A 138,380-nucleotide genomic window follows, 5' to 3' on the forward strand; every position below is an offset into this window, starting at 1 on the left:
GTTTGATTTCTGCATCTATGTCATGGAGATGATCACACTGAACTTGGGAGGTTCAAATACCCTAGAGGTGGGGAGGGTCTGGTCAGGTGTTGGGGAGTGTGGGGCCGGGGGCGGGGTGGTTCTCTTTAAATGGCTGTAGAACGAGCAAATCCAGTCCGTTCAGTTCAGTCACTTTCATTATCAGTAGCCTGTTGGTGTTGTTTAGATCCTAAGTCACGGCTGACTGTTTTGCGACCCCATGGATTGTAGTGTGCCAGGCTCCTCTGTCCATGGGATTCTCCAGCAAGAATACTGGAGTGGGTTGCCATGCCCTCCTCCAGGGAATCTTCCTGACCCAGGGATCAAACCCATGTCTCCTGCATTGGCAGGCGGATTCTTCACCACTGAGCCACCTGGGAAGCCCCAGTGGCAGTTTGGGGGCCCCACAGACTGACTCTAAGACAAGGACTTGAGGGTCCCTGGATTACTTGGGAGGTGACCCCAGGAAGAGCTGGTGGGGGGTGAAGACCTAGGATGCAGGAGCCAGAGGATGGAATCATGCAGGCAGTGCTGCGGGCAACTGGGGCTTTTGTCCACTGGGAGTCTCGCAAGATGGCCTAGAGCACACCTCGGAGCCGTGCCACCCCAAGGCTGACGTCAGAGTGGCCTGGGCTGATCTGGTACCAGGGGCCTGGCACTTCCAGCTGGCTCCCCAGGTAGGCAAAGAGAGCCATGGCCAGAGAAATGGTGCTGGGAGCTGAGCAGGTGCAAGGGGTACACAGGACGCCCCATCAGCAGTTTCTCTTCACATCTCATCCCAGTGAGCCCTCACCCAGCCCTAGAGCCTGGTGCTGACACTGGTGTAGCTGAAGTGAGTAAGGCCCAGAGAGGGTGTGCACCTGCCCTTGTCACACAGTCAGGCTGGACAGCCGAGCTTCCCCCGGCCCATACTGTGGGGTCCCTATAGCACAGACTGGCTCTCAGCAAAGCCCTGGGCACTTCCTCATGGCTTTATCCTGCTCCCAGAGGACAGGTACCCGAACAAGCTCACGGCCACCATTCAGAGACCGTCATCATGGAAGAGCCTCCTTAATCCCCAGTCCATGGGCTCTGTGGAGCTGTCTCCCAGAAGAGAAGGCTACCCCCTCCTCGGTCCTTGGCTTGACCCATGGCCAGCTTCTCCCTCAGAACAAGTGACTCCTTCAGACACCTTATCCCCACAGATGTCTTATACCGTCAGCCCTCTGTATCCATGGGTTCTGCTTCTTTGGATTCCTCCAACCACAGATCAAAAATATTCAAGAAAAAAATTCCAGAAAGTTCCAGTAAGCAAAATTTGAATTTGCTTTGTACCAGCAACAACCATTAACATTTACATTGTATTAGGGATTATAAGTAGTCTAGAGATGATTGAAAATGTACAGGAGGATATGCATCACTCATACACAAATACTACACCATATTATATAAGGGACTTGAGCATCCACAGATTTTGGTATCCAAGGGGGATCCTGGAGCCAATGCCCCCATGGAGACTGAAGAACAACTGTAGGACATCTTCTTATCCCAAAGACATCCCGAGTCAGCCTACTTCTCTCCACCCTGATGCCCCCACCCGAGCTGCCCCAGTCTCTTCTGGAAGGCCCCAAGCCCTGCTTCCTCCTCCTCCTCCCTACTTCTGCTGCGCGGTGCTTCTCAAAATCCTCCTGTGCACCCCCAGCCCACTAGGGATAAAACCCCAGCTCCCCATCAAGACCCTGCCCCTCCTTGCCCCTCCTGATGGCCCCAGCCCGGAGAGTTCGGGCCACGCTCTGCCTCCCTCTGGTCACATTGACATCTACCTCATCCCCACTCCTAGGCCTCTGCACATGCAGCACCCTTCGTCAGAAACACCGTCCCCTGTGCCTGCCTCTGTCACTGAGTTCTCCATGCCTGAGCGCCAACCATCCTCCAAAAGCCTGCCCCAGCTCCCCAGCCCAGCTTAAGTCACTGATAAAGCTCTCATGGAGCTAATTCTTTTCTTTCCAATAGCTGCATTCAAACTTAGACATTTATTTCTCTGACTATGTCTTCTGTGGGCTTCCCCGGTGGCCCTAGTGGTAAAGAACCCGCCTGCCAATGCAGGAGACATAAGAGATGCGAGCTCGATCCCTGGGTCTGGAAGATCCTCTGGAGGAGGCAATGACAACCCACTCTAGTAATCAGACCTGGCAGGCTCTGGTCCATAGGGTTGCAGAGTCGGACACAACTGAAGTGACTTAGCACGCACGCACAAGTATCTCCTGCACTGAATTGTTACTCCGTGATAATAGACGCGGGTCTCTATTTGTCCCCAGTGGCATCCCAGGCTCAACCCAATAGGATTCAATGCATGCTGAATAAACCTCCCCTGCACTCTCCCCAGGCCTGGACCTCCCTGTGTATATAGCTCTCTCCACTGTCTCCCAGCCAGTGTTTATTGAGTAACAACTGTGCCCCACATGATTCGCGGGATTGCAGGCTGGGAAAGGACTTGCATCCCAGAATCCCAGGCCAGAAGTTCCCTGGATGTCCCTCTCTCGATGACATATGTCTCCAAAGCATCCTTGGTGTCAGGCCGTCGTCCTCATCCACTCCAGGCCCCCGAGACCAAAACCCCTGATGCCTCTCACGCCCAAACCCACGTTCACTCAGACCTCTAGTCCTGACAACTCTCCCTCCTCAGTCCTCAGCTCCACCCTGGTGGCTGTGCCTCAGCTCCTCCCCACACCCTGCCTGGGCTCACCCTGGAGGGTCACGGCTCCCCAGCACCCTCAAGCATTAGAAGGGCGCTCCATCTCGGCCCTGCCTAGTGTGCAGAGCCTACTGGAGGCCGGGAGGCCCAGGAGGAAGCCAGAGAGGAGACTGCGGGTTCCTGCAGGCTATTTGTCACCCATCGACTTCATCCCAGGGCTGCTGGCTAACAGAGGGAGCTTGTTTTTGGAGGTCGGAGGCAGGCTGCAGCTCAGGGGCCCCCAGTCCTGGTGGCCCGAGGCCACCTATTTGCGTCCTTATGGAGTTGCACAGTGATGCGGAGCTGCTACCAACTCACCCTTGACTGAGTCCCCTCCCTACTGTTCCAGGGCCCTGCACTTTGCCCACTGCACTCCCCTGGCCTGGCTGCCTCCCCTATTCTGGTTGGCCCACGGAGGCAGGTACCAAGGGTATTCCTTGCTCCCTTTTCATAAGCAAGGGAATCGCGGTGTCATGGCACACTAGGATAGGAACCCTAAATTTAGGGTCCTCAGCTATCTTAACCACTCTCATATAAGCCCATCACAAGAATTCACAATTGCTGGGACTTAGCTGGTGGGAGAAGGCAATGGCACCCCACTCCAGTACTCTTGCCTGGAAAATCCCATGGACGGAAGAGCCTGGTAGGCTGCAGTCCATGGGGTCTCTAGGAGTCGGACACAACTGAGCGAATTCACTTTCACTTTTCACTTTCATGCATTGGAGAAGGAAATGGCAACCCACTCCAGCGTTCTTGCCTGCAGAATCCCAGGGACAGGGGAGCCTGGTGGGCTGCTGTCTCTGGGGTCGCACAGAGTCGGACACGACTGATGCGACTAAGCAGCAGCAGCAGCAGCTGGTGGAAGACTTAGCCTTTCAATGCTAAGGGTTTGATCCCTGGTCAGGGAGCTAAGAATCATGTGCCTTGGGGCCAAAAAACCAAAACATAAAAAACAGAAGCAATATTGTAACAAATTCAATAAAGACTTTTAAAAAAATTCACAAGCATTCAGTTCAGTTCAGTTGCTCAGTCGTGTCCAGCTCGTTGCGACCCCATGAATCGCAGCACTCCAGGCCTCCCTGTCCATCACCAACTCCCGGAGTTCACTGAGACTCACGTCCATCGAGTCAGTGATGCCATCCAGCCATCTCATCCTCTGTCGTCCCCTTTTCCTTTTGCCCCCAGTCCCTCCCAGCATCAGAGTCTTTTCCAATGAGTCAACTCTTCATATGAGGTGGCCAAAGTACTGGAGTTTCAGCCTCAGCATCAGTCCTTCCAAAGAACACCCAGGACTGATCTTTAGAATGGACTGGTTGGATCTGCTTGCAGTTCATGGGACTCTCAAGAGTCTTCTCCAACACCACAGTTCAAAAGCATCAATTCTTCGGCGCTCAGCCTTCTTCACAGTCCAACTCTCACATCCATACATGACTACTGGAAAAACCATAGCCTTGACTAGATGGATATTTGTTGGCAAAGTAATGTCTCTGCTTTTGAATATGCTATCTAGGTTGGTCATAACTTTCCTTCCAAGGAGTAAGTGTGTTTTAATTTCATGGCTGCAATCAGCATCTGCAGTGATTTTGAAGCCCCCAAAAATGAAGTCTGACACTGTTTCTACTGTTTCCCCATCTATTTGCCATGAAGTGATGGGACCAGATGCCATGATCTTCGTTTTCTGAATGTTGAGCTTTAAGCCAACTTTTTCACTCTCCACTTTCACTTTCATCAAGAGGCTTTTGAGTTCCTCTTCACTTTCTGCCATAAGGGTGGTGTCATCTGCATATCTGAGGTTATTGATATTTCTCCTGGCAATCTTGATTCCAGCTTGTGCTTCTTCCAGCCCAACATCTGCTGGATCATCAAAAAAGCAAGAGAGTTCCAGAAAAACATCTATTTCTGCTTTATTGACTATGCCAAAGCCTTTGACTGGGTGGACCACAATAAACTGTGGAAAATTCTGAAAGAGATGGGAATACCAGGCCACCTGACCTGCCTCTTGAGAAACCTATATGCAGGTCAGGAAGCAACAGTTAGAACTGGACATGGAACAACAGACTGGTTCCAAATAGGAAAAGGAGTACGTCAAGGCTGTATATTGTCACAAGCATTGAGTCACCTCAAAACCAGGGACATCCTGTCTATTTAAAGAGCAAGCGCTGAGTGGGTTCAAAGACTGAGCACGGTTTTGCAAGGAGGGAGGGGAAAGGGCATTCCAAGTGAAAGGCAGTGCATGGGCAAAGGTCTGGTGGTGGGAAGGGCTGGGGGGGTTCTGAGGCCAGGTAATCGGACTCATGTCACTGCACTGGAAGAAACGGCAGGAGAGAGCAGAGCTGAATCACAGAGGCTTCTGAGACCTGCAGGATCCATAACCACTACCGGAACTGACAGCGCCCACTGCACACAGGCCGCTGGGCACTCAGTGCTGTTTGTATGTGACGACTTGGAAGCCTGTGCTCATCCCCACTTTTCCTTCCTCTTTCTTTTAACTTTTACTTATTAACCTTTGGTTGCCCTAAGTCTTCATTGCGGCTCCCAGGCTTCCTGTAGCTGCAGCGAGCTGGGGCTGCTCTCTGTTGCTGCGCTGGGCTTCTCGTCGCAGCGGCCTCTCTTGCTGCAGAACAGGCTCAGGGCACTCAGGCTTCAGTAGTCGTGGTGCCCGGACTTAGTTGCTCTGCGGCATGTGGAATCCTCCCAGACCAGGGATCGAACCTGCGTCCCCTGCACTGACAAGCAGATTCTTATCCACCGTGCCACCAGGGAAGTCTTTGTCCCCACTTTCACACAAGCCCACGAGGCTGGGAACACAGGGTGGAAAGGGCGGCCTGGCAATGGGGCCCTACCCCTCAGCCTGCTTCCTCCCTGTTTTGTGTGTGTGTGTGTGGGCGAGGGATTAATTCAGAACATCTAGCTGAACTAAGTACTCTTGCCTGGAAAGTCCCATGAACGTAGGAGCCTGGTGGGCTGCAGTCCATGGGATTGCTAAGAGTCGGACACGAGCGACTTCACTTTCACTTTTCACTGTCATGCATTGGAGAAGAAAATGGCAACCCACTCCAGTGTTCTTGCATGGCGAATCCCAGGGATGGGGGAACCTCATGGGCTGCCGTCTATGGGGTTGCACAGAGTCGGACACGACTGATGCCACTTAGCAGCAGCAGCAGCTGAACTAAGGGAAGGATGTCTGGCTGTCCAACAGGTAGTACGGGACACACGACGGAAAGACTCCTCTGCTATCTCCACGCAGCTCTCTAAGCAGAGAGTGTAAGCTCTGCCCAGGGACCAGGAAAAACAATCAAGGCGCCCCAGGGCTTGGGCTTTGTGTGTGGGGGCCAATGTGGGCATCATCTCAAGCCCTGGGAGAGGGGGACATTTCTCCCTCTGGCCACTGCCCCCTGGTGAGCCCCGCTGTCCAGCCACTCAAGACCCAGCAGTCCCTCCCTAGGGCCAGGGTCCCCCAACTTGTCACCAAAGACACCTTCTTTCCTTCCCCTTTAACCAAGGGGAGCCACTCTAGAAAAATTTCTCCCATCTCCCATACTCTATGTGATGAAACACATACAGTTCGTTTTCCCTTTATAAAGACAGACATGCGGAAAATACATGAGACTTCCCTGGTGGTCCACGGGCTAAGATTCTGCATTCCCAATGCAGGGGACCCAGATTTGATCCCTGGTCAAAGAACTATATCCCAGGTGCTGCAACTAAAAAATCCAATATGCCCCAACTGGACTCGGCATAGCCAAATAAATTAATTTTTTTAAAAAAGAGGAAAGTACAATCAGGGAGGGCTTAGAATTGTGCACTCCAGCACCTCCACTCCCTTGCCTCTCCCCCATCACCCCTCCTAGCCTGAATGACCTTTTTTGGGTGGATTGTGGTTTTTCTTGCCTGGGTGAGATTTCTCTGTAGTACACTGTGTCTGATCTTTTTGCCTGGCGGGGTGACAATAATTGGGTCATGGATACTATTTTCATAAACATTGATTTTTACAAATATTCCCTAAGGACCTACTGTGTGCCAAGCACAGGTAGTGAATGAATAAATGAATGCCAGGAAGTAATGAGAGCTATGAAGATAAAGAAGACAGATGGAAAGTGCTGGAAGAGGTGAAGGGGCTTGGATGTGGTCGTGAGGAGAGGCTTCCTGGAGGAAATTTGAGCAGGGTTTGGGGGACTTCCTGGAAGCCACAGACTCCAGGTTGGGGGTTCTGGTTTGTTGGCTAATTGGTTGGTTTTGATGTAAAATTCACATAACATGAAATTATCCATTGTGGGGCTTCCCTGGTGATCCAGTGGCAGGAATCCACCTGCCAGGGCAGGGGGCACAGATTCAGTCCCTGGTCCGAGAAGATTAACTGTGCCCAGGCAACTCAACTACTGGAGCCCGTGCTTGGCAACAAAAGGAAGCACTGCCATGAGAAGCCTGGGCACTGAAGCTGGAGAGTAGCCCCGGCCCTCTGCGTCAGAGAAAACACAAGCGCTACATCAGCAGACTCAACACAGCCAGAAACAAAGCTTAAAAAAACGCAACAAAAAAGAAAGCAGCCGTTATAAACTATACAATCCCGAGGCGTCTGGCACATTCACAGTGCTGTGGACCGTCACCTCTGTCTAATACCAGAACGTTGCTGAAATCACTCCCACAAAGGAAACCCCATACCTATTAAGCACTCACTCCTCAGGTCCCCTTGGGTCCCATTGGGCGCCTCTGATTTTAATCCACATTTTGCAAAGTAAACGTCTCTAATATTTATTTGCAAATGTCAAATGTTCAAAGAAATGGACAATGTCTCCCCAAACACTGGCCAAATTTTGGACCAAGAGAAGGAACTGAGAAATGGACTATTTGCTGTCAAATCAATCAACAAAGATGAGTCATCAGCCATTCCAGTTCTCCAATGTGAGCTGGTGAGCCCTGAGGGCACTCAGGAAGGAGAATACCTCCCAAACTCACATCCACTGAGTCGGTGATGCCATCCAGCTGTCTCATCCTCTGTCGTCCCCTTCTCCCACCTTCAATCTTTCCCAGCATCAGGGTCTTTTCCAATGAGTCAGTTCTTTGCATCAGGTGGCCAAAGTATTGGAGTTTCAGCTTCAGCATCAGTCCTTCCAATGAATTTTCAGGACTGATTTCCTTTAGGATGGACTGGTTGGATCTCCTTGCTATCTAAGGGACTCTCAAGAGTCTTCTCCAAAACCACAGCTCAAAAACATCACTTCTTCTGCGCTCAGCTTTCTTTAAAGTCCAACTCTCACATACATACATGACTACGGGAAAAAACATAGCTTTGAGTAGATGGACCTTTATTGGCAAAGTAATGTCTCTGCTTTTTAATATGCTGTCTAGGTTGGTCACAGCTTTTCTTCCAAGGAGCAAGTGTGTTTTAGTTTCATGGCTGCATTTACCATCTGCAGTGATTTTGGAGCCCCCAAAAATAAAGTCTGTCACATACATAGAAAGCACTAAATTCCTTAACTTGGGATATCTGGTTTTCTTTTTTTTTTCAGATTTTCTTTTTTTTGTTTATGCTGTGCTGGGTCTTTCTCTCGTTGTGGTGAGCGGGGCTGCTCTCTAGTTGCGGTACCCGGGCTTCTCATTGCAGTGGTTGTCTTGTTGCGGAGCACAGGCTGTAGGCACAAGGGCTTCGGCAGTTGTGGCTCACAGGCTCTGAGGCACTGGTTCAGCAGTGGTGACCCTGGGTTTGGTTGCCCCACGGCATGTGGGATCTTTCCAGACCAGGGATTGGATCCGTGCAATGGCAGGCAGATTATTTAACCCTGAGCCACCAAAGCAGCCCCTGGTTTTCTTTAATTGGCAATAATCTTTTGACATTCAGACCACCTGCCCTTTGTTGCAAAACTTCTATATAACCTGGCTCTTCTCTTCAGAGCAGTTCTCTCAGGGTTACTTGAGATGCAGTCTCCTCAGCTTGAACTCCTAAAAATTTCTGCTGCATAAAACATAACTCTCAAGAAAAAAAAAAGACACACTCACCCAATGGGATTGGAATGAGATATGGGTACCTCTATGGACATACGGAAGCAGGGTGGCTCTCAGTATCCATAAGAAACCCTGAAAAGTGTGCAACAGAGTGATTCCACTTTTAAGGCTTTCTCCAAAAAGCACTCATCGAGGAAGCAGCCTAGATGCCCAACCATCGGGGATCAGTTTAGTAAATCATAGATGAGCCTTCAGCTGGACAATGATGATGTCTTTCAATGTAAGAGAGTCTAATGGTACTGACTGGTGTGGGAAGTTGACTGACAAGTCGTACAGCGTACATACACAGTGTGATTCCATTGTAGCTGAGAAAAAAGAATCTGGAGTGAAACAGACAATCATGTTAGTAACAATGGTTTCTGAGTGTTTATTTTTTAAATTTCATTCACTGGACTTTCCTGGTGGTCTATTGGTTAAGGATCCGCCTGTCATCTGCTGTGTAGAACAGGGAACTCTACTCAATATTCTATAAAAGTTAAATGGGGCAAGAATCTGAAAAGAAATTCTATATATAATATATATGCATCTTCATCACTCAGTCTTGTCTGACTCTTTGCGACCCCATGGACTATATAGCCCACCAGGCTCCTCTGTCCATGGGATTCTCCAGGCAAGAATACTGGAATGGGTTGCCATTTCCTTCTCCAACACATATACATAACTGAATCACTTCGTTGTACCACAGAAACTAACACAACATTGTAAATCAATTATACACCAATAAAAATAAAAATTAGAAAAATTAAAAAAAAATCAGCAAGTAAAAAAAGAAAAGGAATCCACGTATCAAACAGGGGACATGGGTTCGATTCCTGGTCGGGAAAGATTCCGCATGCTGCAGGATAACTAAGCCCGTGAGTCCCAACTTCTGAAACCTTCGATCTCTAGTGCCTGCGCTCCGCAACAGGAGGAGCCACCGCAATGAGAAGCCCACCGCCCACGCGCACGGCAACCTCGCCCAGCAACAAAGACCCAGCGCAGTCAAATAAATAAATAAAAATGTCATTCACTCAACACTTTGCCAGTGTTTTTTTTTTTTTTTAACGTAACAGTGAGCACTGGGCATATCATAGGCACATAATAAAAATTCACTCAGGAAATTAAATGCTATAACAAAGGACCTATTTAGATTATTTATGTTATGCTTGTTGCGTTTTCTGAAACTGTTTTTACACTGAGCATATTACTTTGGCAATCAGGAGAGAAAATACATAAAGCTAATTCCATTAGAAAACGTATGCTGACATCTTTCACCCCCTCCTCACCCAGCATAACCGTTGTTTATCTTCCCAGCCACCCTCTCCTTTCCTCCAGTCTAGTTCTTCCTGGCCTCTCATCCAGAGTAAAGTTGGTACATCCCAGCTCCTGGGGTCTGGGGCTGTGCTGGGACTTCTAGAAAATATGCAATTAAGATGATGGACATGGAATTCCCTGGCAGTCCAGTGGCTAGGCCTCTGAGCTTTCACTGCTGAGGCCTGGAATAAATCCCTGATTGGGGAACTAATACCCCGAAAGGCTCGGGTTGAGATGGAGAAATTTTCAAATGGGGGAACTGAGGTTCAGAGAGGTAGTCTGACCTGTTCAATGTCACACAGCACATAAGCGTCAATGGAAGCTTCCGCTCCTAGAGCTCCTTCTCCCTGGAAAGGACTCAGGCCGAGCCTGGATTCCTTCCTTCCCTGCAGCCATTTTATTAGGCTTATATGATGATGGCTTTATTATTGATAGAGGGAATTGTAGCCCACAGGGAATTTGATTTCTCAGTGGGTCATAAGCAGAAATTGCTGGTCTTTTCCATCCCCGGTGTCTTAGTTGGTAAAGAATCAGCCTGCTGTGCAGGAGACCTGGGTTCAATCCCTGGTTCGAGAAGATCCCCTGGAGAAGGAAATGGCAGCCCACTCCAGTATTCTTGCCTGGAGAACCCCTTGGACAAAGGAGCTTGGACTGTAGCCCACAGGGTCGCAAAGAGTCGGACACAACTGAGCAACGAACACTTTCGCTTCGACTTTCCTTCGTCAACACCTCACACTGGTACTGCCAATTCCCTGAGAAGCCTCAGCACCAGGCCTGGGGGTGCCAAATCAGATACATTTGCTCTCTGCTCCATGGGATCAGGCCTGGGCCAGATGCTCTGTCTGAAAAATCTGGAGGGCTGCATAGAGGAGGGAACGTAGAGTTGGGGCTTGAAGAATGAGTAGAAGTGTGCTCGACTGAGAAGTGGAAGGCTGGCTGGATGGATGTGTGGATAGAGGAGCAGGGGGTGGATCATGGATGGTGGATCATTTCTGGAAGGTAGGTAGGTGGATGGATGGATAGATGAATGACTGGATGGACAGACAGTGAGTGGATGGGTGGATGGATGAATGAGACAAGGCAGGCCACTCCCAACCACTGACTGACCACCTGGCCAACACTGTGGGGGTCACTCAGCCCCTCCTCTCTCATGTCTCTGCTCTTCTTCTCCCTGGAAGTTGCCCCCAGAACAGCAGAGACACCCCCAAGGACTCAGTCCAGCAACTAGACACATCCATGGTGGTGGTGGTTTAGTTGCTGTTGTGTTCAACTCTTGCAACCCCATGGATTGTAGCCTTCCAGGCTCCTCTGTCCCTGGGATTCTCCAGGCAAGAACACTGGAGTGGGTTGCCATTTCCTTCTCCAGAGGATGCACTGAGACCCCAAGTCTTTTTTTTTAATTTTTTTATTTTTGGCTGTGCTGGGTCTTAGGTTGCTGCACGCGTGATTTCTCTGGTTGCAGTGAGCAGAGACGACTCTTCATTGCAGTGCTCGGGCTTCTCATTGCAGTGGCTTCTCTTGTTGCAGAGCATGGACTCTAGGCATTTGGGCACTTGAGTGGTTGCCGTTCCCAGACTCTAGAGCATGGGCTCGGTAGTTGTGGCACATGGACCTAGTTGCTCCGCAGCATGTGGAATCTTTCCGGACCAGGGATTCAACTCTGCACTGGCAGGGGGATTCTTATCCACTGTACCAGCAGGGAAGTCTGAGAGACCTCAAGTCTTGATGTGGCAAGACCTCTTTCCCAGACTCTGAATTCCCCACTCAATTTGGGAATTGTAATAGTAGAGAATTAAAGGATTTTGAGGAGAACACCACATCTTTGGGGGTCTCCAAGATGTGACAAGAAGGCTGAGTCTCAACTGCCTCCGCTACACTCATCATGCTTGTTACCATTTCAGGAGGCTGAGGGGGTCAGCTTCCGAGCTTACGGGTCTGAGGTTACGGTCTTTAAAGATCTGACTAATTTTTTGACAAGGGGCCCTGCACTTCCTTTTGGCACTGGGTCCTGTTAAACCCCACAGGCTAACGTAGCAACGTGCTCCCGCTGCCTCAATCAACAAGCATTTAAGCTGTGCCAGGTGAATGCAAGCAGAGCCAACCCATGGTTCCCCTCCCCGGAAGCATGTGGCCGCTACTCTCAGGCCTCCCAGCCAGAATAAGACAGAGAAAGATTCGAACCCAGGCTTCCCAGGTGGCGCTTGTGGTAAAGAACCCACCTGCCAATGCAGGAGACATAAGAGATGTGGGTTCGATCCCTAGATTGGGAAGATCCCCTGGAGGAGGGTGTGGCAACCCACTCCAGTATTCTTGCCTGGAGAATCCCACGGACAGACAAGCCTGGCAGGTTACAGTCCATAGAATCGCAAAGAGTTGGACGTGACTTTGGGGGCTTCCCTGATGGCTTAGACGGTAAAGAATCTGCCTGCAACGTGGGAGACCCGGGTTCAGTCCCTGGGTTGGGAAGATACCCTAGAGAAGGGAATGGCAACCCACACTAGTATGCTTGCCTGGAGAATCCCATGGACAGAGGAGCCTGGCGAGCTACAGCCCATAGCATCGCAAAGAGTTGGACACGACTGAAGTGACTCAGCATGACACGTGGATTCGAACCCAGGCCCCTGCCTGCAGCCAGGAGGTAGTGTCTCCCCTATATGTGGTTGGTGTCCAGTGTGTGACCCTCTGTCCCTTAGTGGTCCCCCTTCTCCAGCCCAGGGTAAAGAGGCCCCTCTGTGACCTCCTTTGGTACCAGAGGATCTGTATGCTCCGGAAACCAGATGTTTCCGGCCTATTGGAGGCCTGGGATTTCAGTGATAAGGCCAGAGCCAGTGTGAAGAGTTTTTGAGAGAGAAAGAGGAAGGCCAGACAAAGCAGAAAGGGGGTTGCTGAGATGAGCTTCCTCCTCAAGGACCCGGGAGGGACATGTGCTCAGAGCCTGTGGCCATCCCTAAAGATTTAGTGATAGCTGATAACAATGCCTCTTTTTATCAAGCACAGTCCAGGATGCCCTCTGCTTCATGATAAACGAAGAGGAAAGTATTAGAATCACCCTCCTCAGTCCATTTGTGGTGAATCTTATCTCAACCTATAAAAGCAAATCCTGTCCCTCTCCTGCTCAAAAGTCTCCCATGGCTCCCCAGTCGACATTCTTCACTGGGGCCCAGAAGGCTCCTTCTGACGCCCAGCCCACACGGCCCCCAACTGTGCCCCCACTCACTCTGCTCTAGCCACACCTGATGCTGCCCCAAGAGGCGGAGTGCGTTCCCCCCTCAGGGTCTTTGCACATGCTCTTTCCCCTTGAATCATCATCTCAGAGCAGCCGTTGCCTACCAGCTGTCTTTGTCCGCTGTTTTGCTTGGTTTTCTTTCCTTCTCATAGTGCTGACTGAGGCCAGCCTGCTCTGCCCTTCGCTTGCCATCCATTTCATCCACCCGACGGCTCTGAGTCCCCAAGGGCAGCGCCTCCCAGAGCACTGGCATACAGTAGGTGCTCAATAAACATAAGTTACAAAGAGAAGGGACTTCCCTGGTGGTCCAGTGACTAAGACTCTGAGCTCCCAACGCTGGGCCCAGGCCCGATCCCTGGTCGGGAACTAGATCCCAAATGCAGCAGCGAAGAGTTTGTATGCCGCAACTGAGACCCAGCACAGCCAAATCTATAATTTTTTTGGAAAAATGAAGAATCTCCTTCTTAAAGAGGAGGAAGCAGGGAATTCCCTGGTAGTCCGGTCCAGGCGGTTAAGACTCCAAGCTTTCACTGCCGAGGGCCAGGTTCAACCCCTGGTCCAGGAACCAAATCCTGCAAGCTGCATCAGTTTAGTTCAGTTGCTCAGTTGTGTCCAACTCTTTGCGACCCCATGAATTGCAGCACGCCAGGCCTCCCTGTCCATCACCAACTCCTGGAGTCCATCCAAACTCATGTCCATCGAGTTGATGATGCCATCCAGCCATCTCATCCTCTGTCGTCCCCTTCTCCTCTTGCCCTAAATCTTTCCCAGCATCAGGTGGGAATGATTTTTCCAATGAGTCAGCTCTTCACATCAGGTGGCCAAAGTATTGGAGTTTCAGCCTCAACATCAGTCTTTCCAAACAACACCCAGGACTGATCTCCTTTAGGATGGACTGGTTGGATCTCCTTGCAGTCCAAGGAACTCTCAAGAGTCTTCTCCTACACCACACTTCAACAACATCAATTCTTTGGCACTCAACTTTCTTTATAGTCCAACTCTCACATCCATACATGACCACTGGAAAAACCATAGCCTTGACTAGATGGACCTTTGTTGGCAAAGTAATGTCTCTGCTTTTTAATATGCAGTCTAGGTTGGTCATAACGTTCCTGCCAAGGAGTAAGCATCTTTTAATTTCATGGCTGCAATCACCATCTGCAGTGATTTTGGAGCCCAGAAAAATAAAGTCAGCCACTGTTTCCACTGTTTCCCCATCTATCTGCCATGAAATGATGGAACCAGATGCCATGATCTTAGTTTTCTGAATGTTGAACTTTAAGCCAACTTTTTCACTCTCCTCTTTTACTTTCATCAAGACGCTCTTTAGTTCTTCTTCACTTTCTGCCATAAGGGTGGTGTCATCTGCATATCTGAGGTTGTTGATATTTCTCCCGGCAATCTTGATTCCAGCTTGTGCTTCCTCCAGCCCAGCGTTTCTCATGATGTACTCTGCATATAAGTTAAATAACCAGGGTGACAAAATAAAGCCTTGACGTACTCCTTTTCCTATTTGGAACCAGTCTGTTGATCCATGTCCAGTTCTAACTGTTGCTTCCTGACCTGCATACAGGTTTCTCAAGAGGCAGGTCAGGTGGTCTGGCAAGCTGCATGGGTATGACCAAAAAATAAAAAAAAGAGAGAGGGAGAGAGAGGAGGAGGAAACAGAGGGCCAGGGAAGTCCCCAGGGTATCCATGGAGATGGGACGATTTGGAACGTTTGAGTCTGAGCCTAGATTATGCCAAATCTACCCATAGGCAAGTGAAAGCCCTTTGGGTAAATAAGACTCTGAAGGCTGCAGGAAGCAGAGTCTGGCCTGTCAGATTCAGGTTTCAGGCCAAGCTTTTCCACTCGGCTAGCTTGTAATTTGGGGAACTGGCCTGAGTCCCTTGAGCCTGAGTTTCCTCTTCTATAAAAACAGAGTTAGAGGATGAGATGGTTGGATGGCATCACCAACTCAGTGGACATGAGTTTGAGGAAACTCCGGGAGACAGTGAAGGACAAAGAAGCCTGGCGTGCTGCAGCCCAAGGGGTCGCAAAGAGTCAGACATGACTGAGCGACTGAACAACAACGAGCGGGACTTTCCTGGCGGGCCACTGGTTAAGAGTCAGCTCTTCCACTGCAGGAGACGTGGGTTCAGTTCCTGGCCAGGGAACTAAGATCCCACATGTCACACAGTGTGGCCAACAACCAAAAAAATGAAGTTAGAGATCAGATCAAGGAGGCAGCCTGTGGGGTCCTGCCTTGGGCTGCCACGGCCGGTGTCTCCCTTTCTCTTTGTACCCCACACTGGGGGACAGTGGAGCCCCTGAGAGCCCTTTGCTCAAGTCAAGACTCTGAGGGACTCCCAGTCTGGGGTAAGGGCAAAGCCAGAGAGAGATACTCCTGTGTCTTGGAGGGTCAGGCTTGGGGTAGTGGAGGGAACCTGGAAAGGCTTCCTGGAGGAGGAAGTTTAGCAGAGCTCGTATTCCAGGCCATTGATGGGGTCAAGTACAAAAGCTCAGAAACGAGGCCAAGTGCAAAAGTTCAGAGATGGGGTTCAGCAGCTTGGCCAATGGAAACAAGGTGCTAGATTCTCTCTCTGAAACCTCCAAGAGACTCATGGAAGTTGCTGGAGCAGGAAAGTGAGCCATGCCACCAGTTAAGGGATCCTGGGGGTGGAGATGCTGGTTTGGGGGTGGCCCAGAGGGGTGAATCCTGACTCTAGCCTGTGCCTGGGGACCAGGAACGACGTCCCCTGGCAGACCGAGGGAGGATGAGGCATCTGAGTCACCCAGTTCCTGCAAGAACATTCGGCACCCAGCGGCCTCATGTGGGCTGTCACCAAGCGGGAACACGGCCCCCGGAGCCCCTCCACGCAGCCTTCCCCGAGGCCTCCCGCTCTCTGTTCCCGCAGCTGTTCCTTCACGGCCACAGAAGGCGAGTAGGAGGAGAGGGCAGGCGGAAGGGAGTCCATGTAGGCTGCTTGGCCGGAATTTGGGAGCTTGGGGTGGGGGGAGGTTCCCTGGCTGAGAGTCCAGAGTGCCCTGGGGCTGCCAAAGCCTCTGGACTCTGTCGGACTGGGAAACTGAGGCCCAGGGTCTGCCGCTGTTCTGCACACTGCATAGTGTTCTGCATGTGTGCTAAGTCACTTCAGTAGTGTCTGATTTTTGTGACCCTATGGACTGTAGCCCACCACGTTCCTCTGTCCATGGGGATTCTTCAAGCGAGAATGCTGGAGTGGGTTGTCACGCCCTTCTCTAGAGGATCTTCCTGACCTAGAGATCAAACCCGTATCTCTTGTGTCTCTGGCACTGGAAGGCAGGTTCTTTACCACTAGAGCCACCTAGGATGCCCATAGAGATACCTAGTTCTCTCCTAAGAGTTGAAACCCTGGAAAATTTTCCGGTCGTTCAGTGGTTAGGATTCTTCACTTTCACTGCCAAGGGCCTGGGTTTAATCCCTTGTAGGGGATCTCAGATCCTACCAGGCTGCAATGCACATCCAATCACATCTTTCCCTCTCTGGCTCCAAACTCTCCCATGGCTCCCAAGTACCCTCAGAAGGAAACCCACCTACCTCACCACCACCCATGAGGTCCCACCTGGCTCCTGTGGCCTCCTTAGCCCTCAGCCTCCCCCTGCTTACTTCCTACTCACTCTGTTCTGACCACCCTGGCCTCCTGGCTGTTCCTCCAACACACTAGTCCATCCTCACCTCAGGGCCTTTGCACATGCTGTGCACTCTGCCCAGAGCACTCTTTGTAACTTATGATCCCTGTTTTATCCCTCAGGAAAGATGCAAAGAGAGAGGGTCAGGTGCCCAGGAACACACATCAAGTGGGGATGACTCAGGACTTAAACCCAGAGCTGTCTGACTAACACCCGCAATCCAAGCCCTCTCTCACCAATTATTTCACATTCAAAACAGGCCTCCAGACCAATCCACCATGGAGATGAATGAGTCTCAGCCTCTCCAGGTTTTGCTGCAGGTAAGTGCCACAGATCCTCAGCTTTAGGCCCAAATCCCCTGCTCAAGGGGCTCCTAGGCCAACTTGACTCTCAAGTCTCCCATTGTCTCTCCTGATGTGGTCCTGGTTTTTCTGCCCCACTTTCTGCCCTTCACATGAACGGATGGTAGAGCCTTCAAGGACGGCACAGCCAAAAATAATCGGGCCCCGACCTACCTCCCGAAAGTGGGGCAGCCCCGCCCAGCCACCTGGTACAACGGAGGTAATTAGTACATGTGGCAAATGAGGGTAATTAGGTCTGTGGGAACCAAACCACGGATCCAGGTTTGGAGTTTGGAGGGGGCTCAAGTTCTGCTTCCCTAACCCCCAACCCACCCTGGTCCTGGGAGGTCTAGCCCATAATCCAGTGCCAGACCCCCTGCCCCAGCCCCTTCGTGCCAGGACTGGGGTGGGGTGGGGTGGGGGAGGTGGGTACCTGTCTTCATTACTTCCTGGGGGCTGTTGTTTAATGAATTAACCTTGGCCTTTGGCAGAAATTGAAATAGATCTGAATTTAAGGTGGGGTCAGTTTTTGTGTGTGAGTTGAGAATCATCAAACTTTCCTCTGCCGTGAATCCCATGCAGCTAACCCATGCTGGAAGATGCGAAATCCAAGAGATGCCACGGTTGAGCCCTTGAGATACCCTCGGGCTGGGGGAATCAGCCCTGAACACAGACACTTCCACCAGGAGGGAGGGTGTAAGGGAGGGTTTAGCAGGAAAGAAGCCTTCTTAGAGAAGAGGTCATGGGGGTGGTGGGTAGGGGTTTGAGGAATGAATAGGAGTTTGCTAGGAGGATATGATTCTGTGGCTGTCCCAACTGGCAAACTTGGCGGCATAGGAAGTAGGAGAAGGAGGGTGGTTAGAGAGGCACATGAAGGCCCCAGAGCTAAAGATTTAGAGGATATCATGCCACGTTGGACCCATTTCTGTCCTCAAGAGCTCACATCTGGTTGGGACCCTTCAAACCCTGAAAGTCTAAAGAACTTGGCTCAGTATCAAAACCGCCTGTCCAGATAGCCAAGAATAACTATGATGTTTATAACTAGCAGACATTTATTAAGCTCCTAGGTCATGCCCTCTTCATGCCAGGCCATATTGGAGCCTTACAGGAAGCCTCAGAAGTGGGTACCATTCTTAATGCATGTTTTATAGATGGGGAAACTAAAGTACAGGGAGGAAAAGTGATTTCTTTAAGGTCCTCCTGCTGGTAAGAGGCACCCTGGCTCCTGTGACATTGAAGGCCACCAAGGACCTAGGAAGGGCCCTTGGGATCCCTTCCTTCTGGCAACATTTACAGAGTTCCTGCTGCAGGTCAGGCTTGCTCTAGGTGGTGGGACAGAGGCTTGAACAAAGTAGGCAGTAACCAAATCATGACATAAACAGACCTGAGTGGTCCCTGTAATCCATGCCATGAGGTTGGGCATGTGGTTTGGGGGAAGAGTACAGACACTCTCCCCGCTTTGCTGCTCTGGTGGGACAGGAACCCTCCAGGGAAGAGAGACGATATAACTTCAGCGCAAAGTTTGGGTCGGATTTAATGAGACAGAGGCCCAGAGCCTCACCTATAAGAGCTACTCTGGAGTGCTGCAGTCGATGGCGTCGCAGAGTCAGAGGTGACTAAGCAACTGAACTGAACTGAGCTGAGAGCCGAATGAGCTGTTCTATTTCCTGCTTGGTTCCTCCTATGGCAGGAAGCGCATTCCCTCATGTCCTTCCTCAGCCCCAAGAGGAAGCTGTCGTTCCTAGTCAGCCACCTTGGGTTGGTGGCCTCTGTTCGCCCCTCAAGGACATTCCCAGTCCTTTGTAAGAGAGGCCCAAGGGCCACGCAGAAGAGGGCTCAGGCTGAGGTGGGAGTGGCCGCTCAAGGCAGCCTCCTACTCATCTATGCCCAGGGAACAGTGAGAAGCTGATGGTGTTGCCTGGATTCTTCCTGCCTCCTCCCCCCACCCCAGCACCATGAGCATCAGCCCCATTCTCCAAGCAAGAAGGCCCAGTCTTCACTGACAGAATCATTCTCTCAGTTTGAACTGGACTAAGACAACTTCAGGTCAGGGCTGCTCAAGGCCAGCTCCATCCCAGTCCTTCCTGGAGACTTGAGAGAGGACCCCATTCTCCATCACGCTGTGGCCTCCTCGCCCACCCGCCCCCCCAGAACAGCCACCTGACCCCAGTTCTACATCCGGCCAGTACTCAGCACATGCTGAGTGGCCTCCAAAAGCCTCAGCCCTGCCAGGACCTTTCCAGTTACATTAAAAAAAATTTTTTTTTTTTTTTTTGTTATAAGGAAAAGTCACTCTGCACAGAACAGACGGTATTTTCTTTGTTCCCTACAGTGTTCAAGTGTTTTGTGGCTTCGGGCCTGAGAGCGAAGCCAAATCCTTTGCTTATGCAGATGCCGTGAAGTTAGAGGCAGGTGGAGAAAGTGAGTCTGTGGCTCTGTTTCCTGAGCTGGAGTGATAGTCCCTCTCACGCTGAGTGAGGTTCAGGCTCAAGGATGGGTCAGTTCTGGCCACAATCAAACCAGTAAATAAATCAGGGACCCCAAAGAAAGGGATAGGGTGGTGCAGCAGGGGTGTGCGAGGTCCCTACCAAGCTCAGGACAGTCAGAGAAGCATCTGGGAGGTGAGGGGGCAGTGGAGCTGAGCCTAGAAGGACAAAACAGAATATAGGACTTTGAGAAGGGCATTCTAGGTGGAGGAAACAGCTTCAGCAAAGGCTGGGAGGGAGGAAAACTCAGATCTTGGCCTGGGATGAAGGCTCCAGAAACAACGTGACCTAGGATTCACCTATAGGTAATTTGAAGGGAGCAACCAGCTCAGATGTGGGAGAAACAGACAAGAACAAGCAAAGGAGACAGAGGAGAGAAAAAGCAAAAACCTCAAATGTGGGGTTCCCAGGTGGTGCTAGTGGTAAAGAACTCACCTGCCAATGCAGGAGACATAAGAGATGCAGGTTCCATTCCTGGTTGGGGAAGATGCCCTGGAGGAGGGCATGTCTACCCACTCCAGTATTCTTACCTGGGGAATCCCATGGACAGAGGAGGCTAGAAGGCTACAGCCCACAGGGTCACAAAGAGTCAGACACGACTGAAGCGACTGAACATGCATATACGTGAGGCTCAGAGCTTCATGGAAGTGCAGGCAGGCCTTCCTTGGTTCAGTGCCCCTGTCCATGAACTGATGGCACTGTGTGGCTCTGGAGGAGTTTCCAGAGAAAGGGTGGAGCTGGGACTGACAAGGGGGCTCCACAGGCTTGGACCAGGAGATCCTGGGTCAGCTCTAGAAGGGCTGTCTCCCAGAAGTGTAGGAAGGAATTAGTGACAAGCCCAGGCCTGTGGACCTCCAGGCAATTCACCCATTCGGTGGCAAGTGGACATGGACAGTCCCCCAACCTGGGATTTGGGGACCCTTTAACAGCAATGATAATCCTAATCTAACCTCATCAACACAGTGACAGCTGTTTGGGGAGACACAGAAGCCCCAAGGTGGACAGAAGCCCCCACCTGGGGATCAGAGTGGGGTGGGAGAGCAGGTAGGAAGCAATCTGAGCAGCGCACCTGGGATCAAGCCCCATTAGCAGCAGCAGCATCTTCCAGCCTCCTCTCAACCAAGGTCTCTTTCTTCATTTTCTGCATACGGGCACTGAGGACGAGCCACGCCTGGGCCCACCAAGGGGCAGATGTGCCCTGCACCTGGACTCCCTTCGGGTGAAGAGGGACCTGACTCCCCATGACAGACAAAAGCAGCCGTGGCCCAGAGGATCGGGGACACACCCCCGACATACACCCTTGAAAGGAGGATGAGGCCACATTCTCCTTTGTCCGCCTAGGTCTGTCTGCCTGTCGCCTGTGTCTCTGCCTCTCTCCTCCGTCTCTCTGTCTCTGGGTCCGGGTCTCTGGCTCTACCCTTTGACTGTCCCCCTCCGCACCCTTCTTAACCTCTTGCCCCCCACCCTCCCCCTCTTCCTCCCTGCTCCTGCCCCTCCCTCTCTCCCGCCCCCCCGCCGCGGAGGGCCGGCAGGGGGCGCTGCGGGGCGGCCTCGGCGGCCCGGGGAGGCGGGGCGGGCGGCGGCCGCGTCGGGACCCGCCGCGATGGGACCGGAGGCGGCGCGGGCGGCGGCGGCGGCGGCGCAGACAAAGGCGCGGGCGGCGCGGAGGGCGCGGGCCCCGGAGCCAGCGAGCGAGCGGGGCGCCGGGCTGCGGGGAGTCGGCGCCGCGGGGCGGCACCCGTCTCGCGCCCGGACACTTGAGGGGCGCCGAGCCGGCAGGGTGAGCCCGGCCAACCGAGCCAGCGCTGGGGGTGCGGGGGGCCCCGAAGTTCGAGAGCCCTGGAGAGGGTGCTGGGGGGGTCGCCGAAGTTCGGGATACGGAGGCTGGGGGCGGCTGGGGGAGCCCCGAAGTGCCAGAGCTTGAGAGGTCAGGGGACCCCGAAGTTCCGGAGTCGGGGTCAGGGAGGGGACATTGGGAGGGGATCCCGAAGTTCCGGCCCCGTTGTTGGAGAAGGCTGTGAAGGTGTCTCCGAAGTTCCGGACCTGGGGTGGAGGGGCGACCCGAGGGAACCCCGAAATTCCCGACCTGGGGATGGAAGGGTGGCAGGGGGTCCCCGAAGTTCAGGAGTCAGGGACAGCGCGAAGGATCCCCTAAGTTCTGGACCTGCGGTTGCAGGAGGTAGAGAACGTGTCCCCGAAGTTCTGGACCCGGAGTGTTGGAGGGCCGTGGCAAGGGATCTTGGAAGTTCCAGGGCTGGGGGCGACACTTCCCGAAGTTGGGGCGTCCTGGTCGTGACGCGGGTGGGGTCTTGATCCCGAATGAATATCCGATCCCCTGGACTGGGGCTCGTGGGGTGGGGCTTCGACCACCAAACGCAGTGTTGGATCCCAGACACCGGGCGGGTAGGGCTCCCCTTGGGGAGCCCCGCGGCCGGAGGCGTCCGAGGCGCATGACTAGTTGGTGAGTAACTTGCCCCAGTGCAGCAAGTCGTGGCAGGAGCGTCCGGACGGGCAGGAGGGACCTGAGTGTCTGAGACCCCTGCGCCCCCGGAACCCCGGCTCGACCCGGGACCCACCCCCAAGGCCGGCCAAAGTCACCGCCCCTCCCCCAACCCGAGCTCCGGTTTCAGACCCTGTGACCAGGACAGCAGCTGCCCAGAAGGGAGGGGGTGCACTCCCCTTTCTGACCACGGGGGCTACGGAGTTCAGGCCTCTCTTCCCTCTGTCTGCCTGCCCTCCCCCGGGTCTCTCCAGGACCTGGTTCCCACCCAACCGCGCGCATACTGGGATTCAGTGGTGATGCGTGGCCACCACAGTGGACCTGTGCAGCTGCATCTTGTCTCTTTAACTAGGCTGCAGGCTCCCTGGGGATTTTTGGACTTTGACTCCAAGGAGTGCCTCTGCTCTAGAGTGGAAGCTGAGGGGTTTCTTTGGCGGTCCTGTGGGGGACGGGTCTCCCAGTAGGCACCCAGTAACGCCTCACTCTTTTGGTGGCGGCCCTGCTTTGAAGAGTACTGGATGAATGTCAGAAGGTGCTGAACAGGAATTGGCCTTGGCCTCCTCAGCCCAGCCCAGAGATAGAGAAGACTTCACTGGGAGTCCTGTAAGCAGGAAGATGCGAGGTTTATGCCCGGGATGCCAGGTGCCTCCTGTCAGAGGCACATCTGGAGGATGTTCCTGCAACACTCAGGACAGAGATGGCCTCTGGGGGCTCAGATGGTAAAGAGTCTTCCTGCAATGCAGGAGACCCAGGTTTGATCTCTGGATTGGGAAGATCCCCTGAAAGGGGGAATGGCTATCCACTCCAGTATTGTTGCCTGGAGACTTCCATGGATGGAGGAGCCTGGCCGGCTACATTCCCTTCACTTTGGGGTCGAAATTCTGTGAATGGTGTACATGGGGTTGGACATGCTTGGCCTCCCTCATCCTGGCCTGGGGGACACTCACAAACCCCCTCTCCCTCCAGAGGCCAAACCAGCAGTTCCCACCATCCCACTGGCTGCTACTTGGAGCCCACCCAGACCAGCCTGACCAATGTCCACAGCCAGGTGAGCCCCTGCTTCTGCCAGCTTGACCCTGAGTCCCTGGGGGTGGGTGTGGGTGGCCCCCACTGAGCACCCTCTCCCCACACAGGGAGCAGCCCATCTTCAGCACACGGGCACACGTGTTCCAGATCGACCCGGCCACCAAGCGGAACTGGATCCCCGCGGGCAAACACGCGCTCACTGTCTCCTACTTTTATGATGCCACCCGCAATGTCTACCGAATCATCAGCCTTGGGGGTGCCAAGGTCCTGGTGGGGCCTGGGTGGGGTGGCAGGTGCCAAGGATCCCAGGACAGGACTGGGTCCATTTGCTGCCTTGCTGTGTGTCTTGGGGGCCAGGGGATACTCTGAATGTTTCTGGGTCTCCATCTTCCTCCTGAAATGGCTCAAGCCAAGTGGTGCTAGTGATAAAGAATCCACCTGCCAATGCAGGAGACGTAAGAAACATAAGTTTGATCCCTGGGTCAGGAAGATCCTCTGGAGGAGGGCATGGCAACCCACTCCCATTCTCTTGCCTGGAGAATCCCATGGACAGAGGAGCCTGGTGGGCTACAGTCCATAAAGTTGCAAAGAGTCGGACAGGACTAAAGTGACTTAGCACAGAAGGACTAATAGAAGGCGATTTTCTCTGGGGGTTTCCTATTGATTATTACCAGTTCCATCACCCATGAACTTTTCTCCCAGGCCATCATCAACAGCACTGTCACTCCCAACATGACCTTTACCAAAACCTCCCAGAAGTTTGGACAGTGGGCAGACAGTCGCGCCAACACTGTCTATGGTCTTGGCTTTGCTTCTGAACAGCATCTGACTCAGGTGGGCCTGCGGGGGTACATGGTGGGAGGAGCAGGGCTGGGGTTGGGTCTTCTCTTGTGTGTACTGGGGGCCCTGGACAGATGCTGGGCGTCCATCTTCCCAGCTACAGAATGGGCATATAGAGTTGGACCAGCCTGTAGCCCCTTCCCACTTCCCTGGTCCACATCCCAGCTCAGTTGGCCACCTGCTTTCATTTTGAACACACCCTGCTCCTCTCTGGGTGCCTTTGATGGGCTTCCCCACACCCCTGGCACTACCTTCATCACCACCTCCTTCCACCCTCTGCTGTTTCTAGAATTCGGCATTGTCTTATTAATTGTTTCCCTGTATGGTTCATGCTCTCCGAGATGCTTTTCTTCTCTTTTCTTTTAGAAGCATTAGTTTCCCTTTCAAATTTAGATCTTTAATTAATTTCCATGGGCGGTATAAAGTAGGAGTATTTTTTTCACATATGAGTATTCAGTTGCTCTTGGGACTTTTTTTTTTGGCCACGCCATGTAGCATATGGGATCTTTGTTCCCCAACTGAGGATTGCACCCCCCGCACTGGAAGTGTGGAGTCTTAACCATTGGACCACCAGAGAAATCCTGGAACAGTTTTTGAAAACACTACCTACCACCAATACCCCCAATGAATGGCACTGGCCACTTTGCACAAACCAAGGGAGTGTATATCTGTAAATATTTTTAAAATTACTTTCAAGCTAAGAAAATTTATTTTAAAATTTAAAAAGGTTGGAGGCTTCCTTGGTGGCTCAGTGGTAAAGACTCTACCTGCCAATGCAGGAGAAACAGGTTCAATCCCTGGACTGGGAAGATGTTAGATGCTGCAGAGCAATGAAGCCTGTGCGCCATAACTATGGGTCCTGTGCTCTAGAGCCCAGGAGCTGCCACTGCTGAGCCCACGTGCCCCAGAGCCTGTGCTCTGCAACGAGAGGAGCTGCGATGGGAAGCCTGTGCACCACAACTAGAGAGGAGCCCTTGCTCGCTGCAACCAGAGAAAAGTCTAAGCAGCAATGAAGATCCATACAACCAAAAATAAATAAATACATAAACAAAATTTTTTTAAAAGGTTCCCTGGTGGCCTATTGGTTAGGATTCCAGGCTTTCACTGCCATGGTCCAGGTTCAATGCCTAGTCAGGGAACTGAGATCCCACAATCCGCTTGGTGCAGCCAAAAATAAACAAATAAAATGAAAAAAAAAAAAAAAAGTGTATCCTACTCTAGCTGGAAAACAGGTATGGGAGATTAATGTAAACTATAATATAACAAAAATGAGAACAGGGTGATTACTTTCCCACTGGCTGCAGGTGCCTGTCAGAGGCTCCAAGTGCAAGACCTGCTTTCTTTTTGTCACAAAGGATATTCACAAGCTCCCAGGCATGAAAGACAGATTAGCACCCACCTGAGGCTCTCCTTACTGAGATAAGCTGATTGAGAGGGAAAGGGGATCTCTTTCTCAAGGTGGCCTCCGTGAACATCCCACCCCTGCCCTCTAGCCTGATACCCACTCTGCTCCTTGGGCATCATTTTCCCAGCCTTCTTCCTTCTCTTCCAAAGTGACAGAGCTGGTGCTGGGTGGGAATCGTGTGGTGGGGCCCTGGTGGAGGGGGCTGGGAGTTTGTTGACTGTTCCTATCCCTCATCCCTCAGTTTGCTGAGAAGTTCCAGGAAGTGAAGGAAGCAGCAAGGCTGGCACGGGAGAAATCTCAGGATGGAGGAGAGCTCACCAGTCCAGCGCTGGGGCTCACTGCCCACCAGGTCAGCACTCCTTGTCCCAGGAACTCAACTGCTATGGAGGGGAGGGGTCTAAACACTGCCGGTGCTCAGGACCAAACGCTCACTGATGATGTAAAACTAGATCCATGGCAGGGACCATGGAAAAGGGCTGTGGGTGCCATGGGAGCATGTCACAGGCCTGTCTGAAAGTTAGATAAAGGAAGGCCAGAAAACCAGCTCACGTGGCAGAGGTGAAATGGCTAAGTAGCGGTGCGTGCTTGCATACTCTCGCTTCCGTCATGTCCAACTCTTTGTGACCCTATGAACTGTAGTCCGCCAGGCTTCTCTGTTCCTGGGATTCTTCAGGCAAGAATACCAGAGTGGATTGCCATGCCCTCCAGGGGATCTTCCTAGCCCAGGGATATTGAACCTGCGTCTCTTATGTCTCCTGCATTGACAGGCGGGTTCTTTACCACTGAGCCACCTGGGAAGCCCTAAGTAGTGGGGTGGGGTAAAAAACTGTCCCTGAGCATTTCCCCCCACTAACTTATTCAACATCATTTATTGACCACCTACTGTGTGCCACACCCTGGACTGGGCACAGGGCTTAAGAAGATAAAAAAAGTAGGCTGGTCCCTGCCCTCAGGACTGTGGTCCAGGCACCAGGTGGATTCATAATGAATTTAGCCTAATGGAGTAGATTTCCCATAGGAATTTTAAATAGCTGTTGAAATTTGGCCCCAGGAGAGGTCACTGCGGTGAGGGAACAGCACCGAGGCATCAGATTGCTCCCCGATTTGCAGATTATGAGTATCTGTCTCCCTGGGTTTAGGCTAGCCTGCATTAGGTTTGTTGCTGGTGGGTTGGTGAGAGCCCAGCAGGCAAGGAGGCGGGACAGGGCGCCAAACTACAGCCCAGGGGCCATGTTGGGGCCACGGATGGTGGGTGAGGAGGGGAGAGGAACGATTGGATCCCAGTGCTGGGAAGGACCTCCTGCCCCCTCTCAGTCAGGACCCTTGACATCAGCCCTGACCCCAACCATGACCTAGCTGGCCCTTAACTGAAACCGCGCCCTACTTGACTTCACTTCTATCCATGCCCTTAGGTGCCTCCGAGCCCCCTCGTCAGCACCAATGGCCCCGGCGATGAGAAGCTATTCCGCAGCCAGAGCGCGGATGCCCCGGGCCCCGCTGAACGCGAGCGGCTCAAAAAGATGCTGTCCGAAGGGTGAGGGGGTAGCAGAGGGTACGGGGCGTGACGGGACGAAAGGTGGGGGAGGCGAGAGGAATTTCCAGAAACTGTTGGGACTCGTTCAAGTGGCGCAATCTGACAGTGGATCCACGCCCGGGATCCCAGTACAGGCCTGGGTTGGAGAGGAGACACCCAGATTACGCCCCTTCCAGAGCCGACCCCGCTTGCCTCATCCGTTCCTCGGGGCTAACCCTAGCCCGTCCTCACCTCCCCCAGCTAATTCTAAACCCACGGGTGCCTCCCCACCACCCGGTTCTGTCCACATCCCATGGGTTGATACTGCCCTCCATGCGGACTGTGTCTCGCGGAGCGTCCCTCCCCGGGACGTCCCCACCCCATTGTCTCGAGGTCTCTTGACCCCGCCCATAGCACCGCCCCAGACCCAGCACCGCCCTAGCCCCGCCCCCGGCCCAGTGAGGCCCCGCCCTGCCCTCTGCTGACCCCGGCGATCTCGCAGCTCCGTGGGCGAGGTGCAGTGGGAGGCCGAGTTCTTCGCGCTGCAGGACAGTAACAACAAGTTGGCCGGTGCCCTGCGAGAGGCCAACGCGGCCGCCGCCCAGTGGAGGCAGCAGCTGGAGGCCCAGCGCGCAGAGGCTGAGAGGCTGCGGCAGCGGGTGAGGAAGCCCCACCCTCCCAAAGACCCTAAGTGGCCCAAGGGTCACTGTGAAGGCCCTGCCTCCTATTTGTCCTGGGTTCAACTGGCTGGATGTGTGATCTCGGCAGGTCACTTCCCAGAGTCTTAGTTTCTTGCTCTGTAGTATGGGTCTGAAGTAATGTCGGCCACAGAGGGTCGTCAGACCCTAGAGTCCTACCTGCCAGAGGTGAGGTAGTGGCCCAGATTGAAGGGATGAGTTCCCAGTCACGGGCTTGACTGATCAGGAGGCATATCCCCAGGGTGAGGAGGGTACAGACTGGGTCATCAGGGACTGACCTTCTGTCTGCACAGGTGGCTGAGCTGGAAGCCCAGGCTGCGGCAGAGCCAGCTTCCGTCAGTGAGAAGGAGGGCCCCAGCCAGTCATTGGAGCAGCTGGAGGCACTAGTGGAAACCAAAGACCAGGTGTGTGAACGCCTCTGTGTGCCTGTGTGCTTCCTTGGGCCTTGCCTGCCTTGCTCTCCCCCAGGGGAGCCAAGGACCTCGGAACAGATTTGGGGAACTTTTCCATCAGGAGATCCAGACGCTGAGGAGCCAGACTAGTGGGTCCCGTGAGGCCGCAGACACCGAACGTGAGGAGACACAGCAGAAGGTGCAGGTATGTGTGGTTGCTGTGGGGTGGGGTGGGGTGACTACCCGTGGCAGCCAGCCCCTGGTACGGGACGGACATGATCTTCCCTTCCCACGGGTTCTGGGCAGCCGTGGGCCTTCCTGAACCTCCGTTTCTTCACCTATAAATGGAGTCAGGAAGACATCTAAGGTTGTGAAGGATTCAGACGACCAGGTGCATGGAAGGACTGAGTCAAATGATGGTTATCAGGACAAGGTTTCATCTTCTTCCATTCATTCAACAAGCAGTTTTTGAGTCTCTGTTAAATTTCCATTCTTGACCCCTATCAAATCCTCACACATCCCTGTCTGAGGCCAGAAGCTTGTATTTGTACCCAGATGTAGCTGGCCTGGCTTTCACTGAAGACTTTATCTGAGGAACGTTCATAGGGGCATGTCCTGTGAGTCCAGCAGGTGGAGAAGTTAAAGGATCTGGTGCCCCCAGAGAGAGAGTATTTGAGGGAATGCTCCCTGTTTTCTCCTGGGCAGCGTGCACAGCAAATGCAGAGGCCCTGAGGTGGGGAGAAAGTATTCAAGGAACCACAGGAAGCCAGAAAGGCTGAGCAGGAATGAGCAAGGAGAGGGAGGGGTTTGAATTTCATTCCCAGAACAGGAGGATTTTGAGGAGGAATGTGGTCAGTTCAAATTGGCTGGGGGACCAGGGAGATCTTGGGTACAGGTAGCTGGGAAAAAGCCAGCAGACAGGGAGAGCTTGGCCCAGAGTGGGGGCTGTGGTCCCCAGCACCCGCTTTGAGACGCTGGACGCTTGAGACTCGCTGGGGCCCCAACACCGCCTGCTCTCTCCCTGTAGGACCTGGAAACCCGAAACGCAGAGCTGGAGCACCAGCTGCGGGCCACGGAGCGCAGCCTGGAGGAGGCCCGAGTCGAGCGGGAGCGGGCACGGGCCGAGGTGGGCCGGGCCGCGCAGCTGCTGGACGTCAGGCTGTTTGAGCTGAGCGAGCTGCGGGAGGGGCTGGCCCGCCTGGCCGAGGGCGCGCCCTGAGTCCAGCCTCCGGGTCTGCATAGAGGAAGGGGCCTGTGGGAGCTGGTTTTACACAAAGGGTTCCCGCCTGGGGCACAGGCCAGGCCGCAGGCGGCACAGTGGGCCAAGCCCCCTGGCAGCAACTGGGGCCCGACTCAGCCTGGGGAGGGCTTGTCTACAGGACTCCAGCCAGCCCTGGCTGTTCACAGCTCAGAGGCTGTTTTTGAGCTTTTCATTGTGTAGAATTTCTAGACTCCCCAGGGCATGTGCTGATGCCCAAATTACATTTCTGAGCGTGGCTGTGTGTGTGGTGTCTGAGCAGCCTGGGTGTACCCAACCGCCAGCACTGGGCCCTCCGTCCATCTGCCCTCAGCCTGGTAAGCCACCTGGAGGGCGAGGTTCAGAAAGCCCGAGGGAGCGCGCCCAGGACACGTGGCTCTGCTTCCCTGTCTCCTTAAGCCCTGCCCATGTTGTCTGGACCACCTTGGACTAACGTGGACCCTGATTAATCCCCCCGCTTTCACTTCACTCTAGCCACAAACCCCAAATACAACCAAGTGGGCAAGGGGGAAAGCTCCTAGAATGTGGCTGTGTTCACTAGGCATGGAAACGATCTCTCCAAAACATCATGTCTACATCTGGGTAGTAGAGCGGTTGCTATACCCATTTTCCAGATGAGGAAACTGAGGCCCATATAAGGGACTTCTCCCACCCAAGGTCACTCGGCTGGAATGGTCAACACCACAGTCCAAGGCTTTGGGCCTGGCCCGACAGGAAAGGAGAACTAGTGGGTGGGGTGGTAGCATGACGTTCCGGGGGACTTGAGAAGCACAGGCAGCCATACCCTCTTCTCGCTGCCCCTGCTCCCCAGAGCCAGGCTGCAGAAGCTAAAAGCCTCATTTATTAAGCACCTCCTGCAAGTGACACACCTCTGCTCATCGCACATCCAGGGTGACCCTGGGCTGGGGTCACTGCGTCCCAGGTGGACCGGGGCCCAACCTCACAGCCAGTGTTCTTTCTTCCTCAGCAGCCCGCCTCCCAGCCAAGGCTCTGAAAAGGGGCCACCAGAGGCTGCAGGGTGGAGGGCTGTGCGCTATACAGCGTGTGTGTCAGCGGGCTCTGCTGAGGGGCACTGGGCAGGCTGGCAGAGGGTTCTGTCCTCAGGGGAGGGCGCGCCAACCCTCAGCTTGATGAAGGAGTCCCAGGCTGGGCAAGTGGGTGCTGTGAGGAACTCAGGCTGGACCCTGAGCGGGCGCTAGGGACAAGGAGGCCTCAGGCCGGGCCCTGGGTGGGCGCCCCCTGCGGTCAGTCCTGCTGGCCTTCTGCCGCTGCAGTGTCTGCTCCACTTTCTCCTTAAAGCGCCGGTTCTTCTGCTTGATCTTGGCCAGCTCAGCCTTGCGCTTCGCCTCCAGGTCGGGGTCCTGGCACGGGCAGGACCAGAAGGTGGCTAAGCTGAGCGCCCTCCCTGGGGACCCTTGTGCCCTGCCCCTACCACACAGACGGCTCAGCCAGCCCTCACCTTCCCCTCCAGAATCATCTGCTTCCGCTTGTTAATCTCCTTCTTTTCATCGAAGTTGGCAGCCTCCAGTTTCTGGGCAGGGGGGGAAAGAGTAGGGGGAGGGAGAGACCATCACAGGGGTTGCCACCTTCAAGGAAGCACCCTGGGTCCCCGAGGACGAGCCCCTTCCCTGACACTCACAATCTCACACTCCCTCCGCACCACGTTGACCTGTGTGAGGATCTGTAGGACCTGGGCTTCCTCCACTGGGAACTCCTCCAGCTTCTTTTCTGTGGGGACAGCAGGGGCCTGGGGTTGAGAGGGGGCAGGGAAGGGGAGGCACCACAGAGAGAAAGATTTCAACCATGTAGCTCTCCATGCAGCAGGGCATGCAAGGCCATACAGAGTCATGTCAGATAAAGATCAGGTTGGCAAGAACTGGGTACAGACTGCTCTCTCTTTCTGGTTGTTAACAACACTATGAATTTGATTAGGAGTTGTTTTTTTTCTGAAAACAGTGTCCATTAAAGTCAAGACGTTTCTAAATCTCAGAACAGTCTGTGCAGTGGTTGGAGATGCCCCAGAGCTTCTCGGTCTTGGATATATGTATATTAAACCACCCAAAGGGATTTTTAAAAACCTGCCTAGGCCACAGCCCTGGGGCTTCTGACTCATCTGCAGGGACCACCCACACACTGTGGTCTGAGAAACCAAAGTCCCTTCCCATCAGATGTGGCTTTTGGCTGCTGGAGGCCACGACGGAGTTTCTGCTTCAATTGCTGGGCCAATGAAACTTCTATGGGGGTTGCATAGGAAAGAAAGTGCAGTTTAAGCCTCCTCACATGAGCAGACAGGCAGGCATTGACAGGGTGAGTGGACGTCTCACCCGGAGGCACCACCCTCCCTTCCCCACACCACTCACTGATCTGCTCCTCGATGGCGTGAACCAGGTGGATGTCATACTGCGTCACCAGCGTGATGGCCTGTCCCTGCCGCCCTGTGGGGACACACCCAGATTGTGTGCTGGAGGCCAGGAGAAGGGGCCGATACAAGCAGGTCCTGACTGCTAGGCAGCTCAGAGCTCCTCCTGATCAAGGGGAACTGTACAGGAGCTCAGTGGGTGGAAGAATGAGTGGAAACGAAGGAAGCTTAGAGCGTCAGGTCTCAGCCCCCTGCTTGACCTCTGTGTGGCAGGCAGGTCTGTCCCAGGGGAGCAGCAGGACTCCAGGGAGGGGCAGCTGTCCTGCCAGCTTGGCCTCAATCAGGGGCTGGTAATGTAGCTGATTTCCCTTTTTGGTGTGGCTGCCGGGGAGCTCAAGCCCAGTCCTATCAGCAGGAAGCCCAGACAGGCTTCAGCTCCGAAGCCTACATGCCACCTTCTCTGTTCCTGGCTTCCATGAGACAATGCGCTAGAACAGCCCTGGGAGCTGACCAGGCCTGAGGCCCTCAGAGCGGCCCCAAACAGGCGTCACATTCTTGTTACCCATTGTTGGACGGGGTGGTGGGGGCCCAGAGAGCTGATGTGACCGACCTGAGGCCACAGGGCAGGAGAGAAGGGCCAGTCTGGCCCCAGAAACCATGGCTCTGCCAACTCCAGGTGTGAGAAAATCTCCCGGATTCTGTGCCCCTTCCGGGTGGGGCTGAGGAGCAGACACAAGGCTCCTACCAGGAGTCACAGCAAGTGGTTGAACTTGAACACTGAATCCCACAGGGCAGCATCTTACCCATCAGGACCTGTACACCTGTTTGCTGCTGGGCTAGGACGGCCAGCCCTGACAGGTGAAGGGGGCTCGGGTGAGGCAAGAGGTGGTGGTGGGGAGGGGTTGTGTGCCGTGTCCCCAGGGGATAGCTCAGTGCTGCCTGGGTCATGTGGAGAAGACACAGCACCCACACCTGTGTCTTTTTGGTTGTTTGGGGGGGTTTGGCCATAGTGTGCGGGATCTTCCCCAAGAAGGGATCAAACCCGTGCCCCCTGCATGGGTAGCGCCCGCCCTATCTGCTCACCTGCGCGGGCTGTCCGGCCAACGCGGTGGATGTAGATCTTCGGGAGTCCGGGGGTGTTATGGTTGATGACCACCTGCACAGTGGGAATGTCCAGGCCCCTGGAGGCAGAGGTCACTCAGCGCCTCTGTCCAGGTGGGGAAACCGAGGTTGGGACTCACCCAAGGTCACTCGGCGGTGAAGCTGGGGCTGCCTGAAGCCACCCTCCCTCTCTGGCCCTTTTGTAGGGGCACCCTGGAGCCGCTCACCGGGAGGCTACATCTGTCGCAATCAGGATCCGGTAGATGCTGGACTTGAACTTGGCCAGGGCGGCAAAGCGTTCTTTCTGTGCCAAATTGGGAGAGAATTGGGGCGGGAGGATATCAGGTAGCATCCCAAGAAATGTTTCAGAGTGTATGCTTACTGTGTGAGGCCTGGGGACACGCACGGCAGAGGCCAGGACGGTCTCCGCCCTCAAGGGGCTCACAGTCCAGCAAGGGAGATGACCTTGAGGGAGATGACCTTGAGGAGGCCAGAATGGGGCAGATGGGGTGGCAGGAAGAGTGTTCCAGGCAGAGGAGAGGGCCTGAGCAAAAGCCCTGGGGCCGGGAGGGGTCCCCAGGGCGAGGCTGGTCGGGGAGGGCTCCGGGTGGCCGCCTGGCGCCTCACCTGTTTCATCATGGAATGCAGAGCCACGGTGGGGAAGTTGAACTTGCGTAGCATCATGCATAGGATCTGGCAGGTCCTGGTGGGAAGGACAGGCTGTTGGTCCATCTAGTGCTGGGGTCCTGGGAAGGTGCTCTGCCCCCGCCTTCCCGCCCCGAGACCCCGAACAGTGGCCCTGTGTGACTGGGGAAGGAGAAGCAGGGGTGCCGCGTCCTGCCTGCTGACCCCTTCCCTGGCCTAAGCCTACAAGAGAGTGCTCTAGGTCCAGCCTGTTTTCTTCTGGTAGCCCAAGAAATTCTTGGGGGGCAGTGGTCAGTAGGTCTCCTCCACGTGCTGTGGGCTGCCCTTCTACGCTGGGTCAGGCTAGACCGGCCTACAGCTCCTTGATGCTCTCCCCAAATACGTCAAAGGATTTTGAAATCCCTGGGTCTGTGGAGAGGACAGCCGTGGGGGTGATGTGCTGGAACTCAGTGACCCCCCGAGACCACAGCGAACTAGCTGCTCCAAGGCCTTCCCAGCTGCTGCAGGGGTCTCCTGGGGGAGAGCCCAAGGCCCTCAGCTCTTCCAGTTAAGGGCAGGTCTCAAAAAGTGAAAGTGTTAGTCCCTCAGTCTTGTCTGACTCTTTTCGACCCCATGGACTGTAGCCCACCAGGCTCCCCTGTCCATGGAATTCTCCAAGCAAGAATACTGGAGTGGGTTGCCACTCCCTTCTCCAGGGGATCTTGCAAACTCAGGGAATGAGCCTGGGTCTCCTGCACTGCAGACAGATTCTTTAGCATCTGAGCCACCAGGAAAGGGCAAGTTTGAGGACCCCCAAATCCTGGCTCAGTCTTCATGGGAGTGACCTTATTAGCAAACTGCTTGACCTCTCTGAGCCTCCTTGAGTGAATCCTCTGAAACTGCTGCTCGGAGCAGAGGCCCTGGAGTGCCAAGACTGGCCGTGTGCCTGACCCCTCCAACCACAGACCACCTGCTGGACCTCCATGAGGCGCCGGGGGCGGGACGCCGGGGGACGGGAGCGGCAGGCCCGCCGTGCTCACTTGCATGTGTTGGTGAAGATGATGATAGACCAGTCCTCGTGCTCGTCCTGGAAGTTCTGGATCAGGTGAACCAGGTAGGCATCCTTGACCTTCTCAGGCACTAACAGGTAGCGCTGGTCCAGCTGTTCCACGGTGCGCACCCTGGGCACGGGCAGATTTGTTTCCCCTTCTGTTGAATGAGGTCAATGACCTCTGTTGGACACCCCTGCCTCCCGCTTGCCCTGCCCCGTCCCCCTGCCAGAAAGTAGCTACGGACTCACGGGGCCTGAGCCTCCCAGAAGAAGGGCTGGTTGGTGGCCAGGCCCTGTAGCTCCCTCAGTGTGTCGGTCAGCGTGGCGCTGAAGAGCAGCGTCTGCCTGCGGGCGGGCACGGCTGCCAGGATGACCTCCAGGTCGACGGTGAAGTCAGTGCAGCCCTGCTCCAACAGCCGGTCCGCCTCATCCATCACCTGTAGCATCAGCCGCAGCAGGCAGGGGGTGGGGACCTGGGGTGAGGCTGCTGTCCGAGGCCCGACCACCAGCCCGGGGCCCAGCCTACCTCCTCCATGTGCCTCCTTTCTGGGCTCAGACGTGCACCCTGGAGCACTCTCCCTTGAGGTCTTGGAGGCCTGTTTTCTTGCCCATCTCAGCTTCAACGTTAACTCCTCAGAGAGGCCCTGCCCTCAACTAACTTTTTTAGTGTGTGCATGCACGTGTGCTCAGTTGTGGCCAACCCTTTGTAACCCCAAGGACTGTAGACCTCCGGCTCCTCCGTCCATGGGATTTTCCAGGCAAGAATACTGGAGTGGGTTGCCATTTCCTCCTCCAGGGAATTTTCCCCACCCAGGGACTGAACCCGCATCTCGTGCATCGGCAGGTGAATTCTTTACAACTGAGCCACCTGGGAAGCCCATCTTTTCTAGTACAGGCCCCCTTTCGTTGGTCCCTGAGATGTCACTGTCACCATTCCTAACTCGGTAACGGATGGCCAATGGGACGCACAGTTCCCAAATGGATGAATCAGGGCCCCAGGCTGACTCACCAGGAAGCGGATCTTCTTTATGCTGAAGGTGTTGGAGCTGCGGAGGTGGTCAGCCAGGCGCCCCGGTGTGGCAATGACTACGTGTGGTTTCCGGGAAAGCTCCAGGGCCTGGGCCACCATGTCTGTGGGTGGAATGCGAGAGGTGGGGCTAGGTAGATGGTCTGAGGCTGCAGCAGTCCCATGCCCAGAGCCTCCTTGGGTTCCCCCATACCCATGCCGCCAACGATGATGCAGTCTTTCAAGCCCAGAGGCTTTCCCAGGACCCGGAACTGCTCTGCGATCTGATAGGCCAGCTCCCTGTGGGCATGAAGGGGCCAGCATGAGTCAGATGGGGGTTTTGTGCCTGCCTCCATCAATAGGGCCTCCTGCTTGCATCTTTCCTGTTGATACACCCTCCATGGCTCCCAGTCCCCTTTGGACAAAGGTTCTGATACTGACCGTTGGAAGCCCGTTGTGGCTCCTGCCCTCTCACTAGGCTGGGTGCCCGAACAGAGTATGGCTTGTCCTCGGCCAGTCCCACCCAAACTGGCCTTTCCTCATCCCACATCCTCAGCAATGGCCTTGACACCACAGTCATCAAAGCCCGAGACCCAGGTGTTAACCCGCCCACCACCCGCATCCCCCTGCTTCGAGGCTGGTCAGTGGGTCAGTGGCCAAGTCCCCTCCTCTCTGCCCCCAGCTCTGTCCAGGCCTTTCCTCTGCCCATATGCCTACTTCCTGGCCTTCCTGCTTGCCCTGAGTCAAGCCCTGTGCTCAGCACTTTTCACACACCATCTTGCTAATTCTTTAGCACCTCTAAGGGTTGGGCTAATTTCTGTTCCCATTTTGCACACATGGAAAGTGTATTCAAAGAGGTAAAGGCACATCCCTAAGACCACACAGCTGGTTCACTCACCCGAGAGGCATGTGTCTGTATGTGGGGGGTGGGACTCACCTGGTGGGTGTCAGGACGAGGCAGAAGATGCCATAGGGATCCTCAGACAGCTTCTGCAAGATGGGCAGGACAAACGCTGCTGTCTTGCCGCTGCCTGTCTTGGCACAGCCCAGGCAGTCCCGACCTGGGCAGAGAACACAGCAGCGTCACAGGTGCAGACAGGTATTCCATCAGGCACAGTTTACAGCAGCTAACATTTAACGAGCAATGACTATATGCTCAGGCTTCCCTGGTGACTCAGTGGTAGAGAATCCACCTGCTAGTGCGGGAGACATAGGTTCCAGGGTTGGGAAGATCCTCTGGAGAAGTAAATGGCAACCCACTCCAATACTCTTGCTTGGGAAATCCCATGGACAGAGGAGCCCAACGGGCTACAGTCCATGGGGTCACAAAAGACTCGGGCATGACTTAGAAACTTAACAATAATGACAAGAACTATATGCTTAGTACCAGCCTGTGCCCTTCCTGTTGAAGACATTACGACAACTTTCCATTTAGAGTAATCGACACATTTAAGGAGAGTGAGGCCATTATTGTCCTCATTTAACAGAAGGGGAAACAGAGTCAAAGGTTTGCCCAGGACATACAGCCAGTAACAGCCTGGACTGGAACCCACATCCATGTGACCTGAGATACTTGCTACGAACCACAATCTCATTTTGACTTCTTCCCTGGGATCAGAGCTTGGGAAACTCAGAATACCCTCCCCCAACCTGAATCTTATTCTCCCTACTGACTCTTCATCCCTGTTTATTTAATGCCTTAACTTGTCACATCGTAGGCTTCCTGAAGGCGTCTCTTTAATGGCAAAACTGGGCTGGTCCAAAGGGGTGGAGAGAAGAGCAGTCTAGGGACCAGAGTCCTGGAATTACCAATAATCTTGACAACCTCAATTGCCATTTGTAAAATGAAGACAGTAAAGCAAGTTCTATCGAATTTTCCCAGCACTATTAGGTATTCATCAAACCCTCCCAGTGATGAGGCTACGAACGTTTCAGAGATTATATCACTTGTGCAGGCGAGTCAGTCGTACAGCCTAAACGCCAACATTACCTAGTCGTTCTCCGGAACCCAGGATCGCCCGTAAGGGCCAGGGCTGCCCCTTGCCTCACGGGACCCGCGTGGGCAAAAAGCTGAGAGAAGGCAAGAGAAGCGACAGTTGCGGGGAAGCCTCCTGAAGAGACCAAGCCACACTCACCCTCCAGGATGGCGGGGATGCAGCCCAGCTGCACGGGCGTGGGCTGCTTCAAACCCATCTGCCGACACTGTTCCACGAGCCACGAAGACAGCCCGAGCTCCGCGAAGCCTGCCATCCTCGCAGCCAAGGCAGTGTGAGCGCGCGTGTGAACGGTACTTCCGGCGCGTGTCGATGACGTCAGAAAGCGTTCCAGTTCATTGGATCTGCCTCCCGCTCGGTCCCACTTTCTCCAACTCACGGTTCACAGCCTCCACCACATCCTTACATCCTTACCATGGTTTCCCGGAATCCCGCGGGATCTCAGCATCGAATTAAACTACAGTTCCCAAGATGCCCTGCGAGACGCACTTGCGTCTCCCGCCTCTCTAGTCCGCTTTAAGAGTCTTCTATTGGCTCATCTCCAGGGAAGAGCCAGTAAACTACATTTTCCGGCGTGGCCGTAGGTGGCTGCCTCCTTCCGGCCGACGTGTCTTTCAGGAAGGGGAGCGGGTGAGAGGGCAGCGATATGGCTCCTCCGGCTCCTGGTCCGGCTTCTGGCGGCTCCGGGGAGGTGGACGAGCTGTTCGACGTGAAGAACGCCTTCTACATTGGCAGCTACCAGCAGTGCATCAACGAGGCGCAGCGGGTGAAGGTGCGGCGGCTCCGGGGCTGGGAGACGCTGGGGGCGGAGACGAAAGACGCTTCCTGGTGGCCGCGGGTCGGGTTCTGATTTAAAAAACCCTACCTTTTCTCCTTGCGCCTTTTCACCCCCTACATCTCTTCAGAGCGCGGTGAGGAATTGTCTTTGTCCCTTGACAAAACTCAAAGCAGTACCATTTCGTGATAATTCTTTGACCGCTCAGTCTGCACCTTAGTAGGCGTTCGAGTAAGAGAGAGGTTCATGCTTCTATAGTAATAGTAACAAATATAATACTACTCTGCGGTAGTAATAATAGTAACAACAATAATAGTTCTCATTTGTTTCCGCCATGCCCTCAATACCCCTAAAGTAGAGACTGTTATTTATCCTCATCTTACAGGAGAGAGAACAAGGAGGCTCAAGAGAGAAATGACTTCTCGCCTGTTACCCTGCCCCACTAGCCAGTTTATTTCTCCCCAGACTTGCTCATTCATTCCTTCCTCACTGATCATCTGTATGGGCCAGGCTGTGTATCTGTGCTAGGCTCAAAGCTGTGACAAAATAGATAAAACTCCCATCTTTCTTGGAAACCTCAGTTCCCAAGGGAGGCAGATAAACAATAAGAAAGTAAGTAAAGTATCAGGGGCATCCCTGGTGGTCCAGCGGTTAAGCCTTGGCATTTCCACTACAGGAGGCATGGTTCCATCCCTGGTTGGGGAAGTTCTGAATGCCTCGCCAAATACAAATACAAATAAATAAAAGTAAGTTATTTAAAAGGTGTCAGGAAGTGGTGTGATGGAGAATGGTGGGAGTGAGCCTGACTGAGAGCTAGAAACTGCAGCTGGAAAGACCCAGGCAGTGAGTGGGTGACAGGAGAGGGGGCAGCCGGGACTGCTAGCAGCACCTTTTGGGAAGGAGATGGATGGTACTGCCTGTCACTTTGAGAGTGAGCTATTGGAGACTTTAAAAAAAACTTTTTTTTTGTATATTTATTTTTGGCTGTGTGGGGTCTTCATTGCTGCTCAGGCTCCTCTCTAGTTGCAGAGCACAGGGACTACTCATCACATGAGCTTCTCACTGCGGTGGCTTCTCTTGCTGCAGAGCACAGGTTCTAGGTTTAAGGGCTTCAGTAGTCAGAGCTTGCAGGCTCTAGAGTGCTGGCCCAGTGGTTGTGGCACATGGGTTCCGTTCCTCCAAAGCATGTGGAATCTTCCTTGACTCATCACTGGCAGGCAGACTCCTTCCCAACCACTGGACCACCAGGAAATCCCGAGGGTTTTTAAGAGCCGTGAATGTGACAGGGTCTTTGCCTGCCCTCACGGTCTAGTGTTCTGAAGAGAGTAAACAAGTAAAGAATCGAGTGACTACGTAATTACAACTTGAGCCCTGCAGGCATAGGAGACGGAAAGTGCTGATCAGATATTGGGGGCGGGGCGGTGGTGGCTGCTTCATGTGGGAGTGGTCAAATCAGACCAAGCTTCTGTGACTGTCATCTAACCCTGTGACCAAACCTTGAGAAGGCTCTCACTCCATAGGTGAGAGTCCCAAAGGTACTGAGGCAGGGGTGAGCTCTGTGTAGTCAAGGCCTAAGAGGCTGGGGTTGCAGAAGTGGGGCGAGCGCAGTTGGGGAGATGAAGGATGAAGTGAGCAGAGTGAGAGGGAGGGCCTGGGGGGGTGCGCACAGCAAGGGTTTGGAGTTTTTTCCGAAGGTCTGGGAGGCCATAGGAGCACCATGCAAGGGAGTGGCAGACGTCTTCACGGAGGCAGCCGAGGGGTTGGAGGAGTTTGGATTCTGAAGTGGAGAAGGCTTGCTTTCCCTTTTGGCCTTTGGCAGTGAGCCCCATGTCCCTGAGTGTCATCTGTGGTATGGAGGGTAAAACCTCAGACTTCAGTAAGAGGTTCGGATTCGTTGAAACCACGTTTGCATGATTGTATTAGTTTTCCGTTGTCAATGTGACTAAGGACAGCTCAAGGTAACGCAAGTTTACTATCTTGTAGCTTCTGTATGTCAGAAGTCCAACCCTGCTCTCACTAAGCTAAAATCAAGGTATCGGCCCGGCTGTGTTCTTTCTGGACATTGTGGGGAAGAATCACTTTCCTTACTCATTGAAGTTGCTGCTTCTTGGCCAGGGGCCACCCTTAGCTCCTGGAGGCTTCTAGATGCTTCTCTCCAGCCCTCAACTTCCCACATCACCCTTCCATCTCAGAATCAGCCATGGAGGGACTTTTCTGGTGTTCCAGTGGTGAAGACACTATGCTCCCAATGCAAGGGGCCCGGGTTCAATCCCTGGTCAGGGAACTGGATCCCACATGCTGCAATGAAGATCTCCTGTGCCGCAACTAACATCTGGTGCAGCCAAATAAATTAAAAAAGAAAAAAGATCCAGGCATGGGGGTTCTTGGAATCTTGCAAGTTTCCTCTTCCCCTTCATTCCTTTTGTCTAAAAGTCCTCTGTTTTTAAGGGGTTCTGTATTAGACTGGACCCTCCCAGATAACCCAGCATGGTCTCCCCATGTTCAGGGCCATAATCTTAATCACACCTGTGACGTCCCTTTTGTGACGTAAGGAAAGCTGTCCCGAGGGCTCGTGGACATCTCTCGGGGCCTTACTGCCATCAGCGTCACAGTTGTTAACGTGCCTCCCTGCTGGGTAAAGCAGACCACAGGAAGGTTTAGACAGGCCTGGCTGCGTCAGGTTCTCGCTCTTCTGTGTTCTCCCTGCAGCCAGGGCTGTCACAGCACCCCTCTGAGCCTTGCTCTCCCCTCCTGTCGGACGGGAGCCGTGACTTTCATCTCAGCAGGGCCCCGTGAGGTTCCGCGTCACACTCGGCGACCCACCTTCTGCCTTCTGTTGTGTGTCTGTTCTGTTTATGTTACAGCAGTGTGTTCTTCGAGTCTTCCTGGGTCATAATATGCAGATTTTGCCTCCCTCCTGAAGGAAGCAGCGCGAGCTGCTGTATGCAGAGAGCTGTGGAAAGCAAGGGAACCAGGTCGGCTGGCAGACCACTGTTGTTGGAGGCAAGGCTGTGGCGCAGCCTCTGAGCTGGGGCCTGGGTGCCCTCTCTGCAACATGGTAAAGATGCACTGGCACCAAACCAAGAGACCCTCCCTGACATGGCCAGAAGCATGGGAGTCCTTTCCCTGCTGAGCCCTTTGACGTGCGTTAATTCTGGTCCACAGGCCACCTAAACCCTCTTCGGCAGCCTGTATTGGCTTAAATGGTGTCCCTGATGAGATGCGTCCACTCGGAACCTGTGACTGTGACTTATTTGGAAAAGGGTCTTTGCACACTGCCAGGTGGTGCATGGCAAAGAATCCGCCTGCTGATGCAGGAGACGCAGGAGGTGGGGTTCAGTCCCTGGGTCAGGAAGATCCCCTGGAAGAGGAAATGGCAACCCACTCCAGTATTCTTGCCTGGGAAATTCTGTGGACAGAAGATTCTGGCGGGCTACATCTATGGGGTCACAAAGAGTCACACACTTCTGAGCAAACACACATGGAGCTGTAATCCAGTGAAGGATCTCTGGATGGGATCAGCCAGGATTTAGGATCGGCCCTAGACAAACCTAGACAGCATGTTAAAAGCAGAGATATCACTTTGCCAACAAATGCCCCTGTAGTCAGAGGTATGGTTTTTCCAGTAGTCATGTATGGCTGTGAGAGTGGGACCATAAAGAAAGCTGAGTACTGAAGAATTGATGCTTTCAAATTGGGGTGTTGGAGAAGACTCTTGAGAGTCCCTTGGATTGCAAGGAAATCAAACCAGTCAATCCTAAAGGAAATCAACCCTGAATATTCATTGGAAGGACTGATGCTGAAGCTGAAACTCCAGTACTTTGGCCACCTGATGTGAAGAGCCAACTCACTGGAAAAGACCCTGATGCTGGGGAAAGATTGAGTGCAAAAGGAGAAGGGGATGACAGAGGATGAAATGGTTGGATGGCATCATCAACTCAACGGACATGAGTTTGAGCAAAATCATAAGATAGTGAAGGATAGGGAAGCCTGGCGTGCTACAGTCCATGGGGTCACAAAGAGTCGGACACGGCTTAGCACCTAAACAGCAACTAAATCCAGTGACTGGTGTCCTTCTAAGAGAAAGGCAGAGAGAGGCTTGAGGCAGACAGAAAAAGTGGAGGCGGAGGTTGGGGTGACACAGCCGCCAGCCAAGGATGACCCAGAGCCGCCAGCAGCTGGATAAGGCAAAGGCGGATCCTCTCGGCTTGTGGAAGGAGCACAGCTCTGCTGACACCTTGATCTCGGACCTCTGGCCTCCAGAACCACAAGAGAATGAGTTTCTGTTGTTCTGAACCCCACCCTAGGTGGTGGTTGGTTATAGCAACTTCAGACAGGCACCCCCAGAGGTGGCCCCAGGCGGAGCCCCTGGTGTGTTGCGGTGCTGGCACCGTTGTGATGTCTGTTTCCCTACTTGGCCGTTTCTCGAGTGCCCACAAGATGGCAGGCACCGCACAGGTGTTAAGGATGCAGCAGCTAAGAAAGCCTCCAGGAGGTGACGGTCTAGTGTGGTCAGGTGACACTGATGGCCAGTCAGAGGATGGGATGTGGTCCCCTTGCCCAACCCCACCCCTGGCCTCCCTGGACAGTTCCCCTGGCTCTCAGCGCTGGCTGCACCTCTGAGCCGTTTGCAGGCAGTTTGAGGCCCCCCTCCCTGTGGTTGGATGTCACTGGTGGACGTGAGCCTCCTGGCTTTTGGGATCTTTGAGCTCCCAGCTGGTGCTGATGAGCCGTCAGGACTAGGCACCAGGGCACTCCCCTGGTGGCATGCTTCATGGTTCCTGGGGTTCCCTGGTCTGTACAACTGTCTTCGTTCTTATGCCTCCCAGAAGCTCTTCTCTTTGGCTGCTTGGGAAAGTCCTGAGGTCTGCATGTGGGGTCTCAGTGACCCCCCCTCGGCCATCCCGCAGGGTCGGTGGTGTGCTGTTTGACGCAGAGGGCAGCTGAGGCTCAGGGTGGCGTCTGGTCCCTCACAGGGCATCTCACTGTGTCAGTGCTTCACAGATACCAAGAGCCAGCATTTGTCTCTCTCTTGTTTTGAAGAAGATAATCTTACTTATTTTACTTTTGGCTGCCCTGGGTCTTCGCTGCTGCACGCAGGCTTTCTCTAGTTGCGGTGAACGGGGGTACTCAGAGTGTGGGCCTCACTGCAGCGGCTTCTCGGGTAGAGCACGGGCTGTAGAGTTGGGGCTTCAGTAGCTGTGGCGCACAGGCTTGGTGACCTTGCAGCATGTGGGCTATTCCCAGATCAGGGATTGGACCCGTGTCTCCTGCATTGGTGGGCGGATTCTTTACCACTGAGCCCCCAGAGAAGCCCCTTGTCTCTCTCTCTCTCTTTTTTTATACTGCAAGTGGTGTGGGGACCCCAGCTGGGTTGTCCTCCCCAGTGTCCAGCTCAGGGTCTTTTGAGAGTCACTTCTTTAGGAGACACTGTGTTCCAAGTCCTGGCCAGATCCCGGCTGGCCACTGTGGCTGGAGCAAGCTACCGAGACCCCGTGGCGAAGCTGGCTGGAGTCCAGCTGGGGCCAGGAGCCAGGCTTCTTGTTAGCAGTCTCCGGTGGCCTGAGAGGAGGACACGTCCACCTCCCTCACACCCTCAGGCTGGGAAGAAGGCCTGGGCACTTGGAGTCTGGTTCTCAGCATTGGGGGAGGGTAGTCCTGGCACGCGCCCACTGGTGGGGCTCCAGGCCATTGTCCCCCAGCTCGGGCAGCTTGGCAGGCCGTTCTCTCTGTGGGTCCCCAGGCCCCGTGGTTTGGAGTGGCGGCTCCAAGGTGGCCAGGCCCGCTTGCCCGGTCACTTTCCTCTCCCGGCCCCCGCGTGGCCTGTCCCAGCACCCCCACGCCCTCTGGGCTGAGTTGCTCTGTGCCTGCCCGCCCCAGGCACCGTGGGGCCTCCAGGAAGTCGGCCAGCACTCCAGGGCATGGTCCAAGGCTGTTCGCCCAAGGAGGGGCCCTCGCGTGCCCACAGCCGCACGGGGGCCCTCTTCAGGGTCCTGCAGTGAACTCTGCATGAGCGCCTTACAGCTGCTGCTGGGTTCTGTGCGGTGACTGGGCTGACTGAACATGGCCTGTGGACCTCGTCCCCACGGACACGGCAGTCCCCAAGGACTCCCCCCGCCTGGCTAGACCCCAGCATTGCTGTGCTGGGGCAGCCAAGCTGAGCTCTCCCAGAAAGGTCCTCTGAGTGAGGCGAATCTTCGTCTCTCCTGTTTGTCACATTTAAAGAGCATTTTGAAACCAAAGCAGCATGGAAGGATCCGCTGCAGACCGTAAAGTCTGCTTTGCACGTCCCGCACCAGGTCCCATCCCTTCTCCAGCATCAGCCATCCATCTCCAGATAGGAGTCTTCCCAAGCCTGCTTTCTGGGCTTGTACAGACTTAGGCATCAGTGCATGCCCACCCCCAACCCCACTGCAGGCGTCCTCAGACCACCCGGACTGTTGAGCTGCTTCCATTTTGGTCTGCTGCACGTCGGGGTCCTTCCCCATCGGCATGAGCAGCCGTGTCCCGTGATCAGAAACGTGGCTTCTGCCCTGGCCCCTTCTGTATGGCTGGGGCCGTTTCAGCACTGTTGTGTCCCTGTCTCTCACCCAGCCAGATGGGGGTGACAGTCGAGCCTCCTTTCCCAGGGGGATGTCCTGGGGAGGACAGAATGGGGTGCCCAGCATGCTGCGTGCCGTCCGTGGCGGCTGCTCTCCTGCGGCCGAAGGTCCTAAGGCGGCAGAGAGCCAGGGCGGGGACTAGGGTCCAGGCTCCTGGGAAGGCTGCCCGCGGCTGGCCTCTGCGGGCCTGCTGGCTGCACGGCCCCCATGAGTCCTGACCTGCCTTTGCTTCTGCAGCCATCCAGCCCGGAGAGAGATGTGGAGCGGGATGTCTTCCTGTACAGAGCATACCTGGCCCAGGTGAGCGTGGGCCCTTGACCATGACTGCCGGGGCCCTGGGACAGGAGAGTCAGGAGCAGTGTCGGAGGGGGCGGGAGCCACGCAGCCCGTGTGGCCGCCCCAAGTCGGTGCAGGTCACTGAGGCCCTGCAGCACCAGCTCAGGAGACCGGCGTTGGGGTTTCTTGCTTTGCTTTTTTTTTTTTTCCCACTCAATCAGTAGATTTTACTTGTTCAGTATGGTTCTGGGTTTACAAAATAACCGAGCAGATGATAAAAAGAATTCCAAATCCCTAGCCCCATCCCACAGGCATTTTCTCTCATTAACAGTTTGGGTTCGTGGGGCACTTTTGTTACAACTGATGCACTGGTATTGATACTCTTATTAACTAGAGCTAGCAGTTTAGACGCTACAGTTAAATTTTTAAAAGCATCATTACATGTTGTGCTCAGTCATGTCCAACTCTTTGTGACCCTGTGGACTGTAGTCCGCCAGGCTCGTCTGTCCATGGGATTTTCCAGGCAAGAGTACTAGAGGGGGAAGCCATTTCCTACTCCAAGGGATCTTCCCACCCAGAGATGGAACCCACATCTCTTGGCGTCTCCTCCATTGGCAGGCAGGTTCTTTACCTGGGTCTTAAAAAGCAGCATTCCCCTGGGACATGATACAGTGAGAGTTCATCCCCCTGTTGTAAAAACAACCCGGACTCTGCAGAGGATTGAGCTGTGCCCACCGGGTTCCCACCCCAGGCCCACAGCACGGGTGTGGCTGCCAGCCTCGTGCCCTTAGAGCAGCGGGGAGGGGGCAGGCCTGGGCTGCCATTGTGGGGGGCACATGGCCTCACGTCAGGCCTCAGGTGGCTTCCCAGGTCTGTTTGCCTCTTTCCCTCTGCGGAGCATTCTAGAACCTGAGGGGACTTCCCCCTGTGGCCCAGGTGCTCCTCCCCGCTACCTCCCACCTCCAGGGTATGTGTGCCCCCATCAGAGTAGGGTGCCCAGTGCACTCCAGAGTCTCCTTGGATATGTTCACATATACGTGTGTGTCTTTAAAAGATAAACATATGTAGGGACTCCCCCGGTGGCCCAGTGGTTACGGCTCTGTGGCTTCCATGCAGGGGTCACAGGTTTGATCCCTGGTCGGAGAACTAAGGCCCTACATACCGCGTGGCAAGGCCAAAAAATTCTTTTTTAATAAATTTTTAAAAACTAAAGGTGAAGACATGTAGAAGGCAATGAACACACTGAAACTGCCTGGAAAGCAACAGGAAAATGGGTCCCTGATTGCGGTTTCCCTTGGCAGTGACCTCCCTGCTGGGTGTCTGTGGGCGGGGCAAAGCACGTGCCCAGATTCCCTGATCCTGGTGACCCCCTCCCCTTCACCACGCGGTGCTGCACAGTGACTGGCCAGGGTCTGCAGCTGGAGCAGCGGGCAGCCTGGCTCCCGAGGGCCAAGGGGCGTCCCTGGGAGCGGTAGGTACTGGGGCTTCAGCAGGGCGCTGCTGGCACCAAGCAGCCCTTGTGTGTTCCACGGGGTCTGGGACACAAACCGCACCGGGAGGGCGGGCGGGGCTGACAGCGTCCGTGTCCTGCCCGCAGAGGAAGTACGGCGTGGTGCTGGACGAGATCAAGCCCTCCTCCGCCCCGGAGCTGCAGGCCGTGCGCATGTTTGCTGAGTACCTGGCCAGCGACAGCCGGCGGTGAGGCTGGGGCACCGTGGGCGGGCCTGGGTGGGCAGGGGCTGTCTGGTCGGCATCCCTGCTGTGTCCCCTCGCCTTGCTGAGCCTTGGCTCCCCTCACCCGCACAGCGGGGGCAGTGAGGGGCCCTGCTTCAAGGAGGTCTCTGTGGGGGTGGGGGACCAGAGGTGGGGACTGCACAGCTGCCTAGGGGCTGCAGGAGCCTTGTTGCTCAGAGAGCTTCCCCGGGACACACGCGGGGACCCTCCCACCTTCCGTTGCTGCTCGCCTGCCTTGCGGGGAGGCGCTGGCGGCTGCACCGCCTGTCATTCATCTCTGCAGACGGGTGGGAGGGTGGACGCTATGTCCTCACTCTGAGCTGCATGTCCACCTCGTGCCGCTGATCAGCAGTCATCAGACTCCCTCAGGCGGTGGCCGGCAGAGGCGAGGGTCAGGGCTGTAGGGATCCGGAAGCGCTGGGTCTTCCAGGACCAGGCCCGCCTGTTCTCTGCTGCCCGGTGTGGGGTCTGAGACCGCTCACAGTCCGGCCATGCTGGCTTCGGGTGGCTCCTGCTCAGGCAGGTCTGGGCTGGGATGCTCACCCAGGTGCCTGTGAGCTCAGCCTCTGGCTGGGAGCTGTGTGGCCCTGCCTCACCTGTGCGCGGAGCACCAGCCTGACCCAGCAGGCCCTGTGGTCCCCCTGCATCTCGGTTCCCCCCACACCCAGAAATGGACTGCTCACAAGCCCCCTGGGATTTCAGAGGTGAAACACCCCCCAGAGGGTGGCTGGGCTAGAAGGCTGGGGCAGCACAGCCCATGACACGGAGACGCTCTGCTCTGTGAGCCAACTCCAGCTGCCCGTCTCAGCGCCGGGGCCTTCTCTCACAGCACTGTGATGCTTTGGGGGATCTCAGGGAGGTCCTCTCCTGAACTCTGCCCCGTGGAGCTTGTTAGACCAGGATGAGGTCATGACCTCGTCGATACTAGCTTCCCTCATGGGCTGCTGCAGCCCTCTGTGGGTCCCAAGTGTGGATATCTCCTGTGACCCCCACTCTGCTCCTCATGGAGGGCAGCACCCTGTGCGCAGCCTACTTTGATCTGGCTCCTTGGTCCACAAAGAGACCTGAGGGGTTTCTTCAAAGAGGCTTAAGCGGTGGCAGCTGAATCAGATCAGATCAGATCAGTCGCTCAGTCGTGTCCAACTCTGCGACCCCATGAATCGCAGCACGCCAGGCCTCCCTATCCATCACCAACTCCCGGAGTTCACTCAGACTCAGTCCATCGAGTCGGTGATGCCATCCAGCCATCTCATCCTCTGTCGTCCCCTTGTCCTCTTGCCCCCAATCCCTCCCAGCACCAGAGTCTTTTCCAATGAGTCAACTCTTTGCATGAGGTGGCCAAAGTACTGGAGTTTCAGCTTTAGCATCATTCCTTCCAAAGAAATCCCAGGGCTGATCTCCTTCAGAATGGACTGGTTGGATCTCCTTGCAGTCCAAGGGACTCTCAAGAATGTTCTCCAACACCACAGTTCAAAAGCATCAATTCTTCGACGCTCAGCCTTCTTCACAGTCCAACTCTCACATCCATACATGACCACAGGAAAAACCATAGCCTTGACTAGACGAACCTTTGTTGGCAAAGTAACGTCTCTGCTTTTGAATATGCTATCTAGGTTGGTCATAACTTTCCTTCCAAGGAGTAAGCGTCTTTTAATTTCATGGCTGCAGTCACCATCTGCAGTGATTTTGGAACCCAGGAAAATAAAGTCTGACACCGGGACCCCCAAAAGCTGTGAACCTGACCTCGTTAGAAACGGGGTCTCTGCAGATGTAAGTGGTTAAGGACCTTGAGCTCATCTTGGATGTAAGGTGGGCCCTAAACCTAGTGACGGGTGTCTTCAGAAGAGAGGGAGAGAAGACACAGACGCGGAGGCCACCTAAAGACACAGGCAGAGATCTGGACAAAAGAAGACACAAGCCAAGGACTGCCACAGCTCCGAGAGCTGGCGGGGCGGTCCCGGACACGCTGTCCCTTGGAGCCTTGCAGAAGAAACCAAGTCCTGCCAACACCTTAAAAAAAACAAACTATTTGACTGCACTGAGTCTCAGTTGCCACATGCAGAATCTTTGATCTTCACTGCAGCATCTTTAGTTGCGGCATGTGACATCTTAGCTGTGGTACTTGGGATCTAGCTCCCTGATCAGGGATTGAACCAGGGCCCCCTGCGTTGGGGGCATAGAGTTTTAGCCACTAGACCACAGGGAAGTCCCCTGACAACACCTTGATTGCAGACTGCTGGCTTCTAGAATTGTGAGCGAATACATCCTGTTGTTCCACTGCTTCCTGGCACCTGGTGCTTTGTGATGACCCCCGGACAGTTAAGACAGGCGCCCTCTCTGCACCTCACTAGCCTGGGTGATGAGCCCTTTGGGAAGGGGAAGGAGCTCCGGGACTGCTACAAGCATTACAGAAAAGAACCGACAGGAAGCCCAGGGCGTGGAGCTGGTGCTCACAGTGCGCCCGTCCTGACAGTGCAGACTGCCTGGGAGCAGGTGGTGGAGAAGGCACCAGAGCCCACGGGGTGACCACAGCACGTCCCAGTAACAGCCTACAACACCGATGTTAGGAGGACAAGTGCAGGCTGCGTGTTCACCGCCTGCGCGGGGAAGCAGGCAGGAAGCTTTGTGAGGTGGCCTTGGGGCAGCTCATGCCAGCCCCGTGGGATCCCTGCACAGTCCTGCCGCACGCGCAGTGGGCAGCACACTCAGCTGTGAAGTCACTTGTCCGTCAGGCCCCTCTCTGGTGGGCGCGGAGAGGCTGAAGACATGTCCCTGGCCTCCAGGGGCCCTGGGGTACACAAACATTTGGTCACCACCCCCCAGGAACCCACGTGAGATGTAGGCGTTTGCTGAGACGACATCAGTCCCGAGCCACAACATTTTCCAGTAGTGACACAGGGCCCTTCTCTCATTAATTGCTCAGCAGCCCTTTGAAACAAGAATCCCAACTCCTCAGTTCAGTTAAGCACTTCATTTCTGGTGTAATGTGACGTGTGGGTGCGCCCAGCTGGTCCTCAGGCCAGCCCGGACTCTGGCCTGGCGCCAGCACACCACCCACCTGTCGGAAGCAGTCAGGCTGGGGAGCCAGGGACAGCCACCTTGGCCGCGGGGCGTCCTCCCACACAGCCGCCCTCAGGACCCAGGCCCAGTGCTGACCGAGGTAGACCTGGACCCTCTGCTGAGACCACCAGCCTCCTGGGGAAGTTGGCGGCGTCATGAAGATGGAGTGCACCTGTGTAGCCTCATGTCCCTGCCGTGGGAGGTGCCCCCAGCAAAGCCAGCCCACCCCTCTGCACTGGGGTGGTGTGGACACCTCAGCCCTTGAGCACTGATGCCGGGGTAGCGCGGGGCCTGGGTGGTCATCTGCGGGCAGGGCCAGGCATGACCCTTCCTGCACTGCATCTCCCCACGGGGCCTGGCGCACCTGACCCCACTTCTGGCCTCGGTTTCCCCGTGTGTGTGAAGGCTGAGAAGTGCCTGATGAGGTGGGGACTGGCACCCAGAGGGGCTCTTGGTGCAGACAGCTGGGCCCATCCTGCCTACTGCTGCTCTGTGCCCGCAGGGGCCTGACTTGCCGTCTCTGGGCCTGTTCCCCCTGGGGGTGCGGCCACCTCCTGCCCCTGCCTTGGGCCATGAGCAGCTGTGTCTCACAGGGATGCGATCGTGGCCGAGCTGGACCGGGAGATGAGCCGGAGCGTGGATGTGACCAACACCACCTTCCTGCTCATGGCTGCCTCCATCTATTTCTACGACCAGAACCCAGATGCAGCCCTGCGCACCCTTCACCAGGGGGACAGCCTGGAGTGGTGAGTGGCCATCCTACATGGGGGTTTGGGGGGTGCTGCCTGAGAGGCAGCTCAGAGCCTCATCAGCCGTTGTCATAGGAACGGCGAGGGGGGCTGCTTGGAAAGTGGGCCTGGGGTGGGGTGCAGGCCTCTCGTTCCAGCTCCAGCTCTTGTTCCCAGTCCCAGAGACACTCTCTTCCGCACGGCTGGGCTGCTGCTCTGAGGACACGGCAGCCTCCGCTGAAAAGCCTCTGTTCGCAGCAGCAGAGCTGAAAGCACCTTTGTCTCTGCCTGAGGCCTCTGTGCCCGCCCTCCCTCCATGAAGCCTTGTGCTCCTCTGTCCAGGGCCCTGGCCTGTCCACCTCTTCCTTGGGCCCTCACCACCCTCCACTGAGGCCGGGCCTTGGGCACTACAGGCCTGGGCCCTGAAGCCCTGTGCAGCCTGAGCTGGCTCCACCCCCACCCCAGGAGGCGGCTCTGGGCTGTGGTGTGATCCTTGCTCTGGCCAGGGCTCCACGAGCCCTCTAGTTGCTGCCTTGCCTTGGTTAGTCTTCCTTCTCACCCATTTATACCCCACCTCAACCCAGAAGGGGGTTTGCAGTCGGCCCGGTACATGGCTGCGGTGGCAGTGGACCCACGAATGTTCCTCATGCCCCTCCCCAGGCTCTTCTGGGCACTGGGTCATTCTGGCGGGAAGGCTCTGGAACAAGAGGCCACATTAGTGATCGCCGGTCCCAGCTGTCTAGGTCTAAGAGGGGCTGGTGGGTGTGGATGCTGAAGGCAAGGAGCACTTGCTTACCTGCAGCTCTTCCATCTGGGAAAGAAGCGGGTGCAAACCTGGTGGCTGGCCATGGGATGGGCAGGGAGCGGGCCGCAGGCCTGGGGACCCCGTGGAGCTCTAGGCCTGATCCTGCTCGACGGAGGCACGGCCTGGGAAGCGATGGGGCGCTGGTTACGGCGAGCAGTGCCCACAGAGTTTGATTCTACCGGGCTGATGGTCAGCTTCAGTTTTCCCCTCTGCAAAGTGGGACTGGTGGCCCGAGCACTAACAGGAAGTTTCGGGAAGGTGGTGCTTACACAGAGTGAGCTCCCAGTGGGAGGGTACGGTGGGGTGAGGGTTCACGGACCACATACCTTTCCTGCAGCATGGCCATGACAGTGCAGATCCTGCTGAAGCTTGACCGCCTGGACCTTGCCCGGTAAGCCCGACCCCACCGGGGGCTGCTGGGTAATGGCCTGTGCCTGGGGGTGGGAAGGGAGGGTATCTTAGCCAAGGCCAGGCTGTGCTTGGACCCTGAATTCTCCAGAAACTGGTCCTCTGTCTTCAGTGGGGACCACCTCGAGCACGCCCCCTGGCTCAGATCATCAGCAATGCGAATGTTTCTCCATGTAGTGCGTTCTGGTCCACAGGGGTGACGGCACCACTGCTTACCTACCCATCCCTGCGTGGTGCTGCCTGGGACAAGGGATATCGCTGCCGGTGCCTCAGCTTCCTTCTGTGAGGCCGGCAGCAGGGCCTGGCCTACAGGGTGGGAGCAGGCTTCGGGTGTGTGCGGCCGCAGCGGGGTGCTAAGGCCTCATGAGCAAGGAACTCGGGCAGGGGTGGGGGACAGTAGCCTGGCCCCACAGCCACTGGGCACCTCTCCTCCGCCCCCAGGAAGGAGCTGAAGAAGATGCAGGACCAGGACGAGGACGCTACGCTCACCCAGCTGGCCACCGCCTGGGTCAGCCTGGCTGCGGTGAGCCCCTGCCCAGCCTGGGCCGGAGCACGAGGCTGCTGCTGGGCTTCATGGACACCCCAGGCCTCGTGCTTTCTTGGGGGCCGGTCACCCGAAAGAGCCCAGCACGTTTTCCCCATCACTCAGCCTTGACCCCTTCTGGCTTCCTATAGGCCAATAGCTTGGCCAGACCCAGGGTGAACCGACTGGGGGGCTCCAAACCGGACTCGGCATGCTCTCCCTGCACGCACTCACACTCTGGGGCCTGGCCCCAGGCTTGGCTGCTGCTCAGCTTGCTCTCCAGCTCCTGGCACAAAGCTGGGGCCCAAGTCCCTCCTCGAGCCCAGCCCCCTACCCCCACATGCCCGGGCACCCCTCTCCTGGCAGCAGCCCTGTTTCGGTCTTGGGCTTTTGACTTCCTTTCTCTGAGTTCACGCTCTTGTCCAGGCTTTTTAAAGTGTGCTCCTTGTCTGCGTGTATCTGCATGTTGTTTTGCACGGCTGAGGCCTCACCCCATAGGATCCATTCAGTGCAGGGGACACACCCCAACAGTCCTCTCTGTAGCCTTGCATTTGTTCACAAGTGCATCTTCGTGTCAGGCTCCCCTGCCAGTGTGACACTGTGTCTCTACCAGGCAGACAGAACCTGCTATTCAGAATGCGGGTGGGCGGGCTCAGGACCGACCATGGAGCAGAGGCCGGTGGGCCCTGTGTCCCAGCCCAGACCTTGGCCCAGCTGCCAGTGCGTTGATTCCTCCTTGAAGCTGAGCCTTTCAAGTCTGTAAACTGAGGGCTCGAGGGAGCCGGGTTTGAGGGGTCTGCACAACGCCTCGGCCCCTTCGCAGTACAGGCTGCTCAAGGGCTTCTGTGCGGAAGGTGTCGGTGTCCCCAGGGTGCCTGCCCTGAGATCCTCCAGGAGGGAGCAGGCCGGGGCAGGGCAGGGTAGCAGGGTGACAAGGCGGTGGTGTCCCAACTGTCCCCGCAGGGAGGTGAGAAGCTCCAGGACGCCTACTACATCTTCCAGGAGATGGCCGACAAGTGTTCGCCGACCCTGCTGCTGCTCAATGGGCAGGCAGCCTGCCACATGGCGCAGGGCCGCTGGGAGGCTGCTGAGGGCGTACTGCAGGAGGCACTGGACAAGGTAAGGGCAGGCCCAGCCCCACCCCAGAAACAGGTGCGGCAGGGACCCTACGGCCTGCCTGCTGGCCAGGTGGGGATTCTCATGCTGACGCAGCTAAAAGTCGGGATTGTGAACCACAGTCCTCATTCTGACTTCTTTTGAAAATGGGAGGATCCAGTCAGCCCAGGCCTGAGCTAAGCAAACACGCCCCGTCTCCTCCTCACTGATGCCGCCCCTACCTGGCCTGGGGCGTTTCAGGGTGATGACCCCTGACCTGGATCTGTGCTTGAGAGAGACCCCTGCCGTTGGCTGCTGAGGAGCGAGTAGAGCGCACACAGACGTGTCGCCTGTGCCCGTGCTCACCGAGCGGAGGGCCTGAGCGTGCCGCCCGCGGAGGCTGGGGGCCGCTGCAGTGGCCTGCCTTCTCCCGACCGACAGCTGAGGCAGTTTCTGATACAACGAGAAACTGACGCCACTGGGCAGCCCCTCCCTCTTCACCTCTGCGAGGGGCCGGGCTGTCACGGCAGGCTGTTGGCCGCGCGGGGACAGGCCAAGGGCGTGGTGGGGTCATCAGGCTGCGTGTGTGGAGCTGTGACCCATGCCGGTGCCCAGGGTCCATGCGGCCCCTTGAGCCTGTGACACCCCGACTGGCATGTCGCCGCCATGTCTCGCCCCCCATCAGGGCCTTTGGGCTGGGGTTCCTGGCCAAGGCAGCAGCCGAGCCCATTCCCAGGATTCCCCGGGCTTCAGCGCCCAGTGTGGGCGGGTGAGGGGAGGTCAGCTGCTTGGAGGTTCTGGTAATTTCCTGCAGTTTCCTGTCAAGTCCCCTGGGGAGTGGGCGGGCCCTACCCCATGTTCTCAGGCCTCACAGCTGCAGCAGGAAGACCAGCTCGCTGGGCTGTGATACGCTGAGGCTGCCTTGGCCTAGACTCTGTCACCTTAAGATTTGTGATAAATAAATAGGCCCCTCGGAAACTGCAGCAAGCGGAGTCTTCATGTCAGTCTGACCTGTTAAGGAAGCACCAAGCCCCTGAGGAAAGCAGCTGGTGTGGGGAAACGGAAGGCTCCGAGGTCTCCACCTGGCCAAGCATCCAGTCACGGGGCACACTGCGTCTTATAGCCCCAGCCCTGTCTGAGCTGGCCCACCCCTGTGAGTGGGCCAATCCACTGGCCTGGAGAAGCTGACCCTGCCCATCCCCTTTGTTGTCAGGACAGCGGCCACCCTGAGACGCTGATAAACCTCGTTGTCCTGTCCCAACACCTGGGCAAGCCTCCTGAGGTAGGCCCCTCCCCGCCCCCAGCAGGTGCAGCAGGGTTTTCTGGCCCTCGCAATGCCAGCCTGTGGTGGGCAGGGGTCTCCAGTGAGGCCCCGGCTCCACAGGGAGCTCGAGGTCACGGAGTCTGAACTTCAAGGCTAGCCTGGGGTTGGGAAAGGAACCTGCTCCCCATGAGTGGATGCGGCTGCCATTGACCCTGGGAAGTTGGTGGTACAGTCACTCCCCCAGGGCCCCCACCCTGCCCAGAGCTCAGAGAGTCCTGTGGACACGTGAGCTGAGGCTCGGGGCTCCCACGGTGGGAGCCAGCCTGTGTCATCTCACAGTCAGGAGCAGGCAACAGGACAGAGAAATGGGGCCCAGGGGAGCCATCCCAGTGAGCCTGTCTCATCTGAGGGTGCAGGGGGAGGATGCGGGGCACTGCCCATTAGGTGCCAGGCCCAGGCGGCCAGGGGCCCCCCACCCCAGGGCTTCATGGGGGTCTGTCCCCAGTGCCTGTGGAAGGGCCCCTGGCAGCCTCAGGGCTGGGGTGGTGTGGGACAGATAGGACAGCGCCCCCACTCAGCACAGAGACACCCCCAGACTACCAGTTTGGAAGAAGCAGAGCTGCATAGACGCCCACAGCCCCGTATGTCAGGGCTGGGCGCGAAGTTCTGTCTTGGCCCCAGTTCCCATCCCCAGGCCTCTGGGGTGTCTCCATACAGTGTGCCCAGAACAAACTCACCTCCTTTCCCAGCCCCATCCCCCTGACCTGCCGTCCACTCCGTCTGGCCCCCTGCCTCTCCCCGGGCCTGGGTCCCCACCCAGCCCCCATCCCTGAACCTGGTGCATCCCTTCAATCATGTGCAAGTACAGGCTCCCGGCCCCGCCCCCCAGGGTCCCCTCTAGTTCAGCACGATTCCGGGGTGTGGGGTGATGGAAAAACGGAGGGTAAATCGGGGCTCTTGCCTGGGTCTGGCTGGGTGGCCCTTGCTTCATCCCATTCTGCTTTCCAGGTCAGAGCCAACGTGGGTCCCCACGTTTAGCTAACCTTGCCTCCTCCCACAGGTGACAAACCGCTACCTGTCCCAGCTGAAGGACGCCCACAGGTCGCACCCCTTCATCAAGGAGTACCGGGCCAAGGTGAGCCGTTGGGGTGGCCCAGCTCTGCACCCCAGATCCCGCAGGCTCTACTAGGCAAGGTGGGGACTCGGGGCCTGGCTCACAGATTCTCCCGTTTCTCTGTCTCTCTGCGCCCCCCCCCCCCCACTCCTGCACCCCCAACTCGCATCAAAGGAGAACGACTTTGACCGGCTGGTGCTGCAGTATGCCCCCAGCGCCTGAGGCCTGCCCCAGATGCACTTCCGGAGGAGCCGTGGGAATGCGAGGCCAGGGCTCTGCTGCCCTCTCTGCTGGGCACTTGCCCTTTGGCTAGAAGTACAGGCTGGAAGCCCATCCCAGCCTGCCGTTTTTCAATAAATGTCTCCATTCCAGGAATCCCCACCCAATTTGTGTTTGCTCCAGCCACTTTGAAGGGGCAGATGGGAGGGACCCCTGCTGACCAAACAGCTACCCCCACGCCCAGTTGGCATCCAGGGAAACTGAGGCACAGGGAGGTCACAGCCATCACAAGGGGTACCAGGATTTAAACGCAGCACCCCTGGGGGGTCTGGAGGTGGTGAGGGTGCCGGAAGTACTCGGGTCTCAGCTCAGTTGAGTGGGGAGGGGGCGTGCCGGGTCCTCATAGGAGGAAACATTGCCCTACCGCACCGGCCCCTGCTCCTTGCTGCCGTGTGGTGAGTCAGGACAGGCCCGCCATGATGGGGGCGTGGGTGCCAAAGCACCGCTGTGGCCGAAGCACTGAGCTCCTTGCCCAGAAAGGTGACTGCCTAGTGAGCACCCGTTGATAAGTAGAAGCTGGACAACAGAGGGAGGGGGAGTGGCCGGGGTCTCTGGGATGAGGTCACCGTTGAGCTGTGTCCGCCTGAACAAGAAGGATCAGTCAGCCCAGGTTCTGGGAGATCAAGCCTCCTGGGCAGAAAGAACAGCCTGTGCAAAGATCCTGGGGCCTTACTAGAGTCAACAAGCCCGATGGAGCTTTGTCTCTGGGCCCTTGCCTGGGGAGGGAAAGAAAGACGATACTTGGCTTCCCTGAACCTGACCTCATCTGTCTCAGAGGTGGCCTTTGACTGCCGAGACAGGACAGAGAGCAAGGGACCCCCAGCCCCTCCCCGCTAGGTCAGCAGGGGATTGAGGTGGCAGAAGCCTTCCGGGGCAGGGGTGTGTATGAGGGTGAGGGCTGGGGTAAGCTCCCTGGGGAAGAGGAGGCCTGCCCTTTCAGGAAGTGCAAGGTACAGGTCCCTTTCTTGGGACTTCAGCAGCCCCCCTCAGAGCCCTCAGTGCCTGGGAGCTCTGGTTCCCAGCTGCCAGTACCAGGAGCCACCTTTTGTTTCTGCTCTGCACCCACCCGTTGGCAGCCTCCTACCTGGGCCGTGCCAAAATGAAACTTGAGGCTGGGCTGGGGCTGGTGTGGGGGGGCAGCTCTCCCCTTACTGATGGGTGCCATAGTGACCAGATAGTGCCTGGAGGGGTGGGGGCAGAGATGGCTGGTTGGGGAGGTGCAGGGCTACCCAGCTGGACTTACAGAGGCATGTCCAGCAGCCTGGGACCCCTTAGCTCCCCTCAGCTTGCCAGGCTGGCTATGGAATTGGGTATCTTTAATGGACAGAATCCTTGCCCACACGGAGAGCACATTAAAAAATAGTAGGAGGCAGAGCAGGACAGATGGTGACATGTGCCAATAAGAAGGCTGATGGGGCAGGGGGATCCGGGAGGTGCAAGGACCAGCTGACGTAGGTAAAGCCTGAAGGGGAAGGAAGAGCCTTGCCAATACCTGAGGAAACAGCCAGTGCGAGGACCCTGGGGCAGAACTGCTTGCTGTTGGAGAGCTACCTCCAGCCATGAGGCCAGTGCAGCTGGAATGGAAGGAGCAAGGTGAAGAGAGGAGGCCGTGAGGGTGGGTTGTGAGTCACAGTGAGAAGGTGGGCTTTTACTCTTGGTGATGGGAGCCATGGAAGGCTGTGAGCAGCGGAGGAGCAGGTAGGTTTCCTCTGGCCTCTGTGTGGGGTGAGGAGGAGGCACAAGGGTGGCCAAGGGTTCAGTAAGGCTGTACAGATGCAGAGACTTGACTGGATTCTGGGAATGTCTGAAGGTGGAGTGAATTGGATGTGCTGGAAGACTAGGGGTTGGGACAGGCAGTAAGGGAAAAGAAGAGGGATGGGGGTCCTCTTGACCCCTCTCTCTTCCATTTTCACCTGTGTGCTTGAAGGCCAGGTCAGGCTAGTGGCTGTATGGAACCCAGCCAGGCTCCTGCAGGGCCCACACTGATTCCTTAACTCTACCTTGAAAGGTGGTGGGAGGACTCCTAGGTAGGGGGAAGGGAGGGGCACAAGTGTACAAGAATCCCCGGGGGCTGGAATGAAGGCTGTCAGTGGCAGAAGAGACGATGTCCTCAAGAGGTGACCTTTGGGGGCTTTGGACACAGGGCCTGGTGGGTGGATAATGGAAGATCACCAGGGGTGGTCCCAATGAAGCAGTGGTTTGGATTCAACCCAAGTGGCCCCCCACACACCTTGGGGCACCCACTCCCTTGGCCTCCCTGAAGGTCTGTTAACCTGCTGCAGTGGCCTGCCGGGTCCTCAGGGGCATGGAGAGCAGCAGGTGGCCCTCAGGCCAGGACGTGGTGAGGCGTGAGTGTGGGACAGGGCAACAGAGACAAGCTGGAGGGCCTGGGAAAGGGAACCGCGGGTCCCGGGTGCGGCCTGCTGGTGTTCGCTGTGCCCCATGTCGGGGACACAGCCTGGTGGGGTGAAGGGGCCCAGGGTGAGCAAGGGCATGCGAGCGGGGACGAGGGATGGGGGCACAGGGCCGCTCCGGACCTTCTTGGGTTCAGGCCTGGCGGGCGGCAGGCCAGATGCCCGTTCCATCTCTACCCCGCCCTCCCGCGCCTGGGTTTCCTCCACTGGAAAATGAGCCAGAGCGCTGGCCCGCCTCCAGGACGCGGCGCGACAACGCCGGGACTTGTACACCGGAGGTCGACGCCGCCGCTGCCTCCGGGGGACCCAGCTACCGCGCGCCCCGAAATCGTAAACGCCGCGCCCGGTCCCTGCGGGGCGGAGCTAGCGCCGGTCCCGCCCCTTCGTCCCAAGAACTCCCGCCAGCGCGCCCCCCGGCCCAACTGCAGCGCGTGACGCGGGGCGCGCGGCTCCGGCGGCCACCGTGGGCGGGCGCAGACTGCCGGGGCGTCCGGGAGCGGCGGCATGGCGGCGGCGGGGTCGGCGGGGCCCGAGCCCATGCCGAGCTACGCGCAGCTGGTGCAGCGGGGCTGGGGCAGCGCGCTGGCGGCGGCGCGGGGTTGCGCGGACTGCGGCTGGGGGCTTGCTCGCCGCGGCCTGGCTGAGCACGCGCACCTGGCGCCGCCCGAGCTGCTGCTGCTGGCCCTTGGCGCGCTCGGCTGGACCGTGCTGCGCTCGGCGGCCACCTCGCGCCTCTTTCGGGTCAGTGCTGCTGGGGGTTAGGACATGGGGGCCCCCGGGCTGGAGGAGCTCGGGCCGCGGAATCGTGGGCCGCCGCGTGCCCTATCGGTCAGGAAGGGGTGGGAGTGGGGGTGGATGCGGGGGTGTGACTGGGCCGGGGAAGCGTGGGACGTGGGGACCCCGAATCGGGTAGGGTGTTCAAGATGGGGAACCGATTCGGTCAGTGAAGCACAAGGAGGCCCCGGGAGGTGGGAGGGCCTTGGCTGCTGCGCAGTCTTTCGGACCCGGTGGAGCCGGAGACCGAGGAGCGGAGGACACAGGAGGAGAAGGTTCGGCGCACAGGGGCCTTCTGCGCTTTGCTTCTCCGGGTCATGGGGGGTGCTCTCCGAACCGTATTGGTGTCCTGGGTCGGTGCGGCGGTGGGACTGGCTTGTCCGCTGCTACGGGGAAGAGGCCGGAGCTGCCCGGTCGCTGTAGCTCGTCTCTCTGGAATCAGCGCCACCCTCTGATCAAGGGCTGCAAAACCCGGGGCTCCCTGACGACGCCGCGTTCTCAGTCTTTGGGAGAGATCGCGCGGCCTGGGTCCTCAAAGCTGGACTGTATGGCCCCCAAGGGGTCGCGACCGAACTACTGAATTTCCGGCGAGCCTGGGAAGGCCACCTCCCCCACCTGGAGAGTGACCGGGGGTGACATTGGTGCCTGGACTCCCTCCCTTCCTTGGGGAGGGGTCGCTGCTGTGGGAGCTTGTGGGAAGGCGTTTGGACTCATCGCTGGGCTGTGACTCCCCTGAGGACCAGCAAGGATCACTCCGCCCGTCTGACCAGAGCTGGCAGGGGGTGCAGGGACAGAGTGCCCAGAGCCAACAAAGGGGCCTTTCTCTGCTGGCGGGGAAGAGGCTGGCCCTTGTTAAGTCAAGGCTGCTTGTCCCCACCCCCATCTGACCCACATGATGGGTAGAGACCCCAGCCACCACCCTGCTCCAGGGAGGGGGCGGCAGGCATGACGAGAGCCCCTCCATATGTAAGCTCTGGTCCCAGTCTGGCTTTGTGGCTTCCCCCACCTTACTAGTTTCCAGCTGGGAGGTGGGAGGTCCAGGAACACCAGAGCCTGGGAAGGGGATACGGTCCGTTTGGGACTACCAGGCTGGAGCAGGCTTCCTCCTCACTTACTGAGGGAGCTGGGCAGGGGACAGCAAGGTCACAGCGCCCCCACTTTTGGAATCCCCGGAGGTCTGGCACTCACTCCAAATTTGTGGCTCGCCCTTCCCCAGAAACGGGTGGAGGGGCTGCCTTGTCCTCCAAAGCTCATCTTTTTGGCAGTTGTCTGGTTGCCAGGGGTTACTGGAGCTGGCTCCAACTGTCTCCATGGCGACTATTGGTGCTCCAGCCCCCTCAGCCTCGCCTCCGGGAAGGGGGCGGGGCTTGGCCGGCCGCTGTGGAGCCCCGCCCCCAGGGAGATTGAGGCTCTGCTCCCAGGACTCCAGGGGCTCTGAGCCCCTTAGATTCCTCCACGTCTCACCGTTGCATGCCCCCACTTCTCTTGTGCCTTCCCCGATGTCCCTCCAGGTCCCATCTTTGATGTCCTTTCCCTCACCCTCTTTCTTCCTCTCCTGCATCCTCCCTTCCTTTGTCGCCCTGCATTCCCAGGACTTGCCCCACATCCCTACGCCATCTTCCACAGCCCTTTGTTCCTCTCAGGTCTCCCCAGATTCCACCTCTGAGGCACCTCCTTCCCCTCAAGTTTCTCCCCCTGGCGGTCACTGGATTCCAGCCTCCTGTGTCCCCCACAAATGCCCCCAAATTTGCCTCCATGCTCTCTTCACAGGTTCACCCCCACCGCCCCTTCCAAATCTTCTCTTTAATCCTCCCTCCTCCCTGTCATACCTCCAGCTCCTATTGAGACCCCCCCACCCCCAGTCCCCTGGACTGACCCCACGATCTCCCTGGCTTTACACCTACATGTCCCCTTCCTCTGCTCACAGCCTCCCCTCACGTTTCCTCTCAGGTCTCCCCCATCACTCCCCTCCCCAGGCCACTGACTGGACAGCTGGGCACTAAGTTTAGCTCTTGGCAGGCACTCATGGGCTCTGGTTACGTTCCAGGAGGCTGTGGGGACCTGGCCTGGAGTCCCTGGGCTTCGGTTTCCCTTTCCTGGAGGAGTGGACCTGGGCCCCCAGTGCTGATGGCCCACCCACCTTCTCACCCATAGCCCCTAGCCAAGCGGTGCCGCCTCCAGCCTAGAGATGCCGCCAAGATGCCTGAGAGCGCCTGGAAGTTTCTCTTCTACCTGGGCGCCTGGAGCTACAGCACCTACCTGCTCTTCGGCACTGACTACCCCTTCTTTCACGACCCACCCTCCGTTTTCTATGGTAGGGCCCCTCCCAGGGTGGGGCAGGTTGGGGGAGGGCTCTATTCGGGACATGGACACTCATGAGACTTCCCATACTGGACATCAGCCCTGAGACAATGGCGATCAAGGGGCCTGTGGGCCAGGAAAGGGGGCACCTGACCCTGTGTCAGGACACAAGGAGACATCCTAGAGGAGGGGTACCCCTTGTGTGGGTCCTGGCAGTCAGTCCGGCAAGTGGAAAGGCCCTGGGGCATGCATGAGCTTGATATGTAAAGATGAGAGGAGGATGGGCAGGAGCTTGAGTTTCATCCTAGATGGGGTGGGTTTGTGGATTATAAGAAACTTCTGGCTCCCAGGAGATGAATCCTGGGTAAGAAGGGGAGCCGGGCCCAGAGGGCAGGCGAAAGACCAGTGTGGCTTGGACCAGCTTGGCAAGGAGGTATAGGTGAGGAGAAGTGGCTGCATCCATTGGGTGGATTCGATGTGGAAGTCTGCTGGCCTGAGCTCTGGGTGGGGGGTGGGCAGGAAGGTGACTGCAGTGTCGTCTGTCACCAACCGGCAGGCTGATAGAGAACAGTCTGCAGTGAGGGTCAGACTTCGCTCCCCTTGTGCTGACCACACAGGCCATGTGTCTGGGACACGCATGGGTGTGTTTCCTGCCGTGTGATATAAACATCCTGAGAGGGTTCCTGTGGCACCAGGGAGCTGAGCATGGAAGCCCTGTGTGTCTGTCTTTCTGGGACCCTGCTGTCCACAGGGCCACTTTTCCCATGTCATGCATCCCTGGGGGGAGGTTTTAGTTGTCATTTGATTTTCTGAGAATGAACTGTAATTGAACTCTCTCAAAGTTTTGGGCATGGACTTGCCTCTGGCTCCTCCTCATAAATTATTCTGTGAGACCACACTTGCAATTTAGCTACTTGTTTGGGTGCCCATTTATTGAGCACCTACTGTGTACCAGGTGCTGTTCTGGCACAACTGGGCAGGTCAGAGAAAGGGCCCTACCCCTGTGTTTTGGGGTAGCAGACCATGAAATAGCAAGTCTGTTAATGGTGACAAGTACAGACGAGAAATCTTGAGTGAGGAGAGGAGAGGGGATATGGGGTGTCTGGGAGGTGGGAAGAAGGGCATTTTCTACAGGGATGGGGAAAGCGTTAGCTAGTGTCCAACTCTTTGTGACCCCATGGACTATATATAACCCACCAGGCTCTTCTGTCCATGGAATTCTCCAGGCAAGAATACTGGAATGGGTAGCCATTCCCTTCCCCAGGGAATCTTGCTGATCCAGAGACTGAACCCAGGTTTCCTGCATTGCAGGCAGATTCTTTACTGTCTGAGCCACCAGGGAGGCCACAGGGATGGGAATGGTCCCGCCAAAGGTGACTTCTGTGTGGGGACTGGGAGGAGCCGGGGGCAAATAGGAGATGTAAAGGCTACTGTCAGACAGACACGCTACTGGCTAATCAGAAACAGCAAGGAGCCCAGTAAGCTGGGGCAGGGGCACTGGGGGCCTTAACCAGAGGGCGGAGAGCAGAAGCGGGGGCATCGACAGGATGACTTGAGGGGCTGAGGGCGGGAGCTGGTGTCTGTGGCCAGAACAGGGTTGAAGCAGGGAGAGAAGTGGTTAAGAACTGTTTTAAGGGGATTCCCCCTGGTTGCCCAGTGGTTAGGACTCTGCTTCCACTGCACAGCGCACAGGTTTGATCCCTGGTCGGGAACTAAGATCCCGCATGCCGCTCAGCATGACCAAATCTAAAAAAGAGAGAGAGAGAGAGATCATATCATTAAGAAATTTTTTGAAAGCAGAATTGATAGGATTCACTGCCAAACTGGAGGTGAGTGTGAGAGCGGAGGAAGGTGGGGCTGATGCTGGGGTCTAGTGGGGTGGAGGTGGGGCAGGTTTGGGGAGACCAGGAACTGATCCTGGAGATCGAGGAGGGGGATGAGGCGACGGTGATGTGGAGAGTCCAGAGCAGCAAGGGAGTGTGTGTGGAGACAAGGTCAGAGGTCCCTGGACTGCCCCCCTCCAAATGTGCCAGGAGGTACAGACGCAGCCCGGATGGGGAATTATCTGCTTCCCATTTCCCTCTACCCCAGATCCGGGGCCCAAGGCTGGAGAGGGGATACTCGCTCCCCACTGTACCAGCCTTGCCTATGCGATAGGTGGAAAAGTGGGTGTCCAGTTTCCACAGAGGGCGCCTCTATGTCCCTTCCTTCTCAAGAGGGACAGAGGCACCTGGCAGGTGCGGGGTGGGGGGCTCCCTCTGCTGACTGCAGCGCTGCTACGTGCCTGCACCCACAACGTGCTGAGAGAGCCTCCTAAGACTGTGAGTTCGGCTGCCGAGTCTCGGGAGCCCTGGGCGTGTTAAAGTTGAGGGTGAGTGATCTGTCGGGTGTTTGGCATTCTTTTAATTAGTTACACATAACAAAGAATCAACTATTTAATTTTATTTATTAATTTATTTGGCTGTACCATGTGGCTTGCAGGATCTTAGTTCCCTGGCCAGGGATTGAACCCATGCCACCAGCAATGAAAGTGTAGAGTCCTAACCACTGGACTCCCAGGGAATTCCCAGAATCAATGGATTTTAACCAGTCACAGAAAGACAAATATTGTGTGATTCTACTTATATGAGGCACTTAGGGCTTCCCTGATAGCTAGGTTGGTAAAGAATCTGCCTGCAATGCAGAAGACCCCGGTTCAATTCCTGGGTTGGGAAGAGTCCCCTGGAGAAGGGATAGGCTACCCACTCCAGTATTCATGGGCTTCCCTGATGGCTCAGATGGTAAAGAATCCACCTGCAACACGGGAGACCTGGGTTTGATCCCTGGGTTGGAAAGATCCCCTGGAGGAGGGCATGGCAACCCACTCCAATATTCTTGGCTGGAGAATCCCACGGACAGAGAAGCCCACCAGGCTCCCGGGCTCCTTTGTCCATGGGGTCACGAAGCATCGGACACAACTGAGCGACTAAGCACAGCACAGGATTGTCAAGTCCACAGAGACAGAAAGTAGGATGGTGGGGGACTGGGGTTTGGGGGAGGGGGAGCAATGGGAGTATCCAGTGGGAACAGAGTTTCAGTTTTACAACATGGAAAGAGTTTGGGGATTGGTTGCACAACACTGTGAATATACCTAGTGCTACTGAAATTAAAAGTGGCCTAGATGGTACATTTTATGTTATATATACTTTTAGCACAATTTTTCAAAATTCACCATTTTGAAGTGAGCAAGCAATTCAGTGGCAGTTACACAGTCAGTGTTGTGCAAGCACCATGTCTGTCCAGAACATTCCATCTTGCCCCAAAGGAGACCCATCCCCATTAGCAGCTCCCCATCCTCCCTCTCTCAGCCCCAGGTAAGCACTAATCTGCTTTCAGTCCCTACGGATTTGCCTGTTGTGCTCATTTCTTCTACATGGAATCATTGGTTTGTGATTATCTGTGACTAGTTTGTGTCTGGCTTCTTTTACTCAGCATAATGTTTTTGAGGTTTATCCACATTGTAGTGTGTTAATGTTTCTTTCCTTTTTGTGGCTGCACAATATTCCACTGTGTGAATTTATCCCATTTTGTGCATCCCTTCACCTGCTGACGGGCACTGGGGCTCCTCCCCTTTCCTGCCATGAACATGGGTATAAAGGGCCCCTGTCTTCATTTCCCTTGGCCGTAGGCCGAGTGGGCTTGCCAGGTCATGGGGTCTGTGTATTCCCAGCCATTGAGGTGGCTGCGGGGAGAACGGACCGTCAGGCAGTCAGGAACTGGCTCTGGAGGCCGGGAAGCTGGGGCAGTGCTGGGAGGAGATGGCAGTGCCTGGTCCAGGGCGGGGGTGGGGGCAGGGACCAAGGAGGGACCCTCCGAGAGGGGCCCACGTGGATCTCTGTTGCACGAGGGGCTGGGGCACAGGCGAAGGCTTGTCACTGGAGGAGGCAGCAGAGGAGGCAGCTAGGGGATAGGGCTCCAGGGGGACCTGAGTCTAGCTCCAAGTCATGGAGGCAGAGGGTGGGAACAGGAGGCCTGGGATGGAGCCCGCGGAGGCCATTTCAGGGGTGCGGTGAACAGAGGAGGAGCTGCAGACAGCACGGCACAGCCTGGAGTTCTAGGTCAGATCAGGCAGAGACTGGTGATGGGCTGAGGAGGAGAGGAGGGAGCTGGTAGAAGTAGCTGAGGGTCGGAGTCACCGGGAAGGCTCAAGACCGGAGTGTGGGTGGGCGCATGTGTCGGGGGTGCAGGCAGAGACTGGTGATGGGCTGAGGAGGGGAGGAGGGAGCTGGTAGAAGTAGCTGAGGGTCGGAGTCACCGGGAAGGCTCAAGACCGGAGTGTGGGTGGGCGCGTGTGTCGGGGGTGGGCGGGGGGTACTACAGGAGGAGGGGAGGTGGAGCCGGGCCTGCTGTGCGGGAGCACCCACACTCACAGGCACTGGCCGGCACAGCGAGGCAGGGGCACCTCCATCAGTCTGGATTTGCTGAGAGGGTCTCGAGCAAGCCTGGTGAGTAAGAGAAACAGGAAGGGGGCCTGGGGCAGAGTTGGAAATTCTGCACAGGACTGATTCCAGGGCTGCAGTTCAGTCGGTCAGTCGTGTTCAACTCTCTGCAACCCCATGGACTGCAGCACACAAGGCCTCCTTGTCCCTCACCATCTCCCAGAGTTTGCCCAAGTTCATGTGCATTGAGTCGGTGATCCCATCCAACCTTCTCATCCTCTGTCACCCTCTTCTCCTCCTGCCTTCAGTCTTTCCCAGCATCAGGGTCTTTTCCAATGAGTCAGTTCTTCGCATCAGGTGGCCAAAGTATTGGAGCTTCAGCATCAGTCCTTCCAATGAATATTCAGGGTTGATTTCCTTTAGGATGGACTTGTAGGAGTCAATTTGAGGGTAGGAGCACCTTTTTCTGTAGATCTAGAATTGGTCTAAACGGTAATGCCTATTCTTAATGATGGGTGGAGAGTGCGTAACAGAAGGCCAGTGACCAGCACACCTACAGAGACACGTGGCACCCCCCTGGCGTGAGGGGGTGAGTGGGGTCACTTGGGGGTCCCAGAGGCCCTGTGAGTCCCTGACGGCACGGTGCGGCCCTCCCCAGACTGGAAGACGGGCATGGCAGTGCCACGGGACATTGCAGTGGCCTACCTACTACAGGGAAGCTTCTACGGCCATTCCATCTATGCCACACTGTACCTGGATGCTTGGCGCAAGGACTCAGTGGTCATGCTTGTCCACCACGTGGTCACCTTGGTCCTCATCGTCTCCTCTTACGCCTTCCGGTGAGTCCAGGGGGAGACAGGAGGGTGGAGGGTGCTGGCGTGAGCAGTGGCAGGAGGCTGGCACAGGACAGAGGCTGATCCTTGGGTCAGGCATGGGAGTGTCCATGGGGGAGGTTTCTGGAGAGAGACTCTGAAGTGATGGGGTGAGACAGGTGCAGAGGCCCCCCTGCCCCCACCCCATCTGTGCCACTCTGACCTCTCCTAGATGGCACCCTTGGCCAGGTCACAAAGCAAGTGTTTACTGAACACCTGCCATGTGGCAGGTGCCGCTGGGGGTGCGACCATGAGCCCGACAGACAGACCCTGATGTTCCAGAACCCGCTGTGGCCACCACATGTGGTCACGGTGCTTCAAGGCAGAGCCTGTCCAAGCCACAAGCTGCTGTATATGTAAAAGCCACTCTGATTCCAAGGCAAAGGAGAGTGAAAATACCTTGCAATCCCTTTGTTACCTCATTTACATTTTGAATGACAAGATTTCAGATATACTGAATTATTTAGAATATATTATTAGAATTCATTTTATCTCTTCCACTTTATTTTTTTTTTAACGTGGCTGATAGAAAATTTTAAACGAAATTGGGATTAGCAGATGTAAATAATTACATATAGAAGGATTACTACTGTATAGCACAGGAAACCATATTCAGTACTCTGATAAATCCTAATGGAAAAATATGGAAAAGAATACACACACACACACACACACACACACATACATATGTGTAAGAATGTGCTTAGTCACTCAGTTGTGCCCGACTCTTTGCCACCCCATGGACTGTAGACTGCCAGGCTCCTCTGTCCATGGGATTCTCCAGGCAAGAATACTGGAGTGGGTTGCCATTCCCTTTTCCAGGGGATCTTCCCAATCCAGGGATCGAACCCAGGTCTCCTGCATTGCAGGTGAATTCTTTACCAGCTGAGCTACCAGGGAAGCCTTTATATATATAAAAATACATATATATATAAAACTGAACCACTTTGCTGTACAGCATAAATTAACACAATATTGTAAATCAACTGTACTTCAATAAAATTAAAAAATGACGACATATACAGCTCATATTCTATTCCTACTGGACTAGCCATGCCCTCCAGCACAGTAGCTGCTGGCCACAGGTGGCCTTGTTAATGTTAATTAAACAAATAAAATCACACATTCTGTACTTCAGCGCCAGTATGTGGCTGGTGACTCTGTAGCTGGTGACTGGGTCTCAGACAGTGCAGGTTTAGAACATTCCTATCATTCCTGAAAATTCTATCAGACAGCCCTGCTCTAGAGGGTAGAGTCAGATAACATCCCCTCACCCCCCCAAAAAAGCCCCACATTTATCTGAAGGTGATAACTGGAAAATTCGAGTGGAAAGATGAGGACTGCTGAGGTGGTGAGGTTAGGTGCAGGGGGTTGGGGGTGACAGGTGAGCAGAGACTGAAGGGCGGTGAAGGAAGGCTCCAGGAACACCAGGGATGTTAGGTGGTGAGCACAGCCTATGACTGTTGGGAGCCTGAGCTGTCAGGAGGACAGAGTCGGGACGGAGACGTGACCGAGGCACACGGCCACATCCAGGCTGGACTCAGGCTGCTGGGCCATGCAGCTGTGAGGGGTTGGGAGTGGGGCTCCAGGCTTCTGCAGATCCTGGTGGGGACCCAACCCGTCTTAGGCAAGCCTGCAGATTGTGGCCGTGTTCAGGTTAAATGTGTAAACCTGGGAACATCAGCGAGGCAGTCGTGTTTAAAGTTTGAGGGGTCCTGGACATGTGAGGGTTAGGGGTTACAGAGGGGTCAGGGGTCACGGGTGAGGTTACCCGTCAGGAGGTGAGGAAGGATCAGAGAAAGTACTTCCAGAGAGGTTCCTGAGTCACGAGGGATAGGGTGAGGGCCTGGGTGGGGCTGCCACGGGGTGGACTTGGTCTGGGTGCTACTGCTGACCTAGCCCCGTGAAGGGATGGGCAGGGCAGCCGGGCCAGGGAGGATGGCTCTGAACCCGCCCACAGGAAGCCTGAGGGGGGCGGCCAGGGGGGCCTGTGCTTGGGAGCCTGGGTGTGAGTAGGATCCTATATAACTGGTCCTCTCTGCTCTCCCGCTGTCTTCCCCAGGTACCACAAGGTGGGCATCCTTGTGCTCTTCTTGCATGACATCAGTGACGTACAGCTGGAGTTCACCAAGCTCAATGTCTACTTCAAGTCCCGCGGAGGCGCCCACCATAGGCTGCACGCCCTGGCTGCCGACCTGGGCTGCCTCAGCTTCTGCCTCAGCTGGTGAGGGGAGGAGGCGGGCGAGGTCAGGTCGGAAAGGGGGTGGGGTTTAGATGAGTGGGCGTGGCCAAGCCAGAAGAAAGCGGGTCCCAGAGACGGGGTGGGCCCGGCAGGGAAGAGGGTGGGGTTTAGAAGGGTGGGCGTGGCCGAGCAAGGAGAATGCGGGTCCTAGAGACGGGGTGGGCCCAGCAGGGAAGTGGGTGGGGCCAGCTGGGGACTGGGTAGGGCTTGTGGGAAGGGACAGGGCCAGGCCGGGGAAGCAGGTGGGGCTTGGTGGGGTGGGCAGGGCCTGGCAGGGCAGTAGACGGTGAGAGTCGGGAAGAAGCAAGTGGGCTGGAAAGGACAGAGCAGGAAAGGAGACAGATGGGCAGGAATGAACAAGGATGGGGTAAGGAGACAGGGACAGATGGATGATTCCAGCCGGGACAGGTCAGGCACGGGGTGCGGCCATCCTCCGCTTCTCCCCCACAGCCTCCCCTCCCTCCTGCAGGTTCTGGTTCCGCCTCTACTGGTTCCCGCTCAAGGTCCTGTATGCCACGAGCTACTGCAGCCTGCGGTCGGTGCCTGACATCCCCTTCTATTTCTTCTTCAACGTGCTCCTGCTGCTGCTCACCCTCATGAACCTCTACTGGTTCCTGGTGAGTGAACGCCCACAACGCCTCCCCACCTGGCCCTCCTCAGACGCCTGTCCTGTTCCGGTCCCCGTCCCTGAGGAGCCCTCCAGGTGCAGGCCCTTCTCACACAGGTCCAGTGAGAAGGCCACGTTAGGCAAGGGGCAGAGGACCTGTGGCAGGAGCAGACAGCGGTCAGGAGGCGCAGGGCTCTCTTTTCACCTCTGCCTTCCCCTCCCACAGTACATCGTGGCTTTTGCTGCCAAAGTGCTGACGGGCCAGGTGCGGGAGCTGAAGGATGTGCGGGAATATGACACGGCAGAGGCCCCGAGCCCCAAGCCCCGCAAAGCTGAGTGAGTTTGGAGGGGCCGGCGGCCCTGGTTCATTCCTTTAGCTACTACCTCTGTCTGACAGAGCGCGCGCTGAGGGCGGGCCCTGGAGACGCGGCGGCGGATGAAGCCCAGGTGGACGCTGCCCCCCACCCGGAGCCTCCATTCAAAAGAGAGACGGCAATAAAGGCATGGACCATGTAGCTACAGAGTTAGATGCTGTCGGAACAGACAGCGAGGAAGGTGGGGGCAGAGAGGTGCCTGGTCGGGGCAGAATGGTGAGGGGTGAGATCAGGGTCTCAGTGGTGGGAGCTGTAAGGGCCAAGCCCAGTGGTGAGGGGCGGCCGTTGGCCAGGACTGACAACAGCCTCTAAGCAGGTGGCACTGGAGGTGGGGGCAGGGGGCGCTGTGGGCGCCAGAGCCTGCACTCTGTTCATGCTGATACTCCCTGGCTTCAAGGTCCCTTGAGGCAACCACTGGTCAGCCAAGCAGATGGGGCTCAGGGTTTGGACCCAGGTGGGAGCCATAGGGACGGAGAGCAAAGGGGACCTCTTGAAGCTTTCTGGAGGTGGGCCTGGGGACTTCCAGCCCTGGGATGTGAGCCAGATGGCACCCAAAGCCCCTGGCCTAGAGGGGCCCCAGGGGTGAATGGAGGCAGGCTGGGGTGACTAGCCAGGTCAAAGGCATGCAGCACCCCACAGGTAGTGTGAGGAGTGGTTGAGCAGCAGTGAGGTGGGGGAGAGGGGACCGCTGAAGGCCCCCAGGGTGCTTCCCAGCAGACCTCTGATTTGGCCCCTGGGAGATTGTGAGGGACCAGGCTGGGGAAGATGGTTCCCAGGAAGCAGTGGGCTCAGAGTGCAGTGATGCATGGGTCAGCATGGGCAGTGAGGAGAAAGAGAAAAACAGACCTGAGAAGGGGAGCAGAGAACTGGGGGATGGTCAGAGCCCGGGGTCGAGAGAGGAGTCAGGCCAGGGAGCAGGGATGGTGGACACGAGAAGGCTGGGCAGCAGGTGAGGTCATCCCAGTGGTCAGATCCCAGCTGTGTTGGAGAACTCACCAGACTTGCTCTGGATGTAGGTGAAACAGAAATAAAAGAATCAAGGACGATCCAAGACCTCTGGCTTGAGCTACCATTTACCGAGATGGGACTCAGGGCAGGGCCGTATGCACCCATCGGGGTGGGAGCTGGCAATCTAGTTCTAAGGGTGTTGGATTGTCTGTGTCCAGCAAATTTTAGTTGGGAATTACACATAGAGATCGGTGAGGTCTCACCAAGCAGTCTGATCAACCCTCAAAGGCTTCTGGAAGGAAAGCACTTGCTTGGCCAAGTCTGAAACTCTGAAAGCTCTTTCTGCTGTAAGACAGTGAACTCCTGGAGAGCCCAAGGCAAAGGGAAAGTCAGACCCCCTAGCCACACCCCATTCCCTGCTCTGTCTCCCCCAAGAATGTCCAGCCAGAATGTGGGTTGGGAGGCTGGCACCTCCAGCCCCAAATGACAGCATTCCCACTAGGATGGCAAAGAACAAACTCCATACAGAGATGACAGGGGACCCGGGAATGCTGCCTGAACCTAATCCCTAAGGATAACTAGAATTAGCACAGTTGAGTACAAAACAAGATGGGATAAAAAGCAATGAGAATGTGGGATGTGCCACAAAAGAGCTGGTCGGGACACCTCAAAACTGTCAGGTCATGGAAAACAAGAGACAGAGGAGCTGTCCTAGCTCAGACTGACTGAATGCAGTTGTGGAATCCTGGACCAGAAGAGACATCTGTAGAAAAACTGGTGAAAGTCAAATAAAATCTACTGTTTAGCTCATCGCAGTGTCCCCAGCGTTGGTTTCTTAGCTGGGACAGATGCACTGTGGGGATATGAAATGTCAGCATTTGGGGAAGCTTGGACAAGGCCTGCCCTGGAACTCCTGATGCTATCTCTGCAAATCTAAAAATTATTCTAAAGTTGAAAGTTTATGAAAAATGTAAAAGACCCAAGAGACCAGTCAAAACAGCATCGGACGTTCTGTTACTTTCCTGGGTCTGCTGTAACAAAGTGCTGCAGACCAGGGGGCTTAGAACAACAGAAGGTTCTTCTCTCACAGTTCTGGAGGCCAGACGTCTGACATGAAGGTGTCAACAGGAGCCACAGACTCTCTGAAGGTCTAGGGGAGGGTCCTTGCTCGCCTCCTGCAGTTTCTGGGGCTCCTCTTGGCTTGTGGCTGCATCCCTCGAGGCTCCATTTCCTGTCTCCACAAGGTCTCTTCTCTCCAGCTCTTCTCTTCTAAGGACATTTGTCATTGCATTAGACCACTATCATCTCTTTGCAGTTTCCTTCACTTAATTACATTTATAAAGACTCTTTTTCCAAATAGTCACATTCACAGTTCCAGAGATTAGGATGGGAACTTTTTATCTTTTTAGGGACCACTGTTCAACCTACTGTAGAAGTTGTCTCCAACAATTAGATACAGCTTAAAGGAGAATCAGTAAATCGAAAGCTGTGGAGAAATTATCCAGAATTCAGCTAAACACATGGAAAATATGACAACTCGAATGGTAAGAATTACCTGGCTGAGTTCTAAGACAGACAGGGAAAGAGAACAATGAGAAGACACAACGCTGAGAATTCTTCCAGAAAGTGACAAACCATAAATCATCAGCAGGATGAATAAAAAAGCGTCCTTGCCCCAAACATGGGGCTTCCCTGGTGGCTCAGATGGTAAAGAATCTGCCTGCAGGGTGGGAGACCTGGGTTCAATCCCTGGGTTGGGAAGATCTCCTGGAGAAGGGAATGGTTACCCACTCCAGTGTTCTTGCCTGAGAATCCCATGGGCAGAGGAGCCTGGGAAATGTGAAACAGCCACAGAAAAGGAGATGACCTACAAAACAGTGACGGACTAAAGCAGCAAGGGAAGCTGGAAGACTGTGGAGTCAGATACCACCTCCAACGCTGAAAGAAAGTAACAGAAAACCAGGGATCTTGTGTACAACTTGAAAAACAATTACTCAAGAGAAAAGATACCTGTTGGCTTGAATGAGATCCTGGGTTTTGTCCCCAGCATGCCCATCAAGAGAGAGAGAGAGAAAAAAAAAGAATATCCACAGGAACAAAAATTAAGAATGCTTACCACTTGCAGATCTTCTCTACAAGAATATTTCAGAAAACAAGAAAACTATACCCAAGAGATACATCAGCAGAGAAACTGACACATATCTGGGTAAAATTCTTTTAAATGCCTAATCTCAGAGATTTAAAAGAATTAGAGCTGGGACTTCTCTGGCGGTCCAGTGGTTGGGACTCTGTGTTTCCACTGCACGGTGTGAAGGTTTGACCCCTGGTTGGGAACCAAGATCCCACATGCTGCACAGCCAAAAATTAAAAAAGAATCACAAAGATGCCATGTTTGGGTCAAGCTTAATAAAATAAAAATAAATGCCATGCCCTCCTCTGGGGGATCTTCCCAACCTAGGAATCAAACCTGCATCTTTTATGTCTCCAGCATTGGCAGGTGGGTTCTTTACCACTAACGCCACCTGGGAAGCCCCAGGGGATTACCTTTGGGTTATCTGTGTTAGTCGCTCAGTCGTGTCCAACTCTTTGCAACCCCATGGACTGTAACCCATCAGGCTCTTTGGTCCATGGGATTTTCCAGGCAAGAATACTGGAGTGGGGTGCCATTTCCTTCTCCAGGGGATGTTCCCGACCCGGGTGTGCTACACTGCAGGCAGACTCTTTACTGTCTGAGCCACCAGGGCAACCAACTATAGTGAGTACTTATGTTAACACTCTTAGAGTGTAGAGGGGAGAATGGAACAAAAAACAGGCAGAACAAATACAGAAAAGGAAAGTTAGAAAAAGCAGAATAAGTAATGCAAAATAGAGCTCAGAATCTCAAATAATAGGCATCCAAATAAACCCTTATGGACTCATCAGGACAGTTACGAGACTGGGCTTTTAAATAAACCCACTTCTGACCTGGTTAAAAGACTTCAACTCCAGGATAAAATGCAAGTTGCAAGTAAAGGACAGGAAGAGACATTCGGGTGTAACCTTTGATCTGGAGGAATCTGCACAGTGCAGCCCTAAACCGTGGCGAGAGGGGACCCCGGGAGGTTAAGTCCGTGCTCCCCAGCAGGCAGCTCAGAAGCAGGAACAGGCGTTCTTTTCTGTATTTTTAAACTTAATGTTTATGATGTATTTTTGTCCGTGCTGGGTCTTAGCTGCTGCTCGGGCTTCTCTAGTCACGACGAGCAGGGGCTAATCTCTAGTTGTGGTGCTTGGGCGCTCGTTGCGGTGGCTTCTCTTGCTTCAGAGCGCAGGCTCTAGGGTGCACAGGCTCCGTAGTTGGCGGTTTCCAGGCTCTAGAGCACAGGCTCGGTAGTTGTGGTGCGTGAGCTCAGTTGCCCTGAGGCATGTGGTATCTTCCAGTTCAGGGATCGAATCCATGTCTTCCTGCACTGGCAGGCGGATTCTTTACCACTGAGCCATCAGGGAAGCACAGGGACAGATGCTCTTTTAAAGCACAGAACACTGATCAAAATTGAAAACAAAACAAAACAAAACAGGCCACAGGAGCAACCTCAGTTACTCAGAGCCGGGATCACGCAGACCACGTATGATGAGAAAATTCAGTTAGGTCTGAAAACAGTAAGAAAACGGCGACTGAGAAGCACTTCGAAGGACTCCGGAGTGGAAGAGCAAATCATGTGGCAGGGTGGCACCGATGCCTCCCTTGCTCCTGCTGGTTCTCTCTTCTGACCTGCCTCCACGGGACCCCTCCTGGGCCTCCATCTTCGGGCCCCTGCAGTGACCCCCGCTCCCTGGGCACAACCTCGGCCTGAAGCCCCCGTCATCCTCTCAGGCTGCTGGGAACGCCGTTCATCCAGGCCCCTCGCCCCACTCTGGCTCTGCTGACTTGCCAGCCCCACCTCCCCAGACATTGGCCTTTGCCGCACTCTCAGCAGGCCCTGCTGTATCTTAAGAGCTGAGACCCACGTGTCTGGCCGCAGCAGCCACGTGGGCCAAGGGTCCTAGTGATGCCAGGGTGGTGCCTGCGCTCCTGGGACTCTCCCTTCTCGGCCACCAGTGTCTTCACCATTGTCCCCTCACCTGATGACTAGCCCCCGTGTCCCCGGGAGGAAGATGTCCACCCTCTTGCCTGGCTGGCTGTTTGGTAGCTGGTCCGTCTCCTTCTGAAGCCACCGTCTGGGCCACCGATGTCTACCCCCTTGCCTGCTCAGGGACATTCTGATCAAAGAGAGAAGCCGCCTCTCTGCCCTTCTCTGCCAGTCTGGCCAGCATCTTCCCCACCCCATCCCCCTTTACAGCACAGCGCCCCCCTTGTCTCCCTTCCCGAACCCAGCTCCCTCTGGGATCTTTCCCCCGTCACCCGCTGAGACCACTCCTGTCTGCTCCACTGATGCTAAACAAACCTGGTGGTCCCTTAAACCCCTCCCCTTTTTAAAAACAGTTTTATCGAGATAGAATTCACACACCATGCAGTTTGCCCATTTATTATGTAGAATTCAATGTTTTTGGTCCATCCACAGGGTTGTGCAACCCTCACCGCGGTTTTAGGACATTTTTGTCAGCCCCCCAAAAGAAACCCCATACCCAGCCCGACCCCTCCTTTTGCAATCACCAGTCTGCTTTTGCTCCCCACTTCACTTTCTGCCGCCTTCCTGCTCATGTGCCTGGCTTCTCCCCCACCAGGGTCACTGAATCCAACCCGACTTCCCAGTGCCTCTCCCAGCTCCCAGTGCTGCTCTGAGCGCCATTCTCAGCACCTTCTCAAATATCCAAAATCAACCCCCAGCCCCACTCCCAAACTACCTCTCCTGTACATTTGCCCATCGCAGCTGATGGCAACTTAAAGTGAAAACCTTGCAAAACCCTCTAGAGATCCCCTTCTCTTCCTTCTTCTTATCCGCAAGGAAATATCCAGAAACCCCCTGGGTCCCTGCCTGTCCACATCTCCCTCCAGCTTCCACCCTCACTCTGATTTTTTCTTTCCCTGCAGTGTTGCACTGAGACTAAAAAAGTGTAAATCTGATACTGCAGAGAGGCCATCCTGCCAGAATTGGGTACTCCCCTCCCCCCACAAATACTAACACTGTTTTTGAGGAGGGAGGGGACACTTGGAAGCTTGCGCAGAAAAACAAACCTGAATCACCCCAGGAAAGCTCTGATAAAAAGGTCCAGGGCAGGGAATACAGATCCTTGGAGGTATTAAACCTTCTATAAAAGTATAGGAATTAAAAACAGCAGGAACAGAGCTGAGGCTATCAAACTTTAACAAAGAAGGAACCCCGGGAGGGAAGAAGTGTCAGTGGGACGCTTCCTTGGTAACCATCTTTATCTCACATCAGCCCCCAGCACAGACTTCCAAAAGGTCAAAGATGTCGGTGCAGAAATGAAGGCTGTGCAATCGAACAAGAGCAGAAACGAGAGACTGTGTCGTCCAACAACGAACAGAACTATGAGAAGACTCGAGAAGCCAGGAATCCCACCTATGCTCTGTCTGAAGGACCAACAGGCAAAGCCAGAAGCTATGGGACAGATGGGCGGTCCACAGGGGGCTTATCTCTGATCTCCTAGATAAAGGACTCCTGCGGTGGCAGTGAGAGAGCAGCAACCCAGGGAGAAGTGGGCTGAGGGGGAGAGACGTGCTCCCAGGAAGGGCCAAGGGAAGAGCGAATCACAGTGACTGAGACCATCTCCTCGGGAAAGTGCTCATATGAAAGGGTCTGTGGGCTAGGGTGCTCCACACACCAGAGAGCTGCAGGGGACAGTAATCCACATATGTCTGTGAGGATTCTCAGGAAAACTGGTGGATTGTTAGGAGTCATCCAGTCAAACTGAGTTTGCTGTGCTTTCTGATGTCTAGATCATGAGAATATATTTGTTGTTTAGTTGCTAAGTCGTGTTCGACTCTTTTGCGATCCCCTGGACTGTAACCCACCAGGCTCATCTGTCCATGGGATTCTCCAGGCAAGAATAAAGTGGCTTGCCATTTTCTTCTCCAGGGGATCTTCCCAACCCAGAGATTGAACCCACATCTCCTGCATTGGCAGGCAGGATCTTTACCACTGAGCCACCAGGGAAGCCCAAGAATGTATTACTGGCTCAAAAAAATACATTTGTGTGTAAGCTGGACTGTAGAACTCACTTCAGCAGAGACTGATGGATCGATCACGTGCAAAGGCATGAAGAGTTCTCATACGTGGGGACAGGAATGGCCAATGGCCATGACCATTAGGCTGCAGCGAGGTCCATCTTGGCATCAGCAGACTGGCAGTTAAACAGGGTGTAACTCTAAGCAAGGGCTGGCAGGAGCAGTGAGGAGCAGGGCAGACCTGCTGGGTCCAGTAAGGTGGGCCTGGGTAGACCCCTCAGAGCACAGGTCCCCTCCCAGTGGGGAGCCCAGAGATCTACCACTAACACAGGCAGGGAAGATGGAATTAAGGAGAGTGCCAGGGCACATGGGTGCCATCTCAGCTGCACCATTTGGAAAATTGAAGTGCAGGAGCACACATCTTTTTAGACAGTTCAAAAGATGCAAACCATGCACATTGTTAGAAGCTAGGGGTCTTTCTTTGGGATCTCAAGCTGGGTACTTATAGTATTGATTCTTTTTTAAAACACTACATAACTTGTTTTAAGGACATGGAAGCAAAATAGGGGCTGTGGCAGATGTAGACAGCAGGCAGTGGGTGGAGAATCGTGGCCTGGGAAGCCTTTCTTGGTAAGGCTCCTGGAGGTGGGTAGGAGCCTGCCCCACTCCAGTGGGGTCGCAGGGGGCTGTGGTCAATTCTGCCTCCTGTGGAGGCAGAGGTCCAGGTCCTGGTTCAGGCAGAGTTGGTGGGTAACTTGGCCTCCAGCAGCCGCGGGTGGCTCAGGAGGTGGGGAGGGGAGAGAAGGGTTTAATTGTGGGGAGGAGCGGGGACCACTCGCCCAGCAGGCAGATGGCAGGGTCTTTTGGCCTTGTGGGCTGGGAGGAAGGGTGGAGGCGGAGCTGGGAAAAGAGATGTGAAAGGCCAGGAGGGCGGGACAGGGGTGGGGGACGCTCCGCAAGGGCGTGGGGTCCCCAGGCTAACCTGGGCCGGTTCTGGCTCGCAGGAAGCCGCTGAGGAATGGCCTGGTTAAAGACAAACGCTTCTGAACCCCTTCACCCCGGCCTCGCCGCCCAGGACCCAGTCCCGCCCAACCTCGCCCTCGGAGACAAACCACGCGGCTCCCCAACCCGCCCCAAGGACCCTAGCCCTACCAGGCTCCGCCCCCTCTCCCACCCACTCCTCCTTGGCCACTCCCTGGACCCCTGCCCCGCCCCCTGGAGACCCCACCCCCGCAATTGGTCCCTATTCAGCTTCAGGATCGCGGCCACACCCCCCGGGACCCTGACCCAGCCCAGATCTCTCCAGGGACCCCGGTCCCGCCCCCAGCCCACAGGTCAGGGAGCCCGACAGGCCCTGAGCACTCGCCCGGCCGCTGCCTGTGAGGAAGATGCCACCTCTGTGCCGCCGTCCGAGCCGCCGAGTCCTTCTCCTCCTACTGGCCCTGCTATTGCCCTCATCACCCCCGGCCTGCGCTCCCGCGCCCCCGGGCCCCGCCGCCGCCCTGCTCCAGGCCCTCGGATTGCCCGACGTGCCCCGGGGCGCCCCCGAATCCCGGCCCGTACCCCCTGTCATGTGGCGCCTGTTCCGGCGCCGGGACCACCAGGAGGCCAGGGCGGACCCGCGGAGGATGCCCCCGGGGGCCACCTTGCGGCCGTGCCACGTGGAGGAGCTGGGGGTCGCCGGAAACATCGTGCGCCACGTCCTGGACCGCGGTGAGTGGGGTCTGCGCTGGCGGCGTGGGTCTGGGAGGCCGAAGAGCCCTGAGAATCCCCACCCATCCCGTCCAGCCTGCAAGCAACCTGGGCTTCAGTACTCCATGCGGTCCTGGGCGTGGACACCTGTGGGGACAGGGGATGGGGGACAGCGAAGGGAGCGGTCCGAAAGCCAGGCTCTTCTACTCAGAGCCGGGCCCCCTGGCTTGCAGATGAAGCCCTGCCCCCACTCCATCACAGCCCCTCTGCCGCTTCACACCACTTGATGCCTTCCTGCTGATGCCACCCCGCCCCAGCATCGGTTCCCCTGGCCCCAGGCGGGCTTTCGTTCATCCCCCACTCGCCGATCTCCACCCCCCGCCCCCGCACGCGGCCCCCTGTCTGCCGAAATCCCCAACCGCGGGTTGACCCAAACTGGGTAGGGCCTCTTCCTCGTAAGTGATGCCCTGCCCCCACCCCCTGGCGCTTCACAGCACTTGACGCCTTCTAACAGACGGTGCGCCCCCACCTTCGGACGCTCACCTTTCTCTGCAGTCCCCAACCCAGGCCCCCCTCGTGGGCCAGCCAGCACCGCGAAGGGACCCAGCGCCAGCCAAGCCCTCTCCCTTTCTTCCCAGGAGCCGCCGCCCGCCCCCCGGAACCCGCCTCAGCTGCAGGGCAGTGCCCTGAGTGGACCGTCGTCTTCGACCTGTCGGCCGTGGAACCAGCCGAGCGCCCGAGCCAGGCCCGCCTGGAGCTGCGCTTCGAGGCTGCGGAGGCGACAGCGGGGACGACTGGCGGCTGGGAACTGAGCGTGGCGCCGGCGGGAGCGGGCCTCGGGCCGGTGGGGCTCCGCCAGGTGGTGCCCACTCTGGGACAGCCGGTGCGTGCTGAGCTGCTGGGCTCCATCTGGGCCCGCAACGCCTCGGCGCCCCGCAGCCTCCGCCTGACGCTGGCGCTGCGTCACCGGACCCCCGCGGCCTGCGCGCGCCTGGCCGAGGCCTCGCTGCTGCTGGTGACCCTCGACCAGCGCCTGTGCCACCCCCTGGCCCGGCCCCGGCGCGAGGCCGAGCCCCCAGTGGGTGGTGGCTCTGGGGGCTCGTGTCGCGCACGGCGGCTCTACGTGAGCTTCCGCGAGGTGGGCTGGCACCGCTGGGTCATCGCGCCTCGCGGCTTCCTGGCCAACTACTGCCAGGGCAAGTGCGCGCTGCCTGCGGTGCTGTCTGAACCTGGCGGGACTCCCGCGCTCAACCACGCGGTGCTGCGCACGCTCATGCACGCGGCCGCCCCCGGCGCCGCCGGCCTGCCCTGCTGCGTGCCCGCGCGCCTGTCGCCCATCTCCGTGCTCTTCTTCGATAACAGCGACAACGTGGTGCTGCGGCACTACGAAGACATGGTGGTGGACGAGTGCGGTTGTCGCTGAGGGGCGGGCGGGGCGGGGGGGGGGGGGCGTTAATAAACACTCCGTGGTCCGCGCAGCTGGCCCCTCTGCTCTTGTTACCTGGCCCGGAGGGTGGGGGCTGGCAGCCACTGACCATCACCGTTGACCACGAGGGTAAAGGGTGGGGGTTCCCAACAATGATGCCATGGGAGAAACCATCCCGGAGCCCAACATCTAACGTGCCCGAAGCCTAGGAACCGCCGGACCCAGGCCCAGGCCCATGCTCCCCTTTCCATGCCCCGTCTCAGCTTTGTCATCAAGGTGGCTCTGAACCCCACATCCCCAACCAGCCAGACCCCCAGGGCAAGTGCTCTGCCACACACCCCTGCAGTTATCCAGCCCCAGTGTGAAAGCAAGAGATGTTTATTAAGATTTTATTGGTGACAAAAGAGCTTAAAACAAATTGACCAAAAACCAAAAGTCGCATTGCCTTGGTACAGATGTTTTCTAACTTGGGGAACTTATAGTAACTGCTGCTAAGAAGGTGGAGAAAAAAAGCAAACAGCACAAAGCAGAGGCAAAGCATTCCAAGGAACAGAACAGGGTGGGTGTGTCACCCGCGGGGACGGCGCACAAGGGGTCACAGCAGAAACCTATCCGAACTATGCAGCTACCAAAAGAAGTGGGGGCCGAAGGCCCTGCAGCGAAGGTGATAAATAAGAGGCCTGCCACACAAGGCGGCCTGTGCCCCCACCCCTGTGTGCCAGAGGAAGGGGGCCTGCGTCCCCTCTCCCCCGTGTGCCAGCTGGAGGCTGTGGGATAAGGCACACTGGGAGGGGGATGGTGGGGTCAGGGGCACCAGGGCCTGGACAGGCAGGGTTAGGGCTAGATGGTCCCCAACCAGGGCCGGCCAGGGAGGCCAAAACCCCACCGTGTGCAAAGAGCTGGGCGTGGGGGCCTCTGCCAGCAACAGTAACTTCAAGTTGCAGTGCAGACCCAGGCAGAGGCCCTGTGTAACGCCTGATGTGACAAACTCAAGCCCTTTAGCACAAAACCAACGTATTTTGGAAACTTACTCCCTTCTCCCCCCACAAATGACCCCAGCTCATCGAAGCTGTGCCCACGTGTAGAGTGGCTCCAAACTAGTGGGGCAGGTGAGGAACAAGGTGGGGGTGGGGGGCGTTCAGTGACTCCCAACTGGCCTCAGGGTGGTGGGGGCCTCCCTGGGGTCGGGGACGGGTCCTCCTGACTGCCGCCTTTCACCAAATCCTCAGGAAGGACCCTGGGGAAGAAGCAACTGGCCGGGGAACAGCCACCTTCCGGCCTTCCAGCCTCACGGCCAGTCCTGCCCGAAGCCCCTCCTGTGGGGCCAAGTCCATGGCGCACCGGAGCGCTCTGCTTCGTGGGAGTCCAGCAGGGCCCTCGGAGCTGCCTGCCCGGCCCAGGACTGTGCTCCCTCACTGCCCTGATGCGCTGGGAGAAGCTGCTGGAAGCTAAAAACTGAAAACAATCCTCGTCCCATTGCAGGTGTTGATTCTAATCTTGAGTTTGTGTTGGCATGTTTAAACTTCGTTTCTGGAAGCTTCTCACATCTCCCAGGCCCACCATTAAGATTTGAGAGACAAACTCAGGAAAGTATATTTTTCAGTACTCCTTAGAAAGAATTTTTAAAAAACAAACAGAAAAACACAAACCACCATATTTTCTTGAAATGAAAACCCTCCTAGAACGCAGGCAGCATGAGCGCGGCGGTATCAGAGCCGGTGTGGACAGAACCCACACTCTGTGGGGCTCTCCCGGCATGGCCACCACTGCAAGCAGCCTGCTCAGCACAGAAACGCGAAGTTTTTTCCTGCTAAAACGTAGTCCCCTTTCAATAAAAGAGAAAAAGAAAGAAAAGAACAGAGGAAAGGGCTACTCTGAGATGAGGGTCTTCCTCCCTCCGCCCTGGTCGCAGACCCAGGTGTGGATGCGGCGGGCGAGCTGGGCTCCTCGCGAGCGGGGCTGGCGGGGCTCGCTGGCGGCGGTCCTCCGTGGCCGCCCCACCTCCCGCTCTCCCTTCGTCTCCTTGCCGCCACGTGCCAGCAGTGGGCGCTCGCTCTGCCTCGGGCTCCTCTCTCCCTCGGGTGCTCCTCTCCCTCTCCTGTTGCTCACAGTGGTGCTTCAGTTTTAGCAGTGGAAAACAGGTATCCATTTATTTTTATTTTTTATTACCCAGAATAAGATGCTGATGGACTAAGCCACATAGCTTAGCTCTTCCGCTGCCACCTGTCAGGGAGAGAGGGAGGGCAAGAGGCTTTAGAACAGGTGGGAGCCAGGGCAGCTCGTGGACCTGGCCCGGAAGGCTCCCCCACTCCAGTGGCCAGCTGGGGGCCCCGACCACCGACTTCCCACCCAGAGACAAGGTGGCTGAGAGTCACGGCTGCTGGGCCCGTGCAATCAACAGCCCTGCCCCTGCTCCCAGCATCGCCAGCTCCCGCAGCCCCTGGTCACGGGCGGGTGGGGCAGGCCCAAGGCCTTCTAACTCCACTCTGGCCTTGTTATGGGCAGACAACCATGACACAGGGCCCCGGAGGGACCGAGACGCACACCCAGAGGCGCGCAGGCACCTAGGGGCTGGGCCCTCTCCACCCTCACGACCGGCCTCGTCAGGGTGAGGGGACCCTCTGCCTCCTGGCTGCCCACCAGAAGCAGCGCTAAGACCCTCTGGAGAGTGGCAGAGGAGCGCGCCTGAGGCTCATATCCCCCGCAGCTGAGCAGAGGTACCGGGACCCAGAGTGGCAGGGACAGGGCGGGCGGCCCCTGGAGGACTCGAGACCCACACCTCCTCCAGAGGCCAGCTTGCCTTCTAGTACTGGGACAGCCCCGTCACTCCACCGTGCTGGTACGCCCGCTCGCCCTGGTATGTGGAGTCTTGCGACAGCGCCACGTCGATCTGTGACTTAAACTCATCTCCAAGGTAGCTGTCCTGCGAGACAAGGTTGGAGAGATGAGCACTGAATCAAGAGGTGTACTCGTCCTCCCGGCCGTGAGAACCTGCTCTGTGTCCTACCCGTTGCTACCCCCAAGGAATCATCTGGAAACTTACCTCGAAGCCCACGTGGCAGGAAACCCACACCGGTTACCTCGCCGCTGGATATGTGCTACCCAGGACAGCACTGCATGTGGGGTGTTCTAGACCCACAGTCCCTATGCTGAGGTCGTTAGAGGAGAGTGTCACCGGGCCTGGGTGTGCCAAGAGGGCTCCCTGGGCTGCTCTGACCCCACCGTGGGTGTGCTGCTTCACGCTAAGGGGCCAGGGCTCACCTGGGACAGCTCAGGCTGGGAGAGGCCGGGCTGGCTCATCTGGGAGGGCTGGCTCATGGAGATGTAGCCTTGGGTCAGGGCGCCCTGGGAGAAGGGCTGGGACGCCACATCCTGGCTGGCCTGGCTGTTGGGGAGATTCGTCTGACTGGGCCCAGGAAGCCCAAAGCGGTTCTTCTGGCGCCCCCCACGACCAGTCTTGCCTTTCGGGGTGCCTCGGCCTGAAAGACAGCAGTCCAGGGTTCCCTGAAAGAGGTTCTGAGCCTCACGGACAAGCACGCCTGCTCAACCCTAGGGTGTGAGTCCAGCCCAGGCGAAACCGGCTTCCCACGGGACCCCGGCTCAGCGCTCACCTGCGGCTGGCCCATTAGCTTGTCCAAAATACCCCGGTGGCGGCATGGGCGGCATGACCAGGTTGAAGGGAATGGGGATGTTCATGGCAGCCACGTGGCTGGGGCCGGCGCTGATCATGCCAATCTGGTCGTGGGTCTGGAAGTACATGTTCGAGGGCCGGCCTGTAAGACACAAGGTGAACGGCAGGCGTCACACCGCATCCAAACGAGCCCTGCTCTGCCCACAGCGGGAGCATCTGTCTTGTCCTCTCACTGCTGTCTGTCCCAGCGTTGCCTGGTGTGCTCCGACAGCAAAGTCACCTGATGCCGAATCGTACAACACATCCTCCCCACCCGACAGCCTCCTGGGGCTGGTGTCTGGGAGTGAACTTTTTCTCCTGGGGGATTCTGGGAACCACTGGCCTACGGGGATGTGAAAAACGGAAACCATGCTGCATTTCTGATTTCTTTCAACAGCCCTTTTTACTGCAAATGTTACATTACATGCTCCCACCGCCACCCCTAAGAAAAAGCCTAAGCCTGATACACCAGTGTATCTCAGGGAAGACAAAAGCCCCCAGGGCAACCTTCGGTCAAGGCAGATCCACGGGGGCCTCAGGGATGAAGGATGGACCCAGGACACCCTCAGCTACACAGGTACTCATCAGATATGGTGACAAGATCTGTCGTTATTTAAGAACACAACCCCCAGTCTGAGCCTAACGACCGGAAGGACACTGCAGCAGGGAAAGGGTCTCTAACAATTTCCTGTGGAAGAGGAGCAGCTGGGGTCCACCTGCCCTGGAGGGGAATGGCAAGCATGCAGAAGGCCAAAGGCAGCTGCGAGACTTGGGCAGGTGGCAGAGCACATGGGCGAGGTGCTGGCCCTCCATGACAGCTGGCTCGGGGAAGGGTCCCGGGAGGCAGGGACCTTAGTACACAGTACACGGAAGCCTCATCCAGCTAGAGAGGCGGGGCGCCCAACCCTGAGGTCTGACAGATGGAGCTGGAGTTCAGGGAAAGCAGCAAAACCTGAGACGAGGCTGCAGGTGTGCCCCTCCCACGGAGAAGGAGAGCAAAGGGCAGGCAGGGTGGGGTGAGGGCGTAGAAGCAAACTGACCGAGCTACGAGATTTGCTGAGACACCACTGCGTATGCAGAGCTGTATTATTTTAAAAACATTAGTCTTTTGAGAAATTGCCCAAACCAATTATTTGATTTCAAACAAGCAAAGCTGAGAAAGAACGCTCACTGCCAGGCAGGTTTCTGTGGACAGAGGCATGAGAGGTCAGGCAGGAGTGACAGGGCTGGAAGGTGTGGGTGTGGGAAGAGTCAACAAGTGCGGGGCCAGGCGGTCCCCCGCAGAGACTCACCCTGGCTGCTCCGGTCATAGACCGACCCTGGGATGATGGCCTCCCGGGCATCATACATGGCTGTCGTCATGAAGCGGGCTCCCTGCAAAGGGTTTAGGTCAGTGAGGAATTTATCATGCTGACACAAGGAAGAACTTTCCAAACATCTGGTGGCCTGGGAGGTGGCCAAGCTGCACACACAGAGGCTTGCCATTCATGCGCTCTGGCCTTTGCCCACCTTTCCTCGCCTGACCCTGCCTTTGATGCCCAACAGCTCGGGCAGCACCCACTCCTTAAGCCCCAGAGCACCATGGGTTTACCACGCTCCCAGCTGCTTGGGTCTGACTGCGAGCTGCTGGGTGCCACCGTGACACCGTGCTCCACAAGGGCCAAGAAGAGAAAAGCCTCAGAACAACTGAGACGCCTGGCGTGGGAGCTCTCGGGGACAGGCTAGCATGCACCGCTCGTCTTCACACACTGACGCGCTCAGCCCACCCCAGCTCGTACTCGTCACAAGTCCCACCTGCCATCACGCACTGCCACAGGCCCAGAACACCGGCCTGGGGAGGAGGGGGTTCCCAGCAGTCTCTCCCCGCCCGCGGTGGGCACTCACCGGGTTGATGGTGTTGACCAGCTTCCTGGGCTTGCTGAACTGCATGAGGCTCTCCCGCAGGTTGTTCAGGGGTCCCTCCACCAGCACCTTCTGCTCCTTGTAGTAGTTCAGCAGGTGGTTCCATAACGGCTGCTTGGACAGGGCCTTCGGGTTGCCCACGATAATGACCCCGTATCTGCAAGAGGTAGAAACCAAGAGTTTAGTCAAAGCCATGGCTTTGCAGTAGTCATGAATGGATGTGAGAGCTGGACCATAAAGAAGGCTAAGCGCTGAAGATTTGATGCTTTTGAACTGTGGTGTTGGAGAAAACTCTTGAAAGTCCCTTGGACTACAAGGAGATCAAAACAGTCAATCCTAAAGGAAATCAACCCTGAATATTCATTGGAAGGACTGATGCTGAAGCTCCAATACTTTGGCCACCTGATGCAAAGAACTGACTCATTTGAAAAGGCCCTGATGCTGGGAAAGACTGAAGGCAGGAGGAGAAGGGATGACAGAGGATGAGACGGTTGGATCGCATCACTGACTCGATGGACAGGAGTTTGAGCAAGCTCTGGGAGTTGGTGATGGACAGGGAAGCCTGGCGTGCTGCAGTCCATGGGGTCACAAAGGGTCAGACACGACTGAGAGACTGAACTGAAAGTGCAAGGTACCCAGGCAGCTCCCCTGGCACCCTGCCCACCATGCCCATCTTCTCAGCACACAGGAACATTGAGAGCCACCCTCAACCTCCTTGCCTAGATGCCCGGCCTGCCTATGCAGCACCCTCTGGGAATGCTGGGGATGGCTGGGTAACTGCAAACTGAGGTGACTTTCACTGGAGCCCATCCTGTAAGCTGCCAACCCTGCACTTGGGTTTATTTGAGGGCAGGTTTCTGTTGAGCCCAGATGTCAAAACATCTCTGTGGGAAGATGTACTCAGAGACGAGTCTCCTCATTTGCAGACCTGAGTCAGCCTCCTGGGCAACCAAGTCACACGTGGCAGAGGCAGATTCCACAGCTGCCTCAGGCATTCTGACGGGCTGGGCACGCCACTTGGTGCCCAAGCCAAGCTTCTGGGGAAAGTTTACATTCATCAGCTGTTTCAGGGCTCCCCTGCCTATGCTGGCTACCAAAGGAAAACCAAGGTGCCCTCAGTGGGGAGGGAACCAACATGTGCACGTGAGTCCCGCTTGCAGCTGGCACAAGGGTGGCTGTTGCTGGTTTCCTGTGGGGGTGACATGGGGTCCAGCTGATTCTCTGGGTCACTCACTACTTCAAAAGCTGTATTCCACAGCTAAACAAGGCAACCGGACAGAAAGCCACCAGGACGCAGAAGCAAAGACAACTCACGGGCCAGAGGTTCTCTCCAGACTGCTGCTGGGAGCCCTCTACCCCGGCACTGCCGAGGCCCCTCTACCGTGCCCCGTGCCACAGCCCAAGGCGCGGCTGGGGTGCGAGAACTGACAGGAGGAGAAGCAGGCAGGGAGCAGCTCTCGGGCTAACCCCTCCCAGCATCTCAGAAAGCCTCCTATGCAAGAGGGGCCGCCTCTGCAAGGCCCAGCGAGACTCAGCTCTCCGTACCGTGCTCTGGTCAAGGCCACGTTGAGTCGCCTGGGGTCATTCAAAAATCCAATGCCTTGGTGCTCATTGGCCCGCACACAGGAGAGGATGATAAAGTCCTTCTCACGCCCCTGGAACGCGTCCACGCTGGCAATCTCCACCTCCTACAGGTGCAATAATCACGGTCAGCCAACAGGCTTCCTTCAAGGAGCTCTCAGCCCGCACAAAGTGTATCAAAATGCACCACTGAATCCCACAGATGAGCCTGGGACCTGAAGCTGGCAGAGCCCCCTGCTGCCAGGCGGTGGAAGGGCAGCGCCCGGGGCGTACCTGGTAGAGCTTGGTGTGCAGGGAGCCGCTGAACTGCATGTACTGCACCAGGTAGGAGCGCTGGCCCTCGTAGGGCGTGATGATGCCGATCTGGTCCGGCTTGGCGCCCGCCTTCAACAGCTTCGTGGTGATCTTCTCCACGTTTGCAGCCTCCGTCCTAAGAAAGTCAGGCTTTCACTTCCCAGGCTCCATCTCTGGGCTCCTGAGACCCCCCCAAGGCTAGAAGCTGTGGAAGGCTCAGGGGCAGCCTCGCCTCCAGTGCAACCCTGTGGAGGCCCTGCTTGGCACACCCATGGCTGGGCAGCCCAGCATTTACCAACGGAGTCAGGAGGGACAGAAAAGGCTCACATGGGGGCTCCTAAAGGATCTGCTCAACAGGAAACATACACTGAGAAGATGAGGTTGGACCTATGCTGCTGGTCTAAGTGTGTGGACAGAATGAGCACAAGGAAAACAAGGACAAGTCTCACCACGTTAAACAAGACCACAGGTGCGCAGCCGCTGGGAAAGCTGTCACCGAGGCCAGCAGGCACCACAGACAAGTCTGCTTACCTGTTCAGGTAGGAGGTGCCTGAGCTGGCAATCTCCTCTTGGCCCTGGGTCACATAGAAGAACATTGGTTTATCCGGTTGGGGCCACTGAAAGTCAAACCCCTTCTTTACACGATCCGCTGGCATCGTGGAAGAGAAAAAAGAAAACATCCTGTTAGAGAAGAAAAGTGCAGCGGGTCTGGGTGAGCTGAGGTGGAGAGCAGAGTGGAGGCCATTCCATCCTGGGTGGAGGCACACGGCAGAGCAGGAAATGACAGGCTCCAGCAACTGACCCAGGTCTGTGGGTCCCAGGGGAGGCCATTGGCGGGGGTCCTCTGACGAAACTCCCAGCAACACTTAGCACTATAGCTGGTACAAAGCTGGCTTACTCGCGGAACAGATCTCACTGTTAGTGTTTTCTGCGGCCTATGTCTGCCCCAGGGTAAAGAAGACATTCTACCTCCTTCCAGAAGGTTTATGATGTACTTTAAGGGACTCGTGTGTACCCACACCTGGCCTTTAACAACGACACTGCTGACCCCCACGCCTTGTCCCGACCAGGGCGTGCGGACAGGTGCGTCTGCCTCTGGACTCTATCTCAGGCCTGTGCGCAGCGCCTCTGGGACTGCAGCTGGACAGCAACTCGTGACATCCCCGAGTAGGAGCTGCCACCGTCCTCAAGCTCTTTTATGTTCATCTTAGGTGCTCAGCCCTCTGCAAGTCCTTACGATGCTGAAAATCAGTCTGTCCAATCAGACAGTCCATCCATTCTTTTGGGAATTTCTGACTGGAGTTACGCCTAATCAGATTAATGTAAAAAAAAAACTGGAATTTTTGCACCAAAACAGACTACCATAGATGAAGGAAAAGCCTGAGCTGTGAGGACACATGGTATGATCCCTTTTATGTCAAGCTGAAAATGAGGCAAAGACTCAATGTTTCAAGTGAGGGCAGTGGCTAGAGCAAGCTCGGGGCTGGCAAACATTTAACCACCTGCGAGGGACAGGGCAAGGGCTAGCAAACAGTGCCGGCTAATTCCCATGCTGTAGACACGCCCCCACCACTGACATCGGCCACCCTGGGGCGGGGCGCCCGCACCATCCCAGACAGGGCTCGCTGCTGGGCTGCAGGGTGCTGGTGAGGCGGGGCTTCCAGGTGCAGGTGCTGGTAAGACACGGTCCCCTCGTGAGAGCTCACTAAGCCTGGGCACTTCTTTACACTTCCTCAGTTTTTAAAAAACTTACTTCGGGGGTGCCATGTCCCAGACAGTGACGGTTCAGCAGTGAACCACCGCCAGCAACCTGTGGAGCCGATGCCATGGAGAAGGTGGAGCAAGGCCAGCGGGAGTCTGTACCAGTGCTGAGTGGTGGCTTTCCCAACAAGTGTCAGCTGCGTCACCAACAAGCTCCTCGTGACCTGGCCTTTTCTAGTCTTACCACCCGGCAGACCAGCAGCCCCAAGGGTCAAGACTGTATTGCACAGCAGCCGCGTGGCCGTGGACAGGCACTCACACTTTCCGCCTCAGTCTCCTCATCTACAAAGTGGGCTAAACAAAGCTGATGTGATAGGCTGCTGGCATTAACAAGACTCTAAATCAGCAGCTCTCAAACGAATGCTGCTCTCAGCGTCTCTTTACACTCTGAAAGCGGAGCAGTCCAAACAGCTATTATTTCTGTGCATTACATCTACCGATATATATTGTATTTTAAAACCCCAAAATTTTAAATAATTTAAAAAATTCATTGAAAGATGAACATATTAACTTAAAAATATTTTTATGAAAAATAATATTTCACTAAAATATATATTTAAGTGAATTTTATCAACTCACTTCACTCTCCAGCTTACTCGAGTCCTGCTCCCAGTCTCCTGCGAGCCCTCACAGCATGTGAGGCTAGAAAGGCCTCACAGATGCAAGTGGTTGGAAAAGGGACGCATGTTTGTTTTCAAACATTTATTTCGCTGTGCTAGTTCTTAGTTGCAGCACTTGAGATCTTTAGTTGTGGCACATGAACCCTTACTTGCAACGTGTGGGATCTTAGTTTCCTGACCAGGGATTGAACCCAGGCCTCCTGCACCAGGAGCACACAGTCTTAGCCACTGGACCACCAGGGAGGTCCCAGGAAGCATCTTTTAAGACCTTTCCCACTACTGTGGCATTATCTCAATTCTATCTGAAAACTGGATGGGAGGCTGCCCTGTAGCTCAGGGACGATGGCCTTTCTGCTCTGCCCTGACTTGCATGGCCTCTGACCCCCAGCGACATGGAAGCACCTTTGCTGCCTGTTGGAATGGGATGTGCTGCTCACCCTGTCAGGCAGGGCTTCCAAAGGCTGACACCCCTGACACATGTCACCACCACGATCTCATCAGAAAATTTACTCGGCACCCGGAAGACATGGTAAGCTCATACTAGGGGACACGCGTTTTCCAAAACCCTCATTTTGGAGTGAAGTCTCATATTTTATCACTGGTGATGAATACTGTGAGTTGTTTTCCTTGAAGCCACAGGCCAGCTTTGATCCCTCTGAAGAAAATGCCTGTGAGCTGTCCAGTCTGTGTAACTAGCGTGTAGGTCCTTCCTTCAAGCACCTCACACACCTGCCAAGCGTCTCGGGAGACCATCCTCTCCCACCCCACACAGAATCCCAAGGACGCGCCTCAGGGACCAGTAAACGGAGGACTCTTCACTTTGAACTCAGGACAGGGCCTGCCACAGGTGTGTGGCGGTGCCAATTCACAGCAGCCTGGTCGCACCGCAGGTGTCAGCACAGCCCGAAGGCGCCCGACACCCCAGGGCCACCGCCGAAGTCTGCTCTCGGGCGTACACAGGCCTTGAGAACCGCTGACAGAGGAAGGAGTGGGGCAGGCAGTTGTCTCACCGCCTCTTCTGTGTGTGATGCACCACTGGCGGGAATCCTCACAGCTGACTCTGCAAATCTTACCAAGATGCGGGCTCCCCTTCTCCCATGCCCAAGAATGTCCTGCACTCTAGAGCATACGTTCTGCCCACTGCACCTCTCTGAGGGGCCCCTACACACACAGTCACCACCTAAGGCCACTTGAGAAGGAAGCGAGACCAGGCACTGTCCCCAGACTCCCAGCACTGGGCCGAGCTTACCTGCGGTAACGCCATTCTGGAGAGAGCCCTCGTAGAAGATGTTGGACGGGAAGGCGCTGAGCGCGGGGTGCATCCGGTACTGGACCTGGAGGCGGATGGGGCGGATGCCCAGCACCACCAGGCGTTCAAAGAGCGACTGCGACAGCCCGGCCTTGGCCGCCTTCTTGCACATCACCACAGGGCCCAGCTGGCAGTGGTCACCCACGAGGATCAGCTGTGATAAAGAGGCCCGCATCACAGTTCAAACATGGACAGCCTACATGTCCACTCAGGGACTAAGAGGACTGGGGTCCATACAACCACCCAACTACACTAATTCAAGTGGCAAGACACTGACCTGGAGTGGGAAAACTGCCCACCATACACATGGAACATGCTCTGAACCTTCACGAAGGCACTCTGTGCCGCGCCCACCCTTGGAAGACCCCCTCAAAGCCTGCTGTGCACCCCTCTGTGCTCTGCCAGGGCAGGAAACAGAGCCTAGGACACTAAAGCAAACCTCCAGCACTAAGTACCACACAGAACTAGAACAAAAGAGAGTGTACCCAAAACGTCAAATAAGACTGTGATGGACGTGCTCTGGCCCACCTGCTTGGCTCCAAGGACCACAGGGACCATGCACTCTGGCTCGGTGGCCTGCGTGCTTTCGTCGATTAAAATGGAGCGGAACTGCATCTTGGCGAGCCTCGGGTCTCCTGCGCCCACACACGTGCAGCAGATGACATCTGCGTTCTGGGGAAGAGAGCGCCAGGCCTCAGGGCACCTGCAGGTGAGGGCTCCCAGACCCCAAAGGGCAGGCAGGACGGGACGCAGACGCCACTCTGGTCCACACCCTTCCTGACAGAATCTACAGTCCAGGCTGTGGTGATCCTAAGTGCTTGCGAGTCATGCCTAAAAAAGGGCGTGGTGCCTCACGACAGCCTCTGAGGGGCAGTGCCGAGCCAGGGAAACCATGGTTTCAGTTGGTTCGTCACCTAGAGTAGGAGACAGCGCTCTGGACCTGCCCCGGGCTCCAGGCACAGACCAGGACCAGGCTCCCAAGAGTCCAGCCACAGGGAGGCTGGCAGGGAGTGGACTCTACCGCAAACAATTGTCATTTCAGACAATAAGATGTCTCTGTGTGACCTCAGAGGAAGCACACGGAGGACGGTATCAGAGTTCTCTCCTCAAATAGAAAAGAACCCACTACAGGCGCTACACATGGACTTAATGTATCCAAACAGGTCCTCTGGCCCAAAGAACATGTGAAACTCCAAGTGTTGCTCAGCCGTGTCCCACTCTTTCCAACCCCATGGACCGTGGCCCGCCAGGCTCCTCTGTCCATGGCATTTCTCAGCCGAGAATACTGGAGTGGGTTGCCATTCTCTTCTCCAGGGGAATCTTCCCAACCCAGGGAGCAAACCCGGGTGTCCTACACTGCCAACAGATTCTTTACCGTCTGAGCCACCAGGGAAGCCCAAAGTGAACAAGTGAGAAGACAAAGCCCAAAGGCCCAGACCCGTTCCCGGGCAGCAGGGCAGGTGAGGAGCTCACCATGAGCAGCTCCCTCTCGGCAGTGCGCTTCAGGGCTCTGTAACGCTTCTCGTCCGCCGACGACAGCTCCCCAGTCTCATCCTTCAGCTGCTGCAGCTTTTGGAGCTCTGGCATGCTGCAAACACAGCGTGTGAGCAGGAGGTGGGTGCCCCCAGGGCCTGCCCCGGGGAGACGTGCCTAGCCTTAAGGCCAGGGACCCGACACCCACCTGTCCATGTTCCTGATCTGGTTGTGCAGGGCCAAGAAGGACACCGGGGAGTCTATGGCCTCGCGGCTCTTGGCGCAGAGCCGCACGACTTTCAGCCCGGTCTGGTGGATCTTCTCAGTCAGCTGATCCACGGCTATGTTGCTTGGAGCACAGACCAGCACAGGCCTTCAATAAAACGTGAGCGCAATGTCAGTGCTCGCCCAGAGAAGAGCCCAGAGCAAGACCACTGTTTGGATCACAGGTGGCAGGGGAGCCGACTCAAGCTCTAAGACTAAAGCCAGGAGTGACATGGTGCTGAAGGAGCAACAAGGTGGATGGTCTGAACTTCCTGATCTTCACACTGTGCATGCCACTCCCCACTAACTCCTGATTCCGGCGTCATCACCTCGTGACCACACTGCTGAGACTTTCCAAGCGCTGAGGTGCACACAGGCACAACACAACCGAGGATGAGTCTACCCTGTGCAAGCTCACTTGTTAAAAGCGGCCACAGAGGCCAGACCTACTACCAACGGCGTAGGAAGCAGCACGCCAGGTATGCTGGGCCCCTCCGTTTCCCCACCCTGGGCTGCACAGAGCCCTACCCGTTGCCTTGCCGAGCCAGGTGGTAGACGATGGTGGCTGAGGTCACGGTCTTTCCTGTGCCCGGTGGGCCCTGGATCAGACTCAGTGGTCTCTGCAGCACAGTCTTCACGGCGTAAACCTTCGGATACAAGTAGCCGTTAGGGGTGCAGACAAGGCGGAGGGCCGCTCAGCACGCAGGCCCTGGGGCCTGGGACCCTCCTGCCCGCGGGACAGGTGAGAACCTGAGAGTGGTTGAGGTCGGGGAGCCCCTGTGCCGTGAAGCGCTTGGGCAGCTGGCACTTGATGATCACATCCTCCACCTCATGGCCAAGCAGTTTGTGGTAGATGTAGCCCGACACGGAGGTCTCATCCACGGCAAAGGTTTTCAGTGCGCTCTGCATTCTGAAGGGGAAGCTCCAGCTCAGTGGCGGGCACACGAAGCTGCCAGGCAGCCTGGCTCCCCACAACACGGAGCAGTGGGGAGACTGCAGCCACACCGAGGGCCAGGGCCTGCCAAGCAGACACAGGCAAGCACGAGGGGAAGGGGGTGGGCATACCTGTCGAATGAGGTTGACTTCCACACGAAATCCACCTGGAAGTTATGAGTCACCTCCACAGGGGCGCCCACGCTGCTCCGAAGCTCAATAGCAATCTCATCGCCATAATCTACACCGCCGAGTTAAGTCTCATCCTTGTCAAAGCCTTCACTCACTGAGGAGACAGCCCCTCCGCACCAGACACAGGAAGCACAGCGAGAGGCCCGTGTTCTCCATGGCAGGTTCCGGCCACTGCAGCCAGGGGCGTCTTCCCCACGAGCCTAGGGTGGCATCCAGCAAGGAACAGCCAAGCCCAGGGCCCAGGTTCCACAGAGCCCTCGGGCACACAGTTCGGAGTACCCTGGTTTCTGCCTAAGCAGCTCTGTATCAGCTAGGACAACTAGAGCCTGATGGCTTGAAACAAACCAGAGTCAAAGGGGCTGCACACAGCCTTCCCTGCATTTGAGGCCTCAAGACCGCTCTCCATGGTGGCCCACACAGGTCTCTTGTACTCGGGACAAGCCCGTCGGAGACTGGGGCAGAGGGTGCCTGGGCCGGCCCTTCTTTACACAAAGGATACTATCAGGGACCTTGATGACGTGGCCGATCCCTTTCCAGAGGGGCGCCAGGTCCCCTTTGTACCGCAGGCATATCTCATCCCCTTGCATGAGCCGCATGTCTTACAGAGAGAAGACAACAGGAAACCGGCGTTTGCACACGCATCACAGACACCACCACCAACAGTTCAAATTCAGGGACACTTTACAAGGGTGAAACTAGGAATTTTATGCTACTTAGAGTCACAAATATTTTAAAACTTAAAATCACCTCTTAACCAAATTATGACTAAATCCTCATTACCAGAGTCAGTCTTGGGCAAAGTGAAGTAGGCGATTCTCTTCTTGTTAAGGCCCAGGTCCCACCTGACCGTGATGTTATCTTGAGTCTGAGCATATAAAAAATAAGAGCCCTGTTAGCCTGCAACACAGACACGGGTCTGGGCTCCTCGTGTCTGTTTTCCACAGGTAGGTGCCTCTAGGCGAGCAGCACCAGACAGCCTGAAACACCAACCAGGGCACATCCGGGAGAGAAGGCGTGAGGACCCCAAAACCTGCAGAGGACAACCAGAAGACCCCCCCACACGACGTCTGTTCTTGGAGACAGCTGCTCTGTGGGTGGTGGAGGGAGAGAAGGAAGCTGACGGCTGAGGACATGGCCCGTGAGCCTCGGGGCTCCCGATTCCCGTGCAGTTTCCGAGGAATGGGCACAGGAGCGTCCTCAGGGTGCTGCGGGCTCCTGGGGTCTGACTCTCCCCGCTGAGGCAAAGGCTACAAACCCAACTGGAAGCAATGTTTGTTGGACTTTAGGTCAGACGGCACCTAGATGGATGTTTGGCCGTGAGTGGCAGAGCACCTCCCACAGGCCTGTCCTTATCCACGGCTCCGCCTCTCAGGGGCTGCACCGAGGCCCAAGTCAGCATGTGCAGTCTGCAGAGAAACCCACCCTCCGCAGACCTGAGGAGAGATGCTCTGTTAAAATGAACAAGCCCTCGTGCACACACCACATCACCTGTGACTCTTTCAGCTTCTTGTCGTAGTCAGCCTCCAGCTTGACCAGAGGCCCAAATATGTTCTGGTACTGGTAGGCGTCCTCGTAGCGCAGGAGGACGTGCTGCGGCTCCTCGTCCACTCCAGGCTTCTCCAGGTCCTCCAAGGTGGCAGAAGGGTTCTCCTAGAGACAAGAGCCGGCACCACGCTCTTCCCCATTCTCACCTCTACTTAAGACGCCCTGTATGCGAGTGCACACCCGTCATCACTTCTCAGGACGAGCAGGGCTCCCAGTGGCCCAGCCCTCTCATCAGGAAGCCCACGTGACACACAGAGGGGGAAGCCCCAGGAACACAGCCTGACACACTTATCCCACCAGGTGGGCACGTTCCTCAACCAACACCTAGCCCCTGACACGGGAGAGGTTATTCTCCCCAGCTGCCAGAAAGAGCACTGGATTCCCCAAGTGTGTAAACAGAAAGGAAGGCCCGCCTCCCCGTTTCCTCCTGATCCTACTACGCTGCACCAAAAGGAGAAACACACTCTCTCTTGGCAGGTAAGTGGGCTGTTTAGATATAAACAAGAAGAGTGAGATAACTGCGGCAACCTGAAAATCAAGGTGGAGAGGGTCCCTGCTAGCCAATGCTTCACAAATATTTTGCCCTGCAGCTGAAGAGAAGATAAATTCACATTTTTTAAATTATATGGGTGCCTAATTAAAATCTCTAGCCTAATTAATTATAACAGCAATTAGGAGTTCTCGGCTGTTCACTAGTTAAGATGCTGAGCTTCCATTACAGGGGCTGCAGGTTCAATGCCTGGTCAGGGAACCAAGACCCCACATCCTGCACCAAAAATAAATAAAATGTGTACATGTGTGTGTGTGCAAGCAGCCAGAACCAGAGGAGGGCTTCCCTGGAGAACGGCCTGTGGGCAGGGCAGGAATCTTGCGGGCCCCCAGCCTGGTGTCGCCCTGGCTCCAACATGTCACACGTCTCAAGCCCAACCAGGTTTCACACAGTATACCGCAGTCCCGGCTGTCTGCTCGGGCCCGGCTCCTCCTGGCGTGTCCAGCTGCAGTCGCTGACCACCAGCTCCCATCCTCCTCCTTCCCACCAGCCACCCCTGCCCTCAACAAGAACAGAAAAACTCCACTGGCCAGAGCTTTCCTTTCCCAGAGGCCTGGCAGGAGGCATCCCTGGCACCCTCCTTCCTGTTTCTGAGGACCCCAGCCCCGGTCCCAGCCCCCTCCCCCACCAACACGTGGCACGGAGCGGGACGTGCTTTGCCACAGGCCCTCACCTTCCAGAGCTCCTCCAGCTTGTTGATCTGCTGGGCGGTGATCTGCCGCGCCCGCAGCTGCTCCTGCTCAGAAGGGATCTTGACCAGCCAGGACAGGAAGCACCGGTCCTGGATCAGGGGCTGCCACTGGGAGCTGTCCCAGTTGATGTCCTTGAGGCTGCTCTGACTGGCACAGGGCTGCCTGCAGAAACCCCGAGGGCGGGGAGAGCCCAGGTGAGGATGACCTCTGCCCCTGCCCCAGGCTTATTACCTCTTACTTCAGAGTGGTGCTCCCTACATTTTACTGTATGATCACAGTGCCTTTAAATTGTTAGCAATAAATGCATCTCCTCATGCACTTGAGGTCCGAACTCTTAAAACTTTTATGATTTAACCAGAAGACACCCCAAAAGGGTCATATGACATTCCTAGCTCTGTAACAAGCCCCAACCCTCCAAACCTCCTTAGACCTCGCCAGTTGGCAGAAACCACTTAAAACTATTTTAAAGCTCCAGAGAGTTGGCACTGTGGAGAGACTGAGTCTTCGCCTGAAAGGCACCCCCCCAAACAAGGGAACTGGGGCCCTGCCCTCACCTGCACAGCAGCACCACAACCGAGTCGGCCTTGGCAGGGATGAAGCCGAGGAGGAAGACGTTGCGGCAGCCGCAGTTATAACACTCCAGAACCGTCTCCCCTAGGGGCCCATCCTTGTGCAGAGTCACCTCTTTGCATTTTGCCCTCACAAGGTGATTTACAATGTGGCTGAAACCAGGAAATGATCAATAGTTAACACCCAAAGTTTGGCTTTTCACCACTTCCAATTTTCGAGCTCCGTTAAAAGTTCCGGTACCGTTCACGGTCCATTAGCAGGAATGGTCACACCTCATCCATCTGGCATCCAGAGGGACCGGCCTGCCCCTGAACTGGCTCCCCACTGAGCGCAAAAATCGATCTGACTTGAACCATTTCTAAGGAAAACTTCCCTAACATGCTTCACACAGTTCCCTCTTGCCCCATTCCTGCTTTCTTAAATCCAGCTTATTGGGCCTGACTGAATCTAACTCGGGTGCCAAGGCTGCTGTCTTGGAGAGGAAGGCTCGCCCCTTCACTGCTCCTATTCACTCAACGTAGTTTCTCCGCTGCTCCTTTCAAAGTCACTTCTCCTGGCCCCGCGCCTGCTTCCAGGAGCAACACCCCTTCTCATTTGCTGCAGGCCAGGAAACCTGATAACCAAATGTACTAGAAACCTGAGGACAGCAAAAAAATACGGAGCAGGGGGAGGTCAAGGCTACTCTCCGGAAGCACAGGGCCAGCTCTGAACTGTCTGGAAGCCCCGCTGTCTCAGCTCTTTCCTTGTTGCGCGTGGCCAGAACTCTTGACACCTTTCTCATTTCCGGGACACGGCTCACCTAAGCCAGGCCCTGAGTCCCTGGTTTAGCGCTGAACTCGCCCTCCCCAACACCAGCCTCACTCGGGGCCCCAGGTAGTGCCTGCTCCTGCCTCAGCTCTCCCAGCCTCCCCAGCAACCCCCAGCCTTGCTGTGCGTGTGTCACACGCTGAGTGCGCCTGCTGGGCCTCCAGCCTTCCCTGCTGCTCCCCTCGCGTCACCCTGGGAAACCCCTCCTGTGCACGCTTTGGCTCAGAGGCCAACATCCTAATCCTCTCTGGCCCCACAAAGATTGTCAGATTACCCAGCTAATCACCACTACTCTCTGTACCTCCAAAGCCCCCACCCCTCCTCCCCTCCTGGAGCTGCCACCCCTGGGTATTCTACCGGAATCAGTGATTTCCTCCTGTCTTTTCTAGGCCCACCACGCTCTACCACATTGGAAGCTTCCTGAAGGGGGGTTCATCACCTTCACAATTTGACCTTGCACAGAACACAGTGCTGGCTGACCAAGTCTGTTTTCTCTCAGAGGTTCTCTGCTCACTTCCCTGACCTTGGCTCTGCTGACCTGAAGATGGGGTTGCCAACTAAGGCAAGTTTTATTTAATTGCTTTTCCTGCAAGAGAGGAACTAATGCAAACACAGTAACACTTAAATTACCCAGAACATTTGGAAAGTGAGATACCAGCCTCTTCTGGGTACCCTAAAGACGCTTCTCCTTTCATATCCCTAAAAAACCCAGCTCCCTTCCTTGCCTCACTCAGAAGCCCATAATTTGCATTACTGACTCCAAGATGACATGAGATGTGAGCACTCTGCATCCTGCACGAGGTCATGAGCCCGCGTCCGGCTGCCGAAGACATAGGAAGGGGGCTATGTATGAATAAAGCCGCCTACGGAATTTCGTCACTTTATTTCTATAAAACAGGAATCTCAGAGGAAGATGCTGCTTCCGTGCTGGTGACCTGGGAGCCCTGTCCCACGGAGACTCTGCTCTGCTTCTCTGTGGCAATGGCCTGAGTCCTCACCTCACGGCAGCCTCAGAGAAGCCAATAGAACTAGACCCGTGCCAGTGGTGGGGGCTGAGGAATCTCACCACTCGAGCCTAGATAAACGGACTCTCCCTGGAATCTGAGTGCCCGCATCATGCTGGTCTCACCTAAACCCAAAAAAAAGGGACCTAGTCACAGCTGCTGCTGATCAACAGCAGGAAGGGAAGCCCAGAGTCGACGGTCAAGTGAACTTAATTTAATCTGATGATTCAGGATCTGGCCCATATTAGCCTCAGGACTGCTCCAATGAGCTAAGGCCAGAGGGAGCCTTCTCAGGAAGCAGCTCCCATGGATGCCCATGACTGTCTTGGGAACATCCTCCCCAGGCACCCAGTAATGAAGATGAACGGGCATGCCAGGAGCTCATCTTGCAGAAAAATATAAATAAAAACTGGGAATGAGAATTAAACCAACCCTACTTGCATAATAAAAAGAACCGCAGAGAATAAATCAAGGGTAAATACATTAAGGCATTCACACACCACCATCTGTTTCAAGTTAAACCAGTCACAGAGGAGGGGAAAAAACCAGGTTTGTTAGCGTGATTTTATATTGTGCTTCGCTTCAACATTTCCATAATTTACACACAAATCTGAGCACAGCACTGATTAAAGACACATGCGCGGTTTGATTATCTACCTGCCAGAAGTATTTCCACGTCCATTACAGAACCACTTCTTGCTGGTGTTACAGTAAACCACGCAAGCAGGATCGTGTATTCCACAGTAACTAAAAAAGTCAAAACATCAACAGTTAAAGTTGGAAGATTGCTCTCTGGTTTTAATTTGGCAGGATGTAAAATTCTTTCCTCTTACAACATTTTTAAGTTTTTCATTAAACACATACTCAAACCCAACGATCCCACTAACAAAACCCAATCAGTTAACTGCAGAGGCTTCCTGACCCTGTGAACACAGGGAAGCGGTTAGGGGTGCTGTGGAGACCCCTCAGATGGCAGCAAAGACCCTTGCAGGCAGCCTTGGGGGTGTGGGGCACGAGAGCAGTGCAAGGTGCCAGGTGAGCCCAGCAACGTAGACCTAACACCCCCAAGGTGACGGAGTCATTTCCCTCGGTCTCAAGTTTCAGGAACTGTGACTTGTGAGCAGGGAAGTCAACATCCCTGGCTCTGGGCACACAGAAGGTAAGCTGAGACCACGCTGCATTCAGAGCCTCACACGCTCCGGCAGAGGGCGCCATGCTCCTGGGAACACTCAGCTCAACCCAGCAGTGGAGGGTCCCGCAAGGAGCACCTCGGGAGAGCCCCCGGACTCCCTTTTCTGAAAATCAATACACCAAAAACAAAAGCACTGGCTCTGGCTCTGCACAGAGTAAAGTTCTGTATGTGCATAAAGCCAAGACTTTGTCTCAAACCAGAATGTGCTCTGGCCAACAACCTTCCCCGCGGCACCTCGTGCCAGGACAGCTCTCCCTCCTCCGCTCCAAGCAGGCGGCAGGAGTGCGAGGGGGTGTGCAGACTTTAACCACTGCAGCTTCACTAGGCCACTTCACAGGCCTGCTGAGAACAGGAACACTATTACAGATGTAAAAATGTACTGGGAATGAGAGGGAGCACAGAACCAACAGAGCAAGACAGTCTGCCGTCAAGCAGGGAAGCAGCAGCCCTCTGTGCCGTCACGGGTGCTGATCGCGGAGGGCCGCGCGCCCGAGGGTGGGCAGGGCCGAGAGGCCCAGTGCTCTGACTGGCAGAGTGCCCCGAGCAAGATCATTTCACCTCTTTTGGTCTCAAAAAGCAAGAGAAAGTCCAAACACAAGGGATGGGTCCTCCTCTAGATCAGAATTCCAAATTTGGTCAACACGCAGGTCTTTCTATTATTATTATTTTTCTTTGCTGCCCAACACAGCCTGCGGGATCTTAGTTCCCTGACCAGGGATGGAACCCATGCCCCCTGCTCTGGCAGCATGGACTGCCATGGAAGTCCCCAAGGCAGCTATTTTAAAGAAGCCTACAGGAACCTCGTTGTGAGCGAAGTCTCAGATGCTCTCTTCACCCTCTGGACTCAGATGCTCAGCCGATGTGCTGAGTTCTTTCGGATGAGTGAGGGGGCAGGCTCCGGGGAACAACCTTAAGGCCCGAGGAAGGCAGAGAAGGGGACTCTTTCTCCTCCAGCTGAGAGAATCAGGGATGACAGAGGGTGCTGACCCCACTCTCCTGCCCAGGATGAGGGATTTATGTGCGTACAAGGGCTTGAGCAACCTTATTTCCAAGGACAGTGTTTCCAAGTGTCACAGTCCATGGTCTTAGACGGGCCTCTGTAAAGTTGGAACTTCCATGTGGAAGGTGGATGCTCTGGGAGGCGAGTCCCCCCTCTGCTGAAGCGCTCACCTGCAGGCATGTACAGGCAGATCCTTTGTGTAATAGGTATCTTCTTCATCTTCTTCAAAGTTCAATTCGGCCAACAACTGGCTGGTCTTGGCCACGCTGTCGTCCACGGCCCCGTTCTGCAGGATGCCCTCAGGGCCACCAACCTACGGCAGAAGGGCAGCATCACCATGAAAGGCCGCAGCTTCTGGGTCTCAGCCCAGGCACCTGGCGTCTCCCCACATGAGCAGCCATGGCAACCTTCCCGTGAAGCACTGGCCTGCTCTCCACTGTGAGACAGTCCAGTTTCTTCTGATGTGACTTTTCATACTCTCCTATCAAACCTGCCTGGCCAGAAACAGGGCACGCGCAGCAGAGGTCACCCGCCTCGCCACGTGCATACCCCAGCAAACCCCATCTAGCCACAAAGCCACACCACCACCAGGGTGCGGAGGGCCACAAGGAGCAAAAGGACCGCTCACAAACCAGGCGTGGTCCCCCCGAGGACAGATGTGCAGCGCCAGACCAGAGGGCCTGGAACCCCACCACGGTGAAGGGGCCGCCCCCCCATTCCTCTGCCTAGGCACCAGAAGCAAAGGCTGAGACTCCTGCAGACGTAGCAACGTGGTTCTCTTGCTAGTCCACAAATGTTCTTCACTGTCAGTTCCCCTCTCCGGAAGGCAGCCCTTAAGCAGGAATTAGAAACTGAATGTTAAGACAATCTTCTAGTTTCAGGATACAATCGTACTAAATATACTACCTTTTACATGTTGTAACAGCAAAAACATACAAACAGGCAGCTTTAAGTAACTAAGCAGTGAACTTCAGGCACTTCTGCTGAGCTCACACATCCATTCATGGGTACACGGACAGCTCATCCGAGGGGAAGAGATGCTCCCCTCAGATGGCAGCCAACAGTCCCCATCACCCCCAGGGGCCACAGCCCACACGAAGCTGGGTCAAGCAGCAGGAGCAGCCCGTGACGAAGGACAGGGAGTGACAGGAGCCCTGGGTTTCTCTGAGCTGTGAGACGGGTCAGACACTGGCCTGGCTCCCTTGCAGAACCGCTGCCACGCACAGCTGGCAGACTGAAGCTGTAACCCACGCCCACGCTGTGCAGGGTCGGCCAGGCCAGCCCGTCCACTGCTCGTCACCCATCTGAGCCGGAGAGCAACACGTCTCCTGAGAAGGGCACCCCAGAATTTCAAAGATGCATTCGGGTTGTCAAGAAAGCCAAGAACCCAGCACAGGAATCCCTGTCTCTGTAATGGTCTCACCCAGATCAGAACCCCATTTCAGTTTCTGCCACCACTTTAATATACTTTCATTTTCAGAACGTCCAGGTTAAATGTAAGAAGACTGTATCCTTTGTTTGGGGGAATTTTTTTTTAAACGAAAAATCAATAACAACTTTTGGGTTTTAATGTCATGAAGATAATATTATTAACATCACCACAAGCACCTCTTTGTGAATCCCTGATCGCCTTTTTTTTTTAAGACAGCGATGGAGACGATTTATTGCACACGTTACACTCAGCCACAGCTGAGAAGAGAGCTAGTCCATAGTTGTCTCAGGTCCAGGGCAGTGGGCCAAGAGGGCCGGCTTTGATACGAGCAAGGTAGGTCTCGCAAAGGTGGTCAAGGCGATCAGAATGGCCATAGGTGTTCTGGATCCATTGATGAGTTCTAGCTAGGAGGCATGCAGTCCACACTTTGTACCAGTGTCCCTGGCCTCTGGCTTCCCTTGTTTCTGCTTCTGTGGCTTCCATGGGTGTACAAGTTTACCTGGACCTCTGCCTCATCTTTCTTCTTTTGCGCTTCAGCCTGCGCATTCGCTTCTTCCTCCACTTTGCTCTCATGGCGCAGAGGTTTCTCAAAAGATGGTGCTAAGGCCGAGAGCCCTGATCTCCTTTTTAAAAAAATTTAAATGGTTCTGTGGCATTAAGTACATCCACACAGTTGTTCAAACACTACCACCATCCACCTCCACACCTTCCTCATCTTCTCAAACTGGAGCTCTGTCTGTCTTCCCTCCCTCCGTCCCGGGCAACCTCCATTCTACGCTGTTTCTATGAATCTAACTACTACTACAGGGACTTCACACGGTGGAATCATACTGTATTTGTCCTTTTGTGACTGACATTTCACTCAGCGTAAGGGGTTAAAGGTTCATCTACGTCATACTGTGTCTGAATTTCCTTACTTTTAAAGGCTGAATGATATTCCATTGTACGGACACAACATTTTGCTTATCCATTCATCTGAAAATGGACAGTTGGGTTGCTTTCACCTTTTGGCTGTTGTGAATGATGTTACTATGAAGCCCAAGTCTTTCTTCAAGTCCCTGATTTCAATTCTTTGGGGTATATACCCAGAAATGGAGTTGCTGGATCATACAGCTATTCTATGCTTAACTTTGTGAGGAAGTTACTACTGTTTTCCACAGCAGCTACGCCATTTTACTTTCCCACCCACCAGAAGTGCACAAGGGTCCTGATTTTTCCACAGTGTTGACAACACTTGTGATTTCTGTTCGTTCTCGACAGTGGCCATCCTGCTGGGCGTGAGGCAGTAACTCACCGTGGCTTCGATTTGCCTTTCGTGGCTTCTAACGATGCTAAGGATCTTTTCCTATGCTTGTTAGCCGTTTGCATATCTTCTCTGAGGAAAAGTCTGTTGAAGTGCTTTGCCCGCTTTTCATCTGCTGAATTCCTTGTGGTGCTTTGTTCGTCCAAAGTCGCCTCTCCTGCCGGCAGCACTCCCCCCCACCACGCACAGCGGCAGCACCAAGGTGAGGCTGCGAACAGAGACCAATGCGTCTCTCGGGCTGACCGCTCAGCACACACACGCTGGTTTTCTCAAAGTGTGTGGCCAGATTACGGTACCTGGATTTCACTTAATGGCAGTGGAACAGCCACATATATCATGCTACAGGAGATCGAAGGATGTGGGCCACAATCTCAAGCTCAGAACGGTATTTACATTTTTAAGTGGTTGAATTAAGTACCTAATAGTAGGTATTTGCTTCTTGTCCCACAAAGTCTAGAACATTTAGTACCTAGCACTTTAAGAAAATGTTTGCCAATATTTCACCAAAGACATACAGATGGCTAATAGGTTCATGACAAGATGCTCAATATCGCTAATTATTAGAGAAATGCAAACCAAATAAGGTATCACCTCACATCAGTCAGAATGACCATGACTAAAAAGTCTACAAATAATAAATGCTAGAGAAGGTGTGGAGAAAAAGGAACCTGCCTACACTTGGTACACTGGGTAGGAATGTAAACTGGTACAGCCACAATGGAGGGTCCTCAAAAAACTAAAAATAGAGTTATCATATGACCCAGCAATCCCACTGCTGGGCATGTATCCCGAGAAAACTCTAATGTGAAAAGACGCATGCCCCCCAGTGTTCACAGCAGCACCACTCACAGCAGCCAGGACACGGGAGCAGTGTCCACTGACAGATGAGTGGGTGAAGGTGTGGCACACACAGTGGAATACCACTCGGCCATTAGAAAGAACGAAACGACGCCTCTTGCAGCAACATGGATGGATGAGACAGTATCGTATTAAGTGGAGTCAGACAGACAAAAACAAATATCATATGATATCACTTATATGTTGGAATATTAAAAACAGACAAATAAATGATGAAACAAATGAACTTATTTACAGAACAGAAAGACTCACAGACACAGAAAACAAACTTATGGTTTCCAAAGGGGCTGAGCGGGAAGGTGTTAACTAGGATTCTGAGACTGACACGTACACACGGCTGTGAATAAAACAGATAAGCAATAGAGACCTATAAGGAACTGTAACAGAATAGAATCTGAAAAAGAATATACACATATGTGTGTATAACCGAATCATTTTGCTGTACACCTGAAACGAACACAGTACTTTAACTATACTTCAATTTTAAAAATGGTTAATTTAAAGAAAAGAAAAATGAAAGTCTCACCAACTCCTAGAGGAGGAGCCTCTAAAATGTGTCATCAGGGTGCATAAACTTTTTTGTTCAAGGAAACATTAGTGATGTGAATCTTTACTTTCCTGAAATGCCAAAATTAGTATGTAGAGTAATACAGAAACCTGCATGCCACCAGGGGCCCCCAAGCTACCCATCCTGCTTCATCCAGGCCTCAGACCCCACACTTCTCCCCTCACAGAGGGAGGAGAGAGCCAGCATCGGGAATGTGTGAGGCTCTTGAAAGCAGTGATCCTTTCCCTGCATCACTGTTATGAACCCTTCCGGCTTCATAAGGAGCAGGAAATCTAAGTCTGCTCTAGGAACTCTCTTGAGAGACAATGCAATACAGACGAGACAAAGTTAGATGGACTCTCCCTCAGCCTCTAAGGCAAGGAGACCAGAGAGAGCAGTCCAGATTCCCCGACAGGCTCTCAGCTTTGTGGCTGGGAGTGTGGGTGTGACACTTCTCACAAGTACTTTTGCACACGCACACGTGCATGTCCAGCCCCTGCCCAGCCCGACTCCTGCCCTGCTGTGACCTGACCACAGCACAGACTTCCATAGCTGGGTTGTTAGTTTCTCTCTCTCCTTTCTGGAAAGTTTTAAGATAAACATTAACTTCAAAAATACATTTGACCTTAGAAACTATAATTAACTGAATTAAAGCACTAAAGAGTGCCTGGCACAGAGAAGGCACACAACCCAAGCCAGGCAACATAACAGGAGGAGGGAGGGGAAGGTCCCTGTCTGGCACAGGACTGACTGAAGTTAACAACCCCTCAACTACAGCCAGGAGCCCTGGGTCCTGCTGGGCTCAAGAGGGGAAAGGCCTCCCCAAGCCTCCCCCTGCACTCTCTGAGCACACCCCCAGGCACCAGGTCACTGGGTCTAGAAAGCCAAAGAAACAGTTTCCTCTCCACCCCTGATTAAGGCCTTGCAGGGATTTTCTGCCAAGAGAGTTTCTTATGACCCACTGCAGAATTCTGTGCACATCAGAGCAGCAGGAAGAAAAGTCACTTCATTCTCACAGAGGAAACGCACGTTAATTAAAAATTACCACCAAATGTGTTGGTAAGAACTTTTAGACCACACATTACCCACACCTTGTAAGCGTCAACCACTCACCATAAAACGGACCTTCCTCGGTCCCTGAAAGGCTCCACTCCCCAGGCCTTTGCACTCACTACCCTCTTGGCTTCTGCACAGACAGCTCCTGGTCCTTCAGTCTCCATCCACCACTGACCCCATCCGAGGGGTGCCAGTGGGGCCAACTCTGCCTGTTCTGCTTCCCGCCATGACCCCAGCACCTAGAACTAAGCCCACACCCCAGTATGCTCTCACAGGACAGGCTCAATGAACACATCTTCTCGTCCAAAATATAAAGGTTGTGATGAAAAATGACTCATCATTTATTCTTTTCTTCCACCGTCTAAAAAAGAGTGAATGGGAAACTGCCTTTCCTGAGTTGGCCTGAGGCAGAGAGGAGCTGCTGGGTCTCTGAGCCCTGAGGAACAGCCTAACAGAAGATCCCTCTCCCTCAACTTTGAAAGAGTTTCAAAACTACAGAGAATGAATGACCACTCATCCCCCATTTGGATCTACCAGCCACTCACATTTTACCAGGCTTGCTCTCTCCCTCTCCTGCTCTGCACAAGCACGCACACACACAGATACTTTTACTTTCCTGATCCATTTCAGAGTCACAGGCCCCAGGACAAGGGCTTTCTCCACACAGCCACAATATAAGCATCACACTCAGGAATAATGCTAATATAACACTGCTATCTAACACACATACACACGTCCCCAGTGCCCTAAAACATCCTTTATAGTTTTTTAAATTCAAGATCCAGTTAATGATTACACACTGTGATACAATCTCTTAGCCCTCTTTAATCTGTTTTAATCAAAAGAAACTGTTACGATTTGACCATTCTGACCTGCAACAAAGGGGACTGCACACGGCCCCACCCAGCACAGCAGCCCCTACGCTTTGAGTTAAATGGGCGCCACCTGCCTCCCCTTTTCTTGTTCTCATCGAGAGCTGAGCCCACCCCAGCTCTGGGGTCAGCCACTTTTCAGAGGAGCTCACAGACTGAAACGGGATCCACCCACACCTGCAGGGAGAAGCCAGACTGTGACGAGAGGTTCAGTCCAGGAGGCAGGACCCCTCACAAGACAGTGACCTGGACAGGATCCTGGCTTGTGGCATGAAAAGGAGAGAGGAGCTGCCCGGGAGAGCAGGGCTGGAGACACGACAGGCAGTCACATTAACACTAGCCCTCGCAGGGGTCTGGGCCAGGTAAACAACATGACTGTGGAGAAAGGGAAGTCCAGTGTACTAGACGATCGCGGAAAGACTACCATTGGTGCTGTTCATTTGATAACAGCAGTGAGGCTACGAAGACGCCCTTTCTCTGTTTGTAGAAATGCATTCTAAATACCGTAGGTCTAAACGGCTAAGTATTACTAACTCATATGGCTCAACCTCAGAAGAGCGAAATAAGTTGGATTTGCTTTAAAACACATCAGAGAAGGAAAAGAGAAAGGAAAATCTTCACAATCATCAAATCAAGAAGAAAGAAGGGCAAGGTTCGCTTTATTTACTTATACACGAGAGAATTCGTAACGTCCCTTTTTATACAATACAGGTGGTAAAGCGCTGCCCGGACACTGTGTCAGCTCTGCAGAGCCATGCACTTGAGAAGAGTGAGGGCAGACAAGCACAGCCAAATGCCTTCCACCCGGGCACGAGCAGTGGCGCCGCCAGGCTCACGTCACCCCCGGCTGGTGAGCTACGGGAGGAGCTGGAGTAGACGGGAAGGGCTATCCTCAGTCGTGACAAAGGTCCCCAAAGCTCCACAGGCAGCCTGAGCCAACTGGAGGTCTAGAGGCCATCACAGCCCAGTCCACAGGGGTCCTGAGACGCCGGGTTTGGCTGTCCAGCTCGCAAGCTGCTACTGGACCAGCACACGTTTAAAAAGGCACAAGAGGATGTGATGCCAGCCGTGGGACCCCAGGAAGAGGAAGGGCCACCTGGTACCATGAGCGTTCTCTGTCACACACACAGAAGGCCACACACCTAACCCCAGCACTCTCTACCTGAATCCCCCTTCTAGCTTCAGCCACACTCTGCCGGACCTCCCGCCATCTGAGGGCCCCGCTCACCACACTCTGCCGGACCTCCCGTCATCGAAGGGCCCCGCTCTCAAGTGAGGTCACAGCACCCTTCAGCAGCAACACAAGGCTCCCAGATTGAGCTGGGCCCCTCGGTGTAGACACTGGCCCTTGCCTGCACTCGCTAGCCCTCCATGCCAAGCCCTGTGTTCCCTGCCAAGTGGACACACCTTCCTGAACGACTCAAGGAGCACCACTCGTAAAGGCTTTCACTTTGCCGGGCAGACCACCCCCTCCTCTGGACCCTCACTGTCCCCATGGCCAACTGCAGACTGGGCAGCACCTGCCATTTCTAACACAGCAGCTTGACAAGGACTCACTCTGCCCCCCAGCAGGAGCCACCGCCCACAGCGCTCCTGGAGCACAGCAGGACGCGGAAAGGGAAGTACCGAGGGGCAGCCATCGAGAATCAGGCCAAGGAGGGCAGCCTGGGAGCCTGTGTGGAGGGAACCGAAGAACCGGCGAACAGACACATGGGGCGCGCGGGCTCCTCACTAAGCGGGTGGCCAAGCCTCCGCACCCCGGTGCGGAACCCACACAGGCCGCACACATCCCCGACGGGCCAGCTGAAGTGGCCAAGTTTGGGCTCATCCAATTCCCTACCTCAGGGCTTTAACAAGAGACTACCAAGATCAGCAGGAGCAAAACAGAAAAGGAAAGAGCGATGGCATGAAACAGAAGATAGTGAGTGGCTGTCTGATGGCTGCACAGCTAAAAAAAAACAAAACCCACTGAATCAAACACTTAAAAACAAGAGGACTCCACGGTGTACGACCATACCTCAGTAAAGCTGTTTGCAAAGTGTCTCCTTTTTGGCTGTGGGACCTAGGCTGATAGAGAATTTTGCTATTGTGTTAGAGTTAACTTCCCCCTCAATCATGCTAAATCTGGGTAAAGAAATTAATTGGGTAAACAGAGTTAAAAGCTATTTCAGCTATTCAGCACTAAGCCACATAAGTCCTCCCTTTTGGTTTTCAAACCCCGGAAATCCAATGAAAGACAAGTGCTATAGAATACTTGCCAGAGCTGTGAAGTTCGCAGCATCTTATCTCCAATTTTCTCAAAGCGCACTATGTCACAGTTGTACTAACCGAGTGTTCACACAACCAAAAAAGGTCCACACAAATTTTCAACTCACCACTTTCAGGAACCCTGGGACTGTAAGGAATTCAGTCCTCATCATAAGCTAAGGGCCAGGAATCAGAAGACGATCTGTTTACCTAGATAGTCAAGGATGTGTCAGAACAACCTTCCTGGACTTCTGAAGGCAGCCAGCGTTTGAAGACAAGGTAGCAGCTCTTTGCAGCTTTTAAAATCGACACACACTGATGTATGTAAATACTCATGGATCCATCGATCAAGATAACAAGCACATCCATCACCCCCAGTCTCTTCCTGCCTTTGTCCTCCCCTCCCTGCTCTCCTCCCCTCCCCGTAGCCACTGTCCTACCTTCTGTCACCACAGGCTACCTAGTCCCTTCTAGAGTTTCATATGAGAAGAATCACAGAGTATATACTTTTTTTTCAGTGCATCTTCCACCCAATGTGCTTGTTTTGAGACGCATCCACGCTGCCGTGTGCATCAGTGGTTCACTCCTTCTTTTGTTTGGTAGTGTTCCCAACTCAACATTTTCATCATCCTAAGTCCGATGTTTGGAGGAAACACGACAGCAGCACCAAAGGGAAATGTAACAACTAAGCAGACCAGAAGGCGTGTAACGCCAGCTGTCACACAAAGGACTTCTGAACTCACCTTTCCCTGCCCTTGGAGATGTTAGCAGACAAGCCCAAAAAGGGTCAAATACTTAAAAGAAAACTGTTGCCTTATCTTAGGGACATCTGACAGGGCTGTGACAAATATCAATTCATTTCATAAATAAGAAAACAAGTTGTTACCTGAACCAACTCAGTTCAACTCAGCGTGCCATTCTCCCCGCTGCCCCAAGACACACATGTGTTACCTAAACCTTCAGGCAAAACCAAAGTTGGCAGTCAAGACTGATATTAAAGGTGGTATCAGTGATATAGCTACACATTAGAAAACAGTCTGGTAGCCCCTGAAAAGGTAACAGGCAGCTGTTACCAGACCACCCAGAATTTCACTGAAGGCTTACACCCACACAGAAATCTGTACACAGATGTTCCCAGCAGCGTTTCCACAGTAGCTAAGCCAAAGGCCCAGCAGCAGACAAGCAGATAAACAGAACGCGGTCTGTCCGTGCTGTGGAGCGTCATTCAGTCATAAAAAGGAACGCAGCGACACACGCTACAACGCGGACGAACCCTGAACACACACTCAGTGAAAGAGCAGATGACACAGGCACGGTATGGCCACATGCAGTCTGTTTACATCAAAGGTCCAAAGCAGGTAGAGAGATCAGTGGTTGCCTGGGGTTAGAGAAGGGAGGACTGGCAGACTGAGGGGCACCGGGCTTCTTTTCACGGTGACAAAAATGTCCTAAAACCGACTGTGGGCGAGGCTGCACACTCTGCACTAAAGCCACTGAGGAGCACACTCCGATTGGCTGAAGTGTACGGGATGTGAGTTCTATCTCAATAAAGCTGTGAAACAAAAGGAGCTGCACGGCACTTGACAATTCACAGCCACTCATCCAAAAAGATAAAATCAAAAGGCACTCGGAACAGAAGCCCCACCATACATTTGGTTATACAGCAAGTCTTGAGGACAAATAAGGGAAAACCTCCCAAATGTCATAGGCAGCCAATGCCACCAACACAGGAGATAATCAACTTTTCACTCCCCTTCCCCAAACACAAGTCCAAAGTTAGGCTACAGGTGGGTGGGTCATCAGAGTTACCTAAAAGTGAAAAAGGACAAACCCTTTTGATGTCATAACAAGTGAGCGCAACTGTAATGTTTCCCTCTGCTGGAGTGTTCTAATGCTCTTATTCAGTACAGTTCAGTGTTCAGGTGCAGTAAAAGAAATCAATTACTGTAAAGCAATTATCCTTCAATTAAAAATAAGTAAATTTATTTTTAAAAAAAAGGAAATTAGTTACTTCAACAGAAAGAGAAAGACACGCCCCCACAATTAATCAAAAACAGAACCCAAGGGACAAAACTAGAACTCAGAGCTGACCCAAGTTTGCTGTTTTACAGTCTACAGTTTAAAAAGGATTTGCAATAAAACGATAAGGTTCCACAAAGCCTCCCTGAACTGCCACGGATCATGGCACACTGCTCAGCCAAGAGATCTTCAGCCTCCGTCTTCTGGACACACCGGACACAAATCACAGACAGCACTGTGTGCTCTATTCATTCAAACGTGAGTCCAGATTTCAGGTATGTTTAAAAGTAACAAAAATACAGCTGTTACTCCCATGTTATAGCTGTGGAAACAGCATCCACAGAGCATGAAACCACTCTGATAACAGGTGTTATCATGAGCTTACAGCAGCTCACTTATTTCCCAAGCACACTCTCCCTTCCCCCATGATATGTCAACAAAACGGAAAAAACAGATATGTGCACACCTGTTCTCCCTGATGCCCCACCCATTAAGCTTCTATTTTTAAGGAATCTGGGGTTAGAATGAGTCAAATGCTTTCTGCTTCTATTAGGGGCTAAAAGAAAGTCCAAGTGGGTGGTCTACCCACGGGAGTGACTCAATCAACTAGAATGCAAGCCCCCAGGAGACAGTTTCAGTTCACGCTGGCTGAGGCTGGGTTGGCTCCCCCGACTCTGGCAGTGGGTCCTCACGCCAAGGGACACCTGCGACAAAGTGAAGCCTATAGCTCTTCTGTGGCTGAGAATTCAGGAAAATAAATGAGGGAGGTGCCAGGCACAGGAATGGAATTTGAGACCCACAGGATGATGGCTACATTCCTGGGGAGCCTAGCCCAAGACCATAGGCAGCGCCCTCTCCCATCCCGGGTCAGGGACTCAGATCCAGGAAGTGTATGCCGGATACACTCTCATAACACAAACCCAAATTTAAAATAACCAAGCAGCCTTTGCTAAATGTTCACATCATTAAGAACAAAAGTTCCTGACGTGGCAAAGCCACATATTTAAAACCCACTACCACTCACCCACTGGAGGAACAAACTCAAAACCAACTTTTCCAAGGCAGGGCTGCGGAGTTACGTAACAGGTCGGTTTCAGCAACAGGCAATGCAAGAAGAAAAAACAAAACGCAAACTGCCTCCTCAATAATCTTAAAAGTCTGCGAGCTTGGGGTTCTCTACTGAATGCAAAAATTCCGTTTCTGCTGGAGGAGCCTCAGCCCTCCTCTCGCCAGCGTCCGTGGGCCCAATGAAATATAAACCTACCGCACAGTGGGCATGAACGAGGGCAGGGGTGCCCAGAGACTACAGGTAAGGGGGTGGGGCAGCGGTCAGATGAGACTGAGGGGGGAATCGGCGCAGATCAGGAGTTGGCTTGAGTGGGGCACTGACCCAGCTGAAGGAGAACTCGGGGACAAGTCACTCCTGCCCAGGCCAGAGACGGACACTTCGGACAGGCCCGGAAGGGGACTTGGGACCGATCAGCTAAGACTCAGTCTGGAACTAAATCCTGAGATCACTCGGGAGAGACCAGAGAAGGACTTGAAGTAGGTTTACCCGGGTCGGGCTGGAGAGCAGAAACTGGAGGCAGGTTACTCCGGACCTGTACTGAGCGGGAGATACCCGGCCGGGTCACTCTGGACCAGGCGGGATTGCAGGAGTCGAGCAGATCAGCCCCGGCACGGCCGGAGGGGAAACCCGAGCAGGTCCCCCGCCGCCGAGGCCCGGCCCCGGCTTCCGGCGCCGCCATGTGCCGCTCACCTGCGCGTCGAGCTGTCCGGCCGCCGCGCCCGGGCCGGCTCCGACCGGGGCCCCCGCGCCGCCACCTCCGGGGCCGCCGGGGGGCGTCTGCGTCTGGCTGGGGAGGGTGAAGTCGGTAAACTCGAACTCGGAGCCCTGGGTGTCGGCGCCGAGCAGCTCGGCCTCCTCAGTGTCCAAGAAGGTGAGCGTCTGCGAGCTGGGCCCGTACGCCTCCACGCTCATTGTGCCGCCGCGTAGGGCCCTACGGCCGGCTCCGCGCCGCACTCGAGCCCGCCGCCGCGCTGAGGCCTAGGCCGCAGGCCTCGGGTCGCCGCCGCCGCCGCCGCGTCCGCGCCCCTGGACCGGCTCAAAACGCCCGCCGCGGAGCGAGCCGGGTTGAGAGTCACGCGCGCCTAGCCGCTGAGCCCCTCAGCTCCGTCGCTTCCTTCGGGGCCGCCCGCCCTCGCAGCCCCCGGCAGGAACCGCCACCACCGCCGTCGTCGCCGCCGTGCGCGTGCGTGAGGCCGGCGCAGGTGCGCGTGCGCGAGCCCGACGACGGCGCAGGCGCGCGCGCTCCTCGAGGACGCCTTCAACCGCGCCCGTACCGCCGGAGCCGAGCGGACAGACGGGACGCGCAGCGCGCACGCGCGGGGGCGGGGCTTCCAACAGCCGTCCCGGCGACCACGCGAGTTCATGGGTCCGCCTCAACCGCTGTCTGTGGCACTCGGGCAGCGGGTGGTGCGGCTGTGGTCGTCTGTGCCCCTAGAAGCGGCGATAGTGCCATGGGGTAATTGAGCGCCAGCTGGATGCGTTACCGAGGTGGAACACCCAGCTGGGGAGGCTTGGCGAGGAAAGTGTGGTGCGTCCCCTTCACTCGGAGAAACTCCCTGGGCTAATTTCTCCAAATCTTTAAGATGAGGGCGCAGGGCACATAGTAGCTGCTCAGTGTGCAGTGGTTGAATAAGTGAATGGGGAGAGTCCTTTCCACAGAGCCTAGCACACAGAAAAGGTGGTTGCTGCTGCTCTGGACAATGGTGTTATTCAGAGGCATGAAATAACAGCGATTGGGAGCACTGCTCTGGGTTGAAACCCAAACCTGGCCACCTACTGGCTGTGTGACTTTAATTATACAAGCGATTTTACCTCTCTGAGCCTAGCGTTTCCTCAGCTGGGAAAGGGAAATAATAGCCATTAAGATGGGATGAGGGGAACTTTCCTGATGGTCCAGTGGTTAAGAATCTGCCTGCCAATGCAGCAGACACTGTTTGATCCCTGATCTGGGGTGAGCCCACATGCTGTGGGGCAACTAAGCCCCTTGGACCACAACTACAGAAGCCCAAACCCCCTACAGCCAGTGCTCTGGAACAAGAGAACCCACTGGACTGAAAAGCACGTGTGCCACAGCTAGAGAGTAGCCCTGCTAAATCGTGTGAGGAGCATCCAAGACCCAACACAGCCAAAAATAAATAAAAAGGTGGGATGAGGAATAAATGAGCTACTCTTTACTCCCAGGTATTTACAAAGAAAAGTTCCATGTGGACAGGGGCTGACTTACGGGAAAGGTGCACAATAAAAGTTTAATTACTAGTTTATGAGCCTTAATCTCCTAACTCCTAGCCCAGAGAACCACCCCTCCCCCCCACTTCCCAAGATTCTGGGACTAGATACTTGAAGTCAGTTCACAGGGCTCCTGGTTTGCATGGCTGTTTCTAAAGTTCCAGCTGCTGCATGGTTCCTCATTTTCCAGTATTCCTGTCATGACATGATAAAAGATTCCTTTTTTCCTTCTTCACATCTTTTTTGGCTTCCTGTGCACAAAAACGTGGGAATATAAAAAATGAATAATTGGGTCCCCCCCACCCCTACAGGAAGACACAGTTTAAGGGAGAATCCTAGCAAGCTAACAGATGCTTTCAATAAAATGCAAAGCCCTCTATGGAAAGTATCCAATCGAATTGGTAGCATCATTTAAGACCAATCTGGTAAAACTTAGCAGTTTCAGTGCATGCCCTGCCCTGCCCTTGACCTAGTAATTCCACTTCTAAGGATCTCCTCTTTTTTCCTACATAGCCTCACATTTGCAGAATGACATTGTGGATGGTACACTGCTGCTGCTAAATCACTTCAGTCGTGTCCGACTCCGTGCAACCCCATAGACAGCAGCCCACCAGGCTCCCCCATCTCTGGGATTCTCCAGGCAAGAACACTGGAGTGGGTTGCTATTTCCTTCTTCAATGCATGAAAGTGAAAAGTGAAAGTGAAGTCGCTTAGTCGTGTCTGACTCTTAGCGACCCCATGGACTTCAGCCCACCAGGCTCCTCTGTCCATGGGATTTTCCAGGCAAGAGCGATGGAGTGGGGTGCCATTGCCTTCTCTGGGATGATACACTAAAACATATCAATTTAACACAGAAGAAGTTAGTAATGGAAGAATTGAAAAAAGACATGACATACAGAAAGCAAATAGCAAAATGGCAGAAATAAGTCCTTATCAGTAATTACACTAAATGTAAATGAATTAAACGCTCCAGTTAAAAGGCAGAGGTTTTCAGAGGTGTTTTTCTTTTTTTTTTAATCATGGTTCAGCTATGCTGTCTGCAAAATAATCACTTTTTTTTTTCTCTTTGCCACTTGGCATGTGGGATCTTAGTTCCCTGACCAGGGATCAAACCCATGCTCCCTGCATTGGTAGTGCAGACTCTGAACCACCGGACTGCCAGGGAAGTCCCCAAAGACTCACTTTAGATTCAGAAACAAAAAGGCCAAAAGTAACTGCATGGAAAAGGATACTCCAGGTAAATAGTAACCGAAAGAGAGCTATATTGGCTATACTAGTATCAGATTGGAGAAGGCAATGGCACCCCACTCCAGTACTCTTGCCTGGAAAATCCCATGGATGGAGGAGTCTGGAAGGCTGCAGTCCATGGGATCACTAAGAGTCGGACACGACTGAGTGACTTCACTTTCACTTTTCACTTTCACGCATTGGAGAAGGAAATGGCAACCCACTCCAGTGTTCTTGCCTGGAGAATCCCAGGGATGGGGGAGCCTGGTGGGCTGCCGTCTATGGGGTCGCACAGAGTCAGACACGACTGAATCGATTTAGCAGCAGCAGCAGGAGCAGTATCAAATAAAACAGATGTTAAGACAAAAATTGTTACTTGAGACAAAAAAACATTAAATAATGATAATGATAAAATTTCAATCTATCAGGAAGAAATAATAATTATAAACATGAAAGCACCTAACAACAAAACCCAAAAATACTTTAAGAAAAAATGTGATAAATTGAAAGAAATAATTCAACAGTAACTATAGTTTACTATCAAGGAAATGAGTCAAAAGCTTAGGGAGATGAAAATGTCAGAGTAGATTTATCATTTAAGACCTACTCACCCGCCTAAGCTTTTGAAGACGGATGTGGTTACCATAATGGACAGCAGAGTCAAAGTAGCAATCCGGAGAGAAAAAAAGCAGCAATCAGAAGAGTCTGACTTACAGAGCCCTATGGCATTGACTAGCTGATCATGGCGTTCTTAGAAGTAAAATAGTTGGGAAGCCTACTAAATTCTTACTTGATCTGTTTAAGCAGAAAAGTTTTAGGTCATGTGAATAAAAGTCTAATTTGAATCTTAAAAATGGAGTATCATGGCCCCTCAGCCTGTCACTTTCACTTTTCACTTTCATGCATTGGAGAAGGAAATGGCAACCCACTCCAGTGTTCTTGCCTGGAGAATCCCAGGGACAGGGGAGCCTGGTGGGCTGCCGTCTGTGGGGTTGCACAGAGTTGGACACGACTGAAGCGACTTAGCAGCAGCAGCAGCAGCAGTCAATTCTGACTTGATCCAATTCACAAACCCAGAACATCTTTAATGAAGAGGCTGAGTCCCCTTGAGGAAGGAGCCAGTACACTACCAAAAATTCTTATGTTAAGCTTTCTCCCAGTCTTCTCCAATGCCAAGGTGAACGTGCACTAGGCTAAAGGAAATACTTGGGTCTTTCACAGATTACTAGACAGTGGCTCTGAACCAACACAAATTTCAGGACACCCAAAACATCACTGTGGTCCATCAGTCAGAGTAGGGAGTTATGGAAGTCAAGTTATTATTGGAAGTTTATCTGGTTCATTTTTCAGTGGATCCCTGAACTCATCTTGTGTTATATCTCCAGTTCTGGAATGTGTAATTGGAATAGATACACTTGGCAGCTGGAAGAATCCTCACATTTGTTTCCTGACCTATGGAGTGAGAGCTCTTATGGTGGGAAAGGTCAAATGAAAGCCACTAGTACTGTCTCTTCCTAATAAAATGGTAAACCAAAAATAATACTGCATTCCTGGAGGGGTGGAAAAGTGTCAATTAGGGGTGGAATTAGTGTCACCATTAAGGACTTGAAAGATGCAATTGATTGCACATCCCCATTCAGTTCTGCTCCTGGGCCTGCGCTGAGGACAGATGGAGCTTGGAGAATGCCAGTGGGTTATCACAAGTAACTGGGTAGTGGACTCCGGCTGCAGCTGCCCTACCAGATGTGGTTTCATTCCTTGAGCAAATAAACACATCCTCAGTGTCTGCTATGCAAGCTATAGAGGTGGCAAATGCCTTTTCTCCATCCTTGTCCAAGACCAGAAGTAGTTTGCTTTCAGCTGGCAAGGCCAGCAATGTTCCTTCACTGTCCTACCTCCAGGGGTACATCAGCTCTCCAGCCATAAGTCATACGTTAGTTTGCAATATCTTGATCAAATTACCCTTTCACATGATGTCGCATTGGTCCATTATATTGACGACATTATGCTGATCAGAGAAGTAGCAATGATTCCAAACTTACTGGTAAGACATTTGTATGTCAGAGGGTAGGAAATACATTCAGCAAAAATTCAAGGCTCTTCTAGCTCAGTGATATTTTTAGAAGTCTTTCTTATATTCAGTTGACCCAAGATTTCTCTTTGGGCCTAGATTCCAGAAGATTCTGCAAAACATGCAGATCCACCAGAAGTGGACAGCTGGAAAGCTACAGCCTCTCTGTGACAGCCCTGAAGGGCAGCCATGAAGGGGAGTGCTCCCAGTGGGCAGAAGTTCAACCAGTACACTTAGCTGTTTATTTTGCTTAGAGGGAGAAATGGCCAAATGTATGACTGCACACTGATTCATAGGCTGGATGGTCAGGTATTTGGAAGGAACATGACTGGAATTTGGGGGACTAGAAAGTCTGGGGAAGACGGTGTGGATAGACCTCCCTGAATGAGAGGGTGGGGAATGTGAAGAGATTTGTATCCCGTGTGAATGTTCTCAAAGGCTGAACTCAGCAGAGGAGGAGTTTAATAATCAGATGGACAAAGTGACCTATTCCGTGAATACAAGTGTGTTTCTCTCCCCAGCCACTCCTGCCACGATGCCATGGACCACATCAACAAGTGACCGTGGTGGCAGGGACAGAGGTTATGCACGAGCTCAGCCATGTGGACTTCCGTTCACTAAGGCCAGTACAACTATCAGTTCATTTCGGTTGCTCAGTTGTGTCAGACTCTGCAACCCCTGGACTGCAGCACACCAGGCTTCCCTGTCAGTCACCAACTCCCAGAGCCTGCTCAAATTCATGCTCATTGAGTCGGTAATGCCATCCAACCATCTCATCCTCTGCCGTCCCCTTCTCCTCCTGCCTTCAATCTTTCCCAGCATCAGGGTCTTTTCCAATGAGTCAACTCTTCACATGAGGTGGCCAAAGTACTGGAGTTTCAGCTTTAGCGTCATTCCCTCCAAAGAAATCCCAGGGCTGATCTCCTTTATAATGGACTGGTTGGATCTCCTTGCAGTCCAAGGGACTCTCAGGAGTCTTCTCCAACACCACAGTTCAAAAGCATCAATTCTTCGACGCTCAGCTTTCTTCACAGTCCAACTCTCACATCCATACATGACCACAGGAAAAACCATAGCCTTGATTAGACGGACCTTTGTTGGCAAAGTAATGTCTCTGCTTTTGAATATGCTATCTAGATTGGTCATAACTTTCCTTCCAAGGAGTAAGCGTCTTTTAATTTCATGGCTGCAGTCACCATCTGCAGTGATTTTGGAGCCCAGAAAAATAAAGTCTGACACTGTTTCCACTGTTTCCCCATCTATTTCCCATGAAGTGATGGGACCGGATGCCATGATCTTTGTTTTCTGAATGTTGAGCTTTAAGCCAACTTTTTCACTCTCCACTTTCACTTTCATCAAGAGGCTTTTTAGTTCCTCTTCATGTTCTGCCATAAGGATGGTGTCATCTGCGTATCTGAGGTTATTGATATTTCTCCCGGCAATCTTGATTCCAGCTTGTGTTTCTTCCAGCCCATCGTTTCTCATGATGTACTCTGCATATAAGTTAAATAAGCAGGGTGACAATATACAGCCTTGACGTACTCCTTTTCCTATTTGGAACCAGTCTGTTGATTGAGAAGCTCACTGCACAGCAAATGAAAATGAAGTGTGGCAAGGAATTCACTGGTCTTACCATATTCCCCATCATCCTGGAGCAGCAGGTTTGATAGAGTTATGAATGGCCATTTGAAGACTCAGTTACAGTACCAGCAAGGTGCAGGGCTGAGGCACGGTTGTCCAGGAGGCTGCATGTGGTCTGAATCTGATAGCCAAGATTCACGGACCCAGGAACCGAGGTATGGATATAGAAGTGGCATCATCCACTATTACCACTAGGGAAGCCTAGCAAAATTTTTGCTTCCTGTCATTGTGACCTATGCTCTGCTGGCCTAGAGGTCTTTATTTCATTTTTGTATTTATTTTTTGGTTGCACTCGTGCGGCATGTGAGCTCTTAGTTCCCCAACAAGGTATCGAAGCCTCAACCCTGCACTAGGAGCACAGTGTCTTAACCACTAGACCACCAGGGAAGTCCCAAGGTCTTTATTTCAAAGAGAGGAGTGATTAGACTGGGAGAAAAACAATGATTCTATTGAACTGGAAGTTACAGCTACCTAGCCACCTGGCCATTTTGGGTTCCTCAGGCCCCTGAATCAACAGGCAAGGAAGGGGGTTACGTGCTGGCTGAGATGATGGATCATGATGTCCAAGAGGGAAAGTAGCCTGCTACTCCACAATGGAGGTTCGGAAGAATATGTCTGGACTGCAGGAGAGCCATGCAGGCATCTATCTGTTACTATTGTCGTTTGTCATTGTTCAGTCACTAAACTGTGTTCAACTCTTTGAGACCCCATGGACTGCAGCACACCAGGCTTCCCCACCCTTCACTATCTCCCAGAATTTGCTCAAATTCATGTCCGTTGAGTCAGTGGTGCCATCCAACCATCTCATCCCCTGTTGTCCCCTTTTTCTCCTGCCCTCAATCTTTCCCAGCATCAGGGTCTTTTCCAGTGAGTTAGCTCCTTGCATCAGGTGGCCAAAGTATTAGAGCTTCAGCTTCAGCACCAGTCCTTCTAGCAAATATTCAGGGTTGATTTCCTTTAGTTTCCTTTAGACTGGTTTGATCTCCTTGCAATTCAAGGAACTCTCCAGAGTCTTCTCCAACACCACAATTCAAAGGTATCAATTTTTCGACACTCATACTTCTATATGGTCCAACTCTCACGGGAGTATTATCGTGGTCGTGTGATTAAGGCCAATAAAGAACCACAACAACCCAGTTCAGTCAGGACTACTAATGATCCAGACCCTTCAGGAATGAAGTTTTGTGTCACTCAATGAGGTAAAGAACCATGATCACTCAGGTGCTTGCTGAGGGCAAAGGGAATATGGAACAGGTAGTAGAAGAAGGTAGTTAATACCAGCTATGACCACATGACCAGTTACAGAAATGAGGACTGAAATCATCATGAGTACTTCTTCCTTTCTAAAAAAAAAAAAATTATTTATTTTTAATTGAGGTATGATAATTGCTTTACAATATTGTGTTGCTTCTGCCATACCCTTTATTTATTTTTTTTGCTGTGAATGTGTGTGTAATATCTATATAGCAAATATCTTTGCTTTCCTCATCTTATCCTCTGACCATGTAATGATATATTTCTTTATTTATTTGACTGTGCTCAGAGAAGGCAATGGCAACCCACTCCAGTACTCTCGCCTGGCAAATCCCATGGACGGAGGAGCCTGGTGGGCTGAAGTCCATGGGGTCACAAAGAGTCAGACAGGACTGAGCGACTTCACTTTCACTTTTCACTTTCATGCATTGGAGAAGGAAATGGCAACCCACTCCAGTGTTCTTGCCTGGAGAATCCCAGGGACGGGGGAGCCTGGTGGGCTGCCATCTCTGGGGTCACACAGAGTCGGACATGACTGAAGCGACTTAGCAGCAGCATCCAGGTCTTAGTTCTGGCACACAGAATCTTCAAACTTCATTGCTGAATGCGAGATCTTTTATGTAGGATCTTCTCACTGTGGCATTTGAACTCTTAGTTGCAGCGTATGGGACCTAGTTTCCTGACCGCATGGAATCCAAGCCCCCAGCATTGGGAACGTAGAGTCTTAACTGCTGGACCACCCAGGAAGTCCCAACGTTCAGTATAGTGACTATAGCACAACGTCTAAGTAGTCCTGAATATTCATTGGAAGGACTGACGTTGAAGCTGAAGCTCCAATACTTTGGCCACCTGATTCGAAGAGCTGACTCATTTGAAAAGACCCTGATGCTGGGAAAGATTGACGGCAGGAGGAGACGGGGGTGACAGAGGATGAGATGGTTGGATGGCATCACCGACTCAATGGACATGAGTTTGAGGAAACTCCGGAAGTTGGCGATGAGTTGGACATGACTGAGCGAATGAACTGAACTTCACATCGTAGTATTTAACTTACAGGATATCAAGGACAAAAGTAAATATTACCCAAGGACTTTGTATTCTCTGCTAGAGAAAGGGTTAGTACGTTTTCATTGTACACAGGAAAGTTGTAATTGTGTTAGGTAAAAGGATGACCTGGTTAGCATCTTTCTTTGAAAATTAAGTATGGTTTGAGGAGATGTGTATGATTGCCAAGTTGACAAGAGGTCGACTTGTGATGGTTAATTTTGGGTGTCAGTTTCACTAGGCCAGATATTCAGCCAAATATTATTCTAGATCTCTATGAAGGTATTTTTTGATGAGATTAACATGCAAATATTAACACTGAAATGAGTCAGGCCAAGAAGGACAAATACCATATGATTCCACTCCTGTGAGATACTGAGAATAGGCAAATTCATAGACAGGAAATAGAATGATGGTGGCCAGGATATGGGGGAGGGGGGATTGCAAAAGATACAGGGTTTCTTTGGGAGATGACAAAAATGTTCTGGAATGAGATAGTGGTGGTGGTTGTGTAACATTATGCGTATACGAAAATTCAATGAATTGTCGTATTTTTTGTGTGTTTTGTTTTTGTTCTGTTTGTCTGTTTTGGTCACACTGCATCGCTTGTAGGGTCTTAGCTCACCAACCAGAGATCAAACCTGTGCCCAGAATCCTAACCACAGGACCACCAGGGAATTTCCAATGAATTGTCTACTTTAAATTTTATGCTTCAGGATTTGAGTTCAATTTAAAAGTTGCCCTCTCAACATTTTGAAAGTTTAAAATATGTCCTCAAATTCTTTGACACTTCTTTTTGATTGCCCTCCCTTTGAGTGCAACTGGACTTAGTGACTTGCAGCTAATGAATAGAAGGCAATATAGAAGGTGACAGAAGTAATTGCATGATGCTGGAGGAACTGGGGACTCTGCCTTGCCCTCTCCTGGCCACTTACTCTAGGTTAAACAAGCCACCACGTCCTGAGGACCAGGGAGAGGAAACTAAGACCTCTCAAGTGGCTGCTAACTCACTTCAGTCGTGTCCGACTCTGTGTGACCCCATAGGTGGCAGCCCACCAGGCTCCCCCGTCCCTGGGATTCTCCAGGCAAGAACACTGGAGTGGGTTGCCATTTTCTTCTCCAATGCATGAAAGTGAAAAGTGAAAGGGAAGTCGCTCAGTCGTATCCTACTCTTAGCGACCCCATGGACTGCAGCCTACCAGGCTACTCCGTCCATGGGATTTTCCAGGCAAGAGTACTGGAGTGGGGTGCCATTGCCTTCTCCGTCTCAAGTGGAGACAGACTTTATTTTCTTGGGCTCCAAAATCACGGTGGATGGTAACTGCAGCCATGAAATTAAAAGACACTTGCTTCTTGGAAGAAAAGCTATGACAAAGCTAGACAGCATACTAAAAAGCAGAGACATCATTTTGCCAATAAAGGTCTGTATAGCCAAGGCTGTGGTTTTTTCAGTGGTCATGTACAGATGTGAGAGTTGGACCATAAAGAAGGCTGAGCGCCAAAGAATGGATGCTTTTGAACTGTTGGTGCTAAAGAAGACTCTTGAGAATCCCTTGGACTGCGAGGAGATCAAACCAGTCAATCCTAAAGGAAATCAACCCTGAATATTCACTGAAGGGACTGATGCTGAAGCTGAAGCTCCAACACTTTGGCCATTTGAAGCAAAGAACTGACTCATTAGAAGAGACCCTGATGCTGGGAAAGAATGAGGGCAGGAGAAGGGGGCTACAGAGAATGAGATGGTTAGATGGCATCATCAACTTGATGGACGTGAGTTTGAGCAAGCTTTGGGAGATAGGGGAGGACAGAGGAGGCTGGTGTGCTACAGTCCATGAGATGGCAAACAGCTGGACACAACTGAGCAACTGAGAAACGTAACCGTCAGCCAACACCTGCTGCCCCCCGCGTGTGGTGGTGAGCTCTGCAGCCTCAGGAGAGTGTCCTTTAGCTGAAGCTCTAGCCGCCATCTTGACCTCAAGCTCCTCAGAGACTCAGAGCCAGAAATGCCTGGACAAGCCACTTCCTAATTCCTGACCTTTGCAAACTATGAGATAACAAGTGTGTGTTATTTTAATTACTAACTTTCGGCGTAATTTGTTACATGGCAATGGATAACTGATACAGACATGTAAGGTGTTTACATGTGCATGTGCTCAGGCGCACAGTCATGTTCCTCTCTTTGCAACCCCGAGGACTGTAGCCTGCCAGGCTCCCCTGTCCATGGAATTTTCAGGCAAGAATACCAGAGAGGGTTGCCATTTCCTATTCCGAGGGGTTTTCCCAACCCAGGGATCAAACTCATGTCTTCTGTGTCTCCTGCATTGGCAGGCAAATTCTTTACCACTGCGACACCTGGGAAGGCCCTGCAAGATATTTAATTGCAAGTTAGTTGGTAAAAGCAAAAGATTCAAAACAACTTAAGTGTTTGTCACTAGTAACAAATGACTTGTCCCAACCTCAGATTGGGATGTTACATCCCTAAGGGTAGGTCAGCCCCAGCTGTCATGGGCTGGAAGATATCCTGGCTGAGGTGCCTCAGGAAGGAAGCCAGCCCTAGAATGTGGTCTGGAGCAGCTGAGCCTCAAGCCCTTCCAGTGCACTTTAGTTTTCTAGCCTTTTGAGAGACATGGTCACCAGAATTCCAGACCCATGCCTTATCCATCTTTTCCCAGTCACCCCAAGACCTTCCTTTCCCTTCCTCTGATGGAGCTCTTTTCACAACCAGAGTTTGTAACTGAGCAGTACCCTATAGGACCTTCGCAGGGCAGACCTCACTTCCCATGTCCTTCACCTGCCTCTCCTCTGTAGAAATAACTTTAGCCTCCTAGGCCTTCCCCAAGTTCCAAACAAATTTAATCAGAGAAGTGAGAAAATGTAGCAAGAAAGGAAGACAGTCAAGTGAGATACATAGTAACAGTTTAAATAAACAGACTCAAGAAACTTTAGTTCTTCCTCAAGGACTATAGATAATATTCTGAGTCCTGTCCTTTGACTTATTTTGCAGATATTGAACCCCCGACCAGGCAGAAGATGTTAACTGCATGCTGCCCACAGGCACACAGACCCCAGAGCTGTTGAAACCAGGAGGTTGATGATGTTTACTTCCAGTCACCTCACCACCAGCCAATGAAAAGAATGTCCACACGCTGATCACACACCCCAAACTCCCCTCCCTCACTCTGTCTTTAAAAACCTCTCCCTGAAAGCCAACAGGGAGTTCAGGCCTTTTGAGCTCTAGCTGCCTGGACTCCTTGCTTGGCGCCCTGCAATAAATGCTGCACTTTCCTCCATCACAACCCAGTGTCAGCAGATTGGTTTTACTGTGAGTGGGCAAGTGGACCCAAGTTTGGTCCCATAACTCATTGATTATAATTGTGATTAAATTATTGTCAGCATGATTTTTTGATGTACAGTATCTCTTTGGAGAGGATGCTGTAGTTGCCTCACTCAGAGCTCCTCTACTGGCCAGTGCACCCAACTCAGCTGTTGCAAATATTGTCTGCTAACAGCTCACAGTCACCCACTGTGAATGGCCCTCATCCTGACTGCCCAGTGGGGAGGTTACGCCTCCCAAAACACACACACCCTAGGCAAGCCCACACCAGAGACCCACTGGCAGGGGAACCAGCAAAATGAGACCAACTTTGCTGCTCTTCACGCTCTCGGGTCCACCCTAAAGAAGGGGAGGCTTGAGTCCAGCTGAGCCCACTTCCTTGCCTGCTCCTTCTCTAACTTGTCATGCATTCTCTTCTCCCTCACTGGTTTCTTCCAAACCCACCCAACCTTGAATCCCTATCTCAGGCTCAGCTTCTTGAGAACCCAACCTAGGTGGGAGCAAAAGTCAGTTCTCTGAAGGCAGGAACTGTGTCCATCTCATTCACTGTTCATTCACTGCTGTATGCTCAGGGCCTCACACAAAGCTGGGTACACAGTAGGTAATCCGTAAATGTTCCGGTGGTCAAGTCACAGCCCACATTAGTGCTCGGGGAGAACAGGGAGGAATCCTATTACCATGGTTATAGGGTAAAGGGATCAACATGCTTTGTCAAGATCTTCCATTCTCTGTTATCCCTGGCACATTTCTCCTGCAAACTCAAGATCCACCAACACCTTCACCTGCTTTGAGGGCCCCTCAGAAAAGAAGGCGGAGAAGGCAATGGCACCCCACTCCAGTACTCTTGCCTGGAAAATCCCATGGATGGAGTAGCCTGGTAGGCTGCAGTCCATGGGGTCGCTAAGAGTCGGACACGACTGAGCGACTTCACTTTCACTTTTCACTTTCATGCATTGGAGAAGGAAATGGCAACCCACTCCAGTGTTCTTGCCTGGAGAATCCCAGGGATGGGGGAGCCTGGTGGGCTGCCGTCTATGGGGTCGCCCAGAGTCAGACACGACTGAAGCGACTTAGCAGCAGCAGCAGAAAAGAAGGCACATTGATCTACTTGTTTCCTCTGTTGCTTGTGCTGTGGGAGTCATTTCCAAGAAACCATTGCTAATCCAAGGTCATGGAGATTAGCTTCTGTGTTTTCTTCTAAAGAGAAGAAATTCACTGCAAGGAGATCCAACCAGTCCATCCTAAACATTGGAAGGACTGATGCTGCAGCTGAAACTCCAGTACTTTGGCCACCTGATGCAAAGAACTGACTCATTGGAAAAGACCCTGACGCTGGGAAAGCTGGAAGGCAGGAGGAGGAGATGACAGAGGGTGAGATGGTTGGATGGCATCACCAACTCAATGGACATGAGTTTGAGCAAGCTCTGGGAGTTGGTGATGGACAGGGAAGCCTGGCGTGCTACAGTCCAAATGGGGTTGCAAAGAGTCGGACACGACTGAGTGACTGAACTTACTTTCTTCTAAGAGTAGTATGATTTTAAACCTTATGTTCAGGTCTTTGATCTATTTTGAGTTAATTTTTGTGTATGGTGTGAAGTAGGGGTCCAACTGCCTTGTTTTTACACGTGGATATCTGGGATATCCAGTTGTCCTAGTGCCATTTGCTGAAGAGACTACTCCTTCCCCATTGAATGGTTTTAGCACCTGTTATAAGCTGAATGTTTGTATCCCCCCTAAATGTGTAATTGAAGCCCTATCCCCCAGTATGATGGCTAGGAAGTGGGGCCTTTGGGAGGTAATTAGAGTTTAATGAATTCATGAGAGTGGGGCTTAATAGTGGGGATTAGTACCCTTATAAGAAGAGATACCAGATCTCTCTGTCTCTCTCTCTCTTTCTCTGCCAGCTGAGGACACAGCAAGAAGCCAGCCATCTACAAGCCAGGAAGAGAGCTCTCACCTGGAACTGACTTGGCTAACATCTCGATTTTGGACCTAACAATTTCCAGAACTATGAGAAATCAATGCCTGTTGCTTAAGTCACCCAGTCTTCTGTTATTTTGCTATAGCAGCCCAAGCAGACTAAAATAGTACCCTTATTAAAAGTCAATTGATTGGGCTTCCCTGGCGGCTCAGTGATAAAGAATCACCTGCCAACGCAGGAGACATGGGCTCGATCCCTGATCCAGGGAGATTCCACGTGCTGCAGGGCAACTAAACCCATGCACCACAGCTACTGAGCCTGTGCCCAAGAACCTGCGTTCTGCAGCGAGAGGAGCCACTGCAGGGAAAACTAGAGAGCAGTTCTAGTTCAACTCCCAACTAGGGAGTCCCCCCTGCTCACCGCAACTAAAGAAAAGCCTGCACAACAGTGAAGACCCAGCACGGCCAAAAATAAATATTTTTTTAAAAATCAATTGATCATGAATGGAAGGCTTTATTTCTGGATTCCCAATTCTATTCTATTGATATATTTGTTTATCCTTATGCAAGTACCATGCTGTCATGATTACTGTGGCTTTGGAATAGTTTTTGAAATCAGAAAGTGAGGTTTTCCAACTTTGTTCTTCTATCTCAGGTTGGTTGTTTTGAGGAAGAAATGTCTACTCACATCCTTAGCCCTTTTAAAATTGAGTTATTTATATTTTTGTTATTGAATGGTTAAAAAAAGTTATTTTTGTATACTAAATGTAAGCCCTTTGTCAACTGTATGATTTGTGCTTGTTTTCTTCCATTCTGGGGGCTGTCTTCTTCATTTTCTTGACGATATCATTTGCAGCACAAAACTTTTTAATTATGATGATGTCTAAATTACCTGGTTTTCCTTTTGTTGCCTTGCTTTTGCCATCACAGCTAAGTAGCTAGCTAGTAGCTAGTAGCTCAGTCGTGTCCGACTCTGCGACCGCATGGACTGTAGCCTATCAGGCTCCTCCACCCATGGGATTTTCCAGGCAAGAGTGCTGGAGTGGATTGCCATTTCCTTCTCCAGGGGATCTTCCTGACCCAGGAATCGAACCCGGGTATCCCGCATTGCAGGCAGATGCTTTACCGCCTGAGCCACCAGGGAAGCCCTGTTGCCTATTCTAAAGTTCCAGGTGGCTCAGTTGGTAAAGAACCCACCTGCCAATGCAGGAGATGCAAGAGATGCTAGCTCAATCCCTGGGTTGGGAAGGTCCCCTGGAGTAGGAAATGGCAACCCATTCCGGTATTCTTGCCTGGAAAATTCCATGGACAGAGAAGCCTGGTGGGCTACAGTGCATGAGGTCGCAAAGAGCCGTACCCGACTGAGCATGAGCCCAACCCACTCCATTCTAAGGTCATAGATATTTCCCCCATATACAGCAGGTATCCAGCTCTATACTTTCACATGTAGGTATCCAATCATCCCAACACCTTTTGTTGAAAAGACTGTTTATTTCTCACTGAGCACCCTTGTCAAATGCCTTTTTAGTATAATTGTATGCCATGCAATAATTGGGACAAATTAGGCTAAAATTTTTTCTATGTTTATCTGAAATTCAAATTTACCTGGGTCTTCTGCATTTGTGTTTTCTGAATCCTGCAACTCTATACTGGCATCTAGTGGGTAGAGGGCAGGGATGCTGCTAAACATCCTACAACACTCGGGACAGCTCTCCATAAAAAAAAAAAAAAAAAAATGAAATCTTATCCAAAATGTCTGTAACTCTGAGGTTGAGAAACCCTGGTGTGAAGCAGACACAGGGATAGCATTGCTTGACAACCAGCACCTCAGAAATTCGAAGAGTAGGAGGGCTGCCCATCTTCCAGGAGTGGAAACAGGTTCAGAGGAGGTGAAGCAAACCCAGGGGACACTGAGGGTGGGATTCACTTGGGTTTTTTTTTTTTTTTTTTTTGATCATCCAGGATAATCTGTCCCCGAAGGGACAAAGGGGCTTTTCAAAAGGACCTGGGGTACCCGCTATGGGTGCAGGCATCTCAGATCAGTCTCCAAGGATCCCACCCACCACCTCTGATAGACACTTAGCCTGAGAAGAATGTGGGCAGACGCAGGCATTTGCATCTTAACACAACTCCAGGAATTCTACTCAATATTCCGTAATAACCTATATGGGAAAAGAATCTGGAAAAGAATGGATATATGTATATGTATAATTGAGGCACTAGGGCTTCCCTGGTGGCTCAGTGGCAAAGAATCCATCTGCCAATGCAGGAGACAGGAGCTCAATCCTTGATCCGGGAAGATCCCACGCGCCTCAGAGCAAGTGAACCAGTCTGCAGCAACGATTGAGTCAGTGCTCTAGAGCCCACATGGTACGGCTACTGAAGCCTGCATGCCCTGGAGCCCGTGCGCCACAAGAGAAGCCACTGAAATGACACACCCATGCACCGCAACTAGAGAAAAGCCACTTGCCACAACTCGAGAAAAGCCTGCGCAGCACCGAAGACCCAGCACGGCCAAAAATAAATCAATAAGTAAAAATTTTTAAAGATTAATCACGTCACTGTACATCAAAACCAATACAACATTATAAATTAACTATATTATAAAATAAAAACACACTCCACCAGAGCACTTCTTTACAATATCACATGAAGAGGATTAAAAATAAAATAATACTTGACCTAGCCACATTCTCACCACTGGAGCATCCGTGGCCACTTTTGGTTATTAGGTTGTTGGTCATTTTTAAAAGCCTACCAAGCAGCCATTGGTATTTGCCCCTCCAGCAGGTTGTCTGGTGTTCCCGCAAGAGATATGTCCAAGCCTTCACCTCCAGAATCTATGAATATGCTCTCATTTGGATAAAAGAGTCCTTGCAGATGTAATTAAGTGAAAGATTACAAGTGACATCATCATGGATTTAGAGTGAGCCCTAAATCCAGCGACAAGTATTATGAGGGATAGAAAAGGAGAAACACAGAGGAGAAGACCATGCAATAATGGAGGCAGAAGTCAGAGTGATGCAGCCACAGGCTAAGAAATGCCTGGAGTCCCCAGAAGCTGGAAGAAGCAAGGAAGCCTCCTCCCCTAGAGCCTCTGGAGAGAGTATGGCCTGCGACACCCTCATCCTGGACTTCTGGCCTCCAGAGCTGCAAGAAAATAGAAGTCCTGTTGCTTTAAGCCATCCAGTCTGTGCTGGCTTGTTATAGGACTCCCAGGACAGTACAGTCTCACCAGATGACCCTCGTCTCAAACCCCCTATTCAACCTTGTACTGTATTTATTAATAATCTAATAATTATTAAAATACATACGCACCTTTATTTTAATTGTGTAAAAGGCGTCAGGCTGCCTGTGATCTTGAGGTCACTCTTTTTCTCATGGTGATTCTATTTCTGAGCTGTGGCCATATTGGTGCTCATCCCTCTGAGTATACTTTTTAAAAAAATTATTTTTATTTATTTACTTTTTATCTTTGGCTACACTGGGTCTTTGCTGAGGCACGTGGGCTCTTTGTTGCTTCATGGGCTTTCTCTAGTTGAGGCGAGTTGGGGTTACTCTAGTTGTGTGTGGGCTTCTCATTGGCAGCTTTTCCTCTTGTGAAGCACGGGCTCTACTTGCAGCTCACATGCTTTGTAGGTGCAGCTCTAGAGCGTGGGCTCAGTAATGATGGCACACGGTCCCAGTTGCCCATATGCCCAGGAGCATGTGGGATCCTAGCTGCCAGAACGGTGACTGAACCCACATCCCCTGCACTGACAGGCAGATTCTTAACCTTTGGACCACCGGGGAAGTCCCCCTCTGGGTATGATTTTTGATGGCTGTATAATATTCCACCACCACTATCCAACATTCAGGCAGATTCCAGGTGTGGACACCTTCAATACATCTAGCAGTTTCTCCAGGATGTGTCACAAGGCATGTGAGTATTCCACTTGAGGAGGAAGAACCAGGATGTCCACTACAACATGACTGCCCCCTCATACCTGTCTATGAGTTTCCTAGAAGCCCCATTCCCACCACGCTGGGCAATTTTTGCCAACTAGCTGGATGCAGCATTATATCTCAGGTTATTCTAAATTTTTAAATGCAGTTCACTTAATGTAAAATTCACCACTTTGGCTATTTTTCCTAAATGACATTTAGTAGACTTACACTGCTGTGTGAATATCAACTCGTTCCGGAACATGTTCATCACCTCAAAACATACCTTCAATGCAACTTTAGAGCAAAACTAAGTAACTGTTTGATTGGTATTTAATTCTCTTTTTATACTTGTATTTCTTTCTTATTAGTTTATTTTTGGGTGTGTGGGGTCTTCATTGCTGCACAGGCTTTTCCCTAATTGCAGTGAGCAGGGGTTACTGCTTGTTGCAGTCCACTTGCTTCTCATTGCAGTGGCTGCTCTTGTTGCAGGACACAGCCCGTGGGGCACATGGGTTCAGTAGGTTTGGCAGGTGGGCTCAGTGGTTGCAGCTCCTCTGAGCGCAGGGTCCATAGTTGTGGCACACGGGTTTACTTGCTCCAAGGAATGTGGGATCAAGGATCAAGAGCGTGTCTCCTGTATTGGCAGGCAGATTTGTTACCACTGAGCCACCAGAGAAGCCCAGTGTTTAATTCTTATTTGTTTTTCCTATTTGGGAAAAAACAAAATGTATACATGGGGTAGAGGATCCCTGACTATAAAAGTATCATATTATTGATGCTGGAAAAGAAGATAATCAGATGAAATAGAAAAGTAGAAAGAATATAAATCTACCTGGAGTCTCAGAACACAGTGCCCGCCATGACCCCCTCCCCCAGTTGGCTAACATGAAAAAGGATGACACCAGCAAGTGTTGGCGAGGATCGGGAGGAACCGAAACTCCCATCCAGGCGGATGGGAACGCAAACTGCTGCAGTCACTTGGAAAACCGATTTGGCGGGTTCTTCAACAGTTAACTTGAGTCAGCCACTCCCTTTCCTCAGTATTTACCCTAGAGAAATGAAGGCAGGTGTTCATAGAAGACCTGGTGCATGAATGCTCACAGTGGCTTTATTTATTAGCAGTCGCACCAAACTGGAAATAACCCAAAATTTCACCCTCAGGGGAAGAGATGAACACACCGTGGAATGCTTCTCAACAATGAAAAGGTGTGAACTGTCGACACTCAAGCAACCGGGATGTACCTCCAGCCCATTATGCTGAGCGAAAGAATCCAGATGCCAAAGGCTACATACTGCATGATTCCTTTTATATGCCATCCTCGAAAGTGCAAGCTAATGTAAGCTGACAGGAAACAGGACAGAGGTCTCAGGGGAAGGGATAAAAGGAAGTGAGCCTTTAGGGGTGCTGGCTGCGTTCACTGTCTGAATGCAGAGACAGCATCACAGGTGTAAGCATATATCAAAGACATCAAATTGTACACTTTAAAAATGTGCAGGTTGTTGTATGTCCGCTTTAACTGAATAGTACTGTTTTAAATAGCAATGTCCTTGAGAGTATTATATGAAAAATGTATGTGGTAAGAAATGTGTATGGTAAGAAAAAAATTGTAACAAAGGAGACTTCCCTGATCGTGCAGTGCGTAAGAACCTGCCTTCCAATGCAGGGAGCATGGGTTTGATCCCTGGTCCAGGAAGACTCCACATGCTGCAGAGGAACTAAATTCAGCTGCCACAGCTGCTGAGCCTGCGCCCTAGAGCCCACAGGCGGAAGCTGCTGAGCCCGTGTGCTGCAACCACTGACGCCCGCTTGCCTAGAGCCCCTGCTCCACAGCAAGAGAAGCCCCCCCCAGTGAGAGGCCCGGGCACCACAATGAAGAGTAGCCCCCGCTCGCTGCAACTGCAGAAAGCCCTTGCCAAGCAGCCAAGATCTAACACAGCCAAAAATAAATAACTAAAAAAAAGAAAGAAATGTAACGAAGGAATTCAAAGTTGCGACTCACAGATACTTTCATGCGCGAGTTCATAGCAGCCCTGTTCACCGTGCCCCAAGGGTAGAAATAATCCAACTGTCCATTAGTGGATGAACGGGTAAAGGAAATGTGCTCTGTCCACACAATGGAATATTATGCAGCCATAAAAAGAAATGAAGCGCAAATCCACCTTAAAAACACTGTGTTGAGTAAAAGAAGTCAGACCCTAAAGGCTGTGTGCTTGCGTGTTGTGAGATTCTATTTCTATGAAATGTCCAGAACAAACAGATCCACAGGGACAGAAAGCAGATATTAGAGATTAACTAGGGGGTTGGAGAAGGCAATGGCACCCCACTCCAGTACTCTTGCCTGGAAAATCCGATGGACGGAGGAGCCTGGTGGGCTGCCGTCTATGGGGTCGCACAGAGTCAGACATGACTGAGCGACTTCACTTTCACTTTTCACTTTCATGCATTGGAGAAGGAAATGGCAACCCACTCCAGTGTTCTTGCCTGGAGAATCCCAGGGACGGGGGAGCCTGGTGGGCTTCCGTCTATGGCGTCGCACAGAGTCGGACACAACTGAAGCGACTTAGCAGCAGCAGCAGCAGAGGGGAGGGAAGGGGGTGATGGAAGTTATTGCTTAATCAGCACTGGGATTCTATTTGGGGAGATAAAAAGTTTTGGAAGTATCAAGTGGTGATGCTTGCACTACAGTTAGTTCATGAATGTACTTAATACCATTGAATTGTACAGATAAATGCTGAATTTTATGTTAGGTATATTTTTCCACAAAAAAAGAAGTCTGAAAAGAGGGCTTCCCTAGTGGCTCAGTGATAAAGAATCCACCTGCCAATGCAGGAGACGAGGGTTTGATCCCTCGTCCAGGAGGATCCCACATGCAGCAATAGCAACTGAGCCCGTATGCCAAAGCTATTGGACCTGTGTTCCAGAGCTTGGGAACCATAACACTGAGCCTACATGCCCTAGAGCCTGTGCTCCGCAACAAGAGAAGACCCCACAATGAGAAGCCTGCACACCGCAGCTCGAGTGGCCCCCACTCACCTCAACTACAGAAAAGCCCACACAGCAATGAAGACCTGGTGCAGCCAAAAATAAATACATAAAATTATTTTTTAAATTTAAATTTAGGTAATTTCAATTACCTAGGGTAATCGAACAAGGTAAATTTCAATTCAAGGTAAATTCCAATTAAAAAGAATAACACAGGGACTTCCCTGGTGGTCCTGTGGTTGAGACTCCATACTCCCAATGCAGGGGGTCCCAAGTTCAACCCTGGTCAGGGAACTAAATCCCCCATGCCACAACTAAGACCCAGCACAGTCAAATAAATAAATATTTTTGAAAATACAATACATGGCTGTGTTGATGGGTTTGGGTTAACGAAAGCAACTCTGGATTTACATTCCCACTCTGCTCTCGGTTTGCTGTGCGACCTCTCCTGAATGTCTTGGCCTCTCTGCGCCTCACCTGTGGAATGGGATTCTAGTGGCTCCAACACCCCCACAGTGTGTTACTCAAAGGGCATAAGGCAATATCTGGCCAGCAGCCATCCAGCACCATTTCTCACTTCTTTGCTTTGTCTACATTTTAACAATTCACCATTGAAAATTTTTTAAAAAAGGGACTTTCCCGGTGGTCCAGTGGTTAAGGCTGTGCAAAGGATGCAGGTTCGATCCCTGGTCTGAGAACTAAGAACCCACGTGCCCCGTGGTATGGCCAAAAAAAACAAAAATTTTTTAAAATTTATTTCAGACCATGCCAAAGTCCTTACAGGCCTCCACCACAGCCCAGGATGGATTCCAGGTAGATCTCAGCCAATCCCAGGGCTGTCCCACTCAGTGACTTAGCCCAGCACAGATCACGCTCCGGAATTCACTCTCCAGTCCTGAATTCACAACTCTGCCCCACATCTCGGTCAAGCTCCTCCTTGAGTTCCATGCCAGCCTCCAAGTCCAGGAAAATGGAATTCTTCTTTCATACCAAGAGAGGTCCCTCGAGGGTAAGCAGCGGCCATGGCTGCTCCAGGGAAATTCCAAGACTTTGGGGAAAAAAAAGACATTTAGGATCTTAGCTTTCCCCCAGCCCAGCCTCTCTGAAACCCCATCTGCTGGGGTCTTGGCCCCCGCAGAAGTGGCCCTCACCAGCCGTGCCTTGCTGAGTTGTGGCCAGCCCGGGCTGACTGTGGACCCCACTGGGGGCTCTCCCCAGGAACAGTGGGTGCTTGTGGGTTTCCCTGGGCACCGCCTTCCCCCGCAGCCCCATTCTTGCTTTAAAGGAGCCTCTTGTGGGACACGGATCTGTGGCCAAAGCCCCGGCAATGCTGGTAGGGAAAGAAAAATAGGCATGTGTGCATATTTTATGGCCTTCCTCTGCTCTCTGAACAGCCTCTTTGAAGGTGACGATGGGTCACAGCAGGCCTTGGGTGGAGGGGACAGCAGGCGGCCACCTTGATTCTAACTCAACCACAGGCTGCTTTTTTGGGGGATACACTGGGATGTCTGGAGAGGTGGGTTTTGGCCTGGCCTCAAAGGTCCAGTTCCCAAAGAGAGACTCAAGGCTGCTATTGTGGGTGGCAAGGCTCTGGGGAAGAAGGCAGCCTCCGGGGACCCCCATCCCTTCTCACACCAGGCTGCAGGCTGGGATATATTTGGGGTGGAATTTCACTGTGGCTCTTTTAGAAGGTGCTGGGGTGGGAGACTAAATAACATCTCCCAGTGGGCCCCGAGCCTGGTCACTCTCCCCACTTCACAGATACAGTGCGGTTGCTGCAGAAAAGTTCGGCTGTTCCTCAAAAAGATAAACACTGAAATGCCGTATGACCCAGAAATCTCACTTCTGGATATATATGCAAAAACACTGAAAGCAGAGTCTCAAAGAGGTGATTGTACACACGAATTCACAGCAGCACTAGGCACGATCACCAAGATAGAAACAATCCAAGTGTCTGATGAATGGATAAACAGAAGGTGGTGCCTCCATACTGTGGGATATTACTCAGCCATAAAAAGGAGCAAAGGTCTGATATGTGCTACAGTGTACTGAACCTCGAAAACATTATGCTAAGTGAAAGCAACCAGACATATGACTGTATTTCTATGAAATGTCCAAACAGGCAATGTCATAGACAAAGCAGATCAGTGGTTGCCAGAGGCTGGGGGAGCGGGTATGAGGAGTGACTGCTTAGTGGGTACAGGGTTTCCTTTTGGGGTGATGAGAATGCTCTGGAACTAGAAACAGATAATGGTTGTACACATAGTTGATGTATTAAGTGGCACTGAATTGTCACTTTCAGTTCAGTCGCTCAGTCGTGTCCGACTCTTTGCGACCCCACGAACCGCAGCACGCCAGACCTCCCTGTCCATCACCAACTCTCGGAGTCCACCCAAACCCATGTCCATCGAGTCGGTGATGCCATCCAACCATCTCATCCTCTGTCGTCCCCTTCTCCTCCTGCCCTCAATCTTTCCCAGCATCAGGGTCTTTTCCAATGAGTTAGCTTTAAGTGGCTAAAATGGTCAATTTTCTGTCATCTTTTTTGATCTGATTTTACCACCAGAAAAGAAAGCAAGGAGGTAGGGAGGAAGGAGAAAAGAAAGGGCTTCCCTGATGGTCCAGTGGTTAAGACTCCGAGCTTCCAGTGCAGGGGCTGTGGGTTCAAACCCTGATCAGGGAACTAAGATCTCACACGCAGCACTTTTGTGACCAAAAAAAATTTTTGTTCAGAAAAGACAGAAGAAAGTAGGTCCCTGAGGGGTAAGGTGGATACCTGGAAGTAAGCTGGGTGCAGAGCCAGTTTCAGATCAAATGTGTAACTGCAAATCCCTGCCCAGATGTGCCCAGAAGGTGAGCACGGAAGAAAACCCACCAGATGGAGTTAGAGGAGACTGCCTGAGTTTCCTGCAGCTCCTGTAACAATGTATCATAAACTGGGAGGGGGTGTTTAAAACAACAGAAATTTATTCTCTTGCAATGAGGGAGGCCAGAGGTCCTATTCTAAGCAGCAGCACAGTCACACTAGCCTTGATAGCTCTAGGGGCAGGTCCTTCCTTGTCAATTCCAGCTGCCGGGGGCTCCAGGCCTCTTGGCTTGTGGCTTCATCAGTCTCGTCTCTGCATCTGTCTTTACATCACATCCTCTTCTTCTTCTGCCTCTTATAAGGACACTTGTTACTGGATTTAATGGCCACCCAGATAATCCAAGATGATCTGATCTTGATATCTCCAACTTAATGGCACTTCCAGATACCTTTACTCCAAATAAGTTCACATTCACAGGTTTTGAATAGACATGTCTTTGGCAGCGGGACCACCATTCTACTCTCTAAACTGATTATTGCTTGCATTTACAGAGGGATGTCCAAGACTCAGAGGATAGAAGCTATTTCCTTGGGGTCACTCTGAAGTGTCTCACTCAGACCTGGGCAACATCGAAGTCCCTAGGAGGTGAATCCAAGGCCCGGTGACATTCACAAGTTCAACGTGACTCTCCGAGGGCTGTCCACTGAAGCGTGAGGCCCAAGGGATCGGAGGAGTTTGAGGGCAACACAGTGGGTGTTTGCTGAGTATCTCTGCATGCTGGGCACCCTCACCCCAGGCTGGGCAGAGTCTGTGTACCGAAAGCTCAGAGGGGCCCTGGGGCAGCAGCACAG

General features: G+C 53.8%; 6 protein-coding genes across 11 annotated transcripts; 4 read left to right on the forward strand and 2 right to left on the reverse strand.

Annotated features, from left to right (window-relative positions):
• Positions 1 to 21,354: 21,354 nt before the first annotated feature.
• Positions 21,355 to 29,602, forward strand: HOMER3 (homer scaffold protein 3). The gene is made up of 10 exons (XM_019963801.2): positions 21,355 to 21,512; positions 23,199 to 23,280; positions 23,366 to 23,522; positions 23,961 to 24,092; positions 25,745 to 25,852; positions 26,916 to 27,037; positions 27,519 to 27,675; positions 28,008 to 28,118; positions 28,228 to 28,311; positions 29,134 to 29,602. The coding sequence occupies exons 2-10, from the start codon at positions 23,267 to 23,269 to the stop codon at positions 29,323 to 29,325; spliced, it is 1,077 nt and encodes a 358-aa protein (XP_019819360.1). The 5' UTR covers positions 21,355 to 21,512; positions 23,199 to 23,266; the 3' UTR covers positions 29,326 to 29,602.
• A 550-nt stretch (positions 29,603 to 30,152) lies between these two features.
• On the reverse strand, positions 30,153 to 37,963 carry DDX49 (DEAD-box helicase 49). Its single transcript, XM_019963800.2, has 13 exons — positions 37,641 to 37,963; positions 36,443 to 36,566; positions 35,720 to 35,805; positions 35,509 to 35,630; positions 34,749 to 34,936; positions 34,489 to 34,629; positions 33,452 to 33,527; positions 33,052 to 33,128; positions 32,807 to 32,904; positions 31,725 to 31,799; positions 31,004 to 31,092; positions 30,824 to 30,895; positions 30,153 to 30,725 (listed from the first exon to the last, which is right to left on the reverse strand). The coding sequence occupies exons 1-13, from the start codon at positions 37,753 to 37,755 to the stop codon at positions 30,537 to 30,539; spliced, it is 1,452 nt and encodes a 483-aa protein (XP_019819359.2). The 5' UTR covers positions 37,756 to 37,963; the 3' UTR covers positions 30,153 to 30,536.
• Positions 37,964 to 38,089: 126 nt separating this feature from the next.
• Positions 38,090 to 56,264, forward strand: COPE (COPI coat complex subunit epsilon). Of its 2 annotated transcripts, XM_019963802.2 has the most exons (10): positions 38,092 to 38,271; positions 45,114 to 45,176; positions 46,750 to 46,850; positions 50,540 to 50,692; positions 51,817 to 51,870; positions 52,329 to 52,410; positions 53,374 to 53,529; positions 54,719 to 54,787; positions 55,830 to 55,904; positions 56,058 to 56,264. In XM_019963802.2, exons 1-10 carry the CDS (start codon positions 38,146 to 38,148, stop codon positions 56,103 to 56,105), a joined length of 927 nt encoding a protein of 308 aa, XP_019819361.1. In that variant the 5' UTR covers positions 38,092 to 38,145; the 3' UTR covers positions 56,106 to 56,264. The 2 variants fall into 2 exon arrangements, with proteins under 2 accessions (XP_070648576.1, XP_019819361.1); XM_070792475.1 differs by lacking the exon at positions 54,719 to 54,787 and having other exon boundaries at positions 38,090 to 38,271.
• A 2,570-nt stretch (positions 56,265 to 58,834) lies between these two features.
• CERS1 (ceramide synthase 1) lies at positions 58,835 to 78,360 on the forward strand. Of its 3 annotated transcripts, XM_070792474.1 has the most exons (8): positions 58,835 to 59,317; positions 61,505 to 61,664; positions 66,728 to 66,908; positions 69,004 to 69,165; positions 69,653 to 69,800; positions 70,017 to 70,126; positions 76,470 to 76,636; positions 78,220 to 78,350. In XM_070792474.1, exons 1-8 carry the CDS (start codon positions 59,081 to 59,083, stop codon positions 78,228 to 78,230), a joined length of 1,176 nt encoding a protein of 391 aa, XP_070648575.1. In that variant the 5' UTR covers positions 58,835 to 59,080; the 3' UTR covers positions 78,231 to 78,350. The 3 variants fall into 3 exon arrangements, with proteins under 3 accessions (XP_070648575.1, XP_070648574.1, XP_019818861.2); XM_070792473.1 differs by lacking the exon at positions 78,220 to 78,350 and having other exon boundaries at positions 76,470 to 77,020; XM_019963302.2 differs by lacking the exon at positions 76,470 to 76,636 and having other exon boundaries at positions 58,840 to 59,317; positions 78,220 to 78,360.
• A 243-nt stretch (positions 78,361 to 78,603) lies between these two features.
• On the forward strand, positions 78,604 to 80,338 carry GDF1 (growth differentiation factor 1). Its single transcript, XM_019963803.2, has 2 exons — positions 78,604 to 78,928; positions 79,546 to 80,338. Exons 1-2 carry the CDS (start codon positions 78,604 to 78,606, stop codon positions 80,328 to 80,330), a joined length of 1,110 nt encoding a protein of 369 aa, XP_019819362.2. The 3' UTR covers positions 80,331 to 80,338.
• A 357-nt stretch (positions 80,339 to 80,695) lies between these two features.
• Positions 80,696 to 114,276, reverse strand: UPF1 (UPF1 RNA helicase and ATPase). Of its 3 annotated transcripts, none has more exons than XM_070792478.1 (24): positions 113,786 to 114,276; positions 101,863 to 102,005; positions 100,158 to 100,247; positions 97,674 to 97,841; positions 97,101 to 97,281; positions 95,821 to 95,982; positions 95,113 to 95,197; positions 94,832 to 94,930; positions 94,273 to 94,381; positions 93,958 to 94,117; positions 93,736 to 93,854; positions 93,152 to 93,316; positions 92,944 to 93,058; positions 91,999 to 92,142; positions 91,411 to 91,624; positions 88,312 to 88,429; positions 87,760 to 87,916; positions 87,451 to 87,593; positions 85,888 to 86,062; positions 85,296 to 85,377; positions 83,945 to 84,106; positions 83,595 to 83,812; positions 83,134 to 83,256; positions 80,696 to 82,556 (listed from the first exon to the last, which is right to left on the reverse strand). In XM_070792478.1, the coding sequence occupies exons 1-23, from the start codon at positions 114,005 to 114,007 to the stop codon at positions 83,137 to 83,139; spliced, it is 3,351 nt and encodes a 1,116-aa protein (XP_070648579.1). In that variant the 5' UTR covers positions 114,008 to 114,276; the 3' UTR covers positions 80,696 to 82,556; positions 83,134 to 83,136. The 3 variants fall into 3 exon arrangements, with proteins under 3 accessions (XP_070648579.1, XP_070648577.1, XP_070648578.1); XM_070792476.1 differs by having other exon boundaries at positions 95,080 to 95,197; XM_070792477.1 differs by having other exon boundaries at positions 83,113 to 83,256; positions 95,080 to 95,197.
• Positions 114,277 to 138,380: the final 24,104 nt, after the last annotated feature.

Source organism: Bos indicus, chromosome 7, assembly GCF_029378745.1.
Source record: "Bos indicus isolate NIAB-ARS_2022 breed Sahiwal x Tharparkar chromosome 7, NIAB-ARS_B.indTharparkar_mat_pri_1.0, whole genome shotgun sequence".
Taxonomy (NCBI): domain Eukaryota; kingdom Metazoa; phylum Chordata; class Mammalia; order Artiodactyla; family Bovidae; genus Bos; species Bos indicus.

Excerpts from the sequence above, each read along its gene's own strand:
- HOMER3 (XM_019963801.2), top strand. Across the intron at positions 24,093-25,744 it reads CTGAACAGCATCTGACTCAG|TTTGCTGAGAAGTTCCAGGA; the intron begins GTGGGCCTGCGG and ends CTCATCCCTCAG. Across the intron at positions 28,312-29,133 it reads AGACACAGCAGAAGGTGCAG|GACCTGGAAACCCGAAACGC; the intron begins GTATGTGTGGTT and ends CTCTCCCTGTAG.
- DDX49 (XM_019963800.2), bottom strand. The coding sequence starts at position 37,755 with ATGGCAGGCTTCGCGGAGCTCGGGCTGTCTTCGTGGCTCGTGGAACAG. Across the intron at positions 35,806-36,442 it reads CTCGTCCTGACACCCACCAG|GGAGCTGGCCTATCAGATCG; the intron begins GTGAGTCCCACC and ends TCATGCCCACAG. Across the intron at positions 35,631-35,719 it reads CATCATCGTTGGCGGCATGG|ACATGGTGGCCCAGGCCCTG; the intron begins GTATGGGGGAAC and ends TTCCACCCACAG.
- COPE (XM_019963802.2), top strand. The coding sequence starts at position 38,146 with ATGGCTCCTCCGGCTCCTGGTCCGGCTTCTGGCGGCTCCGGGGAGGTG. Across the intron at positions 51,871-52,328 it reads GACCGCCTGGACCTTGCCCG|GAAGGAGCTGAAGAAGATGC; the intron begins GTAAGCCCGACC and ends CTCCGCCCCCAG. Across the intron at positions 54,788-55,829 it reads ACCTGGGCAAGCCTCCTGAG|GTGACAAACCGCTACCTGTC; the intron begins GTAGGCCCCTCC and ends CTCCTCCCACAG.
- CERS1 (XM_070792473.1), top strand. The coding sequence starts at position 59,081 with ATGGCGGCGGCGGGGTCGGCGGGGCCCGAGCCCATGCCGAGCTACGCG. Across the intron at positions 69,801-70,016 it reads TGAACCTCTACTGGTTCCTG|TACATCGTGGCTTTTGCTGC; the intron begins GTGAGTGAACGC and ends CCCCTCCCACAG. Across the intron at positions 70,127-76,469 it reads CCCAAGCCCCGCAAAGCTGA|CCCCCAGCACAGACTTCCAA; the intron begins GTGAGTTTGGAG and ends ATCTCACATCAG.
- GDF1 (XM_019963803.2), top strand. The coding sequence starts at position 78,604 with ATGCCACCTCTGTGCCGCCGTCCGAGCCGCCGAGTCCTTCTCCTCCTA. Across the intron at positions 78,929-79,545 it reads GCGCCACGTCCTGGACCGCG|GAGCCGCCGCCCGCCCCCCG; the intron begins GTGAGTGGGGTC and ends CTTTCTTCCCAG.
- UPF1 (XM_070792476.1), bottom strand. The coding sequence starts at position 114,007 with ATGAGCGTGGAGGCGTACGGGCCCAGCTCGCAGACGCTCACCTTCTTG. Across the intron at positions 93,855-93,957 it reads CCGACCTCAACCACTCTCAG|GTTTACGCCGTGAAGACTGT; the intron begins GTTCTCACCTGT and ends TTGTATCCGAAG. Across the intron at positions 87,594-87,759 it reads TGCACACCAAGCTCTACCAG|GAGGTGGAGATTGCCAGCGT; the intron begins GTACGCCCCGGG and ends TTGCACCTGTAG.